At 43.6% G+C, this 144179-nt stretch overlaps 1 protein-coding gene across 1 annotated transcript; it reads left to right on the top strand.

The window, feature by feature from the left end:
• The first annotated feature begins 92546 nt into the window (after positions 1 to 92546).
• Positions 92547 to 143834, top strand: S1PR4 (sphingosine-1-phosphate receptor 4). Its single transcript, XM_082243927.1, has 3 exons — positions 92547 to 92615; positions 139389 to 139604; positions 142793 to 143834. Exons 2-3 carry the CDS (start codon positions 139408 to 139410, stop codon positions 143712 to 143714), a joined length of 1119 nt encoding a protein of 372 aa, XP_082100053.1. The 5' UTR covers positions 92547 to 92615; positions 139389 to 139407; the 3' UTR covers positions 143715 to 143834.
• Positions 143835 to 144179: the final 345 nt, after the last annotated feature.

Genomic DNA, 144179 nt, shown 5'->3' with positions numbered 1-144179 from the left:
ACCGGATGACATCATTGCCGAGCGCCGCTATGAGCGGCTATTTCAATCGCCGGCTTTCTCTCACCCATCGCTCGTTCAAACCACATGTTCACCGCACCTTCTCCTGTGAAGTCGGAGCTGCTGACATTTCCTTTGCTGAACTGACGCCGGAACCTCGCCGCTGATCCGTATCTCGCTACGGGATCACCTCTCTATCTATGGACATTGTTACTACTAACCTATCTAAGTGATAAGTACCCCACAGGGGATTCCTTACTAACCAATCTCCTATTGTCATCTACTGCAATTACCCGGACTATCTATCTATCTATTCCATACCATCTGCATAGACTGTTAGCTCTTGGGACTACCTTCAACTATCCATGCACTAGGTTACTCTGTCTAAGTATACTCCATCTGTGTCCTCTTACCATCTGCACTATACTAGACATCAGAACCTATCTGCTTTACCATCACCTGCAACTCTCCTAATATTACTCCTAGTAATCACCATACAACCTGTCTCTCATCTATACATTCTCATATGTTCTATCCCTCCACTAAAACATCTGATTGAGTATATGTATATTGCATAACAGGCTGTACACCGTGATGAAGTCCTGAGAGTTGGATAGGTTTATTCAACAGTATCTCTACAAGGCTACTGAGTGTGATAATTCTGCAGCTGAAAATCCATCCATTAACAAAAACGCATGAACGTTACAATCTGCCCTATTCTTGAGTGCTGCCCTCTTGCGTGCTTCCTGATTACTCTGTTCGAGTACCCCCTTTCCCTGAACCTCTTATGTAGATCTCTTGCCTCTGTCTGGTAGTCCATCATGTCAGAACAATTCCTCTTTATTCTTAGGAATTGACCTATCGGAATACCTTCGATCAAGGATCTAGGATGATGACTATCAGCAGCCAGAAGGGTGTTTGCAGCAGTTTTCTTACGGAAAGTCTTAGTCTTGAGGCCCTTATTATCCTGTGAGATTAAGAGGCCCAGGAAAGGGAGTTCATCAGTCGTTGCTGTGTAGGTCAATCTTATATTGCGGTCATTCTGGTTCAGACTATCGACAAAATCCTCCAGCTGGGGGGGGGTCCCTCCCCAGAGGAGCAGGACATCGTCGATGTACCTCAGCCACATGTGGCAGTGGCTGAGGTACAACGGGGATGGATAGATCACCTGCTCCTCCCAGAGGCCCAGATGGAGACATGCGTAGGCAGGTGCCCACGGTGCCCCCATCGATGTCCCTCTGATTTGTTGGTAGAAATTGCAGAGAAATTGGAAATAGTTGTTATCAAGCATGAATGAAAGAAGCTCAACGATGAACTCATTGTGCGCACCAAGATGAGGGAACTTGAGTTCCAAGAAATAGGTGACAGCTCTGAGACCCCATTCATGAGGTATAGATGTGTATAATGTCTCCACGTCTATACCTACTAAAATAAATTGCTCAGAAATAGAGACATCTGCCAATTTTCTCAGGACATCACGGGTGTCCTGTACGTAAGATGGGAGATCAACCACCATTCCTTTGATAAGGGAATCAACACATTTTCCGAGTTTTTCCAAGGGGCCCCCTATTGCTGACACTATCGGCCTCCCTGGGGGACTGGATAGGGACTTGTGAAGGTTCGGGATAGTGTAACAAGTCGTCAGATTAAAGGTGTTGACCACCAAATAATCGGCCTCCTTTTTAGAAATTAATTCGGTCTCCCTTGCAAAGGTGATTTTCTCATTAAGAGCAGCGAAAAGGGAGGGAAAGGGACTGCCAGTAAGTTTCTTATATGTAGTAGTATCTTGTAGCTGTCTTAAAGTTTCCTTTCCATACATTTCCTCACTTAGCAGTACCATGTTTCCTCCCTTGTCGCTGCTCCTGATAACCAAACCAGGGGCCTCCTCAAGTTCTTTTAAGGCTACCCGCTCTGCCTTGGAAAGGTTGTCTACACCCCCTCTTTCCCATTGTATTTTTCCAAGATTGCCCTGAACGAGGTCCAAGAAGATTTTAATATTTTTATGTTTGGAAAGGGGTGGCATTTTAAGCGACTTGATTTGCAGATTGGCGTCTCGTCTTACTGGGTCGTCCAATGCAGCCTCTATCTCAGGAGGGTCGTTCTCCATTAATAGAGAAGTAAGAGTTGCAATGGCCTCTTTATCCTGTTCAGTAAGATCACCTACCTGTTCAGGATCAGAGTTTCTATCATTATGCCATAGCTGGAAAATCACCCTCCTCAGAAAGAGGCTGACATCTTTGAAAACTTCAAACTCCGACATGGAGGCGGCTGGAGAAAAGGACAAGCCCCTACTAAGTAGTTTAATATGTCGTTCCTGGAGGTTGAAATCCGAAAGGTTAACAACCTTTAGGTCCCTACTAGTGGGGTCTATTTGTACACCTTCTGGCTGCGAGATCTCGTTGCTCTTGATGATACAGGTTTGTGTTGATATTCCCTGTCTTTTATTTTTGAATTCGGTTTTTCTTTCTGTATACCTTTTAGGGGTTCCTGATTCGTTTGGTTGCCCCCAGTGGTTTCTGGGTTCTGTCCCAAATCTAAAATCGTAATCCGAATCGCTGCCCGATGAGTGTCCCTTATTCCCACTTGGGGTTCTATGATTTCTATATCCCCCTCTAGATCTACTGCGGCTTCTGACTTTGGTTGGATCAAAGAAATCCTCTTTTTCACTATCTGTAATGTTTTGTTTAAACTTATTTTGTTTAGTGATTTTGAGATTTTATAAAATTCTTTCTACTTCCTTTTTCAAATTTTAATTAAGTTTAATAAATTCCTCTTTCTCTTTAAAGCCCTCCAACGCAATTGTGCTTTTATCAATTTCAGATTGCAGTTCTAGGAGTTGAGCCTGTTCCTCCTCAATAATGAGATTCATCAAGTGTAGGCCCCTAGAAATGCAATCCTGCTTCCACACCTCCAGAAATCTGGGAGTATGTAGGTGTTGAGTCGGTATTAGTCTTTCCCTCAGTCCCCGGGAATCACTTGATGTGTCACGTGGGACTGGAGGGAGGCTATATTCCACTTCCTGTTTAGAGATTTAATGATAAGTTTTTTATGGTTCCTAAATAGTTTGCTGAGAGGTTCCAAGTCAGCAGCATCCGATTCAAGATGAGTATCAAATGCTACCTGAATTTCTTGCTCTATGTTAAAGTAAATTCTGTAGGCCATTGTGGAGATACACAAACTTGAAAATAAGCATCAACAGCAAAACCAATCGTAAACAATAATAAAAGCAATCCTGTATGAGAATATCTATGTCACACCAAAGAACACTGTGTAGTATAATAAATGAATTATAAATGACCGTGAAGTCCTAATGGCCAAGGGAGAGGGAAAGGATCAAAAGCAGATCCAAGGCAAATATACCAAAAGTAGAGCATATACCCAAAGGCCCCAGTGAACGGGAGCACCAAAAAATTGGTGAAATCCAGATTCACAACAGGTGGCCATTGACAGAGCAGTACTGTAAAAAACAGGGTATGGAGAGAACAAGTATCCCCCCAGAGAAAGAGTCAACTAAGGACACTGTTATGCAAATTAAACAAAAATAAACTTTATTAGGCACATGTGCCAATGCAAGGTAGCAAAATCAGTGTAATAAGGTGTGACATAACATAAGTAAAATCAGATTAAAAACACAATATCATCCAAATAAAAAACATCAACCCGGGTTGGATAAATGAGCTTCCAAAGATAATTAGATGGTAATACTGATGATAATAATCATAATGATGATGATGATGAGGGATATCAGGTTACATAAACCAGGAGGGTGAATAAGATCAAGCAATCCCAGGGTCAAAGAATCAATCACATAAGTACTGCCCGTATACAGTTCAGCCGATGTAATTCCTCAAGTAAGAGCTCACCACCACGGGTGAATGGATGTGAGTAATATAGGGTCCTATATGAAGAACCTGGAATCAACAAGAGCCGAGTACAGTAATCCCCCGCTACATCGCGGTTCAGTTTTTGCGGTCCCGGTAATTCGCGTTTTTTTTGTAATGTTATTTTACTATATAAATCATTAAAAATGAAAGATTTTTGTGTTTTTCATAGCTCTTGCTCTGTCTCTTAGTATCTTTTATGTGTTTAAATGAGTTTCTATTGTTTTAAAAGGGTGTTTAAAGACCTTAAAATGCTTTTACACGTACAGCGACAGTAAAAAAATCATGCCTACAATGCATTTTAATAGGGTTTTTCTATTTCACGGAATTTCACTTTTCGCGGCTGGGTCCGGAAAGTAACCCCCGCAATGGAGGGGGGTTTACTGTAGTTGGTAACTGAATGGCAGGCAGATGCGATTTGCTGATGTACACAAACTCTCAGGTAAACCCAGCGTTGTGTGGATAATGAGTTCTCTCAAACCATATCAAATAAAGAGACTGTTATAGGAGAGATAGTGAGTTACCATCCTTGAGTGTAAGCAATGGAAGTCTTCACGGGGGATGTTGACCCAAATGACCTGTGGACGGTGCACTCCGGCAAAGGCGTTCCCCGTGTCTGGCTCCCCTCTGCACGCTTCCCTATGGTGGGAACAGGAACGTCAATGGCAGCCCGACATCACGCCGGACGTAGGGGGCAGGGGAACGGATAAGATCCAGCCGTACGGTGCCCGATGGTCACGATGGTCAAAATTCAATTGGAGACAAGAAGATGACGTCTACGCTGACATGTTTCACTGGTGCCAAGCCAGTTTCCTCAGAGCTAGCGGTGGAAGGAAGTGCACAGACATTTATAGAGGCCAATGAATTGCATTCAGGTGTGCATTAGCGTGTTTAAATTGTTGGAATATGTTTTTTTAATAACCAGTTATATGAATGTATGAATAAGGACATTATATTTTCTGGCTGCCTAAGTCATATGTGCTTTTCTCAGGAGAATTAAACCTCTGTATACTGATTCCATTTAATTTGATCATCCTCTAGTTGTGTTAAATTAGTACGGGGGGGGGGGGGGGCGGTGCGGCAAGGGCGTGGCGGCGTTTTATTACTTATATACCTTAACTATAGTATATATTTTATATGTGGCCCGAGAAAATTTCTCTACACTCAATGTGGCCCAGAGAAGCCAAAGGGTTGGACACCCATGGTTTAGATAGATCACTTCATAGGCAGGGTCAAGGCATGTTATTTAAAGGACTTTAGCATTTTAAAGTTTCACTTAAAGCATTAATAAAATCGCTGCTACCTGCCAAACAGAATTTTAGAAAAATGTTGCTTTGGTACATGTTCCCTAGCAACGTGACCAGCCCCCCCCCCCCCCCCAATGCAATTTGATTATTGACAGTCCCCTTACTTATTAGTCCAGAAAATGATAATTAAAATTATTGTTTTTTTAATATTCAGCTCCCATTGACTTAAATAGGGTATGGATTGAGCACCGAAACTTTAATTGTGTACTGTGAACCGGCCTAGAACCTAGGTGTGTTTGAATCATCCCTATTGGCCAACCTCCTGCAGCAGCAACTGTCCATTTCCAGAAGTGCTGTTTTCTGACTCAGCTCTGAATGTCTTGCACCCAGTGCTGGATTTATACCTGGGAGGGGCGGTTCTAGGGCACTTTAAGTTAAATAGGCACAGAGCACTTCGTTTTTTATAATGGTCTGTCAGAATATTTATACTGCTCTGAATATAACAGTGTCTATTTATGTCAAAAAGCAAAGATCTGTGAGGTAGGAGAATCTCAACTTATTTCCACAAATCAATATGTAGCTAATTCTTTTTAATTGATTAATTTCTTTTTAAAAGCATATGCCAATCTTAGTTAATACAGTCTACAGTAAGGAATATATACAAATATTTATTCACAAGACATGTATTCACAATATATGATCAAACTGGAAATGACACAAAAGATAACTCTACATAAAATACAAACTTCAAACAATAAATGTAATGTGATGTTTAGCTCAAGGATGAAAGCAAAAATAAAACAAGATTACCTATTCTCCAGGTATAGCATAAACCATAGCTAAGTATTCTATATAAACAGACCACAATTGTCTGCGAATTGCACTGCCGACAGTCACTCCACTGCAGATGGAGCGAAAATAAGCTATGAAAAACGAGAGACTAAAATCTGATATTAATATAAATGTATAAAAATAAAAATCAGCTTTTTAGAGAAAAATCTACTATGGTTTATACGGCTGGGATTGTAATCTTATTACCCTTAAATATGCAATATAAAACATATAAGGAAGGAAATAAACAATAGTAAATAATATCAAATAACACAGCAAGGTATATTTACCATACCTAAGACGGCTGCTAGCTTCAAATGGTCGTTACCAGAGTATTTAAGATGGATGCCTTCTTAAAATGGTGGCTTCCCTCCAAGTTTCAGATAAATGATGGAGCAAGATGGAGTCTGTTTAGATGAGTATATAGATGGATGTCGTAGTGTGTATGTTGTAGGTGTAATGGGTGTTGTCAGTAATGTGATGATGTGTCTCTCACATCTGGGTTCTCCTTTTTATATGGTATTGAACAAAGGACTATTAAAATTACCATAAGTTAAACCCAGAGGGAGGAACATTATCCCCATTGGTTGGGATATTATACCCATTACCTGGTGAGGTCATAATCACACCTCTTTAATAATTATCCAATATTTTGGATAATAAAACTATATGATAATTCCTTTATATTCAAGATTAAGCATAAAAGCAACATAAAAACTTGTCCATAATCTCAGTACATACATAAATGTCCATCTAATCTCCATCATGTACCCTGGCAATTATTGGATCTGGTAAGCCATTTATAAGATTATTTTTAATACAATATATATATTTATATTGGAAAATCTCATTTACCCCGAGACTGCATTTAGTAGCATCTCCAAAGAGGGCAGCATTGAACTGCTTATTAGATTCATTATTTAGAACATACAATAACCCACAATTAAAGATAACCTTTGACCTGTCTGGCCAGTGAAAGTCCATTAATTATTCGGATTCTGCCATTACTGTCAGACATTTAGGCTAGGATTGGAAGATCTATAGTGGTCATAAAAACTTAACCACAAACTTCTCTAAAATGAGGTAATTCGTTTTAAGACACATAAGTCCTTACACATAATAGAAAAGTCCTTACACATAATAGAAAAGTATTCTAACATATCTATATATATATATATATATATATATATATATATATACACATACACATATATATATATATATATATATATATATATATATATATATATATATATATATATATATATATATATATATATATCTAACATTATATATATTCCACTATATCAATAATAGAATAAGACTTAATTGCTGATATACAGTTTACACACAATTTAAGGTATCTTTAACATTTATATAATTAAATGTCTGATGAATACACTATTGTCCATTGTTAAATACAGACAGACTAACGTCTGGACATCAGTGACTGTTGGTGTCTGGCTAAAATCACCCTTATCTGGTGAGATGTCCATGTACCACCTTTTTTATGACTACATAGTTAGACAGAATTTTCTGTTGAAACCATAGACCCTTTGTAAGAGACATTTTGGTTTAACAAGTACATATGAACTTTCATTCACCTCCAAACAAAATGGATGCTGCACTGTTCAAAATCTATATGCATAAGATGGAATATACATGGCTTTTCAAATCCATTTTTTTCTATTATTTAATCACCCAATAATCCTGACAGGTCATCGTGCTTCTCAGATAATTCTTTTTTATTAATATTTACATTATTTTATAAAGGAAGATTGGGATCCCCTCTGGCAGGGTGGCCTGGCGCAATTACCCCTTTAGCCCCCTTATAAATCTGGCACTGCCCGCACCCTCACTAAAGATATACCTATCTAGATGATCATACCCAATCCATCTGTCTCATCATGCCCAATATTTGGCATTTTATGCTCAATCTTAGCCACACATCACCCACTCTTCTAACCATTTGAAGACCAAGCCTTTTCTGTGACCTTTTGTTTAGATTAAAAAATATTTTTTTTCACTAGAAAATTACTTTGAACTCCCAAACATTATATATTTTTTTTAAAGCAGAGGCCCTACAGAACAAAATGGTTGATATACCAATTTTTTTTGTCACACGGTATTTGCACACAGATTTTCCAAACGCAATTTTTGCGAAAAAAACACTTTTTTTTAAATTTAATGCACAAATACACTATATAATTCTTAATTGTTTGGTAAAATTTAAAAGATTATCTTATGCCAAGTACATAGATACCAAACATGACATGCTTTAAAATTTCACACGCCCGTGCAGTGGCAAAAAAATACGTACATTTTTAAAAGCCTTTAAAAGTCTTTACAGGTTACCACTTTGGACTTACAGAGGAGGTCTACTGCAAGAATTACTGCCCTTGACCTGGCGTTTGCGGCGATACCTCACATGCATGTTGCAATTGCTGTTTACATATGACACTAGACCGACGCTTGCGTGCACCTTTGTGCGCAAGCATGGGGGGTACAGGGGTGCTTGGATTTTTTTTATTTTTTTATTATTATTTATTTTGCTTTTTATGTTATTTTGACACTTTCCCTTTCATTTTTTTTCTTAATCATTTTTATTGTTATCACATTGAATTTAAATATCTCCTATGACACCTGTAGTGACAGGTATTCTTTTTTTTTTTTTAAAAAGTGGGGTCTTTTAGACTCTAGATCTCTCCTCTGACCTTAAAGCATCTGACCACACCAAGATTGGTGGGATCAGATGCTTTCCCAATTTTCCAATGGCGCTGTTTATTTCTGGCGAAACAGAAGTCATGAAATGCTTGTAGCTTCCGGTATCTTAGGCCATAGATATGATTGGAGCCATTCTCGTCTCCAATCAGCTCTATGGTTTGATAACTGAACGCACGGAAGGCGGTGGGAGGGGGGGAGTCCCCTCCCACTGCTTGTAAAAGCAGTCTAGCTGCCAATTATCCACTAGGATCGCTTTTGCATGTAATCCGGCCGCTTGCTGTAAAAAACGATACCAAGGTGATGCCTAAATCTGCAGGCATCATCCTGGTATAACCACTCAAAGTCCAGCAACGTACCAGTACATTGCTGGTCCTTGTTTGGCATATATTGTAGTTTTTTTTTTTTTTTCATGCAGCCTGAGGGCTGAATGAAAAAAAGAGAACCTAACAGATTCCTTCATCCACATCGATCGATTTGGATGAAGAAATCTCCTCCAGAAAATGTGTAGTATACCCATCATTAGCTGCCCAAAACATCCAACCCACTTTCTAATGATGGGTTTACATGACAAACGCCATGTATACCTATTTTTTTTTTTTAACTGCAGTGGTGAAATCACCTCCTACACCGCTGCAATCAGAGATTTCCATATATGCTGAACGCAAACGCTGTTTGTGTCAGAATAAATATATCAGTGTGGCAGCTGATGGGTGTACCTGCAAGGCAAACTGGTTAACAATAGAATAGAAATAAAACATTACATTGGTACCTGAAAAGTAAAAAATGGTTACCAATGAAAAACAGTAACAAAGTACAGTAAAAGTAGAAAGAGTAGAAGTAGAAGTAGAAGAGCGGAGTAAGGACAGAAAAATAACTCAAACGAGAGCTATTTTTGGCTTTTTCATTTTATGTTTATTTTGTAATTTTTTTTGGAACTTTTTTTGTAATTTTTTTTTTCTTCAACTGTAAGTAACATTCCAGCTTAGGGTCTCTCAAAATGACAATAGCCATCGAACATCTTTCGAGACCCTGTGTAAGTGTGCCCTAGACTGTGCCATGCTGTACCCTACGCTAATACTCCACTAGTGTGTGGTAGTGATGGAAACATTCCCCGATGCAGAGACCAGATTGGTCAGGACAGTCAGGACAACAATAATGGGTGTCAGCCTAAATCCGCGCCTGCCACAGACACAACATCTTTTTTGGGGGCGTCTTTGGGTAGGGGTACTCGGGATGGCATAAGGAAAATGCCTCTCATGCAGCCGGCTCACTGCATCTGGTAGGGGAAGTTGGGCAGGAGCACCTGCTGGATACAGATAGGCACTGATGATCTCAACCTGGAATTGTAGGAAGGATCCAGTTCATCCTGACGTTTTGTATAGCACAAAAGCGTTCAACAAAGCCAATTGGAATAAATAAACAGACACTTTTTTGTACCAGCGTCTGGCTTTACGGGCAACTAAGAACCGCACCAAAAGCTGGTCGTTGAAATCCACCCCTCCCATATTAAGGTTGTAGTCATGAACACAGAGGGGCTTCTCCAAAACACCAGTTGCCGTATGAATTTGGACTGTCGTGTCTGCGTGAATGTAGGACAGAATGAAAACATTCCGTGTATCCCTCCACTTCACTGCAAGCAATTTGTCAATTTTCAATCAGGCTTTCTCCCCCCGATTAAGACGGGAATCTACAAGCCATTGGGGGAAGCCCCGGTGATTAGGTCACACGGTGCCACATGTGTCAATTTGTATTTGAAGAAGATGACTAAAAAGTGTCACGCTTGTATAAAAATTGTCCACGTACAAATGGTACCCCTTTCCGAATAAGGGTGACACCAAGTCCCACACAATCTTGCCGCTGCTCCCTATGTAGTCTGGGCAGTTGGGGGGCTCCACAGTGCTATATTTTCCCTCGTAAACACGGAAACTAACTGTATAGCCTGTGGCCCTGTCACACAGCTTATACAGCTTGACCCTGTATCTGGCACGCTTGCTGGGGAGAAACTGCTTGAAAGCAAGGCGGCCAGTAAACTTAATCAGGGACTCCTCAACGCAGACAACTTATTGGGGAGTAAACAAGGCTGCAAACCACTGATTAAAGTAGTTTACGAGGGGCCGAATTTTGTGGAGCCGGTCATATCCAGGGTCTCCCCGAGGACGACAGAGTTCATTGTCACTGAAGCACATGAACCGCAGTATTTGCTCGTATCTCCCCCTGGCCATGCATGCAGAGAACACGCCCATGTTAAAGGAAAGGCCCAGAAAAGTTTTAAACTCGGAAACTGTTTCCAACCGAATTCTCTGGCAAGGGACGAATTTGGATGTGCGGCGATATATTGACCAGCATATAAATTGCTTTGGTCCACAATAGATCTGTAAAGATCTTCCGTGAAAAACAGCTCAAAAAAATTAAGGGGAGTAAAATTGGCTGTTTCCACCTGAATTCCAGGTTGGGCAGTGAATGGGGGAAGTACAGGCGTTGTAGAATCTGTGGGCTGCCAATTAGGATATGCCAGCACTTCAGGGAGGGCACTATGGGCTCTACGGGCCTGTCTTCGAATTCTCGGTGGCTGCGGGCCAATACTTGTGCTAGCCACTGCAACAACTTCAACTGCACTTATGGGACTCGCTACATCACCAAGTGTTACTGCAGTGCGGGTATGTCTAGGACAAGAGTGTACTAGGCCGCTGGTGCTTGCCAGTTCACCAGAAGTTTGAGTGGCACTAGTACCGACACTCTGCTGCACATGAGCACCCTGCAATCTCTGCACCTCAGCAACTCCAAAATGAGGTCGGGTACGCCTGACCTTAGCAGGGACCCATCCGTCGTCGGAGCTATCTGTCAGGGAGCCACTGCTGTCTACAGGCTTGTATACTGACCCTGATTCTGCCAGTGAGGCTTCACCATCGCTTTTATCTGACATGGTCAGTATCCTGTAGGCCTCTTCACTAGTATACCTCTGTTTGGGCATTTTAGCCAATAAATTTACAGGTACACTAATGTGACTCACAGGCAAAAAAGCATCTGGTTGTCGAGGACTATTTCAAGCGCTACAAAAAAAACTGCTAGTGCTAGCAGGGATCAGGCCTGACTCTGCTAACGCTGCGGTTTTATGTGTGTTGTGTTTTTGGAAGTGACAGTAGTCTATTGATTACTGCACTTGCCTGGGTGGGGCGGGGTGGGCGGAGGGGCTAAACGCAGGTGCTGGCAGTTGCTAACGCTGCATTTTGGGAACACTAAACTATTGGGGACACTAGTATAGTTCTGATCAGATCAAAGATATTAATCCGTTCAGATACTAGGTTGACGCTAACTAATGTCACCTGTGACACTAATAATAGTGATCAGAAAAAAAAACTGTACCCTATAAAAGTGACACTGTGGCAGGGAAATTAAGAGGTTAACTGGGGGTGATCAAGGGGTAAATCTTTTTTGGGGGAGGGTGGCGGGTACCCTAAGCCTAAAACGAATGGTTGCTAGTGCTAAATCAAGTCACAAGGCACACTATTACAGAAATACAGAAAAACGCTATATACCTGTATATAGTGTGCAATGTGACAGGAGGTCAAAGGGATAACTGGGGGTGATCAGGGGGTTAAATCTTTATTGGGGGTGGTGCCGGGTACCCTAAACCTACTTGGGACAGAAACTAACTTGCTAACGCTAAATGAAGTCACAAGGCGGACTATTATAAATACACATAAAACCGCTATATACCTGTATATAGTGTGCAATGGGACAGGGGTGAAGGGGTTAACTGGGGGTGATCGGGGGATCAGGGGGTTAAATATTTATTAGCCTAAAACTAATGGTCGCTAGTGCTAAATTATGTCACAAGGCACACTATTACAGAAATATAGAAAACCGCTATATACTGTGTATAGTGTGAAATGTGACAGGGGGTGTAGGAGTTAACTGGGGAGGGGGGGGTTGATCGGGGGTTAAATGTGCCTATCTAGGTGTGTGGAAGTGTGCTGTGTGCTGTACTCACATTTGATCCTCTCTTCTCTCACAGTGGAATCCAAAAAGGATTTTGGGAGGGAAGAGAGGGTAATTTCTGTACCTGTGTTTACATTACACAGGCACAGCTAGGTTTGGAGTTGGTCAAGACCGATCAGCAGGTCCAGGCCAAAAATCATTGGTTCTGTACCGAATTAGACCATCGGAGGGACTGGGGGCCCGCGGGAGCGAGTGCCGTATTGGTACGTGAGTCTGCCTGTCCATGTCACTTTGCCGACGTTTATATGCAGTAAGCGGTCGGCAAGTGGTTAATTGCCAAGACTTCTGTTTTAGCTCTACTCATCACAGTGTGTGTTTCCCCCAGGGACTACACATATGTACACTGTACAAAATTATAAACGCAACACTTTTGTTTTTGCCCCCATTTTTCATGAGTTGAACTCAAACATCTAAGACTTTTTCTATGTACAAAAAAGGCCTATTGCTCTCAAATATTGTTCACAAATCTGTCTAAATCTGTGTCAGTGAGCACTTCTCCTTTGCCAAGATAATCCATCCACCTCACAGGTGTGACATATCAAGATGCTGATTAAACAGCATGATTATTACATATATATATATATATATATATATATATACACATAGGCTGGCCACAATAAAAGGCCACTCTAAAATGTGCAGCACTCACTGGAGCTCTGGGCTGGGGAGGGAGCTGCTGATTTAGTCTTCCAGTGGCTCACTGAGAGGCTGAGCCAGCTGCCGGTCCAGCCTGCTGGGTGGATCCCAACTGTAAAGTCAGGATCTTTCCCCAGCCTGGACTGGCTGAGTGACGTCAGCCGACAGCAGGGTTAATTAAGCCTGCTGTCGGCTGAAAATGGGTCACAAGATGCAGAATGAACTATACTCCTGTGACCCATAGGAGAAGTATAGCCAAAATAGCTTTGACAATACTTCTCCTTTAACAAACCTCCTTTCTGATCCTTGTAGTATGTCAAAATAACTGTTAGGTCTGAGTGCACCCATAGTTTTTCCGCTAATATTACACAAATGTTTTATCTGATTTAAAATAGACCTTAAAATGGATTTTTCTGTGGTGAAAACAGAAGAGCAATCTTCTGTATCAAAACTGAGCTGTTACTGTTTGTCAAATTATCTTACAAACTGTGATTGTGGTTTATGATTTCTTAATATAATGGAAAAACACATTAAATCTCCAATTTCTTAAGAAAGGAAACGTGTAAAACGTCTGCAAATCTGTATGATTGGTGTGTTAGAGTAGCTTATAAAGTGAAATAATTATTTAGAAGTCGTATATAGTGCTTGACAATAAGATGTTGGGCTCTCCTTCACCGTTCTGTCACCCCCCCCCCCCCCCCTGACATCTTCTGTCACATTTCCTCTGGTGTGGACTTTTCAGCTGTCATGATTGGTCCACCAGGGATAATGTAACGGTGGTGCATGTGCAGTAGAATTACTGTGTTCCAATATCCACAGCATGCCAGGATTGAATTAAATTATGCATGGGTGTCTGTCAGTGTACAATTAGATAAAAAATGTGCTAGCAGCTAGATAAGGAACTAATAAGGACATACTGATTCTCCTCTGCCATAAAACAAAAAAAAGCTACCGGCTAGCAGTTTTTTCTAAAACAAGACTTTAGGTCCCTTTTCAGTGCCCCTTAAATAGGCATTGCAAGCACCACCTAACTAATCTTAAAATGCCCTCCACCACCACCACCACTCCTAACATCTATTCTGACTATCCTGCATAAAAAAAGATGATATGGAGAGAAGAAAAAAAACAAAGACAGAGGCAGCAGTAGAGATCCTTATAATGTAGTAGTTTACAGATAGGTAAATACTATGAAGAAAGGATAACATATAACAATGTACTCACATCTGTGAGGTTGCTGAACCCCCTTTATGGGGATCAGACAACCTGGGGTGAATTCCACTTTAAGGTTCCACAAATGCTATTGCAGCTTGATGTATCAGAGTCTGTGGCTTTCCAAAGCAGTTGTCCTGAGCAATGACATGGTCATTATACATCCCTGGTATTCCATTGTCAATCCTTAAAGTGTTTGTTAGCCTCAACACTCATGGGCATCCGCAGAACTTTTTTCAGGGGGGGGGGCCTCATTTTAATGTCACCCATGCTCCTCCCTTTTTTAACAATGTCATGAAGGGGAGGGGCTTTGTCATTATACTTATTTCGAGTATTTATAAAAAAAAAAAATGATCCTGTTCCCTTAAAGCATGTTATACAGCACAGTGCTTGTGCTGTGTAATTTGGCCCACCATATAACCTAAAATACCTGGCTGATCCTACCTGGCTATGTCCTCCCCCTGTAAACTGACCACGGTATACCATGGCTGCTGAGCCTTGACACCGTGGTCAGTCTATGTGCCTCCTTCATCTGCAGCCCTCCTGTCCTCCTCTGTCCTCTCTCCCCCCTCCCTCCCTGCCTGTCTGCTCCTGTGTCAGTGCCCCCCCCCTCCCCTCCAGCTGCTGTACTTTCATTTAAAGTTCATATCCTGTCTACAGTCTGTTTAATAATCCTGTGTGCCCCGTGTCTGTGTTTTATAAAAATAAGCCATTCTTTACAAGTTTTCAGAGTGCCAATCGCCGCTCACGTGACCCACCGCCTCTCCCCTCCACCCCTCCTCCTCCCCTCCTGACTGACGACAGCGAGGAATCCTCGCCCCCACCCGCTGCAGGCAGCTGTCAGACGGGGAGAGGAGAGACCTGACGGGTCACGTGAGCGGTACTCGGCGCTCTGAAAACTGGTAAAGAACGCCTTATTTTTTAGAACACATACACAGACACAGGAGCACACAGGATTATTAAACAGAGCAGCCAGGATAGTATAAAGTGGCTTAACAACCAGTTTAAAGGGGACGTTGAGATTCCAGGGGGGGGGGGGCATTTGCCTCCCCTTGCCCCTACCTGCGGACGCCCATGCCAACACTTCATATTGCTGATCTGTGCCTGCTGTACCATGTACTTGTATGAGAAAGTATCCTATTCTCTCTGGTGTTCCTGCCAGTCCCTCTGCTTTCCTATTAAAAATTGACCTCGCTAATTAGGAGAGAACACCATGGTCAGTTCCCCAGCTATGCAGTGTGCTGCTGCTTGTCCTACCCCCCCCCCCCCCTCTCAGCTCTTGTGCAGCTGAGAACACAGGGAATGTGATCCCTTTTTAAAAAAAAGGGGAAAAAAAGGTATTTATAATATTTTTGTATATCTATACAAAAATCTTTTGCCTTCCATTTCTATTTTAAACTGAGTGGGTTGTTTTACAAGGTGATCATTTACATTCAGTTTTAGTGAAAGGGGAAAACATTAAGAGGTTACTTACACACATCTTTCAAGAAAACACCTGGAGTTTCCATGTTCTTCATAGCTAGTCAGTGCCCCAAGCAGTGTTCCGAGGTTTCCAGTGGGCTTAAGTAGATTAATTTCTTTAGATAGATTCTCTAATAATGGTGTGTAATTGGCATCTGCTAGCTGTGATGGGTCTGCTGTTAGTTGTAATCCCAGGTATGGTTTGCTAGACCTACTCCATGTATAGGGAAAAGAGGACTGTAGCTCAGTTTGGAGAGAAGGAGAAATACCCAGTTCTAAGATAAGCGATTTTGTAAAATTTACTTTGTAGTAAGATATTCTGCTAAAACTGCCATGGGCATGGGGTAGGGAAATGGATGGTGTAGTCAAAAATGATATAATATCATCAGCAAAAAGGTTTATGTTGTGGGAAAGAAATTTGCCAGCTCGGTTACCAGTGGAGTAATGTATCAGTTTTAGGGAAGTGAGATGCTTGTCATACTGCTCTATAAGAGTAAGTCTGAGTTCAGAACAAATCTGAAATAATTAATGCGCTGTGTTAGCATTTGCCTGCAGTTTATTTTGGTCTTCCAAACACCTAATATCACTTAGAAAGCGGTCTAATTTCTGTGTCTTCTGCCTTTTTTACCCTTGAACAAATATGCAGTATAATTCCTCTAATAAAAGCCTCTTGGGCACACCATAAGGTAAAAAGATTAGATACAGAATGAGTAAGAAGTATTCATTTAAATGTTTGGTAATAGTGGCCGAGTGGGTGGGCATTTGGAGAAGGTGAGAGTTAGCATGCTACACATACACTGGACCTAAAGTGTTCTCCTCAATCACTGTTATAGAGACAGGTGTGTGGTCAGACCACGAGATGCCGTGTATGGTGGAGGAGGATACTGCTTGTAGTAGGAGTTTGTCAACCAAGATCAAGTCAATGCACGAGTATAAATTATGTCTGGAAGAGTGAAAGGTGTAGTCTCGTTCACTCGTATGCTGACATCTCCAGACATCATATACAAACCCAATTCCAAAAAAGTTGGGACACTGTACAAATCGTGAATAAAAACAGAATGCAATGATGTGGAAGTTTCAAATTTCAATATTTTATTCAGAATACAACATAGATGACATTTAAAACGTTTAAACTGAGAAAATGTATCATTTTAAGGGAAAAATAAGTTGATTTACATTTCATGGCATCAACACATCTCAAAAAAGTTGGGACAAGGCCATGTTTACCACTGTGTGGCATCCCCTCTTCTTTTTATAACAGTCTTTATAACAGTCTGCAATTGTCTGGGGACAAGTTGCTAAAGTTTAGGGCTAGAAATTTTGTCCCATTCTTGTCTAATACAGGCTTCTAGATGCTCAACTGTCTTAGGTCTTCTTTGTAGCTTCTTCCTCTTTATGATGCGCCAAATGTTTTCTATGGGTGAAAGATCCAGACTGCAGGTTGGCCATTTCAGTACCCGGATCCTTCTACGCAGCCATGATGTTGTAATTGATGCAGTATGTGGTCTGGCATTGTCATGTTGGAAAATGCAAGGTCTTTCCTGAAAGAGACGACGTCTGGATAGGAGCATATGTTGTTCTAGAACTTGGATATACCTTTCAGCATTGATGGTGTCTTTCTATATGTGTAAGCTGCCCATGCCACACGCACTCATGCAACCCCATGCAGAGATGCAGGCTTCTGAACTGAGCGCTAATAACAACTTGGGTTGTCCTTGTACTCTTTAGTCCGGATGACATGGCGTCCCAGTTTTCCAAAAAGAACTTCAAATTTTGATTCGTCTGACCACAGAACAGTTTTCCACTTTGCCACACTCCATTTTAAATGAGCCTTGGCCCAGAGAAAACACCTGCGCTTCTAGTTCATGTTTAGATATGGCTTCTTTTTTGGCCTATAGAGTTTTAACGGCGAATGGCAAGGTGGATTGTGTTTACCGACAATGTTTTCTAGAAGTATTCCTGAGCCCATGTTGTGATTTCTATTACAGTAGCATTCCTGTATGTGATGCAGTGCCGTCTAGGGGCCCGAAGATCACGGGCATCCAGTATGGTTTTCCGGCCTTGACCCACAGAGATTGTTCCAGATTCTCTGAATCTTTGGATGATATTATGCACTGTAGAATGCACTGTAGATGATGATAACTTCAAACTCTTAGCAATTTTTCCCTGAGAAACTCCTTTCTGATATTGCTCCACTATTTTTCGCTGAAGCATTGGGGGAATTGGTGATCCATTGCCCATCTTGACTTCTGAGAGACACTGCCACTCTGAGAGGCTCTTTTTATACCCAATCATGTTGCCAATTGATCTAATAAGTTGCAAATTGGTCCTCCAGCTGTTCCTTATATGTACATTTAACTTTTCCAGCCTCTTATTGCTACCTGTCCCAACTTTTTTTGGAATGTGTAGCTCTCATGATATCCAAAATGAGCCAATATTTGGCATACTTTTTCAAAATGTCTCACTTTCAACATTTGATATGTTATTTATATTATATTGTGAATAAAATATAAGTTTATGAGATTTGTAAATTAGTCCATTCCTTTTTTATTCACAATTTGTACAGTGCCCCAACTTTTTTGGAATCGGGTTTGTACATCCTCAGCATGAAGAATGGGTTTCAATACAGGTGGAGGATGTTTGGATTTATAAGTAGTGTCCAAAAGATCCTCATAGTGAAGTTGGCGTCTGTTAGGTGCATACAGATTAACAATGGTACAGACTTTGTTGTTGAACTCTGCAATCAGGATTAAGGATCTCCCTTCCGAATCTGGGTAGACCTCTCGGAGAGTAAAGGCAACAGAATTTTTAATGGCGATAAGCATACCTTTTTGCTTTAGAGATGCTAAAGCCATAAATATATGCTTTTGTGCTGAAAGGAAGGGGTATTAAAGGGTAAAAAATGTGTCTCTTGTATGCACAATAAATATATGGCTGTGGAGTTTTAGAGCTTCTTTCCAGACCGAAGATCTGTTTGCAGGATGGTTTACACGTACATTAAAGGACATTATTGTGAGTACCATAATGGTCAGGTGAGTAAGAATGATAAATGAATCCGCGCTAAGGATGTCAGAGGATAAATTAGGTGTGTGCACAGGTAAGCTGCAGCCTCACTTAAAATATAGCCGGAAAGCTATATAGGTATGTATGTAAATATGAAGTGGTGGCGCTGCTTATAAGGTGCAAATGGGTATATATAAATATATGCTGTGCTGTGCAAGATGTGAGCGACTTGTTGCTCTGGTAGACCAGATCCTGGACCTACAGAACACAGTGGCAACACTGCGTGGCATCAACAACCTGGAAAGGAGCTTGGACATTGCCTATCAGGCGCTGGTAGGGGCCAGCATAGAGGAGGGAGGAACAGAGGAGACGCAAGCAGCAGAGGTACGCAGCTGGGTGACTGTTAGGAAGGGTAGAGGGAGGAGTGCCAGGGAGGCCAATCCTGAGTTGGTACACCCTAACAAATCTGCCGAGTTGCAGGTTGAGGGGGATATCAAATCAGGGGTGGCAGAGCTGGAGCATGCACCCTCCCCCAGCTGCCAGGGGAGGGACGGCTCCAGGAAGAAGGGGGGCGGTAACTCAGGAAAGGTTAGAAAGGTTGTGGTAGTTGGGGACTCAATTATCAAGAGGACAGAGAGGGCAATCTGTAAAAAAGATCTCGTGAACCGAACAGTATGTTGTTTACCGGGCGCCCGAGTTCGGCACATCGCAGATCTGGCAGACAGATTGATGTGGGGGGCTGGGGATGACCCAGTGGTCATGGTGCACGTGGGCACTAATGACAAAGTTAAAGGTAGGTGGAGGATCCTTAAGAACGATTTCAGGGACTTAGGTAATAGATTGAGGAAAAGGACCTCCAAGGTGGTTTTCTCTGAAATACTGCCTGTACCTCGAGCCACACAAGAGAGGCAGAAGGAGATTAGGGAAGTTAACAAGTGGCTGAGGAATTGGTGTAGGAAGGAGGGGTTTGGGTTCCTGGAGAACTGGGCTGACTTCTCAGTCGGCTACCAGCTCTTTAGTAAGGATGGGCTGCACCTTAATGGGGACGGTACAGCTCTTTTGGGGAGAAAGATGGCCACCAAGTTGGAGGGGCTTTTAAACTAGGAGACGGGGGGGAGGGCTCAGAAGTAGAATCAGTCAGGAGGGAGCAGAGGACTGAAGGCAGCTGTAGGGTCAGCAGCGACAGTAGGTCCACAACGCCAATCGGTAGGTCTGTGCGGGAAAACCTCAGACCAAACAGGAATAAACATAACCACCAATTGCGCTCAACTTCCGTAAAACTAAGAGGGGTATATGCTAATGCCAGGAGCCTAGCTAATAAAATGGATGAGTTGGAAATGTTAGTACATGAGGAGGACATAGACCTTTTGGGAATAACAGAGACTTGGTTCGACCCCTCACATGACTGGCTGGCCAATATCCAAGGGTATTCGGTGTACCGGAAGGACAGGGTAGGAAAAAGAGGGGGAGGGGTATGTCTCTATGTCAAGAACAATATAAAGGTGATAGAAAGGAGTGACATTACGGATGGGATGAGCATGGAGTTAGAATCTGTGTGGGTTGAACTCCATAGGGAAGGAGAAAAGGGGAAAGTAATTGTGGGGGTTTGCTACAGGCCACCTAACCAAGGGGAGGAGGTAGAGCTGGAATTTTTAGCACTAATGAGTAAAGTGGCAAAATTGGGATCAGTCATCATATTGGGGGACTTCAATTATCCTGACATTGACTGGGAAGAGGTAAACAAAGAAGCTGGCGCTCTGAAGCACTGGGAAACAGCTAGTGTGCAGGCAAAATCATGAAATGAATAAAAACAGAAAACAATATATAACACAGATACCTATATGGCAATAGGCTGGGGTGAAGTCCATGTAATGAGGAAATGAGATGAAGGTCTGCACGAAGGGCCAGCTCTGCTGCACAGGAAGTCAATCTGTCAAACGGATGAAACAAAAAAACAAGCGGAGCGCCTCTAAGTGCAATACGTTTAATGGAAGTAAAACATACAACAGGTGGTAACTCACTAGATGTGGATGAAGTAAAGGCACAAAAACAAACGTCCTGGGGTCAGGCTGTCCATGTAGCTAATGCCGAGAGAAAGGATGTTAAGAAGATCTGATCCGGTAGATGAAGCAGCGGGGAGATGCCGGCTCTGTCTTCCCCGGGACCGGACTCTCAAGGCAGGCGGGGACTCAGCTTCAGCCGTAGGACGTAAGCACGGTCAGGGGTGCACACGACGCGTTTCAGAGCGTGCGCCAAGCTCGTGGAGAGCGTGCGCGCTCTTTTTTCAAGTGTAGATGCGGTGACCGCTGTGAGCCAACAGATTTGTACACACGCAATGTGTGAATGGGAGTGTGCACAGGCCAACCAACCAATGAAAAGGCATGGCGGCCATATTGGAGCACACAACCCATACATAATGGCAATAATTAAATGGCCATACAATATACTGATAATATAAAAAGGGACCGTGACAATATAAAAAATATGCAAAGAAATATATAAAAAATATAAAAAATATATATATATATATCATTATATATGTACATATGCGGACCAAAGGACTTATGTGGTGTAATGTTTATAATAAAAGATGTATATAGAGGATGTGTTTTAAAATGTATCTAAAATGTATCTAAAAGATATATAAGAATATATATGTGTATATATATATTAGTAAAGGATTTAAAAATAAAAGAAATAGAAAGTAAAAACAATGTAGATGAACAAGATCTATTGAGTAGTTATTGTGCGTCTAATAGGTACATGTAGACCTCCATAGACACCTCAAAAGGAGCATGAAAGAGGACTATAAAATAGTACTAATTTCAAGTTCCTCATTAAGGCCATGGGGCGTTAAAGTATTCAAAGAAAAGATCCAAAAAGTCTCGCGTTCGCAGAGTCTAGAGAACCGCTGAGCCTCTGGTAATTGATTGGAGATGGCCTCAATAACCCAAACTCTAAGCCCTTCTGTAGATTTGTTATGATATTCTAAAAAGTGTCTCGGGACACTGTGCTTATCAGATCCTTCCTCTATAAGCCACCGGTGTTTGCCAAAACGCTGGCGCAAAGGACAAATGGTGCGACCCACGTATAATAACTTGCCCATGCAAGTTATTATACGTGGGTCGCACCATTTGTCCTTTGCGCCAGCGTTTTGGCAAACACCGGTGGCTTATAGAGGAAGGATCTGATAAGCACAGTGTCCCGAGACACTTTTTAGAATATCATAACAAATCTACAGAAGGGCTTAGAGTTTGGGTTATTGAGGCCATCTCCAATCAATTACCAGAGGCTCAGCGGTTCTCTAGACTCTGCGAACGCGAGACTTTTTGGATCTTTTCTTTGAATACTTTAAAGCCCCATGGCCTTAATGAGGAACTTGAAATTAGTACTATTTTATAGTCCTCTTTCATGCTCCTTTTGAGGTGTCTATGGAGGTCTACATGTACCTATTAGACGCACAATAACTACTCAATAGATCTTGTTCAGCTACATTGTTTTTACTTTCTATTTCTTTTATTTTTAAATCCTTTACTAATATATATATACACATATATATTCTTATATATCTTTTAGATACATTTTAGATACATTTTAAAACACATCCTCTATATACATCTTTTATTATAAACATTACACCACATAAGTCCTTTGGTCCGCATATGTACATATATAATGATATATATATATATATTTTTTATATTTTTTATATATTTCTTTGCATATTTTTTATATTGTCACGGTCCCTTTTTATATTATCAGTATATTGTATGGCCATTTAATTATTGCCATTATGTATGGGTTGTGTGCTCCAATATGGCCGCCATGCCTTTTCATTGGTTGGTTGGCCTGTGCACACTCCCATTCACACATTGCGTGTGTACAAATCTGTTGGCTCACAGCGGTCACCGCATCTACACTTGAAAAAAGAGCGCGCACGCTCTCCACGAGCTTGGCGCACGCTCTGAAACGCGTCGTGTGCACCCCTGACCGTGCTTACGTCCTACGGCTGAAGCTGAGTCCCCGCCTGCCTTGAGAGTCCGGTCCCGGGGAAGACAGAGCCGGCATCTCCCCGCTGCTTCATCTACCGGATCAGATCTTCTTAACATCCTTTCTCTCGGCATTAGCTACATGGACAGCCTGACCCCAGGACGTTTGTTTTTGTGCCTTTACTTCATCCACATCTAGTGAGTTACCACCTGTTGTATGTTTTACTTCCATTAAACGTATTGCACTTAGAGGCGCTCCGCTTGTTTTTTGGTTTGACTGGGAAGAGGGGACTGCACACTCACAGAAGGCCCGTCTATTCACAGAAACCTTACTGGATAATTACATGTCACAGTTGGTGGATTCTCCGACTAGAGAAAATGCAGTCCTGGATCTATTGATCACTAATGACCCAGACATAATCTCGGAGGTAGTAGTTCAGGACAACCTGGGCTCTAGCGATCACAGGATGATCACATTTAGTATAAATAACAATATAACAAGGCAAGTGGGGAACATAAGAACCCTAAACTTCAGAAGGGCAAACTTTCCAAAATTGTACTCATTGATGGAAAGGGTAAACTGGGACCAAACCCTGGGATCCCTGACCACAGAGGAAAAATGGGAATGCTTTAGGAACATATTAGGCAAAGGCATCTTGCAGTGCATTCCTATGGGAAATAAATTTAGAAGAGACAAAGCCAAACCTGGCTGGCTAAACCGTAACGTTAAAAAACGTATTAGGGAAAAAAAAATGGCCTTCAAGAAATATAAATCAGAGGGCACTGTATTGGCTTTCGAGCTATACAAGGAGGCAAATAAGAAAAGTAAACACTAAATCAAAATGGCTAAAATCAACTTTGAGAGACAAATAGCGGAGGATAGTAAAAAAAACCCAAAGAAATTCTTTAAATATATCAACAGCAAAAAAACTAGGGCAGAGCATATTGCACACATAATTAGCGATGATGGGGGGATGGTTACAGAGGACACTGAAAAAGCAACCGTGCTGAATGCTTTTTTCTCGTCAGTCTTTACACAGGAAACGGAGAGGTACACTGACCATGACTGTATGGTTAGTAGTAATACACAGGATTTGCCACTATGGCTAACAGAGGGTGAAATCAGGGAAAGGCTGGATAAACTTAACACAAACAAATCACCAGGCCCGGATGGCGTACATCCGAGAGTACTCAAGGAACTCAGTAAGGTTATATCCAGACCACTGTTCCTGATCTTTGCTGACAGTATTAGGACAGGGGATGTACCAGGGGATTGGAAGAAAGCTAACGTGATTCCGATATTCAAAAAGGGCCAGAGGCATATCCCGGGAAATTATAGGCCTGTCAGTTTGACATCAATAGTATGTAAACTTCTGGAGGGGATGATAAGGGACTATATCGTAGAGTTTGCTAAAGACAACAACATCATCAGCAGTAATCAGCACGGGTTTACAAATGGGCGTTCTTGTCAAACCAATCTCTTAGCATTCTACGAGGAGGTGAGCTGTGAGCTAGATAGGGGCAGACCAGTGGATGTGGTGTACTTGGATTTCGCTAAGGCGCTTGATACAGTTCCCCACAAGCGCTTAATTTCTAAAATAAGGTCTGCAGGTATCGAAAGCAGGGTTTGCTCTTGGATACGGAACTGGCTTAAAGGGCGTGTCCAAAGGGTGGTAATAAACAGCGCATACTCAGACTGGTCTGAGGTTGTAAGCGGGGTGCCCCAGGGCTCAGTCCTGGGACCAACCTTGTTCAATTTATTCATAAACAGCATTGAGGACGGGATCAGTAGTTCAATATCAGTTTTTGCAGATGACACAAAATTGGGCAGGGCAATAACTGCACAGCATGAAGCAGATATCCTACAGAATGACCTGGACAAAATTACAGAGTGGGCAAGGACATGGCAAATGAGGTTTAACGTGGAGAAGTGTAAGGTTTTGCACTTGGGGACTAAAAACATAAAAACACAATACACGTTAGGAGGGGAACCCTTGGGGGAATCAAAAATGGAGAAGGATCTGGGAGTCTTGGTTGATGATAGATTAGGCAACAGCATGCAATGTCAAGCGGCAGCTGCCAAAGCCAGCAAAATATTAGCATGCATAAAGAAAGGGATGTATTCCAGAGATAAGACTATAATCCTTCCACTTTATAAAACTCTGGTCCGACCGCATCTGGAGTATTCTGTCCAGTTCTGGTCGCCAGTCCTCAGGAGGGATATGTTGGAGCTGGAGAGAGTCCAGAGAAGGGCAACTAAACTAATTAGGGGATTGGAGGACCTTGACTATGAAGAGCGTCTACAATCGCTTGATTTATTCTCCCTGGAGAAGAGACGTCTGAGGGGGGACATGATAGCAATTTATAAATATCTTAATGGGGATCCCAGCTTAGAAAAAAAGCTGTTCAGTCGAAGGGAATCCATGAGGACTCGAGGGCATACAATGCGATTAGAGGAGAAGCGTTTTAATCACAGGCAACGTGGGGGGTTCTTTACTGTTAGGGCTACAAGATTGTGGAATTCTCTACCACAAGAGGTGGTTTCTGCGGGTAGTATGGTGGCTTTCAAAAGACTCTTAGACTTACATCTCAAGGATCAGAACATTCAGGGGTATGTGAGATGAGTACAGCCACACACACCTACACAGGTTGAACTGGATGGACTATTGTCTTTATTCAACCTCACCTACTATGTAACTATGTATGTAATATAAAAAATATAAGATGTAAAATAGTGTGTTAGAACACAGATGCAATTGAGGAATAAATATATAAGTAATGCAACGATAAAATTCAATGATCAAAGTAAAAGATCAACATAAGATGGTATTAGGAATATGGTATAAGAAGTGAATATAGAAACTTGAAAAATGGATATGAAAAATGTAAAATGAAAAAATGAGATATAAAAAATATATATAAATGACCACCAGAGGGCGTAATACAAAGTGCAAAGTGCCACAATATATGGATATGTCCTAGTATATACCTATAATATACCTATAATAATATAATATATAATTTATAATATCAATGTGTTACAATACAATGGTAAAAAAGTAACCTTAAATAGTAAATGCTAATAAATAGGTGATGATATAATTAGTGATAAGAGAAAGTGTACAAAAAATAAATTAATTAAAATAAATGTGCGGGAAACTTTTTCCGAAAAAAATAAATGTGTGGGAAACTATTTATACAAAGTGCAGCAAAAAGTGATGTGAACTAAATTCATGTGATAAAATAAGTCCATATATTAGTGAATGTGCAAACAACTTTATGAAATAAGAAGTGGTATTCAATCAGGTCATATGATGAAATAAGTCCATATATTAGTGGTTGTGCCCAGAGAGATGGTGAGTGAGCAGGTATCCTGCGGTTACCCCCAAGGTGGGTGACTGGCGAGTGGCGGGGAGGCCCCTAGTAGAAAAACCTACTCACCAGATATACCCACCCCACACAGGGGTATAGAGCGGGTACTGTAGATATATCCTGTTGGTCCTGGCTCTGTGTGGTAGTTCCCTTCCTGGGGGAGATGTAATGTGGGGTCCGCAGGGATAACTCTGGTATCCTAAAGTGGGATCCTATCCGGTGGTGGGATATCCAACGATCCGTGGGGTGAACAGATATGGCCACTCAGGGGTATGTGGATGGAGGGATCATAAAAATGGAAGAGAACTCGATAGTATAATACCGTTTTAAACGTTTATTCCTTCCAGCAGTAACACAAAAATGGGTACTCACATTGCTAAAACATGTGGTACTTCTAATAGGGAAATAAGACCATGGCTATCTGTTTGGCAATTCAGTGTCTTAATTAAAGGAGTAGTGGTGCGCTTCAGGGATCAGCTCTCATGGATCTCTATTTGGGTTGGTGGCAGTGGTGTGTGCAAATCTTGATTTGAAGGTGCTCAGCGTGATAAATATAACATTTATATTCCAAAAAATTTTTAGGTAATGAAAGTGCAGGTGTGTCAATCAAATCAATGCGTGTGTCTATAAATACATAGATCAATAAATATCAAGGTATTTCTTAAAATAAATAAATATATGAGTACGGTGTGTATCAATAGATGAATAGATAAATAAATAAATATCAGAGTGCTACTTCTTTACCAGTGACATCAATAAATAAAATATATAAATCCAGTGTTAGTCTTCAATCTGATTCATAAACAGTAAAACAAATTTATATATGTGCTCAAAGTAAAGTGCTACATGCAATTTTCTATTAAAACGGTGCTAGAAGAAATATCTGTGAATAGTTCGATTGCAATCCTTCAAATACCAATATTTAACTGAGATAGTCCAAAAGAAAAAAATATTTTAAATATATATATAGAGAAATCCAAAAAAGCTTGTGTGAATACGTTCCTCGCTTATATCCGTGCTTCACTCATGCAATTAAGTGACTATGATCTCCTTCACCTTGTGTGTCACCTCTGAGTGCTCTAGCCTCTCACCTTATAGGCAAGATCAGTATGCCTTTGGTATCTATCCAAGCTCAACGATAGACTCAATTTCTCTCAATCCGGATCCTTTCTTACTTAATGGAGCTGCTTTCTTGGATTCCTATAAGTGTTTGTCTTGATCGTTTTTCTAGTACTATCCTCCTTGTCCGGTCTTTAGTGTGCCTCAGAGACAAAGACTATTCATGGTGCAGTATATCCAACTCATTTATTAAAATATAAAGATTTGCACTTACAATTTGGGCATGATAATTCAGCATGTAAACAAAAAACCAGCCGCCGCTGTGGAGATCGGGCTCCGTTGTAACGTCACTTCCGGCTCCTCCTACGCGTTACGTCACGAGGTCACGTGACTTCCTCAGGGAGTCTCCCTGAGGAAGTCACGTGACCTCGTGACGTAACGCGTAGGAGGAGCCGGAAGTGACGTTACAACGGAGCCCGATCTCCACAGCGGCGGCTGGTTTTTTGTTTACATGCTGAATTATCATGCCCAAATTGTAAGTGCAAATCTTTATATTTTAATAAATGAGTTGGATATACTGCACCATGAATAGTCTTTGTCTCTGAGGCACACTAAAGACCGGACAAGGAGGATAGTACTAGAAAAACGATCAAGACAAACACTTATAGGAATCCAAGAAAGCAGCTCCATTAAGTAAGAAAGGATCCGGATTGAGAGAAATTGAGTCTATCGTTGAGCTTGGATAGATACCAAAGGCATACTGATCTTGCCTATAAGACCGGACAAGGAGGATAGTACTAGAAAAACGATCAAGACAAACACTTATAGGAATCCAAGAAAGCAGCTCCATTAAGTAAGAAAGGATCCGGATTGAGAGAAATTGAGTCTATCGTTGAGCTTGGATAGATACCAAAGGCATACTGATCTTGCCTATAAGGTGAGAGGCTAGAGCACTCAGAGGTGACACACAAGGTGAAGGAGATCATAGTCACTTAATTGCATGAGTGAAGCACGGATATAAGCGAGGAACGTATTCACACAAGCTTTTTTGGATTTCTCTATATATATATTTAAAATATTTTTTTCTTTTGGACTATCTCAGTTAAATATTGGTATTTGAAGGATTGCAATCGAACTATTCACAGATATTTCTTCTAGCACCGTTTTAATAGAAAATTGCATGTAGCACTTTACTTTGAGCACATATATAAATTTGTTTTACTGTTTATGAATCAGATTGAAGACTAACACTGGATTTATATATTTTATTTATTGATGTCACTGGTAAAGAAGTAGCACTCTGATATTTATTTATTTATCTATTCATCTATTGATACACACCGTACTCATATATTTATTTATTTTAAGAAATACCTTGATATTTATTGATCTATGTATTTATAGACACACGCATTGATTTGATTGACACACCTGCACTTTCATTACCTAAAAATTTTTTGGAATATAAATGTTATATTTATCACGCTGAGCACCTTCAAATCAAGATTTGCACACACCACTGCCACCAACCCAAATAGAGATCCATGAGAGCTGATCCCTGAAGCGCACCACTACTCCTTTAATTATATCATTTACTGCTTTAGTATCAGTCCCAGTGGCGCTGCAGCAGGGATTCTCTTGCCACCTCAGATAGCGCAGGGATCACACACACCCCTTGATAGAATTCAGTGTCTTATTTCCCCATTAGAAGTACCACACGTTTTAGCAATTGACCTACGGCATCAGTTTATATTTAACACCTGTTACCCCTCGTTGTGTTTCACAAACGAGCCCCGTCGCTTAGCAACCACCATATACAAAAGGGCTCACGCTGGAAGTGACTGGACGCTGCAGAAGACGTCACATGACGAAACGCGTACAGCGCCGTCACGTCACTTCCGGTTCCGGTCTCCAGTTGGAACGCATTGCGTTCCGGGACGCCACTACCTCGCTGTTTACTGAATGAATCTATGTGAGTACCCATTTTTGTGTTACTGCTGAAAGGAATAAGATAAAATTACCCCCAGACGACTAAGGTGGGATGTGAATCCCAATGATGGTCTTAATGATATCACTCTAACAGAAGAATGGTATATATTTTTTAATCGGTGTGAAACAGACCTTCTCACACTTATCATCAAAAGAAGACAGACTAATTTAAGGAATATAGAAACACAGATTACAGATTTAAAGACGGCACTTATTCCATTCTTACTTCACAAGGAATACAAAGATAAAGAAAAGGAACTTCAAACTTATATTGCCAAATACGATTCGGCTATACAACAAAAAAAGCAAAAAAAGTACAGTAGAGATGTCACGGACTATAAGAATTCCAAAGTATATAAATGGCAAACAGCGGAAGAAGAAATGGAGATTCCCACCACTCCGAATGCCTTCGAGTCCAGAGACACATCGGTAGATGAAGATGAATATGAAGAATCCATAGCTACTCCAGCCCCCAGGACTCCACAGTTATTCACCTTCAGACCTAACAGAGATATAGAAGACAACAGACCATCTACCCAAGAGAATAGGCCCCTACCACCTAGGAATACACCCAGTATTCAGGGTTAATACACCCAATCAAAGAAACTTCAATCTCCCTATGCACAATAGGTTCTCTCCGTTAGCCAGGATGGAAACATACACTCCAGGCAGAGAATATAGGGACAGACCGAATTACAACACACAAAGGGATTTTTTCCGTGGAGGCCACCAAAGAAGACCACCACCTCCTTACAGACAACAAGGATGGTACAGACCACAAAGAAGCATAGGATGGAGAGGACCACAAGACCAGCAGACCAGATGGAATCGCAATTACTACGAAGACAGAAGACCCAATGCATACAGAGGGGGAGAATACCAGAACCAATGGAGGGGACCCCCCCCCCCAGGAGGATACATGAGACCCCAGCAACAAAATTACCACTGGGAAGAAGAAGAAGACGGAAGAGGGGTAAGAGAGGTGGGAGGAAGAAAACGAAGGCGAGAATTTTAGGTCAAGGGATTTTTAACCTCACAGATATTGTTTTTAATGAGGATGAACTTCAGCTTTTAGATCTTGGCCTCAAATTCGCTCCCACCAAAGATGCTGACCCCTTTGAAATTTTTATCGACCTTCACAAATTTTTAAGAAAATTGAATATTAAAAAAATTTTTAAACTAAAAGGACATACACCGTCTACTCCTGACCCCAATTTTGTACACTCAGGCCTCAGGAACAACTCGATTTTTAACCCACCAGTTCCTGGGGGTGAGTGTATCAGCGCTTTTAAGAAAATGGTAGAGGAGGACCTGAGAAAGATAAAGAAACCACACAAAAAATATAACAAGGTAAAATCAGCTATCAAACAATTAGAAGACAGAAAGGGAATCATAATCCGACCCGCAGACAAAGGAGGGGGATTAGTGATTCTGAACAAAACTGATTACGAACAGGAAATGAATAACTTACTAAGAGTGGAAGACACTTATGAAAAACTGAAAAGCAACCCAACCAAGTTATATAGGAAAAACCTAAAAGATTTCATCAATAAAGGTAAAGAATTGGGGATTTTGGATAAGAAGGAAGCACAATATTTATTACCCAATTCAAGTAAAATCCCAGTACTGTATTATTTACCCAAAATACATAAAGATCCTGTTAAACCCCCAGGAAGACCCATCGTGAGTGGTGTGGACTCACTATTTTCCAGACTGGGTGAGTATCTGGATGGATACTTACAGCCGGCTGTAAAAATGGGAAAATCATATCTTAAAGATAGCTCAGAGCTGATAAAAGCACTAAAAGAAGTACAGGTACCAGAAGGATGTATCCTGGCGACAATAGATGCTAACTCTCTCTATACCAGCATCAATCAAATGGATGGATTAAAAGCGGTAGATATTGCTTTACACGAACGCACTAAGCTAAAACAAACGCAAATCAAATACATACTAGATGGTCTAAAACTCACTATGAGTAGCAATTGTTTCTGGCACAAAAACGAATATTATTTACAAACAAAAGGTGTTGCAATGGGAGCTCGCTACGCACCTAGCGTAGCGAACTTGTTTATGGACTTTTTAGAAGAGAAGACCATTTATACCCAAAATATGCCAGAATTGATATTCTACCGACGATATATAGATGATATTATCATTTTATGGGAGGGGACCGAAGAAACTTTGAACAATTTCTTTTTAAAGATGAATGAGAACCCATATGGCATTAAGTTCACAGGAGATTGGAGTTTTAACCAGATAAATTATTTGGATCTTAACATTTTTAAAGAAAATAATACACTCAAAAGTAGGACTTACTTCAAACCTACAGATAGGAATGGATACATACCTAACACCAGTTGTCACCATCCTAGATGGAAAGAAGGAATCCCAAAAAGCCAATTTGTCAGGATCAGAAGAAACTGTGACAATTTGGAAGACTACACACTACAAACGGATATTTTAATAAATAGATTTGAGGAAAAGGGATATGACAGACAGAAGCTAATTATGGCCAGAAATAAAATATTGAGAACAGATAGAGAAGAATTACTACATAAGACAAACGTGCCGAATCAAAAATCCAATGAGTTAGCTTTTATCACTGGTTTTCATCAAAGCTTCAGACAAACAGAGAAGATTGTGAAAAAATACTGGCCTATTCTGAAGTCTGATAAAACTTTGTCCAAAATGCTACCCAGACAACCGAGATTCATATACAGAAGAGCCCCTAACCTACGTAACCAATTGGTTCATAATGCAGTCGATCCCCCCAAACCAGTAAAAATGTTCCCTGATTTAAAAGGGTTTATTCGATTTAATAGATGCTTACCCTGCAAATCAACGAGTAAACAACCTAGAAAGACATTACATTTTAAATCCAGATGGAGTAGAGAAGAGTTCAAGATCAACAAACTAATAACTTGTCAGACCACCCATGTAACCTACCTAATAGAGTGCCCCTGTCGGCTCCAATACGTTGGCAGGACCACCAGACCTTTGTTTGTACGTATCAGAGAGCATGTTAAGAACATAAAAAAGGGGTTTACGAAACATAATCTCTCCAGGCACTTTGCGGAGGTACATAATAAGGATCCAAGGGGACTTACTTTCGTGAGAATCGACTCCATTACAGGACACTGGAGAGGTGAAAATAAAAGAATCAAAATCTCTAAAAACGAAACTAGCTGGATATACCGGCTCAATACACTCCAGCCTAGGGGACTAAATCTGGACATAGACCTCAACTGTTTTATTTCTAGCTTTTAAATCTTTTTACCTTATTTTTATTCATCATCCCGTTTTACACTCATATTCCTCATTATCCTATCCTATCACTATAAAATGTATTTTAATTTTATACATTTCTATAATAATAACTCCAACTCCTACATTTTATCTAATGCTATTAATTTATATCCCATATACATCTATATTTATTAGATTCAATCATACTATTATCAAAACATATTATCTGAATATATTAATTCAATCTTCCTATTTCGTCTATTTATCATTTTTTATATATATGTTTTCAGTGCATTATATAGACCATCCACTAGATGTCCTCCTTCGATGTATCTCATTCATTATGTCTTCCACAATATACTACATATTAATTTTATAATTGATATATCTTATTCACAATGTCTTCCACAAAATACCACATACTATTTTTATAATAATTTTATATAATACTAGTGACACTTTTAGTTTTTAAAATTATTTGAAATTATTGAAATTATACACATTTTTTAGAATATACATTAAACAGTTAATACCATATATATGTCCACCCACTAGATGGGGCATTATATATGATCACATTCTTTGCCTCCTCTATATATTTTCCTCCACCAGTTGGCATATTATATAAGATTTTATATTTTGTTTTTATAATGTTTGTTAATAAATAAAATGTTTAGTATGGTTTTAATATATATATGTTGTATACCTCCCTGTATGTATATATGGTGGTTCATCTTAGTGGGCGCGGGATATTGTATTTACCATAGTATACGTCTGCAGAAGACGTCACATGACGAAACGCGTACAGCGCCGTCACGTCACTTCCGGTTCCGGTCTCCAGTTGGAACGCATTGCATTCTGGGACGCCAATACCTCGCTGTTTACTGAATGAATCTATGTTTTTTTGGAATATAAATGTTATATTTATCACGCTGAGCACCTTCAAATCAAGATTTGCACACACCACTGCCACCAACCCAAATAGAGATCCATGAGAGCTGATCCCTGAAGCGCACCACTACTCCTTTAATTAAGACACTGAATTGCCAAACAGATAGCCATGGTCTTATTTCCCTATTAGAAGTACCACATGTTTTAGCAATGTGAGTACCCATTTTTGTGTTACTGCTGGAAGGAATAAACGTTTAAAACGGTATTACAGTAAACCCCCCTCCATTGCGGGGGTTACGTTCCGGACCCAGCCGCGAAAAGTGAAATTCCGCGAAATAGAAAAACCCTATTAAAATGCATTGTAGGCATGATTATTTTACTGTCACTGTACGTGTAGAAGCATTTTAAGGTCTTTAAACACACTTTTAAAACAATAGAAACTCATTTAAACACATAAAAGATACTAAGAGACATAGCAAGAGCTATGAAAAACACAAAAATATTTCATTTTTAATGATTTATATAGTAAAATAACATTACAAAAAAATCCGCGAATTACCGGGACCGCAAAAACTGAACCGCGATGGAGCGGGGGATTACTGTATACTATCGAGTTCTCTTCCATTTTTATGATCCCTCCATCCACATACCCCTGAGTGGCCATATCTGTTCACCCCACGGATCGTTGGATATCCCACCACCGGATAGGATCCCACTTTAGGATACCAGAGTTATCCCTGCGGACCCCACATTACATCTCCCCCAGGAAGGGAACTACCACACAGAGCCAGGACCAACAGGATATATCTACAGTACCCGCTCTATACCCCTGTGTGAGGTGGGTATATCTGGTGAGTAGGTTTTTCTACTAGGGGCCTCCCCGCCACTCGCCAGTCACCCACCTTGGGGGTAACCGCAGGATACCTGCTCACTCACCATCTCTCTGGGCACAACCACTAATATATGGACTTATTTCATCATATGACCTGATTGAATACCACTTCTTATTTCACCTTGGAGATTATATTTTTCCGCACATCTAGCTTGTTCATAAAGTTGTTTGCACATTCACTAATATATGGACTTATTTTATCACATGAATTTAGTTCACATCACTTTTTGCTGCACTTTGTATAAATAGTTTCCCGCACATTTATTTTTTTCGGAAAAAGTTTCCCGCACATTTATTTTAATTAATTTATTTTTTGTACACTTTCTCTTATCCCTAATTATATCATCACCTATTTATTAGCATTTACTATTTAAGGTTACTTTTTTACCATTGTATTGTAACACATTGATATTATAAATTATATATTATATTATTATAGGTATATTATAGGTATATACTAGGACATATCCATATATTGTGGCACTTTGCACTTTGTATTACGCCCTCTGGTGGTCATTTATATATATTTTTTATATCTCATTTTTTCATTTTACATTTTTCATATCCATTTTTCAAGTTTCTATATTCACTTCTTATACCATATTCCTAATACCATCTTATGTTGATCTTTTACTTTGATCATTGAATTTTATCGTTGCATTATTTATATATTTATTCCTCAATCGCATCTGTGTTCTAACACACTATTTTACATCTTATATTTTTTATATATATTTATATATACCCATTTGCACCTTATAAGGAGCGCCACCACTTCATATTTACATGAGTAAGAATGATGACAGTACCTCAAAGGATCCCCTGTGTATACACAAGTGTTCATGAACGGGTGCTCACAGATGTCGGGAGACCAGAAAGCTTTGGCATACGCGGAGCGAGTGTTTCTCAGTAGAAGTATATTCCAGTAAGTGTAGGTCAGACCAGTAATAAAAAAAAGAAAGAAAAAGAAAAGCAAGAAAACAGTATCAAACAGCAAGAAAAGACCAAACAAGTAAAAATAAATAGATTCCAACAGGAATCTGATGACAGATTTACTGCACATTGCTCTGGAGGGGAAGTTTGTGCACCCTAGTGCTTCGGGAATCAAGTAAACTCGTGTTGAAAATAAACAAAGTGTTCAGGTATTTTGTTTCTTGCTTTTTCTTTTATGATACACCAATTGCCATTCGTTCTGCATGCTCAGTTTAGGGATGGAAGGGGATTCGACAGGAGCTTGATCAGGTATTATGTCCCAGGAACAGAGGAGTGTGAGGCCTTCATCAAGGGATGTGATCACAGAGGAATGTCCATCACGGGTGATGGTTAATTTTTTTGGGTATCCCCAGCGGTACACAATATTTTAATTGCGCAATGTCTTTGTCACAGGCAGTAGAGATTTGCCTTTCTTCATGGTATATTGCGAGAGATCTGCAAAAATCTGGATGGAGGAGTACTTCTCAGGAGGTTGTGGATTTTTGCGAAAGGCTAACATGAACTGTTCTTTTCTATAGAAAAAGAGCACTTGCATCAACATGTCCCTTGGGATGTTATCTGGGAAATGGGACAGTTGGGTCAATCAATGACCAATTCTGATTTAGGCACTGAGGGTAAGAAAGCTCTCATGAGGTCACAGGCATATTGCTGAAGTTGCGCAGGTTGCATGACTTCTGGAATTCCCCTTATCTTTACATTATTCCTGTTTTCTGAATTTGCTATTTTGGCTTTAAGCCAGGTCACCTTATCAGAATGGTCATTATGTGCATCAACCAGAGAATTATAGGAGGAGGCTTTCTCTCCCATCTTTTGCTCAATGTGGTCAATTCTTCCACCTAGCTCGCCCACCTCAGCCTTGAAGCTTCTCATGCACTCCATCGTGTCTGCATGTAATGAACTACAGAGGGAGGGCATGTCTTTCAAGGTAGCGTTTGAAAGGGGCTGGTTGGCAGTGGGGAATGCATTTTTATTGTGTCTACTAACTTCATTGTGTCCTCTAAGGAATCCTGCCCAGTGCTCACCTTTTTGCTGTGGCTTCCAGCCTCCATTTAGGGATTGGATTTAGCTGGGGTGGGAGACAGAGGTGTGGAGGCATCTGGGGAGTGCTTCAGGGAGCAGCCCTGGGAGCATGGGCTTGGTGTAGCAGAAAGAGAGCCGCCAGAAGAGGCTGGAAACTGGCTGCCGGCGCCATCTTTGGAGAGGCTGTGGCCCGCTGGTGGGAAGAAATGTTGTAGTTTCTTCAGCTGAGAGGTCTCCTTACATTTTTAGGTCATCTTGGGAGGTCAGGCAGCACTTTAGGCAGGTGTTGGTGTGTTCGGGGCAGATTGAGGGCACCTCGATAAAGCTGGAATCCCATTGATGGAGTGGAGCTGCAGGTCTAAGCGTGCATACTCTAGCACGGTAGCCAACCCCCCCCCCCCCCCAAATTTTTTACAAATTTTATAGGGGACCTAACTTTAAATATGACACTCCTTCTCTAGGAACCTGCTCCTTGAAATTCATAACAGATAACAGAAGCCCTCTAAATACTTGCACTATCTGCCTAGGCATTTGGTCATGTGACCATCTGATTGAAAGGATCCATGATGTATCAGTTTCTGCAGAGAAAGTAAGTTTTTCTGAGCTGCTTTTACCCTCAATCATTTTTAAATAATGGTTTGAATGGGGTAATAAGGCTGAATTTAATGGCTGGTCTGATTTCAAAGTAAACAATCATGTAAATTACTTGGACATTAAAAAAACGATGCTATTGGGATCTGCATATTAAAGTAGATAAAATCTTACCTGAACATTTAGTTTGCTTAAGCACAGCGTAACATAATATTATTAACTCCCGTGCGATTAAGTGATCTGTCCCATGTATTATTTAATCGTTTGCGGCTACCACCTCTTCTGTTCCAGCCAAAACAACAATAATAAATCATTATATAGCATAAAGTAACTTTTTTTTTTAGTAAAATGCTTGGTTTTACATTTTTATTCACCCAAGATTTATGCAGCTACCGCAGGTGTCTTTGCAAGGAAGAAAAACACTGAAAATTTTACAAACAAGCTATAACAAATTAAAAAAAAAAATGAAGCAGAATAAGAATAAAAATGATCTACTGTAGAACGTGACTGCGCAATTCTCTCACCTCTAATAAAACTCAATATAGCTGGCATTACTGCTGTTCATTGCACCATCTAGTGGTAAAATGATTTATTGCAACTCAAAAAAACGGTTTAATAACCATTAATGAAATGCATATTTTAGGCCTTATACACACTGGGTGTTTGCCTAGCTCATCTGGACACCTTTTCTCCTGGCACAAAAAAAGCAGCGTTAAAAAAAGCACATAAAGCTGCGTTTTGCAAACACGTTTAGGCATGTCAAAAGTGTTGGCGTTCATTCACTTCATCAGCCAAAATAATAATTTATTCTGGCCACTGAAATGAACAAATGCTCAAGCACTAAATGCGCCTAGCGCTTAGGCACTTTTAGACATGTTTACATGCGTTTATGCATGTTTGGCTTTTTTCTGCTCTTCTCTTGAATGCGCAAGTGCTGAGTTTTTTCTGCCTCTAAACAACTGTAAATGCCTTTATGAGCATATATGCTAACATAGAGGGGCATTTAGAAGAAAAAGGAAAGTCAAATGCCCTTAAAAGTGACACCCAGTGTGCATAAGGCCTAAATATTAAAAAAAAAAAAAAAAATATATATATATATATATATATATATATATATATATATATATATATATATATATATATATATATGTATATATAAAAGTAATATCGTCTTCTCATTGAGGGTTGTTTTACATCTACTGTATGTTTCTATGCAGAGTTTTTCATTTTTCATAATGTTATCCTTTATTCCCTCCCAGAAAGATTATAGTGTCTTAAATTTGCCTATCAATGGACCTCCCTCTGGAACTAATGGGGAGAGTGATTATAATCAAAATAGAAAAAGAAGGTAAATCCGCGCTCAGGATAGAATAATAAGAGACTGGCTGCTGTCCACCTCAAAGATATAACTGAAAGAGATATAAAAAGATGTATGGGGAAAGGTGAGGTAGATGGCGCTGCCTATAATGAATAATTTATAAGGTAAGTGTCTTAGAATAAATCTATGAGGATGTAGTAGAATGCAATCATAGGTAATAACGGAAAAAGTACTTAAATTTATGATAATATTGTGCAATTCAAGGTATACAATTGTACATCAATAAATATAACCACAAAAAAAAATGCAAAGGAATAAATATAAGGTGCAAAGTGAACACCAAATTAGCGTATTGGCGAGCAGGTGCCAATAACCAAAGTGACTAACGCAGATGGGGGTCCTAAAGAATAAATATTGTGCAAGTCAATGTATAAAATGGTACATGGATAAATATGACCACAAATAGGGTACAAGGTGCAAGGGAATAAGTATAAGGTGCAAGGTGAACTCCAAGATAGTATATTGGCGAACAAGTGTCAATAAACAAAGTGACTAAAGCAGATAGAGGTCCTAAAGAATAAATATAGTGACTGAAATTATAATAAATATGGTTGTAAAAATTGATAACACGTGACAAAGACCAATAAGTAAGGTGCCAAGTGATCTTCAATATAGACAATTTCAAATAGATGATAATACATAAAGTGACTGTTTCTATATGGACCAGGTGCAAAAACATATAATAAGTGGTGACTGGAGTGATGTTTAAAATGATGGGTAAAAGTCCATTCGGTGCTATGAGTGCTGTTTCCCAAACACTGGATCGGTCTTGGGGTGGTACGTTTCCAGGGGTGCAGGTGAGGAATACAAAGTGCTCCCCTCTTGGTATAGCCTGCACTCACCAGAACTCCGTACCCCTACAGGGGTATAAAGCGTTGTACCCTCCTGGGGTGTATACCCTTATGGAAGAAAGGACCTCCTTTCAATTAGACCATCTATTTGGGATATCCAAGCCAGGGACACTTTCCAGATAGGAAACTTTCAATATGATTCCAAGGGGCATCAGTGTTGGATCAAAGGGAAAAAGAACTAATGGGGAGGGTGATTATAATCAAAATGATCATTCTACCTAAATTTCTTTATATCCTGGCTAACTGCCCCTGCAGAGGTCCCTACGCTTCCTGGTACAGCTTTGTTAAATACTACTCTTTCCTTATTCCTCTGTATTCAGAAACGTTTTATGCCCTTAGTTTGAATCCTTCCCTGCTGGAACTAAATATTATCCCAGATATACAGCGGTGGTCCTACAAAGGTTATAATTGTTTATGTCACATATATACCCCACTGGGTTTCAGGTCCTTCGTTGAGTTACGCAAATAATTTGAAGTCCCGTCTAATTTTCCAGCTCTATAGACGTGACTTCTCTATAAAAGCTATTGCGTAGATCTGACACCACCAGATTTATATTCTTATATTATCCTGCTCTTACTAGTGACATTAATGATTAATAATTAGTGGCCCAATAGAAATGGCTGTCAGTTACTCAACCTTCATAGATATTACATACCCAGAATGGTCAGAAAGATAGGATTATCCAACCTAAAATGTTCTACCATAGTCACTTTACCCCTATATGTCTACATAAAATGGGCATGCGCCCAGACGCTTCCTGCCTCAGAGGCTTTGGAGAAGTGGATGACTTCCTCCACTGCCTTTGGACCTGCCCAGTTGTTCAGGCCTTTTGGTCAGAGGTCAACACCTTCATCTCCTCAACATTGGGTCTGCCTAAAAGAAAAAAAAAACTGCCTCCTTGGTATTTCTGGAGACCTGTTAATCTCCAAATATGAGAAGGGCTTACTGCTTATAATTTTATGCTAAAAAGACCGTCATACTTACATGGAAAGGCATCACTGTTCCCACTATACCCAGGTGGCTACAGTTACTTAACAATAGCTTCCCACTTAATAAACTCACCTCTGAGCTTCAGAAGACGCCCCATTTGTTTGATGCTGTTTGGGACCGCTGGCTCTCTAAACCCACTTACTCTTGCCTCTGTTGCTCCAGACAGTTACTAAACTTATCTCGATGCTTTGTATTCTGGCCTACTGTTTGATATGACCTACAGTAGCACCCTACAGGTAGGTGCTAGGTAAATGTATAGTGGGCCTTGTCTGCCTAACAGCAGGGCCATGATTGTTTTTTGGCTAGGGTCTCCCAACTGGCTCTGTGAGAGGCTTCTCATAGGGCAGTGGAGGAAACCCAATCAGGGACATACTCTGGCTTGTAACTACCCCAGAAGGCAGATTCTGCTGCAAAGGATTCTGGGAGTGGGTAAAAGTCTGAGGGGAGTGCTTGACTGAGCGTCTTTGGCGGGAAGCAGAGTCCCGGGAGGTAGAGGGCAGCTGTCTCTCCTCCTGTTAGAGGAAGCAGATGTCTCGGGTGCTGCCTGAGAATCCAGAGAGTGCTGAGTTGAGCTGAGGGGGATCCGGTTTGCCGAGAACCAGTGAAAAGCGAGAGGGTTCCAGTCCCAGGAAAGCCTACACAGGTCGTAAGTACTGAGGATTGCCCCTGGGGGTCTGCCTAGCGTCAGTGGGGACCACTCCGGAGAAGGTTCTAGGATCCATGTATCAGCTAGCTAGAAAGGGGGAACCTGGTCAGAGGACCCTGAAGTGATAGAGAGGGTACCTAGGTTGAGGACCCTGAAGCGGAAAGGGGGTGCCTGCAGTTTGGGCCCTGAAGAGTTAGTGCACATTGTGAGTGCATCAGTTGAGAGTTGCAGCCATACAGGAATTCACTCAAGATACCTCAAGCCAGTGCAAGGCAGGAGGGAGCTGTCAGTGACTTTTGAGTGCAAGTATTGTTAGAAGTCCAGTATTCTACAGTCCTGGATCTTTTGGACTTAAGTCGGAGTTCCAGCACAGCTTTCAGAGATACAGTGTATTCAAAGCGCCAGTAAGCGTTGGCTAGCGTCGGCTGGCGTCAAGACAGCGCTAACGGGCGTTTTTGCTATAAAGTCCCAGAATTGTACATAGTCGAGCCAAAGGAGTATCCCACTCATTCCCTTCTCCCATCCCCTAAAAATACAATAAAACAACCAAACAAAGATGCTGGAGTTGTCAATGTCTGAGTTCTCATACCCAGGGTCGCAGCTCATATGGGCTGGAGAGGTAACCGGTAACAATGGCAAACCCACATCAGGCACAATGACTGGAAAACATGCTACAGGTGTATCGTATTGTTACTATTCTGGAATGCTCTGTGAAGCATTGGGAAACAGTTCAGGGTTTTTTCTCTGTATTAGCTAGATATTTTTATTTTTTTCTAAATTGCTTTTTTTCTTTTTTTTCTAACTCTGTATTGTTGTGGTTTTTTTTTGTTTTTTTTTAAACTCAATAAATAAATCTTAAAAAAAAAATGCCTATCAACGCTCCTGTGATATTCAAGATGTGTGGTCCACATGAAGCAGTACAGTCACTGACCCCTTCCACAAGCAAAGAAAAATCTCATTCATTCCTATGGAAAAGCAATCAATCATTGTATATGCATCATAGGCATCCTACCAACTTCTACAATGGGTATGTTACATTCAGAGCTACAAGATACTAGTGCACAGGCAGAGACAGAGAGAATTTTCAGCTGCTGTACGGGCCTGCAAGGGTTGGGGTTGGCTAAACGAGATGTATTAAGGACGCAAGAGTGGGGGCTGGTGGATTTTTATGAAATTCTGAAAGTGTCCTAATGAGCAACTAGTTATAGCTGTACTGTATGTCTGTAGTTTGAGATCTGCTGCCTCTGATTGCTAGTCTCAGGAGTGAGATTTGGTGAAATTACTGTGATGTTCACTGTTCTTGCTAGATGCTCTGATGTGAGAAATCAAAGCCTTGCATCTACCAAGATGGCCACCTCCACACAGAGAACAAGACATTGTAAGTCAATAATGAGGAAAGATTACCTAATGAAAGACCATCTGCAATATTAGTAATTAGTCCTTTGCCCTCTGCCTGCCTACTTTTGGGAACAATTTTCAGAGTTCAGTTCTTCACTTACATTTGTAGATGTTCACTATAAGTGTCCATGTACAGAGGTGGCTGAGGTCATTCATAGACGGTTGAGATGGAAGGCTGTACCATGCATTTGGGCTGCCTACGTGGGGGAAAGACGCCAACATTTATGTTAAATGGGCTCAGTGCATCATGTGCAAGGACTCTTACATAGCAAAGTTTCCATTTTTGAGTTCAGGTCAACTAATATACTACTACATAGTCTAGCCGAGAGATAACTAATAGATCAGTACTATGCAGTTGTAGGGGAAACCCCAAAACTCATGGGTTTCAGTAACATTTTGACTGTTGAAGCCAGATTGAAAAATAGATGTATTTATATTACAAGCATGTAGGTAGAAATAGATGTTTGGAGAGCACCACAATTACATTACATAGTGTTGAATTTAAAAAGAAAAGCTCTAACTGGCTAGGACACCTAATACAATTTATATAGCCTATAGGTGGGACTTTCTCCGAAGTTTCATCTGTGTCTCTGATGACATTCATAGAGAGTTGTTTACATAGACTTGTTACTTCCAGTAGTTTGGCTCCTTGGAGGAACAGGTCTTCAAAGGCCGAGATAGCAATCGTACAAATGATGGGGTGGGAAACTGCTGTTTTCATACAGAAAGAGGAAATACAAGATGTTTGACCATCTGCTTCATTAACAATGCATTTTATATTAAAAATATATTTTATTTACATATTTTATTTATAACTAAAATGGCTGTTCCCTCTTCCCCTTCACAGTCTAGTATCCAGGCTGCAAATAAAGTTCTAGTCCTATTTTACATATTCATCTGTTTGTGTTGAATGACTCTGGAAAGAGTCACTGCAGCAATGACTCTGCCCTTATTAGAAGTTTAGTCTAAAGCCTTGTACACACCACTAGTTTTTTTTTTTCGTTCAACCTAGCGGGTTGAATAAAAAAACCTGTCAGTTCCTGTCGGAGCTGCTGTACTAACTATCTGACGTTAGTGCAGCGATCTCCCCTGCTGTTCTTTTGTGCTCTGACAGGGGGACAGCCCCCCCACCAGAACATTCCAGTTAGTGCTCTCAGCCATTTACCATTGGCTGAGAGCATTGATCGGGAGCCAGTCAGCTGCTGGTTTTCCAGAACGCTCATCCAACAGCCTTTCGGCTGGCTTCTGTTGGACTGGCTGCCATACACACGGGCCGAATGTCGGCTGGTTTTGATTGAACCGGCCAATGTTGTCCGAAATTCAGCCCATGTATACTAGGCTTAAATGCATGGGTGTCCGCAGAACTTTTTTCAGGGGAGGGGGGCATTATTTTAAGGTCACCAATGCTCTGCCCCTTTTTAACAATGTCATGAAGGAGAGGGGCTCAGCCATTATATTTATTTTGTGTATTTATTTTTAAAGGGAAAATGGCAGCATTTATATTTTTAAAGCATTTGTTAACCTAAAAAAAAAAAATTGATCCTGTTTCCTTAAACATGTTATACAGCATAGTGCTTTGCTGTGTAATTTGGTCCCCTTCTATAACCTAAAATACCTGGCTGATCTTGCCTGGCTAAGTCCTCCCCTCTGTAAACTGACCACGGTACACAATGGCTGCTGAGCCCTGACACTGGGGTCAGTTTGTGTGCCTCCGTCATCCGCAGCCCTCCTGTCCTCCTCTGTCCTCTCTCCCCCCCACCCATCTCCCTGCCTGTCTGCTCCTGTGTCAGTGCCCGTCCCTCTCTCCTCCTGCTGCTGTAGTTTTATTTAAAGTTTCATATTCTGTCTACAGTCTGTTGAATAATCCTGTGTGCCCCTATGTCTGTGTTTTATAAAAATAAGCCATTCTTTACAAGTTTTCAGAGCGGCAATCGCCACTCACGTGACCCACCGCCTCTCCCCTCCTCTCCCCCTCCCCTCCTCCTCCCCTCCCAACTGATAACAGCGAGGAATCCTCGGCCCCAGCCGATGCAGGCAGATATCAGGCAGGGAGAGGAGATAGCTGACGAGTCACGTGAGCGGTGCTCAGACGCTCTGAAAACTGGTAAAGAACGCCTTTTTTTAAAAAAACACATACACAGACACAGGGGCACACATGATTATTGAACAGACCAGACAGAATAGTATTAAGTGGCTTAACAACCACTTTAACGAGGAAGTTGAGATTCCGGGAAGGGGGGGGGGCATTTGGGGACGCCCATGCTTAAATGTCCTATCACACTAAAAAGCCTGGCGAGCAAGCTCTACAAAGTGTATTGTCTCTGTAAGTAGCCTATGGGGCTCCATGAACCCTATGTTTTAAATTAAAATTGTATATAGAATGTTTAAAAAAGCAAATGTACTAAAATATAAACTTTAAAAGTGTAGTGATTTAGTTTGCTTTTTAATCTATTTAAAAGATACATGACTGTAACAAGACCATAGTGAAATCCAAGAGCCACTGTGTGGTTGTACAATATACTCACTTGTAAGACTACAATATTGCAAATACATGAATGAAATGCAGGAGTCCCATTTTTAGGCCTCTTACACACGATACTCCTGTTTGAGCATCTACTTTTTCCAGACTTTTTTTTACATGTATTTGCCCGTATTCATGCGTATTCGTGCGTATTTGCGTGCATTGAGGCTTAAATTACTGACCAAAAATGCAGATTTTTCTATTTTGTTCTTACTGAAGAATGCACAGCGCTTGTTTACACGCCTGTGTGCAAAGGCACATTACAATTAATGGGCTGTATTTTAACTTTTTTCAAGCTGCGAGATGCTCAAACAGGAGTATCGTGTGCAAGAGGCCTTAGAATGGTCATAAACCTGCACACCAGTGGCTATATCAGCTGTATCCTGCACACAAAATCTGTACAACCTATAACAAAAAATAAAGGGATCTCTAAATAAATAGTCACACAGCTTATCTTGGGCTCACACACCCTACAGGTTCAGGACAGCAGACGGAGAAAAGGACTACAGGCATAGGCGTGCGCACGGGGTGTGCCAGGTGTGCTCAGGCACACCCTAATCACTCTCGTGCCCGCCATGGCCGCCGGCCTGCCGCTGAGTCAGCTCTGCCCCTAGCTCACTGGCTGGCCTCGGCTTGGCGGCTCGGCCACTCAGCTCCAGACCAAATCCGATCCAGTCGGCGCCGCCCACTGTGGAGTGGTGGGGGAGACAGGCGTGCGGTGCGGAGTGATCACTTGGTGAGGGACTGTCTGGGGGAGGGACTTGCAGTGGCCGCCCAGCGCAGCACGGGAGAGAACCAGGCCAGCAGAGAACCAGCAGAAGAAGCCGGCGCGGCGAGGAGGATGACAGGACATCACACTAGGACAGCAATTCAGCAAAGAAGGAGGGGGAGAGGCCAGAGAGACCAGGTCCCCCATATAGATCCCCCTTTACAGCAGGCCGGGGTGAGGTGAGGTCCCCCATATAGATCCCCCCTTACAGCAGGCCAGGGTGAGGTGAGGTCCCGTCCCCGATATAGATCCCCCTCACAGCAGGCCAGGGTGAGGTGAGGTCCCCGGACCTCACCTCACCCTGGCCTGCTGTAAGGTGGGATCTATATGGGGGACCTCGCCTCACCCTGGCCTGCTGTAAGGGGGGATCTATATGGGACCTCACCTCACCCTGGCCTGCTGTAAGGGGGGATCTACATGGGGGACCTAATCTCACCCTGGCCTGCTGTAAAGGAGGATCTATGGGGGACCTGCCCTGGCCTGCTCTAAAGGGGGATCTATGGGGACCCTGCTCTAAAGGGGATCTATGCCATAGATCCCCTTTAGAGCAGGATCCCCATAGATCCCCCTTTAGAGCATGGTCCCCATAGATCCCCTTTAGAGCAGGTCAGGGTCCCCATAGATCCCCTTTAGAGCAGGCCAGGGTCCCCATAGGTCCCCCTTTAGAGCAGGGTCCCCATAGATTCCCCCTTTAGAGAAGTTTCCCCATAGATTATATTTTAGTTTACATTTATTATTACATTTTAGTTTACGTTTATTTATAAAAGTGTGTATGTGTATATATATATATATATATATATGTATATATACACATATACACACGCACATATGTTTGAGCTTTGGTTTGAGGTGCACACCCTAATGCCATAGGCTGCGCACGCCAGTGACTACAGGTCACTGCCTTGCTCCACTTCTCTATAATATAGAGGGACTGGTTCTCTAGTTCTCAAAGATAGTTGAGAACAATTATAATAACAGTTAGGACAGACAAAGAACACATTAAGTTATCAGCTGACAATATTTCTGGCAAGATCAACAGGTATTATTTTTCACTTATATCAAAACACTTCAATGGTACATTTAACAGACCAAAAGGGAGAGAATAAGATAAATTCATTGTTAGGGTTTACGTACCCTGTTAAGCAGTAGTGCGGTGGCGTATCATCCATGTGTGCAATGTGTGTGGTGCACATGGGCCCTGAGGGGGGTGGGAGCCCACTGTGCTCCAACAGAACGAGACAGCAGGGGTCTGTTTATACCCCTGATGGCTAGTCAAAGTCCCCTCCCCCCACAAAAAGTACAAAATATTAGAAATAATATTTTTCACATGTGGCATACTACAGTGTACACCTGTGTGAGGGCTGTATTTACCCACACAGGGATGCACAGGTGTTCCGTGCATCCTGGTGCAGGCAGTCCCATTGATGTCAATTGGTAAGCAGAAGCTGCACAGACATAGCCGCTGCTCTTGGGTTAACACTATACCAAGTGGTAAGGAGTACCGACTCACGTAGAATGAGAAGTGGGGCACCTCCTTGTTTCACATGAACATATGAATATAGTAACAAAAGAAAATAGGAAAGACCTATAAGTGGTTCAAAAAGTGTGAAGAGGGAATAGGGCAGCCAACGGTTTCTCCTTGAAAAAACTTTGAAAATCAGCATATAGAAAAAGTGGAAAAATTATAAATACAGTTGATTGGCAATACTGTAGACAATAACTGTGTCTATTTATTGTCTATTGCCTATTAACTGTGATTATAATTTTTCTACTTTTTCTTTATGCTGATTATTAAAGTTTAGGGTTACAGAGGGGGTCTGGTGCTAGAATTATTGCTCTTGCTCTAATGATCGGGGCAATACCTCACATGTGTGGCGTGAACACCATTTACATAAGCAGGCGCAACTTAAGTATACTTTCGCTTCTGTGCATGAGCACAGAAGGACGGGCGCTTTTTTTTTCTGATTTATTTAAATTTTTATTTTTTATGTTTACACTCTCCCTTTTATTTTATTTATTTTTTTTTTTATCAATTTTTGTTCCTATTACAAGAAATGTAAACATTCCATGTAAAAGTAGTAGGCATAACAGGTCCTCTTTATGAAGAGTCAAAAAGACCCCAGATCTCTCATTTACCTTTAAAAGCAAGAAGAAATATAATTTTGCCTTTTAGGCCCCTTTCACACATATGGTCCGATCAGATCCGCCTGTCAGTTTTTCAGGCTGACCTGATCAGATGCCCCATGCATCCATATGGGGCAGCGGATGTCAGCGGAGACATCTCCGCTGATACCCGTTGCCATCCGATCCGAACCTGTCCATCAAATCTGGACAGATGGAAACCCTATTTTCCATCCTACAGGCGGTCCATTCTCATCCTATTCCCCCCATAGAGAACAGCGGGGATCTGACACCTCTGTCTCCGCACATAGAGCAGAGACGGAGCTGTCATCTGCCTGCTCAGCGGGGATCGGCGGATCGATCCCTCGCTGAGCAGAATGGAGTCCGTTGGCAGAACGGACAGGTGTGAAAGGACCCTAAGGGAAAAAAAACATCTCTTTAAGGCCAAAATATGGAAGTGACATCGGACGTTGCTCTGGTCCTCCAAGGACATAGGGCCAAGGGCTATCTTGCTCTCACTTGGCTTCCTGCCCAGGTACCCGACAGATCGGATTGGCTCGGTTCCAGGCTAACCGACAGGTCCAGTAAGTCCGGGGTAGACTGGGAAGCGGTGGGAGGTGGGGAACCTCTCCCACCGCCTCTAATGAATCAGCCACTGGGTCCACTTTTATCAGACGCAGAATCATCCACACACAGTACAAAACAATACCGGGTTTATGGCAGCTAGCTGCTGCCAAAACAACAGTATTTAACGTCAAAGTAATAACGTAAATGCAGTGGCGTAGCGTGGGGGGTGCAGGGGGGGCCAGCCGCACCGGGTGCAACATTTGGGGGGGCGCATCCCACGCCAGTGTCACTCTAGCAAACTTTAAAAATTCTTCCTAGCGTGTCACTTCAGCCGCCCCCATCTTCAGGCTAAACGATGGCCGGTCGGCGCCCTGTGATTGGGCCAACATTGTCATGTGCGGTAGCGGGGCTGGCCAGTGGCAGAGCCCGCCTCGCCGTCTTCTAAGTCAGCCCTGCATGTGCCTCCGTCCCGCCTCCTCTAAGCTCTCACAATCCGTCCCCTGTAAGGGCTCGATGACGCGGTGGTGTCCTCTGTGTAGTGGGCAGTGTAGTGGGCAGTGTAGTGTAGTGGGCAGTGTAGTGGTCAGGTAGGAATCAGGTAGGTCATTGTAAGGGTCAGTGTCGGGGACAGGTAGGTCAATGTAGTGACCAGTACAGGAATCAGGTATGTTAGCGTAGTGGACTGGTAGGTCAGTATAGGAATCAGGCTGGTCAGTACTATTGTAGGAAGGGACTCGTGGAGTACTAAAAGTCCGCAGGTTAGGGGGCGCAAATTACTTGCCTTGCCCCGGGCGCTGACAACCCACGCTACGCCACTGCGTAAATGTACTGTAGGTGGTTGTCAAGTGGTTAGGGCAGGTTAAACAGGTGAATGTTTTATAGGTTGCTTTAACTGACATCATCTGAAGATCAAAGTTCATCCCTTTGATCTACATATGAAAGCAAAGTAGCAATATATTACATTGTATCTTTCTGTAGTCTGAGCAAGGCTCCTTTCACACGGTCCGCACTCCGTTGCGGACCGTGCTCTGCTCAGCGGGGATCGATCCGCCGATCCCCGCTGAGCCGGCGGATGACAGCTCCGTCTCCGCTCTGTGTGCGGAGAGGGAGGTGTCAGAGCCCCGCTACTCTCTATGGGGAATCGGATGAGAACGGACCGCCTGTCCGCTCTCATCCAATCCCATCTGATTCGATCCCCTGGACGAATGGAAAATAGGGTTTCCCTCTGTCCAGATTTCATGGACAGGATCGGATGCGGATTGAAGCGGGTGTCAGCGGACATGTCCCCTCTGACATCCGCTGCCCCATAGGGATGCATGGGGGATCCGATCAGATCCGCCAAAAAAACTGACAGGCGGATCTGATCGGACCGCCCGTGTGAAAGGACCCCAAGTGTTATTTATTTATAAACATTGTCAGACTGCTTTTTGGACAGCTGAAGCTGCTGACCTTTTCTATGTACACAACCATTCTGGTTTTGTATACTGGGAGGGGGACCCTGGCAAACAGGCGGAGAGACTGGACATGTTACACACACCCTGTGTACAATAATGACATTTTTGGGCATCTGTAGCACATTTCTGGCTTCCAAAGCCTGGGCAGGGATCTGATTTCACACACTGCACAGAGGAAAGCTGAGTGTAATCTGAGACGCAAATGGAGGAAAAAGACACACCCCCTCTACATAGACTCATAGGGAAACATGCACAGCTGCCAATCGCCTTCTTTTTTTCATTGCAGGGGTTTACAACCAATTTAAACACTTTAAGACCGAAAGGATTTGCCCCCTTATTGACCAGGCCCTATTTTGTGATTCAGCACTGCATTATTTAATGGACAATTGCGCGGCCGTGCGACCCTGTACCCAAATAACATTGACGTCCTTTTTTCCCCACAAATAGAGCTTTCTTTTGGTGGTATTTGATCACCTGTGCAATTTTTATTTTTTGCGCTATAAACAAAAAAAGAGCGGCAATTTTGAAAAAAAAAAAAAACAATATTTTTCACATTCTGCTAAATGACATTCTCAAAAAAAAATGTAAAAATCAAATTTTTTTAACATTTTCGGCCAATTTGTTTTCTGCTACATATTTTTGGTAAAAAAAAAATCGCAATAAGCATATCTTGATTGGTTTGCGCAAAAGTTATCGCATCTATTAACTACAGGAAAGATTTATGTCATTTTTATTTATTTATTAAATTTTTTTTTACTAGTAATGGCGGCAATCTGCAATTTCTTTGCGGGACTGTGGCATTGCAGCGGACTGATCAGACCCCTAACTGACATTTTTGACACTTTTGGGGGTACCGGTGACATTACTACAGTAATCAGTGCTAAAAATATGCACTGTTACTGTAATAATGACACTGGCAGGGAAGGGGTTAACAGTATAGGTGATCAAGGGGTTAAATAGGACCTTAGGGGAGTGATTCTAACTGTGGGGGGGGCATGGCTTCTGAGATGACCATAGAGACATGTGATCCTATCTAGAAGGATCACATGAGCTCTGTGATCATCCCAGGGAGAAGGACGGTCAGCTGTGTTTACAACAGCCGACCGTCCTTCTCTCTTAGCGGGGAAGTGATCGCTGGTGTCAGGCAACAATCAGAGCCACCTGATACACGCATCGGCTTCCCCACTGATGATTGGGGGCACATGCCCGCCCCCTAGCTGCCACCAGGCGACCAACGTACCGATACATGATTTTGCCTGTAGGAGCCACTCTGCCACTGTATATATAAAGTAAGCGGTCGGCAAGTGGTTAAAGGTTTTGAAAATAAGTAGTGTGATTACCAGAAACACCTAAATTGTATATACCTACACCTAAAATGTATATAAAAAAGAAAGAAAAAAGAAGGTCCGACTGTACAGGCCAAACAGCGGGATATTCATGATTCAATAAAATTCATATTTTTATTGTAGAAAGACAAATTGGAGCAAACACTACCATGGGGTGGTATCACGACGAGTGTGTGTGTATCATATGGTTATCTGCCACATCCCAAAAATCAAGATATGGAGAAATTAGAACAACATGGACTTTATAGGCACTAGTAAAACAAATTTATACATTTTATTGATTAAATATATAAAAAAATTACAATATATACAAAAACTCATGTCATCATATTGTTAAAATCAAAAACAAAATAATGAATTACCCTAACCTACTCAGCTCGGTTTGCTTTTCCACTAAAGTAGTAAGTGGGTGGGATTACAATGATTCTCTGACCAATCAGTGGCTAGTAGTGACAAACGGCTGCATGCAAAGGATTGTGGGATATGGTATAGGTACGGCCAGCTTGGAACCCCAAAGGAGGTGGTACTGTTTAAGCGAGCTGTACTGAGCCATACCATGTAGTGGAAAAGCGCCGCTGTACCAAACCGTACTGAACCGTTCTAACATGTACCATGCTGTCAGGGTTATTGGGTAGAGTAAATAAAAGAAAAATTTAATTTTGGCATAGTCATATATAGATATTCTATTATACATAGAAATGTTGAGCAGTGGCGTCCATTTTGTTAGGTTACTGAAAGGTTAAATCTCCTTTAAAAGTGCCTGTTCAGGAAATTCTTAAACAGGTTTACCCCAAACATGCTGTGTTGACCTAAGGTAATGAATAAATAGTCTGTTGACTTTCTTTAAGATAAAGTCTAGCTGACGCTATACCAAGATAATCTTGTTTGTGTGATAACCATAAACATTAGTCAGTATTTTCTGTATTTAGATTCATTTAAAAATAGGATTTACAGATACGTTATGATCTTATATGTAACATAATATTAACAATGAAATATATATATATATATATATAACTAACATACATAGATATGTAGAAAACTGTTATATATTATAATTGTTTCATATTTTGCTAAATTCTAACTTTACTGATTTTGATGACTCATCACTGCATGTTTAGTAAGGCTTCAGTAAATAAGCTCTTGTAAGTGGTAAAGCATCATAAAACTTTTCTGGCCTTGCCAGGTGTTTAGTCTAGGACAGGGGTCCTCAAACTTTTTAAACAGGGGGCCAGTTCACGGTCCCTCAGACACTGTTGGGGGCCGGACTATAGTTTGAAAAAAAAAATATGAACGAATTCCAATGCGCATATTTTATTTGTAGTGCACAAAAAAACAGGAAAAACAATACAATATTTATTGTTTTATTTATATATATATATTTATATATATATATATATATATATATATATAAAACCACAACGTGCCCCCCTTTCAATGCCAGAGTGACCACAGCGTGCCCCCTTTCAATGCCAGAGTGACCACAGCGTGCCCCCTTTCAATGCCAGAGTGACCCCAGTGTGTCCCCCTTTCAATGCAGAGTGACCACAGCGTGCCCCCTTTCAATGCAGAATGACCACAGCGTGCCCCCTTTCAATGCAGAGTGACCACAGCATGCACCCTTTCAATGCCAGAGCGACCACAGCGTGCCCCCTTTCAATGACAGAGCGACCACAGCGTGCCCCCTTTCAATGCCAGAGCGACCACAGCATGTCCCCTTTCAATGCCAGAGCGACCACAGCGTGTCCCCTTTCAATGCCAGAGTGACCACAGCATGCTCCCTTTCAATGCCAGAGCGACCACAGCGTGTCCCCCTTTCAATGCCAGAGTGACCACAGCGTGCCCCCTTTCAATGCCAGAGCGACCACAGCGTGTCCCCTTTCAATGCCAGAGCGACCACAGCGTGTCCCCTTTCAATGCCAGAGTGACCACAGCATGCCCCCTTTCAATGCCAGAGCGACCACAGCGTGTCCCCTTTCAATGCCAGAGCGACCACAGCGTGTCCCCTTTCAATGCCAGAGCGACCACAGCATGCCCCCTTTCAATGCCAGAGTGACCACAGCATGCCCCCTTTTAATGCCAGAGTGACCACAGCGTGCCCCCTTTCAATACCAGAGTGACCACAGGGTGCCCCTTTCAATGCCAGATTGACCACAGCGTGTCCCCCTTTCAATGCCAGATTGACCACAGCGTGTCCCCCTTTCAATGCAGAGGGACCACAGCGTGCCCCCCTTTCAATGCAGAGGGACCACACCGTGCCCCCCTTTTCAATGGAAAGTGACCACAGCTATACCCTGTCAGAATGCTATATGTCACTTCCAGTGGCGGTACATCATGAAACAGCTGTGAGACTCGTCAGTGCACATGCGCAGACAGGACGGATTGCCGCTGTTACAGTCATCGACTCTGACAAGGTATACATAGCAGTCCATACAGGGGGCGGGACGGGGAGGAACATTTTGCAGAGCTCACTTAACGGAGGCGGGGCGGGAGGGTTGAAGGAGGCGGGAAGGAAGTTCGGCCGTGACATTAATACAGGCATTCTAGCCATTAAAAGGCATAAAAAAAACATATACTTAGTATTATATATATATAGGAGGAGCCACTTCGGCTTTTAATGGCTAGAATGCCTGTATTAATGTGACGTCCGAACTTCCTTCCCGTCTCCTCTCAGTTCTACACTCTGGCCCCGCCTCTGGTAAGTGAGCTCTGCAAAATGTTCCTCCCCGCCACGCCCCCTGTAAGGACTCGATGACGGGTGTTCTGACAGATACCCTGTCACTGCGCAAAATGTTCCTCCCCGTCCCGCCCCCTGTATGGACTGCTATATCTTGTCAGAGTCGATGACTAACAGCGGCAAGCCGACCTGTCTACGCATGCGCACTGGTGAGTCTCACAGCTGTTTCATGACGTACCGCCCCCGGAAGCGACGGGAGTATATCATTTTGACAGGTTATAGCAATCTGTCAGAACACCGGCCAGCGGGCCGAGCTCAGGACCCTGGCGGGCCGCATGCGGCCCGCGGGCCGTAGTTTGAGGACCCCTGGTCTAGGAGGTCTGAATTGTAAGCTCTTTGTCAATATAATGTGCAAAGTTTATTTGAAGATAAATAATGCTGCTATATTGCTCTATACTGAACCTAAGAGCAATGCAATACTGCCATCACTGGTGACTGAATGCTACTACGGTAATTTAAGTCTTGGGTTAAAAAGTAAAATCCAATATATATTAAATAAGATATATTAATAATATATTATGGTGTTACCAAGATTCATTCCTTATTTAGATACATATGGAGTTATTAAATGGACATGTAATAGATGAGAGTATGGATAAATTATTATGTTGTTTTATAATATTCTTAAATGGAGATATCATCATTTAATTTTAATATACTGGTCAACCAAGAGGTGTCACCCTATGACATCACCAGTTAATGAATAAGATGTCCCAGCCAATGGGGATAATGTCTCTCCTTCTGGGTTTAACTTATGGTAATTTTAATAGTCCTTTGTTCTATACCATATAAAAAGGCAACCCCAGATGAGAGAGGGACATATGACACATGACATTACATAATATACATCACACATACAACACACACGCTACTACAGCCATGCATAGACTCATTATATTATTATTCAATATTGTTTATGTACTTCCTTAAATGTTTTACATTTCATGTTCAAGGGTAACGAGAGTACAATCCCAGCCATATAAACCATATGTAGATTTTTCTCTAAAAAGCTGATTTTTGTTTTATAACATTTTTATTCATATCAGATTTAGCGCATATTGGCGTATTAGTCTCACGTTTTGCATAGCCTATTCTCGCTTCATCTGCAGTGGAGTGACTATCAGACTGCGCATTGCGCAGACAATTGTGGTCTGATTATATAGAACATTCATTTATGGTTTATACTATACCTGGAGAAAATGTAATTTTTACTTTCATTATTGAGCTACACATCACATTGCATTTATTGTTTGAAGTTTATATCTTATGTGAAGTTATCTTTTTGTGTCATCTCAAGTTTGATCATTTATCGTGATTACATGTCTCGTGAATAAATATTTTATATATATTCCATACTGTAGACTGTTTTCACTAAGATTGGTATATGCTTTTAAAAAGAAATGAATCAATAAAAAGAATTCGCTACATATTGATTTGTGGAAATAAGTGAGATTCTCCTTCTGCACAGATCTTTGCTTATTGACATAAATAGACACTGTTATATTCAGAGCAGTATAAACATTCTGACATAATGGAGGCGGCCCAGCGAGATATTATTAATTTCTGACATAATGGAGGCAGCCCAGCGAGATACAATGCAGTGGAAAAGCGCCAAATCGAGCCGTACCATGCAGTGGAAAAGCGCAAAAAGTCCAAGCTCTACATGTTTTGCGACATAGCGCTTCTTACGGAGCTATTCAAATCACTCTACATAAAATAAAAAATAATTTAAAATGAAATAAGCACATGTGGGTACATCCAAGACATACAGTAGTAGTACATTACTATGTCTTGGATATACCCACATGTGCTTATTTGTATTGGATGTACCCACATGTGCTTATTTCATTTTTATTCTATTTTATTTTATGTAGAATGATTTGAAGAGCTCCTGAACAAGCGCTACGTCGCAAAACATGTAGAGCGTGGACTTTGTTCCAATCATTTCTGTAACCAAATCCGCAGTACCTACTGTGGGGGACTATTCATCCCTACCTACTAGGGTTGGACACATACGGTTTGGTTAGGGAAATTATTATCTTGTTTTTGATTTTAACAAATATGATGACATGAGTTTTGTATATATTGTAATATTTTGATATATTTAATTAATAAAATGTATACATTTGTTTTACTAGTGCCTATAAAGTCCATGTTCTAGTTTCTCCATATTTTTATTGTATCAAGGATAAAAATTAACACAATACAAAATGACAATTGTAAAAAACAATCCCTTAAAGCGGTTGTATCGTCAAAAAAAAAACAGAAAAAAACCCCTGTAGGACAAAGGCATAATGAGCTAGTATGCATCGCATACTAGCACATCATGAAATACTTACCTTAGAACAAACCCCCGACACGGTCGCCCGGGACACCGCTGAGGCAGCTGGCATGCGCGCAGGAGTTCACTTTCCGGAGAGGAGCTCTGAAGGTCCGCCGGCTGCATGCAGGGAGAATATCTCCTAAACCGTGTAGGTTTAGGAGATATTAATTTTACCTACAGGTAAGCCTTATTATAGGCTTACCTGCAGGTAAAAGTTAAAAAGCGGAGTATACTACCGCTTTAAGGGGAAAGGAATATAGGGTAACTGGTCTCATAAGCACTGTGTAGTGAGAGGTCTACGGGTGCCGACGCGTTTCACCAATCGCTTCCTCAGGGCTACAAAGACCATACAGTACTCATCTCCAGTGGTGCACATGCAAGGAAAATACTCCCTGGGTGGGCGCAGGGACCATATTATAGGTCGACCATCTGATATTAATCTTTAGACATCCTATTACGTGTGTCCAAACAGACAAATTACACAATGTATGTGAAAAGGGATCTCGATACACAGGAAGCTCCCATATAAGGGGCTGTTCCTCTATGGATAAAGTTTTTGCCCAAGAAGGTTAAGGGGGGGTTGATGGATAACCCTGCTATTGGCATACCCCTATACCAGTCAGAGTTGATAGGGCTATATCACTTTAAGATGTATCAACTGCTCCAAAGATCAATACAAAGAAATCCCATGGGCTTATATCCTCATGCAGTGCCATGTGGCTGTCCTTTTATACTTAAAATATTCCTTCAGTGCAGAAAAACTACTTTATGGTATAAGCAATCCCCAGAATCCATACATTGCTTATTTATTATCTGTCTCACACAGACAGCTGGGGAGGGCACAACTCTCTGTTCCTCTTTTAAAGAGCTTTGGCAATAATTTATCATTTGCCTGTCTTCCTTCCCACCCTAATTACCAGCATTCAACAAAAAGAAAAAAAATGCAAAATATTATGAAGTAAGAGGCAGCACCAGATGGACTCTGCATTTCTACTTAGTTCTGCATACATCAATGTCACCTGAACTCCTTGCAGAGGGCTTACTGGACCCATACAACTAAGTAAGATGATAACTTTTGTTTAGCTTTTTTTATGATCTCTTTAGTATTATCACTAATATGTATGATTTACATCATGGAGTACTTAGAGAGGTCTTGTATGTATTTTCCTTATATTTTCACTTTTGGCTAGTCAGGTAAATCTGAAATACTGCATATGAATATTATGTAATCTTCTGTCCAGCCAGCAGATGGAGCTTTTTTGTTCCTTTTCACAAGTTTTACTTTATTCCTTTACCGTCCATTGTAAATCTATTGCTTATCAGCTATTGCATTAAAAGTTGAATTTTAGGTGCAAAGAAAAGGAGATTGTCTGCAGGAGTTGGCGTGGTAAGGGGAAATTTGCATAAAAATGGTCCAGACTCAATTCTTTATATAATTATCAGCCAGCGAAGGAACTGACAGAATGCATTTAGATTTGCAAGTGAAAACAGAATGGGTGCTAATGTTTTCATTGACAGCCTCAGAGAAGGGTGCTAGCATAGTCCTTCTTCCTTTAAAGTTGCAGAGACAATGCAACATTGACCTATCTTTGTTAGGAACATTGTGCCAGCCGCCAGATTTATGCAGATGGGTAAAAGTGTGTCCATGTTTCTGTGCAAAGAAGCCTAATTAGACCGGCATCTGTGCGCACACATTATAGAGCGTGCACGACTGTGCATGCACATTGACCACAGAACAGGCTTATTACAGAATGGACTATTCGCTGTCTCCTTGTGAACTGTAATCTCTGACCCTGAACCTTGCTCATGACTTTTGTTACTGACCTGGATTTTTGTCTGACCTGCTCTTGAAACTTAGAAACATTGAAAGGGGGCCTGTACTGTGGGATTAGTGCTAGGGGGTCTGTACTGTGGGGTTTGTGCTAGGGGCCTGTACTGTGGGGTTTGTGTTAGGGGGTCTGTACTGTGGGGTTTGTGCTAGGGGGCCTGTACTGTGGGGTTTGTGCTAGGGGGTCTGTACTGTGGGTTTTGTGCCACTCTCAGTCAGTGTATCCCATAATAGGGTGTATCTCACAGTATATCCCATAATAGGGCCCCTGCTCCCTATTATGATATATACTAGTACTGATGGATATTTTTTTCACGCAAGCAAAGTACAGGGGGCAAAATGGGTGGAGTCTATAAGGGGTGGGGCTTCTGAGAATTGGGAGGGGTCAAAATAGAAGGGCGGGGTCTTGCGCCCCCCCATCTTAAAACTTCACCAGCCGCCACTGATTCACACACAGAGCTACGACTTGGCCCCGTCCCTCTCTCTTCATTGGCTCACTGGCTGTGATCGACAGCAGTGGAAGCCAATGGCCCCCATTGCTGCTTTAGCCAGCGAGGAGTGAGTGTCCCGGAGAGATGAGGCTCTCATGCACATCACTGGATGGAGATGGGGCTCAGGTAAGTGTTGGGGGGTGGGGCTGGGGGGAGGGAGCAGAGAATGCATGAAGGTAAAGAACCTTGAGCCTTTACAACCACTTTAATGGTTTTATCCATGTCACCCTTTCCCTTCTTTCCTCCAGACTGTACATATTAAGTTCCTGAAATCTCTCTTTGTATGTTTTATCCCTCAGACCTTTTACCAATTTTGTTGCCCATCTCATTTGCAATCATCTAAGGATGGCAGACAAGGGAGATGCAAGGATCTCCCTTGTCTGCCAATGGTTGCTGATTACCTCCATTACCCACCTCAGCCGTGATTTCTGGTTACTGACTTTATACCTTGCTGCCTGCACATTGGTGACTTCTGCTTGTTCCCAACCTTAACCGCTTGCCAACTCACCGCTGTACATTTACTGCGGAAGGTCACAATCACGTACCTGTACGTCGTGTGCTGACATTCACTGTAGCACAAGCCAATCAGCAGGTCTTGGCCAGTGATTTATAACCTTATGATCGGCTGAGCAAATGACAGAAGAGAGACCTGTGTTGGTAAATAACACAGGGCTCTCTTTAGACAGCAGCGATGTGCCTGTTTTTTTTTCTCCTTGCTAAGCAGGGGGTTAAAACTGACACATTGCGTAGTAAAAACAGCACATATTATACACGCTAAACATTTTTGGACACACATTTAACCCTTTGATCGCCCTAGATGTTAATCCCTTCCCAGCCAGTGTCATTAGTACAGTGACAGTGTATATTTTTAGCACTGATCATTGTATTAGTGTCACTGGAGATGTCAGTGGCAGTCAGACAGTTTGCCCCCAACGTTAGTTAGTATCAGATTGTCCATCGCACTATTACAGTCCCACTATAAGTCACTGATCACCAACATTACTAGTAAAACAAAAAAAAAAATTCCAGTATCTATAGTTTCTGGACGCCATAACTTTCCCTCAAAACAATTAATTAGAGATGGGCTAAACACCCCCAGTTCGCGCCAGAACTCTCCAACATCGCAAAAGTTCGGACCCGAACAGCGAACCCCATTGAAGCCTATGTGACCTGCACTTGAAAAGTCAAAAGTCCCCATTTTGAAGGGTTATATGCAAGTTATTGGCTATATAAAGGGTATGGGGGGCCAGGCTACTGCCCTGGGGGACATGCATTATTGCAAAAAAGCTTTTAAAAAAGATTATTTTTAAAGAAGCACTGATTTTAACCACTTGCCTACTGGGCAATTAAACCCCCTTCCTGCCCAGGCCAATTCTCAGCTTTCAGCGCTGTCGCACTTTGAATGACAATTGCGTGGTTATGCAACACTGTACCCAAATGAAATTTTTATCATTTTTTCAAACAAATAGAGCTTTCTTTTGGTGGTATTTATTCACTACTGGGGTTTTTATTTTTTGCTGAACAACCAAAAAAAGACCGAAAATTTTGAAAAAAAAAAAAAACAGTTCTTATAGTTTGTTATAAAATTTTGCAAACAGGTAATTTTTCTCCTTCATTGATGTGCGCTGATGAGGTGGCACTGATGGGCCCTGATAGGCACTGATAGGCTGCACTGATGGGCACTGATAGGCTGCACTGATGGGCACTAATAGGCGACTCTGATGGGCACTGATAAGGCGGCACTGATGGGCACTGATTAGGCGGCACTGATAGGTGGCACTGATGGGTGGCACTGATGGGCAGCACTGAAGGGCACTGGTAGGTGGCACTAAAGGGCACTAATAGGCAGCACTTATGGGCACTAATTGGGGCACTGATGGGTGGCACTGATGGGCAATGATAGGCACTGGTAGGTGACACTTATGGGCAGCACTTATGATTGGCACTGATAAGTGGCACTTGTGGGCACTGATAGGTAGCACTGGTGGGCACTGGTAGGTGGCGCTGGTGGGCAATGGTGGCCACTGGTAGGTGTCACTGGTGGGCACTGGTGAGCACTGGTAGGTGGCACTGGTGGGCACAGATGTCCCTCTGACAGCAGCAGCAATCGGCTTTTTTTTGCTCCTCTCACTGACAGCGCGAGGAGAACAAAACTTCTAATCGCCGGCTGCTGTTTACATCACATGATCAGCTGTCATTGGCTGACAACTGATTATGTGGTAAGGGGCTGGGACCGGCCCCTTACTCCGTTCTGTGATCAGCCGAGACTCATGGACTCGCTGATCACAGAGCAAGCCATGCGCGCTCCGCAGGGAGTGCGCAGGCAGCTCAGGCAGAGGAGGACGTACATGGAAAGACGGCTATAGCGCGGACGGGAAGAGGTTAATTATGCTTAAAGTAAAACAATAAAAATGAAAAATTGATTTAAATTTAGTGCCTGGGTGATCTTCTTACACTGTGTGCACAATTAATAGGTAAGTGAATATTTTGACCAAATCATACATTTTATGTATACTGTCCAACTCCAAGCTGTATAAACTTGAATGCCGATTGGATTTAAGCATATCAGGTGATGCGTATTTCTGTAATGAGGGAGGGTGTGGCCTAAGGAGATCAACACCCTATATCAAGGTGTGCATAATTATTAGGCAGCTTCTTTTCCTCAGCCAGCCAACCACTTAAACCCAAACCAACCCCCACCCCGTCACCCGCCAGCCCCTGCACTTACCCCATCCAGGTGGCGGCTTCTCCCCCTACGTCTCCTCCCGAGTCCTGGAGGTTCCTTCTCCTGGCCAATCAGGAGTTAGGACTCATGGCCAATCGAGACTCAGGACCCACTTCCTGATTGGCCGTGAGGAGAAACAGGAAGACTTTAGTGAATATCAATTCGCTAATGTGACAACATTGGGTGGGCTTTGGGCGCAGGGCTCTGTGCCTTAAACCCACCCTTTTTGAAGCCAATTAGAGCCTCTGGCTCTAATCATGTGCTTCTAAAAAAAAAAAACCATTTGAATCTATGTGTCCAGCACCCTGCATGTAGATTAGGGGCCCAGCCCCTGGATTAGGGGGGCGGCGCCCCTGTGCCCCTGAAGGATGGGCCACTGTTTAACTGACTCTGAAAAGTGAAAAATTTTAAAAAGTCTTTCAGAGGGATGCAGCACTTATGAAAGTGCTAAGATATTGGGACATGATCACAGAACCATGAAACGTTTTGTTGCAAATAGTCAACAGGGTTGAGAGAAGCGTGTGGAGAAAAAGAAAAAATATGCAAATTAACTGCCTTAGGTTTGAGAACAATCAAATGTGAAGCTACCAGGAAACCATTATCCTCCAGGGCTGTCATATTCCAGAACCTACCCTTAGTGCCCAGAAATACAAGGTGTTCAGTGCTCAGAGACATGGCCAAGGTAAGGAAGGTTGAAACCTGTCAAGAGTCTGTATTAGTGAGCCCTTGTAGTTCACCAACTCGGCCTTGCTGTAAAAAAAATTAAAATTTGACGCCCATGTCACACAATTGCAGAAAAGTTAGTCTTTGGGTATTGGTGGTGCCTTCACCCCATAACCCTATAGAGGTACACTTGATGAAAGCAAGAAATGGCCTTGCTGTAAAAAATTTAAATGTGATGCCACTGTCAAACCATTGAGGAAAATTGGTCTTTTGGCGTTGGTGGTGCCTTCACATCCTAACTCTATAGAGGTACTGTTGATGAAAGCAAGAATTGTCCTTGCTGTAAAAAAAAAAAATTAAATTTGATTCCTTGGTCAAACAGTTGCGGAAAAATTGGTCTTTGGGTGTTGGTGGTGCCTTCACCCCGTAACCTTCTAGAGCTACTCTTGATAAAAGCAAGAATTGGCCTTGTTGACAAAAATTGAAATTTGATGCCCCGGTAAAACAGTTGCTGAAAAATTGGGCTTTGGGTGTTGGTGGTGCCTTCACCCCGTAACCTTCTAGAGGTACTCTTGATGAACTGGCCTTACTGTAAAAAATTTTAATAAAATGTGCCCATCAGCGTACTCCCTTAACAAAAATAACAGGCATTCTGATGGGCACATTTTATGTCAAGGTTCACTCTGATGGCCATATTTCCTGTTAAAAGGCACGCTGATGGGCACATATTGTTGTTTGTTGTGCTCATTGGTGTTCCCCTTAGCATAAAATGTGCCCATCAGAGTGCCCCTTAACATAAAATGTGCCCATCAGAGTGAACCTTAACATAAAACAAGGGGCATGCTGATGGCCACATTTTATGTTGGGGCACTCTGATGGGCACAATTTTTTTGTTAAGGGGCACTCTGATGGGCATATTTAATGTTAAGGGCATCCTGATGGGCACATTTTATGTTTTATGCTTTTGGGCACAACAAAATGTGCCCATCAGCCTGCCCCTTAACATAAAATGTGCCCATCAGCATGAACCTTAACATAAAATGTGCCCATCAGAGTGCCTCTTAACATAAAAAATGCCCATCAGAGTGAACCATAACATAAAATGTGCCCATCAGAATGCCCCTTATTTTATGTTAAGGGGTACGCTGATGGGCACGTTTTATGTTAAGGGGCACAATGATGGGCACATTTTGTTGTGCCCATCAGAGTGAACTTTACAAAAAATGTGCCCATCAGTGTGCCCCTTAAAAGAAAATGTGCCCATCATTGTGCCGCTGTAAACACCCCACATACCTTGAGGCAGATATGGAGCAGGAGCCAGCAGAGGTAACAAGCTGCAGGGGGTGAGAGCTGCGCCTAGAATCTTGTTAAAGCAGGGAAGGCCAAGCATATCCCATCATACCTCACAGCCAGCCGAGTGAGAGCCAGGGGCCACGAGATAACAAGCAGCAGGGGGCACGCAAATGAAGTCACATCTTACCTCGTGGCCCGGCCGGGTGACGCGAGATAGCAAGCAGCAGGGGGTGGCGCACATGCGCAATTTCATTGGTTGCAGGGTCGCCCACGGTTCAAGCAACCAATGATTGCTGAGCGGTAGAGTGGGGATGTGATACTGGTAGCCTGACGGTCCAGGCAGGAGCGTCGCTCGGTCAGTGTTTGGACCGCGGGCCACTATTAAATGCAGAGTTGTATAAAGTACTCGAAACCCATACTTGAGTAAAAGTACAAGTGCTCGATCAAAAAGTGACTTGAGTAGAAGTGGAAGTGCTCAATCAAAAAGAGACTTGAGTAGAAGTACTAAAGTATTCAACATTTTTTGTATTTAAGTATTGCAAGTAGTTTTTTAAAAAATTTTGCTACTCAAGTACTGAAAGTAAAAGTACCAGTAGTTTTGAAAAAAAAATGCTACTCAAGTACTGAAAGTAAAAGTACAAGTACTGTTATGCAGTTATTAAAGAAAGAAGTCAAAAGTTTGAACATCATATTGTTTTTTATTATTTCAAATGCAGCTTTTATTTATACATACAGTAGCATTTTATTTTCGTATGTGCTGATAATACACATGTTTTGAGCTTCATGAAACCTGCCATCTACTGTTCTGGCAGTGGTAATTTTTATAATTGTAACAAGTAACTATGCAGCACAAAAAAAAATATTGGAGTAGAAGTATTGAAATCATCGAAAAAATGTAGTGAAGTAAAAGTGGAAGTAGGAGAAAAAAATTCTACTCTAGGAAAGTACAGATACCGCCTTTCGGTACTTAAGTACAGTAGTGAAGTAGTTCTACTTAGTTACTATACATCTCTGATTAAATGATGGGTGATCTACTGGAAAGCTCTCCCTGCCTGTTTTCGCCCCTAGATAATCTTCCACCATATGATGCAGATGCTGCCAATGGAATCTTGAAATTGACAGCCCTGGGTGCTGAGAACTAAGAAAAATTTTAAATGCATCACTGAGGTGGCCCCCTTCTCCACTGCTCCACCTTTAACCAACAGAAGCCTCAAAACGAGCTTTTCCATGAGACTGTAAGCTACCAGAGTCTGCACAGGCAATACATAAACTCCTCTTTAAGGTGTCCTCAAGATATTCTATCCTGTGCTCCCTCTGCGAGGGCAGGATGAGTTCAGAGACTTTCCCCTTTTAATGGTGGTCAAGGAGGGTTGCTAACCAATAATGATCCTTATCCTTGATTCTACAAATTCTCGGGTCCTTTTGCAGGCTTTGAAGAGTTTGCAGATGCATAAGAAGCAGAGTCCTCGGGGTCACTGAGGATTAAAGTATCTAAAAACTGCCTCCTCCCACATACTACTCTCAAGGTTTCTGGGGACCGAAAACCATCTCTTAAGGTTCAATGTATGTTTTCCTCTGCTTCTATGCCTCCAAAACTTTCAGAATCCTCCCCCTCCCTCTCCTCTTGTGTGTTCTGTGGTGTCGCAAAAATGGTGTCTGCATAAAGCGGGCATTGAGAGGAAAGCAAGTCCCCCTCTTCCTCACGCTGCTCTGCTTCGAGTGCCCTGTCCATAATGCCACATAGAGTAAGCTCCAGGAACACAAAAGGAATTGTGACACTGATGCATGCATTGTCACGGCTCACTATCCTTGTCGCCTCCTCAAATGGTGACAGCACAGTGCATGCATCCTTTATCAGCTGCCATTGGTATGCCATACTCACATGGGTACTCGTTGATGGCTCTCTGCTGCATGTGCAGCTGCTACAGCATTGTCAAAGTTAAGTTCCACCTGGCGGTTTACAGGCAGGTGGAATTCCTGCTGAATTTAAGCCAATCGAACACTGGCTGTGTATGACCACCTGAAATGGCTACAGATTCTTCTGGCCTGCCTTGGAAGATCTTGAAAACCTGGGTACCTGTCTAAGAAACGCTGCACCACCAAATTGAGGACATGTGGCAAGCATGGTACATGTGCCAACTTTTCCTGTTGAAGGGCGAACAGAAGGTTAGTGCCATTATCGCACACCACCATTTCTAGCTCAAACTTCCATGACGTGAACCGCCTCTGGGCCTGCCCCTGCAGAGTTGAAAAAATTTCTGCTCCGGTGTGGCTCCTGTAGACAGACCAGCTAAAGCACTGCATGGCATCTTTTAGCCTAACTCGTTGAATGGCCCCTTGAATACTTAGGTACTGGTGGTTCATAGGACAATCCAACAGAAGAGGGCATGGAGGAGGAGGGGGTGGAGCTGACAGATCTCGCATCATCACCGCTAGCTGTATGGAGACATGGCGACAAAACAAGCTTCAGAACTTATCCCTGTCTTGCATCCTTCCTAGTTGCAAGCAGAGTTACCCAGTATGCTGTGAATTAAATATATCATTCCTGACCATGCTTGCTGGACCGCTTGTTAGCAGTAATGTGGACCTTGCAGCTGACTGCCTTGCTCAACAATGCCAAAAAATTGCTTCCACATAATGGTACAGAGCTGGAATGGCCTTACGTGCAAAGAAATATCGACTGGGAACCTGACATTGTAGTACAGCACATTCTGCAAATTCACAGAAGGGGGTAGAATCCACCAGATGGAAAGGCAGGAGTTGTAAAGCCAGCAATTTTGACAAGCTGGAATTTAGACGCTGGGCATATGGGTGGCAGAGAGTGTATGTTTTTTCGCTGCAGCAGTTGGGGCAGAGAAATTTACCTGCTACACTCTACAGCTGGTGGTGTTCTGCTGGCAGACGTGTTGCAAGGAGATATGAAAGGTGAGGAGTGAGGAGGAGAAGAATTATGAGTGGCCTTCAGGTGCTCTTGCCAATGGGCTGAGTGGTGGGAGGTTAAATGCATTTGGTACCCAAATGGCTGGTGTTTTTGCAACGCTTAATCTGCGCAGAAATCGCTAATTGCAACAGTGGGATCAGCATCACATGTGCTAAAAAAGGCCCAGACAGCTGAGCTGTAGGAAGTGAGCCAGGAGATAAAAGCTCCACAATCTGATGGAACAGGGTGGCTGCTCTATACTACTCCATGATAGATGCCTCTGGAGGGCATCCTGCCGCTGTAAGAAGAGGTTTTGTCAGGAAGGCTCTGGCAGAGGATGAGTTAAACTCACAGGCTAATCCTGGCTCCACCCTTCTCATCAAGGAAGAGCACTATTTAAGCTGGATCAGCACACAGGTTCAGTGCTGCTTTGTCTTCAGCCTTGTTGACCTGAACCTGCTACCTGTATCCTGTTTACCAGTACCAGACCCGGCTTGTCCTGACTATCCTCTGCTCTCAGCCTGCACCGACCTCGGCTTGTCCCTTGACCTCCGCTGTGGGACTGTGGACTTGCTGAACTTACATCTGTTTCTCATCAATTAATTAATTCAAGGTGCAAGTAATTACATTCTTCGGTCACCTCCCTTTTCCTTGGTTTACCTACAAATGTACGTCGGCTTCCACAGCTCCACAGTGTATGGTTATGAGTAAGCGATTTAATTCGTGAAACGCGTTAACCGGGCACGTCTGTTATGTGCATTGTACTGTCTGTCTGCTACACCGAAGAAGAATAAAGGAGTTTTGATTGTTTTCATCTTACTTTCCTGAGTGCGGTCTACTTTTTTGGATTCTTCATAGCTTGGACGGCGGATCTGACCAGCACCACCCGTTGAACTAACACCTGAGCGGCTCTCTCTTTGTTGTCAATTGTCTCCGTGAAATACAGCCAGCCCGGTGAGTTCTTTTATTTGAACTTCTCCTGTATATTCTTCACATTATATGGACTTGTATACAGTACAGACAGATTGCACTTTATAACAGACATGGAATTACCCCCTCTCAGCCGGACGCTTAGACAGCTGAACAATAATCCTCTCAGACATGATGCACAAGCCACTTTAAAAAATACCAAGGAGGATACTTCATGTTCGGTCAAAACTATTTTCCATAAATTAGAAAAATTGATGGTAAAGGAAGTGAGGGCATACTGGGAAAAGACCACCTTAAACGAATACATCGATGTTGCACGAATTCCCAGGGGTCTCCGAATCAAAAAATTTCCAACCTTTGATTTACATAATGAAGACCTTAAGCAACAATGGACTGACACGCTTTCAAGATGTTCTTTTGATTTAATGAAACTCATTGTCAGTTCCAAATCCCTTGAATTAGACAAACTACATGAGGACATTTCTAAACTACAAACGGATTTACTTCCATTCAAAGAAACGCCCTCCTTCATTGAATTTGACCAACACTTAAATGAGAAAATTGACAAAATAGAAACAGATACCATTAAAGGCAAACAGGACAAGCTGCTCCGGGATCAGATTGACTATGAGACTAAAAACGTCTACACATGGAAAAAAGCCAACAATTGGTATCGACAACATCCCAAAAAACGAGTTAGCTTTTCTGACCCATAGACGGGTGCGACAGATACATCTCTACCCCTTACATCGGATACATCTCTAGAGTATCCACAAACACCACGATCAGGGAATAATACTCATGTACAATCGGCATCAAAAAACGAGGCCCCCAAGAAAAACAGGAGATTCACCAGGAGAAAAGGAAAAAGGCTACCAGACGGGGAGGAAGGAGACACCGCGGGTCATTCAGATGGCCAACACCGACTCAGATCTCATCGGAAGTAACAACAAAAAATACGTCTTCAGATCCTTATCTACATACATCGAATGTTATCAATCTATCAAAAAGGCCACTCACCGCAGATGACATCAGCCTTTTATCCAAAGGCTTAAACTTTTGCCCGCACGCTCATTTTGATCCATTTGAAACTGTTCTCAACATAAATAAGTTCATCCGCAATTTAACTTTAAAGAGACATTTCTTCAATCAAGATGAGCCTTCCTCCAGCAACGATGAATTGGTTGACATCAACCACTTGAATGACTCACATGGTACTGTATCCACATTTCGTGAAGTTTGTGCCATCACTGAGTTGGAGGACTTGGCAAGGGAAAATTATGATTTTATACAAAATTATGGCCAAGATGGAATGAGGAATATTACCATCACTTCCTCTTCCAACTTCTATCCCATACAATCTAGATCCTCTAGTATGGACCTTTTTCAGAAATTGGTAGAAAAAGATCTATTTTTATTAGCATCCACAGTCCCCCCTATAGTAACCACATTTCAAGATAACCTCACTAGACAAGAGAGAGTGTCATTGAAATCCTTAAAAGATGATACATCTATTGTCATCAGAAATGCCGATAAAGGGGGGGGCAATTGTGGTGCTAGATAGCGATATTTATAAAAAAGAGGCCCTCAGGCAGTTAGGGGATACATGCACCTATCAATCCCTCAAAAATGACCCCACCAACATTTTCAAAAAACAACTCATGATCTTGATCAATAAGGGGGCATCTCTGGGGTTTTTTTCTACCAAAGACACTGAAAAATTAGTCCCTATTTCCCCTGTCACACCCATATTCCACCATCTCCCCAAGGTCCACAAAGGTTTAGACCCAATTTTGGGAAGACCTATCGTTTCAGGTATTGGGTCCCTTTGTGAGAAACTTGGGGAGTGGTTGGATGGGCAACTACAAGGTCTAGTACATAGCCTTCCAGGTTTCCTGAAAGATACCACACATCTATTAAATATTATGGAAAATTTTGTCTGGAAGGAGCACTATGTATGGATCACCTGTGATGTCACCAGCCTCTATTCCTCAATACCCCATGATCTGGCTCTACTAGCTATAAAAACCACGTTGTCACATAATACCAACCTACCTGCTGATCAACAACTGTATATCCTTGAAGTCCTTCAATTTTTGTTAACACACAATTATTTTACTTTTGACGGGGATTTCTACCTCCAAAGATGTGGGGCAGCGATGGGAGCCAAGTTCTCCCCCTCTCTCGCCAACCTATACATGGGTTGGTGGGAGAGACCCCACATCTTTGGAGGTGGAAATCCCTTCAGAGATCAGATCGCTCTGTTCTTTAGATACATTGACGATCTGATCTTTGTCTGCCATCATGATGTTGAATTAAATGCATTTCTGAAGTACCTCAATGACAATTCGGTTAACCTAAAATTCACGGGACACAGGAGCCCAGATAATATCGAATTTTTAGATGTTTCCTTGAGCCATTCGGGTGACAGAGTTGTTTCTAATCTGTATAGGAAACCATTATCAGGCAACAGCCTGTTACATGCAAAATCTAGCCACCCAATGCATACACTGAAAGGCATACCGGTTGGGCAGTTCTTGAGATTGCGCCGAATATGCAAGAACATTGCGGATTTTAAAAAAGAATCACTTTCTTTACGATCTAGATTCCTTGCTAGAGGATATCCGCAATGGATGATTAACAGAGCATATGTTATGGCTCTTAATAGAGATCGAACTGATCTCCTAAATAAACAACCATGTTCCAACACAAATAATACTCCGAATAAACTTGCTAATCAGAAATCCAAAGCCAGCAATAAACATAGACAGCACCGCTCTTCATTTACCCACACAGAAAATTCTAGACCTATGCCCTCCATTACGTTGTCTCTCCCATATAGTTTAGAATTTTACAAAGTCAAAACAATCATTCAGAAACATTTACCGCTTCTCAATACTGATGACATATGTGCCAATATTCTAAACGAGGGAGTCAATATAGTTGCCAAAAGAGCTGTCACTTTGGGCAATGTCTTATCACCCAGCCTTTATCTTTCCAAAAAACCTAAACAATCCCCTACCTGGCTACACTGTAGAGGTAACTACAAATGTGGTATGACCGACTGTGTCACTTGCCCTTATATTCTCCATGGAAACATCTTTAAGTCTTCGGTGAGCGAAAGGACTTTTCATCTAGAAAAGTTTTTTAACTGTAATTCAGAATATGTCATATATCTTATAACCTGCAAGGCTTGTTTGATACAATATGTGGGTAGAACCACTCGCAGACTTAAAGATAGGTTCAGGGAACATCTAAGTGACATCAGACTATCTAAATCAACCAATGTGGCACGCCACTTTAATCATAACCATGGAGGCGACTTGTCCCTAGTACAGGTTCAGGTCATAGAGCGCATCATTAAACCTATTAGAGGCGGGGATATTTTCCGTATATTATGCAAAAAGGAGGTCTCTTGGATTTTTAGGCTTCAAACTCGTATTCCACAGGGATTAAACTTCGAGTGGGACGTCACTCCTTTTTATGAGTAAGTCTCCCTCTCCCCTTTTCTTCTTTTTTCATACATATACATTTATTTCTGGTTTTTCTGATTTTTTGATTTTTTGAAATTTTTAATAAAAAGAAAAAATTTTTTTCGGTTTTTTATTTTTATTTTTATTTATTTTCCAACAAAAAATTATTTTTGGCTTTTAGCCATGGATCCCGCAGCTATTCATGGCTATATGTCAGGAGTCATTTGCTTCTGTTTTTTGATCGCCATCTAATATGGTTTGTAGGATTTGGTCACATAGCTCCATATGGCTTCGAGAGTTCCCCCCCCTTTTTTCTCTTTTTTCCTTTTTTTTTTTTTTTTTTTTTTTTTCCTTTTTATTTTACTTCCTTTTTCCTCTCAATAAAATGGTCTCCTTTTTTCAGACTTTTTAAGTCCCATGCCAAGCCATGATTATTCCCCTGTTTCGAGGCTCCGTTCGAGTTTCGTTCCGAGCTTCTCCGAGCTCCTCCTCCTTTTTTGACACATTGTATGCACCAGTCACTTTATCTCTATTGTCAAAATTTTTTGTTGCAATTAATTTGCATTCATTTAAGGCCAATAAGCTGTCTAAATTGCCAATCATGGTTACTAGTTATAATGTCTACATTCATTCATGAATTTTTGAATAACAAAGTCACCTTTGGAAGAGGGGGTCTTCCTTTTCTTTGACACCATGCCGCCATTCCAGTTTATACATTATTATATTTTCTATATATGGTGATCCTCCATGCCAAATCGATGTTTACTGGATCTTCACCATATTTATATGTCCCATTATTCACTGATACACTCAAGCAAGCGGATTATACTTTCATAGAACGACTTTCATGAAAGGGTTTTTCTATATTTTGCATATATGTTTCTCTATTTTTGAGTGTATTCTCTGAATTATGTATTTGACCGATCAATTAATTACTTCTCAATTAGTGAATTTATACACGGCGATTTTGGTGTCAGTTTAGATACATCTGTAAAAATTGGGAACCTATAAACTTTTTTTTGGTATTCATCCCCTGATAAGCGTGACAATTTATGTTTTACACTTTATATATATTTTTCATATGAGTCGTCCTCATTAATATGTCAATTCACATTTCTATTGTACCTATCACTCATGATTGTTTACCATTATAATTATTTTCTATATTCATGAATACATGAGTTCATTTTTTCTTCACATTTTTTCTTCACACTTTTCACCATCACTACTTCATTTCATTCATGTGGATTTACGTGCTTTCAACCATTGTCAATACTGTGGTTTCTTTTTCTTCTTTTTCACCAGCATTTTTTACTTTTACTTTTTTTACACACATTTATATATTATATATTATATATTATATATATTTTTTATTTTTACCTTTTTTAGGATCAAATATCAGTAAACATATTTGGTATGTTATTCCAATCTATATCTTTTTTACGCACGATTTTTTCACATAGTTACGATCCACATTTTAAAGATTCTCTCCACACACTGAACGACCATTTTTCACATATACTGTGTGTTTTTTCTATCATGTCTACGCCACCGGGGTTTGAAGCATTCAAAAACATTTGATGATAAAGAAAAATAGTTTTTTATTCATTTTTTGGTTCCTGATTTTTCAGCCATTGTTTTATATTTTTATATATATATTTTTTTGTATTTTTCATAAATATGGTTTTATATCGTTTGTATGTATACCTCCATTCCCCCACTGGGTGAAGGAGTTTTGTATCTATCTGCCTTTCACTGTGGGACTGTGGACTTGCTGAACTTACATCTGTTTCTCATCAATTAATTAATTCAAGGTGCAAGTAATTACATTCTTCGGTCACCTCCCTTTTCCTTGGTTTACCTACAAATGTACGTCGGCTTCCACAGCTCCACAGTGTATGGTTATGAGTAAGCGATTTAATTCGTGAAACGCGTTAACCGGGCACGTCTGTTATGTGCATTGTACTGTCTGTCTGCTACACCGAAGAAGAATAAAGGAGTTTTGATTGTTTTCATCTTACTTTCCTGAGTGCGGTCTACTTTTTTGGATTCTTCATAGCTTGGACGGCGGATCTGACCAGCACCACCCGTTGAACTAACACCTGAGCGGCTCTCTCTTTGTTGTCAATCTTTTAGCCTAACTCGTTGAATGGCCCCTTGAATACTTAGGTACTGGTGGTTCATAGGACAATCCAACAGAAGAGGGCATGGAGGAGGAGGGGGTGGAGCTGACAGATCTCGCATCATCACCGCTAGCTGTATGGAGACATGGCGACAAAACAAGCTTCAGAACTTATCCCTGTCTTGCATCCTTCCTAGTTGCAAGCAGAGTTACCCAGTATGCTGTGAATTAAATATATCATTCCTGACCATGCTTGCTGGACCGCTTGTTAGCAGTAATGTGGACCTTGCAGCTGACTGCCTTGCTCAACAATGCCAAAAAATTGCTTCCACATAATGGTACAGAGCTGGAATGGCCTTACGTGCAAAGAAATATCGACTGGGAACCTGACATTGTAGTACAGCACATTCTGCAAATTCACAGAAGGGGGTAGAATCCACCAGATGGAAAGGCAGGAGTTGTAAAGCCAGCAATTTTGACAAGCTGGAATTTAGACGCTGGGCATATGGGTGGCAGAGAGTGTATGTTTTTTCGCTGCAGCAGTTGGGGCAGAGAAATTTACCTGCTACACTCTACAGCTGGTGGTGTTCTGCTGGCAGACGTGTTGCAAGGAGATATGAAAGGTGAGGAGTGAGGAGGAGAAGAATTATGAGTGGCCTTCAGGTGCTCTTGCCAATGGGCTGAGTGGTGGGAGGTTAAATGCATTTGGTACCCAAATGGCTGGTGTTTTTGCAACGCTTAATCTGCGCAGAAATCGCTAATTGCAACAGTGGGATCAGCATCACATGTGCTAAAAAAGGCCCAGACAGCTGAGCTGTAGGAAGTGAGCCAGGAGATAAAAGCTCCACAATCTGATGGAACAGGGTGGCTGCTCTATACTACTCCATGATAGATGCCTCTGGAGGGCATCCTGCCGCTGTAAGAAGAGGTTTTGTCAGGAAGGCTCTTGCAGAGGATGAGTTAAACTCACAGGCTAATCCTGGCTCCACCCTTCTCATCAAGGAAGAGCACTATTTAAGCTGGATCAGCACACAGGTTCAGTGCTGCTTTGTCTTCAGCCTTGTTGACCTGAACCTGCTACCTGTATCCTGTTTACCAGTACCAGACCCGGCTTGTCCTGACTATCCTCTGCTCTCAGCCTGCACCGACCTCGGCTTGTCCCTTGACCTCCGCTCCAGTCTGCTCCTTCTGGCTCCTGTATGACCGTTTGGCTTCTGACCCGGCTTGTCTCACTACGCTCCTGCCACCAGCACCAGTTGCCTGCATACGTGCTCAGGACCTACCCGGCTATCCCTGTCTGTGGACATCAGCCTGCTTCCAGCTACATCAGGCACTCGTGCTACTCTATACTCGGCGCCTCCTGTCTGCACTATCAGGGGTCCCGAGTCAGAGGCGTAAGAGAGGCCTTCCTCACCGTTCAGGCTCACCTCCAGGTACGTGATAGCCGCATTGGGGTTGTTTCTCCCTCTCAATTTTCTCCTCTGCTCTATCTTGCACCCAAGTCATGTCAGTGACCTCATCATCATCATCCCCTTCATTCTCATCATCACTGGAGCCAACTTGGCAATACGCTGTGGCTGGGGGTACATAAATGCCAATTTGTTGTTTATTAGTGTCCTCTCTGCTCTGTAGGCTCAAGTTATTCCCTTCCTCTACCTCAGAATCAACATCAGAATCAAGTAATGCCTGTGCTGACATTGTGTTCAAAAAATTCAGCTGACTCCTCCATGCATGATGCTGGGGCAATGGCAGAAGTATCTGTTGACAGGGAGGCATAATAAGCTGCTCTGGCAGCTGTGGTGGGCTGCGCACTAATCTCTGCTTGGGTGATAGAGGATGAGGAGGATGAGGATGGTTTAGTAAGCCAGTCCACTGCCTCCTCTGCATGCTGTGGTTGGATAGCATGGGCAACATCACTAAACAGAGACAAATGTGGCCTGCCTGAGGACGGACCACGTCCACCTTTGCCATAGTGGCATGGGAACGTCTGCCTCTCCTTGTTGGCCTCTTATTACCCAAATTTAATAGAAGCTGGAAAATGGGTGATTGGTTGCACTTTACTTAATGAAAAGTGGTGTTTGGTGCACTTTAAATGACACTACACTATGCTGACACACTAAACTCACACACTATACTAATACTACACTAACACTCTACACTCAGAGTCACAATATGTGAACACCAACTTGCTAGTAGCAAACTGAGCCCTGCTCTATCTCCACTCTAACACACTGCAAAAGCTTTCTATGGGAAGGAACCTTTTATAGGGTGGGGTGGGACTATGAGCACTGAGTCGTGATTGGAGAAAGTCGTCATCACTTTGTCCAATCATGGCTTTGACAGTACTCTGTGCCCTAATTAGCAAAGCCTTGCATCTGAGCAGCGGTCAGGTGCAAGTCTTCATCCAATTAGGACCCTAGAATGCACTGTGAAATGCGCAGTGCATTGTGGGGTGCTTGGCAGGCAAGCATCCCGTCATGCGCCCCTCAAATTTGGGTGTTCAGCCCCAAATGTTCGCTCAACACTACTAATAATACATTTTCACCAAAATTTATGGAGAAAGGTGTTTTTTAAATTTATTTTTTTGTTGGATATGTTTTATGGTAGAAAGTAGAAAATATTGGGTTTTTATCAATATATATATATATATTGCAAAAAATAAAAAACCCAGTAGTGATCAAATAACACCATAAGAAAGCTCTATTTGTGTGAAAAAGGTGATATAAATTGTGTTTTGACATGGCCACGCAATTACTAGATAAAGTAGCACAGTGCTAAATAGCCAAAAATGGCCTGGTCATGAAGGGAGTAAAATATTGATTAATTCTGCTTATGATCTGGTGCTTTAGTGTTTCTCTCTTACTGACCCCAGTCTGTGACCTTTTCTGCCTGTGTTGGAACCTGGTTCATCTTCAATGCATTACCAGCTGTATTTCTGCACATTCAATAACAGCACTCCCAAGTTCCAGTTACCAGTCCCTGCACCTAGGCACTTCTAATGCCCTTCTATTGTCCTTTTAGGCCCTGTCCCCCTGCCTATGAAACCAATCTCTGCTGTGTTGAAGATTTGTTATGTAATGGTATCAGCCAATGATCAGACCAGTGGTGATGTGCAATTTCTACTTTACTTAACAATGTGGAACGTAGATTACACAGGAGATCATGTGAACAGGGATTTGCAGTACAAAACAGCAATATGAGGAAAGGAGAAATATTCAGAAAAAGTGTGAAAACAATTATATTGCAGTTCTAGTAATGGCCACTAGATGGCAGCAGAGTGTTCTGAGTTCAGTTTACAGATAGGAAAAGATCTGAATATTCTCACGTGTTCCCAGAGATTGATCGTTCATTCAGCAGACTGGGAGTTGAGGGTATTTCCTGCTGGCACAGAATTCACACAGGCACTGCTGATGCTGACTTTGGTCAGGAGGCTCTGGGGGCTGTAGATAGGACCAACCGACTGCTTGGACAACTTCTCCACATGGACTGTAACAGAGTCCTCTCCAGTGACTGGGGCTTGGATAAATACTGTGTGCTCTTGTGCTCACTGCTGGAGGCCCACACACCAGACTTATCGAATGAGGACCCAGCACCTGGGGACAGCTCACTTGCCCAGTCACTGCTGTCCCATCAGGCAGGATCTCTCTGAGCACAGGAAGCTGGGCGGAGCTGGCATTTATACTCCCTGGGCATTTCCTGGAACTCAGGGGATGCTGGGAGCCCAGAGGATTGTGGGGAATTGAGTTAAAGGGACTTGCACCTGCATCTGGATAAAGGGGCACACCACTACAGATTTACCACTGTTGAAGAAGCATAACATCCGCAACATTCAGGAGTGTCAGATGCCTGATCCCCCTCCACATGTCCACTGACCGCTAGATCACTACAGCACACAGTAATGATGTAAGGGCCAGCAGAAAGAAACCCAGCACACAGCGGGGGACCCGGCATTTGACACTCCTAGTGGCTGTGGATAGAGACATTTCTTCAGCAGTGGCAATTGGAGACAGGGCAAGGTGCTTTGAGGTGGGGGGTGCAGAGCCCCCCTCTGCCCCAAAGCACCCACACCCCCCCATGTTGAGGGCGTGTGTCCTGGTATGATCCAGGGGGGGTGGGGCCACTCGCTCATCCCCTCCCCTTTCCTGGCATGCCGGCTCGGATAAGGGTTTGGTATGGATTTTGGGGGGGAACCCCACGCCGTTTTTTTCCCCATTTTGGCATGGAGTTCCCCCTCAAGATTCTCACAGTGCAGGTCGTGCCGCAAGTCGGATCACCCTGATCCGACCTGCGGTGTGACTTCCATTCAAATCAATAGGCTCCCATAGGGAACCATTGATTTTGAATGGAGGCAGAAAAAACGCTGCTAACAGCTACTGTGGCCAAACGTGCAATAACGCTAGTGGAAAAAGCTACTGAACGCACGTTTTTACAGCTGCTGTTTCCCGGCGTCAAGTAAACAGCTTTGGAGCACGTTTTTATGACGCCCTGTGTGCATGGAGCCTAGCCTTTAGCAGCGTCAGACGTTTTTACAGCTTGACGCTGCAGCTCCAGAACGCACAGTTCCTGGGTTTTTTTGGAGCTGTAAAACGCCTATGCCACTTGGAGCTCCTAAAAGCTCTATGTGTGCATGAGTCCATAGAATAACATGGATGGGCGTTCTGCAGCTGCAAAAAAAAAACGTCTGACGCTGCTAACAGCAGCTCCAAAAACGTCCAGTGTGCATGAGGCCTACAAGCTTTCTTGTCCATGCAGCATTTTTTAAAAACTTCAGCTTGGTAGTTGCAGAGTTGTTTGAAATGAAATTGTACAGTGAGAAGACTGTATGTGTGCTGCCAGTTAAAAAGGGGTAGATTTGTAAAATAAGATCACTGGGCAATGATTCTGTTATTGCATAATGAATATTAATAATAATAATAAAATTAAAAATAATAAAATGAAAGTATCTGTAAAACCGAGAAGAGAATCTAAATAGAGGAAAGCTTTTCCAAAAGGAAGTGACTTGACAAAGAGACAGTTCGACTTATAGCACCAAACAAAATTTGCCATGGAACAGCTGTGCAGCACTAATATTTCAACATAGCCAGGAAAGTTGTCATGAGACAGCAGAATGATGTCAGAAGGACATCTGCGGGAGTGCCATGCTCACAAGAAAGAAAAACACAGTGTTTATCCTGTCACCTCCAATCTCAGTTATGGAAGATACCTGGTGGTAATCCCAATCAGAACACAGGGCAGTATGGAGCACCATACTTCTAACATGTCCAAAAGATCAAAGTGGACATTTCAGTAACTTTACAAAAAATTCTGAACATGTCACAATATATTGCAACAGCAACCATTTATCATTAAAAAAACAGCAAAGTAAAATCATCTAAGCTGAGCCTATACAGTATTAGCAGTCTGCTGCAGGCTAAAGGAAGCATTTCTTCAGTCTCTTCTACCACAGAGATCAGCCTGCAACATTGGAACTCTCTGTAGTACGCTGCAGCAGGGGGCTGATCTGTATCAGACAAGCCAAGAACCGCACAGAACCCAGAATTTACATAATTGTGTCATCTCGGAGAGTTTCTCAAGCCTGGAGGTAGTTGATGACCCTGGCAGTGGTGTATTTAGGTTTTGTGCTGCCCTAGGCCTGACTAGGTTTGTGCACCCCCTAATTTAAATATGACCCACCCCTTCCTGTAAAGGCCACACCCTTCCTGTTTATGACCCGCCCTGACATCTGTACACCGCAGACCACAACCACAGTCTATCTGTGCCTATCAGCATAGCCTTATCAGTTCCCATAAGTTCAGCCTCATCAGTGGCCATCAGTACAGCCCCATCAGTGGCCACCAGTGTAGCCTATCATACCGGCAGGTAGCAGTGTGACTACTTTATGGGGGTGCCAGACTGATTTGCCTCCTGGACCCTGCCCTCTGGCTCAATTCGACCCATAATACTGGCACTAAACTAAAAGTGTAGCACAAGTCGGCGGGGACCCTTTACGTGCGGAAGCCGAGAGGAGGCTGTTTTTTTCATGCAGTGTGCAGCTTTTTTGCTGCCCCCCGGCAAAGTGCCGCCCTAGGCCTGGGCCTTGTCGGCCTAGGCCAAGATACAGCACTGGATGATGTCTGAAAAAAGATGTATTTATTCAGTGAACAAAAACAGAATAATTAATTGTCAAGAGAAGTACTATGATCTCCTTAACCACTTGCCAACCGCCCACCCGCCACAGATATACTGCGCGAACCGCCGTAATTGTACAACGATCGGGGGGAGCTATCCTGGGGGTACGCGCAACCCCATTAGGCAGCGAGGAAGCTGATCCATGGGGCTGGCAGCCGCTATTGCCGCCGGGCCCCCGCGATCGCTCCCCGTGGAGAGAGAATGACGGTCAGCTTGTCCCCATGTTATTGTAAACTCAGTAGACCGCTGTTCTCCCCAGAATCAACACAGAGTGCCTGTGATCCTCCTACTTAGGATCACAGGTCTCTGTGTTGATTCAACAAGTCCCTCCCCCTCACAGTTAGAAAGCACCCCCTACGCATACACCTAACCCTTTGAGCGCACCTTAGTTAACCCCTTCCCTGCCAGTGTCATTATTACAGTAACAGTGCATATTTTTAGCACTGATTACTATAGTATTGTCACTGGTCCCCCCAAAAATGTCAGTTGGGGATCTGATCTGTCCACTGCAATATTGCAGTCCTGCTAAAAATCGCAGATCGCCGCCATTACTAGTAAAAAAATAAAAATAAATAAAAATGACATAAATCTTTCCCCTAGTTTGTACACACGATAACTTTTGTGCAATGCAATCAAAATACGCTTATTGGCATTTTTGTTTACCAAAAATATGCAGCAGAATACAAATTGGCCTAAAATTTAATTTTTACATGTTTTTTTATTGGGTATGTTATAAAGCAGAAAGTGAAAAAAGATTGTTTTTTTTTTTTCATAATTGTCCCCCTTTTATGTTTATAGCACAAAAAATAAAAATCGCAGAGGTGATCAAATACCACCAAAAAAAAGCTCTATTTGTGAAAAAAAAGGACATCAATTTTATTTGGGTACAGCGTCGTGCGACCAGGCAATTGTCAGTTAAAGTAGCACAGTGCTGAATTGCAAAAAATGGCCTGGTCATTAAGGGGGAAAATCCTTCCAGTCCAGAAGTGGTCAAGGGCTCATTTACACTACAATTCCCGAATTAAGCCCGGATTCACACTGCTCCGACATGAAAGTCAAGAGGCTTCCGATCCGACTTTGCCCTGCAACGACTTTGATCTGACTTATTGTGACTTTTTATGGAATTGAAATCATATCAAAGTAGGACCAAAGTAGTGCAGGAACCTTTTCCGAAGTCAGACTGACTGGTGTAGGATCATTTAAGGTGGCTCTCATAGGGAAACATTGAATTTCACATGTCATGCAAGTGCTCTCACAAGTCGGATCCCATGCCGCACCAGTGTGAAGCGAGCATTAGTGTGCAGTTCCGTATGTGCATTTACATGCATTTGTAGTGTGCTTGCAGTTTTTTTTTTTTTTAGCACTTATATTTATGTGCGGTATATTTACTACATATGTGAAAAAATGCAGCATGCTGCACTTTTTTAAGGGTGTAATCTAACCTCTTTGAAGGTATTTTTTCTTGCATATGCATCTGGTGTTAATGAGCTCTGAGAGTTAATAAATAACTGTCACAATTACACATTAGTTTTCATAAAACTAAAATTATATCTAGGCCAAAGTGTAGGTACAATTCTTTTACACAGTTGTCACCACATAAGTGTCCTGGCCTGCTTTGGCGGATTGATATAGAAGAGGCGATTACTTTAAATTAAGTGGCGGCAACTAGTGATCGACCGATATCGTTCTTTTTATTGCCGATACCGATATTTTGGTCATCGCATATCGGTATCGCCCGATATTGGCCGATATTTTCATACACAAAAAAAAAAAATGTTTGGCTGTTTTGAATGCTATCATTTGTTTGAATTTGGCGCCAGTACCCGGAGTTTTTACATGGAGACCCGATCAGAGCCGAATGCGGCTTTCATTGGGTCTTCTCTTTGGCGGCCGTGCAGGCTGGTTGCCCAGGTCTCCTGGTGGGATGGGAGATCCGGGCGAGCCGCGGAAGGCGGCGGGAGGGGGGAGACGTCCTCTCCCACTCCTTGTTATGACAGCCGAGCGGCTTCTCAGCCGCATCGGTTGTCATTACAAGACAGCCGACCGTCGACTATGGACACTGGTACCGGGGTGATGCCTCTAGCTGCAGGCATCACCCCAGTACAAGCACTTTCCGAAATATCGGTAATATTGGTAACCTCCGGGGCTAAATCCAATATATCGGGGAAAGTGCATATCGGCCCCCGATATATCGGCTTTGCCGATAATCGGTCCATCCCTAGCGGCAACCACAGTGTAAGGATTACTCCACTTGCACCCGAATGTGATGAAATACTCCCCTTTTGTGCCCCCGGACTCCCGCTGAACAAATGGGGTCCAGGGAAGTTGTTTTTTTTTTAATTGCCTAGATTTTCACAAGTAGGATGTCCCCTCTGCTTCTGTCCCCCGGCTCTAAATCCAGGATTGAGTCATGGCGGAACATTTTACAAAAATGCGTGACTGTCCTTAAAATCCAGGACAGTTGGCAAGCATGAGTTCCATGCTTGCAAAAGGAAAAAATACAGAGCCTAGCACATTACCTTTGCAACAATTTATTTTTTATAAAAGCATATACATCATACTTACAAAAGAGATGAAATAACAGGCAAAATAAAAGTGTAAGTCCACCGGAAGTCTTCACTTAGCATAGTCCGCTAGTACAAACAGTAGTGGGATGTAAACCTCCAAATGTAGTATAATGTATATTATGGAGTATAATGTATATGCTTTTATAAAAATAAATTGATGCAAAGGTAACGTGCTAGGCTGGTGTGCCCTCTGTATTTTTTCCTTAGGGCTCTTTCACACGGGTGGTCCGATCAGATCCGCCTGTCAGTTTTTTAGGCGGATCTGATCGGATGCCCCCTTCAGCCCTATGGAGCAGCGGATGTCAGCAGTGACATGTCCGCTGACACCCGCTGCCATCCGCATCCGATCCTGTCCGTGAAATCCGGACGGATGGAAACCCTATTTTCCATCCGTCCTGGGGATTGGATGGGATGGGATCGGATGAGAGTGGACAGGCGGTCCGCTCTCATCTGATTCCCCATAGAGAGCAGCGGGGGCTGTGACACCTCCCTCTCCGCACTTCAAGCAGAGACGGAGCTGTTATCCGCCGGCTCAGCGGGGATCGAGCCTACGGAGGCGGACCGTGTGAAAGAGCCCTTATAGAGTTCTATCTGGGTTTCCCTGGCCTGTTGGGAGTGGCAACATGGCTAAAATGGCGACTAAACCAGCGGAGTCGCGTTTCTAAAAGATCAAGTCGCACAACATCCCCTTAAGTGCAGGAGCATAAATCTTCTTCTGAGTTCCATGTCAGATGCCCTAATGCTCCTTATGGTTCCTTTTGCCAAAGTGTATGTCTACTTTATTCTCTATTGACATAGGGGTCGGCCAGTGGAACTAGTGAGTACAGAAGGGGATGTCATCATCTGACATCCCAAAGTTTCTTCAGCTAGCCTTTCTTTTAAAGAAAGCAGAAACTGGTGGTGTAAGTGGAAAAACAGGTATTAATATTTTTTTTTTTTTTTGGGGGGGGGGGGGGTAGCAAGTATGGGGGTTATTTATTAAAGCTTTATTAAAGCTGCAAAATCAGGCTCACTTCTGCATAGAAACCAATCAACTTCTAACCTTAGCTTGTTCAACTAAGCTTTGGCAATGAAACTTGGAAGCTGATTGGTTTCTATTCAGAAGTGAGCCTGATTTTGCACTCTCCAGTTTCAGTAAATAAACCCCATAGTGACAGGGTTGCTTTACCTTGAGTCCTCTCCATTGCATACTTGCCAACTGTCCGGTTTTTGCCAGGACAGTCCCAGCAAATAGGAGCCTGTCCCGGGTAATTTACCTTGTCCCGACAAGCGCCCATTAATCGGGCTGCCCATAAATGCCCGTTACGGGCAGCTGGTGCCCTTAAAAAAAATGGTTGCGGTCTGAGGTCGTAACTGCGCATGCGCCATTCCGGGCTCAGGAAAGCTTGTACAAGCTCGGCCAGGTGGGCGCATGCGCAGTTACCTAATGGCACCGCCTGGTGCCATTTTTAAATCAAAGGCACTCGTTCTCGGCAGCGCCTCGCCGGTGCCGACCGCCACAACAGAGCAGAGAAGGACCCCTGGAGAGTGAAGACACATTCACAGACATGAAGACAGGTAGAATGAAAGCTCAGGTGTGACCATACAAAAAATGTAATATGTAAATATAAATAAAGTGCAAGGTATACAGTATATAAGTACTGTAGCAGGATTTCCAGGCATTGGGCCTGATGTGGGTCTGCCATGGTTACCGGTGACACCTTCAGCCCATTTAAGCTGAGTACCCAAGTGTGAGATTTGAGACAATGACCAATCTGGCATCTTTGGTTTGTTTTGTTTATTTTATATTGGGGATGGGAGAAGGGAATGAGTGGGATATTCCTCTGGCTCAACTAGGTTTAACTGGGACACTTTGTGGAAAAAATGCCTTTCAGTGCTGTCTTGATGCTGGCTGGAAGCCGACCAACGCTTGCTGGCGCTTGAAAAACACTGACTTGTTGAACTGTACTTGAACTTGACTTCTGACACTCTGGTTAGCTGAAAAGTCCTGAACACTGCTCCCTCCAGTCCTTCCTGACTGAGGTAGCTTTCTGTAACTACTTTTGCTGCTGCAATTCTCAACACTGTACACTGCATGCTGTACACTTTAACACTTCAGGGCCCAACCGCTGGCGCCCTCTTTGCACTTCAGGGTCCTCTAACTAGGCACCTCCTCTATACTTCAGGGTCCTCTCACTAGGCACCCCCTCTACACTTCAGGGTCCTCACACTGGCACCCCCTTTACACTTCAGGGTCAACACTGGCACCCCCTTTACACTTGCTCCTGCACTGGCTAGTTAGCTCCTGGATCCCTTTAACCTTCACCGGAGTGGTCCCCTCTCTCTAGGCAGACCCCCAGGGGCAGTTTGCAGTACTCACAAACTGGGAATGCTTTCCTGAAACTGGACCACTCTCAGCTCCGCTGGTCCTCGGCACACCGGATCCTCTCTGCAGCTCAGCTCAGCCCTCTGTCACCTCAGGCAAGCCGCCTGGGACACCCGATTCCTCTGACAGGGGGAGAGACAGCTGTACTCTCCCTCCTGGGAGTCTGCTTCCTGCCAAAGATGCTGCGTTGTGCGCTCCCTTCAAACTTATACCCACTCCCAGAATGCTGTGCGGCAGAATCTGCCTTCCTGGGGTAGATACAGACCTGAGTGTGCCATTGGCTGGGTTTTCTCCACTGCCCAATGATAACCCTCTCATGGAGCACAGTGGGTAGACTCCCCAGTCTCAACAGCCACACCTGGGAGGCATGACAGCCCAGCTGAAAATCATGGCCCTGCTGTTAAGCAGCCAAGGCCCACTATGCTTTACCTAGCACCTACATTATAGGGTGCTACATCACGATAAAACCTAATTATACCAGATAGTATAATTAGGTTTTATTGTACTTATTTACACCTTGCACTTTATTTATATTTCCATATTCCATTTTTTGTATGGTCACACCTGAGCACATTTGACACTTTACAATTGCAGGGAATTGTGATGCGAATTTTAAACTTTAGGCAGAAGTAGTGCAGCTAAATGGGAGAATTATTCCAACTTTGCTACTTTGGCCTTAAGTTTGAAATTCCCTTTTCAATTTCCTGTAATTCACGCTTTATTAAGTAGACCCTATAATCTGATGATAAGTAGGCGGAGATGAATTATGAGTAGTGGGCAGAGCTTCAGGGAAGTGGGTGTGGTAAGTAATTGATAGCTGTGCTGCAAAGAGTCCCTGGAAATTTTTATTCAAATGTTGGCAACTATGCCATTGTGATATATATTAGGCAGCTTTTCTACTCACCACCTAATAACTTACCCCTTTCATACGCTGAAACGCATGCATGTTTTTGCTTTGGTTACACACCAATCACAGGGGAGAGCTCTCAAAAAGATTCCTAGAAGGTTCTAACCCTGTGGCCTTTATTTCTAAAAACTTGTTGTTTACAAGTTAAAATCTTTTTTTTTTGCTAGAAAATTACTTAGAACCCCCAAACATTATATATATATATTTTTTAGTAGAGACCCTAGAGATCGTTGCAATATTTTTTATCATACCGTATCTGGGCACCAGTCTTCCAAACGTAATTTTTGGAAAAAAATCACTTTTTTTATTGAAAAATAAGAAAACAGTAAAGTTAGCCAAATTATTTTCTATAACGTGAAAGGGGAATGTTACTCTGAGTATATAGATACCCAACATGTCATGCTTCAAAATTGCGCACACTCGTGGAATGGTGACAAACATTGGTACTTAAAAATCCCTATAGGTGACTTTTTAAAAATTTCTATAGGTTACCAGCTTAGAGTTACAGAGGAGGTCTAGGGCTTATGTGGTTTGAACACCGTTTACATATACTTGCTTATGCATTCGCTTTTGCGCGCAAGCTAGCGGGGACTGAGCACTTTCATTTTTTTTTCCTATTTATTTTATCTATTATTCATTTTTACACAGTTTAAAAAAATAAATAAATACATTTTTGGATAATTTTTATTCCTATTACAAGGAATGTAGACATCCCTTGTAATAAGGAAGTAAGCATGACAGGACCTCTTTAATGTGAGATCTGGGGTCAAAAAGACCTCAGATCTCACATCTACACTAAAAAAGAACAAAAAAAAAAGAGTCATTTTTTTTTCATGATGAAAAAAATGGACTCTTTAAATGCGTTGCTAGGAGACGACGTTTGACGGTCCTCCAAATCCATTCAAGTGAGGGCCATCTTGCTTTCCTCGACTTCCTGCCTGTGAGAAGCGTGGACGAGATCGTTTTCCCAGTAAGCGGGGAAAACGACTGGGAAGTGGCAGGAAGGGGGGAACCTCTCCCACCGCACCGTAAGGGTGATCCCACTGCAAATCTGCCGCTGGGACCACCCTTATGGGAAAGAGGACTGCAGGCAGTTTCAAAAAGTACTGGGGTTATGGCAGCTATCTGCTGCCATAACCCCGGTATTTAACGTCAAAGGACAAAAGTAAAACTGCGGCGGGCGGTCCGGAACTAGTTAATAAAAATGTAAACTTTTAAAATCCAGAAAAAATTTTTTGACTCCAAGGTTGCACTCACACCTGTGCGTTTCATAAATGTGTAACAAAACACACAGTGATGCATTATTTGCCATGGTTTACAGGAAAGGCGCTGCAAGCTTGCGTTGCGCTTGCGGTGCCATCGATTGTTAATGACACCCCAAATGCGGTTAGCAGACGTGCATTTTGGCATGTTTGTCACGCAACGAAATGCCCTACTAAGGTGCCAAAACTCACACTGAAAAACGTGCGACGCTCCACGACTGAAAAGGTTCTGGAGCTACTTGGGGAGTTTGTTGCATGTAGGGCATCCCATTCAATTGAATGGTCTGCCCTATGCGCACAGCATGTCTATAGATGAAAAGTATGCAAAAAAAAGTGAGCGCGAATGTCTGTTCTCCCTATACTCAGATGTGAATGGGGTCTAAGGGGCTGATTTACTAAAGGTAAATAGGCTGTTTACTTTGCAAGAGAAGTTTCCCTTTGCAAAGGAGTTTTTCCAGAGCTTAGGCTAGGTTCACACCTATGTGGTTGTGATTAATGCAGTTTTCTGGTGTGTTTCGTGGTGCCTTTTGTGTTTTTGATTCATTCTTGCATGCATTTTCATGCGTTTTGCGTTGTTTTTTTCTCCTTAACAACTGTGAATAGCCGGTTGTTAAGGAGTGGACGGCCGCTGCGTCCTTAACAAACGATAACTCATCAGCTGTCAGCAGGATTCCCCATTGGCAGCTGAATGTAAACCAAAGAATTCCGGCATTAAATAACTTAAAAAAAATACTGTGTAGGGGTCCCCCCCAATCCATACCAGGCTGTTCAGGTCTGGTAAGAATTTTGAAGGGGAACCCCCACGCCAATATTTAAAAATTAAAAGCGTGGGGTCCCTCGAAAATCCATACCAGACCCTTATCCGAGCATGCAGCCCAGCAGGCCAGGAAAGGTGGGGGATGAGTGGGGGGGTGCTTTGACTCTGCCCACCCCCCCCCCCCCTCAAAGCACCTTGCCCTACTGTTATTGGGTACAAAGGACTCTTCCCCACAACCCTGGCCGGTGGTATTGGGGGGTCTGCGGGCAGGGAGCTTGTCGGAATCTCGAAGTCCCTCATATAAATGAGTATGGGGTACATTGTGCCTCTACTCTTTCAAAAAAAGTAAAAAAAAAAAAAACGATACAGTTTTTGATAATTCCTTTATTAAAAAAAAACAATGTCCCCTGAAGTAAATTCAGCGTCAATCATGATGAATGCCACCAGCGCCCTCCTGAGAAAAGAAAAAGAGATCCACACCCGACTAAGGCTCCCACTGTTTGACAGCTCTGCCGTTAGACAGTTCTTAAATAATTAAGGGGTGGGGCCACCCAATGACGTTGCCTTTGTGACGTCATCGATCTGGGGCATGCTGGGTTGATGACATCACAAGAGGGCTTGGTGACCTCATCAGATGGCCCTGTCTCTTAGGTATTTAACCACTTAAGCCCCAGGTGATTTGGCTGCCCAAGGCCCTATTTTGCGATTCGGCACTGCGTGAATTTAACGGACGATTGCGCAGTCGTGCGACTCTGTACCCAAATGAAATTGACGTCCTTTTTTTCCCACAAACAGAGCTTTCTTTTGGTGGTATTTGATCACCTGTGCGATTTTTACTTTTTGCGCTATAAACAAAAAAAGAGCGACCATTTTGAAAAAATACCAATATTTTTCAAATTTTTCCCCCCAAAAATTTTTTTTAACATTTTAGGCCAATTTGTTTTCTGCTACATATGTTTGGTAAAATAAATCGCAATAAGCGTATTTTGATTGGTTTGCGCAAAAGTTATTGCATTACTAACTAAGGGAAAGGTTTTTGTCATTTTTATTGTTTTTTTCTTAATGAGTAATGGCAGCGATCTGCGATTTTTTTTGCAGGACTGCGACATTGCAGCGAACAGATCGGACCCTTGACTGACATTTTTGACGCTTTTGGGGGTACCAGTGACATTACTACAGTAATCAGTGCTATACATATGCACTGTTACTGTAAAAATGACACTGGCAGGGAAGGGGTTACCTTTATTGGTGATGCAGGGGTTAAGTGTGTCCCTAGGGGTGTGCTTCTAACTGTAAAGGGGTGTGGCTAGTGATGTAACCACAGAGACATATGATCCATTCCTACATAGCAGGATCGTGTGATCTCTGCAGTTAGATCAGGGAGAATGATAGGCGGCTTTGTTTACATTAGCCACCTGCCTTTCTCCCTCTCCAGCGGGAGATCGCGAGTGACTGGCGGACATCGGGTCCACCGGTCACACGCGCGGACATGTTAGGGAATGAGCGGGGGGGCGGTAGCGCGCCTCCGGCGGTGCGTGCTCACCCCCTAGAGGCTCTCAGGCTAGCGACATAGTACTACGTCACTTTGCCTGTACGGGGCTGACTGCTGCAGTAAATATACTGTGGGCAGTCGGCAAGTGGTTAAGAACTGTCAGACAGCGGAACTGTTAGATGGAGAAAGCCTTCATGGGGTGCGGACTTTCTTTTTTTTTCTTTTACGGGCTGGCCATGGTAGTTACAAAAAATATACAGCTTATTTTTTAACTATTTTGGGTCCATTTTCCTTTGATATTAAAAAAAAACAAAAAAAAAAAAAAAACAGGAGATATCCATTCCCATTTACTACCTAAAGAAATCCCACTTTGTCCTAAAAAAAACATTGTACAGTCCAGCTGGATGCTCAAAGTAGTTGTGATGATATGTACAAATTTACTAACGCATGTCAAAGTTGCAAAATTGTGCTTAGGCACTTAGATTTATTTTACTCTTAGACCGCATTCACACTGAAGCGGCACGACTTCGGGGGCGACCTGTGCAGTCCCGTGCACTGCGACTTCGGCACGACTTGCACGGACTTCACATAGTGGAAGTCAATGCAAGTCGCCTCTAGGTCGCCCAGAAGTAGTACAGGACCCTTTTTCTAAGTCGGAGCGACTTGTGTCGCTCCTATTAGAACGGGTCCTGTGCCAGTGCATGGACCGCGAGGGACACCGACAAGTCGCGGTAGTGTGAATGGAGCCTAAAGGCCCGTACACACGTACCGATCGTCGGCATACAAACGTCGGCGGACGAAAGATCTGCCGATTGTACGCGTGTTAGTATGGTGCCTCCGACAGATGTCTGCGCACAATCCGCGGACAAAAGTCTTTCTTGCAAACATGAAAATTTTTGTCTGCGGACACCAGAACGGACGATTGTTCGCCTGTCAGTACAGAATTCGGCCGACAGACCGCAGATTTGCAAGACTGGGCATGCTCAGAAAATAAAAAACACACAGAAAGTTAACCATTACATGACATCACTTCTGCAGTCAGCTGAAGTCTGCAGACAAAATTCTTGTGCTGTCCTTGTGCTGTCTTTGCACTTTTCAACAGACACCGACATCCCGGGGAGAAAAGACGAACATTTGTATGCCGACCATCGGTACGTGTGTACGGGGCTTTAGGCACGAGGGGTGAAAAACACTACATCCAAATGTAGTACCTCATGGCAACCAATTTCAATTCACCTTTTTGAAATATAAATGCAAAACAGAATTTGGTTGGTTGCTCCAGGCCAGCCTTTCTGAAACGTTTTAACCTAGGAAACCCATGAACTCATTTTCAGGTCCAACTAAGATTAGTCTATCAGGGGACATTAGGAAAATGGCACATTGGTGGTCAGTGGGAAGAATGCCCCCTTATAGTGGTGGTTAGTATGCCACTCTTTAAGGCAGCTTAAAAAGTGATTGGTAGCATGATACTTGCTCTGCCAAGTGGCAAAGGACGTGGTACCATGCAGACACCATCAAATGGAAGGTCAACTAGCCACAGCTCAAGAAAGCCCCAGCCACCTCTGAAGGGGCTCTCGGTGAGAATAGTTGCTCTGGGCATTGTACTATTGTTCTTGAATAAATAAGCCTTTCCAGAACCCTGGAATTATAGACTGCTTTGCTTTCTTCTTAAAAACCTGTAAAGCTGTCTACATGTTACAATATACTTGAAATCTCCATATGGTGAAGTCACCATACACATTGCAATCCAGCATTACAATCTAAACAATCAACTTAGATTTACCAAAATGATGTAATATGAGGACCAACCTAAACTATGAAACCAATTTGTATGCAATTGGGTAGGTCCTTGTACTACACAGGTCGATCTAAAGAAGATTGTAGTTTCAGATTGTATAGAGCAGTGATGGTGAACCTTGGCACCCCAGATGTTTTGGAACTACATTTCCCATGATGCTCAACTATACTGCAGAGTGCATGAGCATGATGGGAAATGTAGTTCTAAAACATCTGGGGTGCCAAGGTTCACCATCACTGGTATAGAATATGGCCAGCTTTACTTTACTAACTATTACGTTGTGTAGGGCATAAATTGAATGAATTGTTTAGGTAGATTCTCACAGTAGTTGACACATCTAAAGCTCACTATACACTTTGCAAACTGTTCAATCTAAATTGGATCTAAAAACTAATAAGTGATACAAGGGTCTGTCTGAACACTCACAGACTGAATGGATTAATTAGGCATGTTTAGAATTGTAACATGTTTGTCAATCATAACAGTTATAGTACAAAGATTGGACAATCTATTTTTTGCACATCTATTTTTAAACCAAATATAATAAAAGCAGTCCAGAGGCTGCCATTTCTGTCTCTGCCCTCCATATTATTTTTGGCACTGACCTACAACAAGCATGCAGCTGGTGAAATCAGGGGAAAGTCAGTATTCTTGATACACCTACTTGTTCCATGTCCATGAGTTAGTGCTATTGACATACCTATTTGTTCTGTCTCCATGGTTAATGTCAAAAGGTATTATTGGATTAGTATAACATTCAGACATCTATAGCAAGACAGAAAATGAAGCCGCGCTCGGTGAAAGTCACACCGTAAGGTTTATTAAATGTAGCAGGCTTCCAAACTCTCCCGACTGACGCGTTTCACCCCCAATTTGGATTATTAATAGAGGAACCTACAGTATGCACTTGGAGCAGTGCTGTTTTCTCTTCAACTTATTCAGACATCTTTTTTTTTTTATATACCTACTTGTTCCATGTCCATGAGTTAGTACTATTGATCTACCTATTTGTTCCAACTCCATGATTAATGTCAAAAGGTATTATTGGATTAGTATAACATTCAGACATCTATAGCAAGACAGAAAATAAAGCCGCACTCAGTGAAAGTCACACCACAAGGTTTATTCAATGTAGCAGACTTCCAAACTCTTCCCACTGACGCGTTTCACCCCCAATTTGGATTATTATTTATAAAGGTACCTATTCTCTTGGAGCATTGCTGTTTTCTCTTCAATTTATTTAGACATCTTTTGCTTTTTTATATACCTACTTGTTTCATGTCCATAAGTTAGTACTATTAATATACCTATTTGTTCCATCTCCTTGATTAATGTCAGCAACTTTGAAGGTATTAAAGCCTTTGGATTAGTATAACATCCAGACATCTATAGAAAGGCAGAAAATGAATCAGCACTCAGTGAAAGTCACACCGCAAGGTTTATTCAATGTAGCAGGCTTCTAAACTCTTCCCTCTGACGCGTTTCACCCCTGATTTAGATTATTCATAGAGGTACCTATTCACTTGCAGCAGTGCTGTTTTCTCTTCAACTTATTCAGACATCTTTTGCTTTTTTTATATACCTACCTGTTTCATGTCCATGAGTTAGTACTATTGATATACCTATGTATATTAGTATAACATCCAGACATCTATAGCAAGGCAGAAAATGAAGCCGCACTTGGTGAAAGTCACACCGCAAGGTTCATTCAATGTAGCAGGCTTCCAAACTCTTCCCCACTGACGCGTTTTACCCCCGATTTGCATTATTCATAGAGTGTACCTATGCACTTGGAGCAGTGCTGTTTTCTCTTCAACTTATTTCGACATCTTTTGCTTTTTTATATACCTACCTGTTTCATGTCCATGAGTTAGTACTATTGATATACCTATGTATATTAGTATAACATCCAGACATCTATAGCAAGGCAGAAAATGAAGCCGCACTCGGTGAAAGTCACATCGCAAGGTTTATTAAATGTAGCAGGCTTCTAAACTCTTCCTACTGACGCATTTCACCCCTGATTTAGATTACTCATAGAGGCACCTGTTTTCTCTTCAATTTATTCAGACATCTTTTTATGTTTAAAGGGCGAGGCAGCAATTGAATTTATGTAAAGTTTCCTTTAGGAAAAAGGAACATGCAGGCACTAGAGTTTGCTTGAATCATGTGGCTTTGGATAGGTGGTTTTTGTCAGGCGTTACAAACCTGTGCCAACTGCCTCTTTGGATGGCTGTGGAAACTATCCCTAACAATGCCTCCATTTCAGTGTCTGCTGCATTGATCCTTTGGAAATCTACTGGAAATGATATGACCTTCTCCAGTGCTGTTTTTGAGACATATCTATGGCAGGTTAAGATATAGCTTATGTCACATAAAATACCCCAGAACAATTGCATGTACCCATGAAATAAGAAAACAAAAAGACACAACTGACCCTTTAATTATTTTATTAGGTATATGTTTAATGATTAAAAAAAATGTACATACAATCACACTATAAAACAGTTATGCAAAACAAATTAGGATTAAAGCAGTATTGACAGTTTTACCGGTTATCAGTACCCCTGCCTCTCCCCTGGGTGGGGTCCATCCTGAAACCTGTGGTTTAACAGAGGTTAGAAATATTTCCTGTTTAAACATTCTGTCAGAATGCTAGCTGTCATTCTTCTATCATCACCTGAACCCTTACACACAGTGACCATCACCTACCTGCCAGGTGAGTCTATGCTGGGAAAATGGATGGAATTGTAGAGGGAAAGTAGTTTAAGGACACTTTCAGACAGATTATTGACTTGTTTTTTTTTGGGGGGTTTTTTTTATATATTTTTAATGCTCATCAGCTCAGCTATACTTAATCATCTACAAAATGTAACCTTTAGTTGACAGCTATAGTAGTCAAAAATAACTACAAGGCTCAGTTACATGTAGGATGTTATTATTTTGTAGTGGAGTGAGTAAAGCACTTGTTGATTGTTCAGTAATTTAAAATAATTAGCATTAAGTTATGCAATTTTCAGGTAACAATCTAAACTGTATCTAAACCCCAAAAGTTCATATATTGCAGTTTACAAGTCTTTAGATGTCATGGCTGCTTTCATTTTTTTCTTTTTATAGGCTTTTTTTATTATATTTTTTTTTTTTCCTGGTGATGGAGCGAGTAAACAGAGTTTCTGTCTAAAGGTGGCTACACTTGCACCTTTACTGTATCTATGGAGGAGCAAAGTAGCCACCCTTGTCATTCTGGGGAAAGGATACTGTTGGATGCACTAGCAGATTTAGATGGACAAATTAAATTCAACCTCCAGCTAAAACTTTCTAACCACTTCTGGACCGGACCAGGCCATTTTTTGCGATTCGGCAATGTTATTTTAACGGAAAATTGCGCGGTCGTGCGAAACTGTACCTAAATAAAATAGAGCTTTCTTTTGGTGGTATTCGATCACCTGTGCGATTTTTATATTTTGCGCTATAAACAAAAAAAGGATGACATTTCTGGGGAAAAAACAATATTTTTCACATTCTGCTATATAACATTCCCCAAAAAAAATATTTAAAAACCAATTTTATTCATCCTTTCAGGCCAATTTGTTTTCTGCTACATATTTTTGGTAAAAAAAAAAAAATCGCAATAAGCGTATTTTGATTGGTTATTGCATCTACAAACTAGGGAAAAGATTTGTCATTTTTATTTTATTTTATTTTTTTACTAGTAATAGCGGCGTTCAGCGATTTTTAGCGGGACTGCGACATTGTGGCGGACAGATCGGACCCCTAACTGACATTTTTGACAATTTTAGGGGGACTAGTGACATTACTACAGTAATCAGTGCTAAAAATCTGCACTGTTACTGTAATAATGACACTGGCAGGGAAGGGGTTAACCTAGGGGGGATCAAGGGGTTAAGTGTGAGCCTAGGGGAGTGTTTACTAACTGTGGGGGGATGGGCTTGTGAAATGACCATAGAGACCTGTGATCCTATATAGAAGGATCACAGGCGCTCTGTGATTATTTCAGAGAGAACAACGGTCTGCTGTGTTTACAACAGCTGACCGTCCTTCTCTCTCAGCGGGGAGCGATCGCGGGTAAATCTGCAGCGGGTGGTTTTAATGTGGTTAAAGTGATTGTAAATGCTCCATTTTTAAAATTAGAATTACAAACATGTTCCACTTAGCTGCTCTGTGTAATGGTTTTGCACAGGGCAGCCATAACCCTCCTATTTGCAGGTTCACTGTCAGAGCTCCTCGCTCCTCCCCCCACCACCGAGTGCCCCCATAGCAAGCCACTTGGTATAGAGGGACTCGTGTGCGCTCGCTCCTGAGCCCTACTACGTGTGTCCCTGTGTCAGCGTGATGAGCTGGGGTTTACCCATACCAGGGGGACAGTGCAGTGTACCTGCAGCTTTCCTGTGGGTTTGCTGTGCTTAGCCATAGACTATATCCTGCTGGTTTGGTGTACTTTCTTGAAGCGCACCAAAAAGGAACCCAGGAAAGTTGCAGATGCACTGAGCTGTACTCGCAATGCAGGTAAACTGCAGCACATCAGTGTGGAAGCAGCCTTATAGGGGGCTCAGAACAGTAAGGGTTCATTAACATTTGCAGTTTGGGGGTGGGGTGGTAAAACCCTATAGTTAAGATGTGTTTTATCACCTCCGCCCCAAGCACACCCACTTTAGCTGCAGTGGCCAGGGGTGTACACATGTCACAGCCGCAGCAGGAGTTATACACCCTGTCATGGTTGGTGGGTGTAGCACCTGACAAGCATGACCCATTCAGTTGAATGAGGCCACCCTGCAAGTGCCCTGCAACCTTGCAGTACTGCAAACAACGGGTTAAAGCTGGCAGTGCTGTGCTGCGTTCTCACTGCCTGCTTTAACCCCTTTGACTCAACCACAGGGTTTTACCACCACCCCAAATTTGTGTGAACGAGCCTAAGCGTGTCACTGCTGAATGCAACTAAGGGCTCATTCACAAGTGCAGCAGGCATGGCTGCTCCTCTGAAAAGCTATCCTAGTGTGTTTGGTGGTGAGGAAGCGATATGTCGCCTCCTTACTACAATATTTAAACCCATGATTGCCATGCAATGCACACAATTGCGACATGGCAATCAAGTAGAGGTTTAAATCAGGTGTGAGGAGGCGACACTGTGCCTGCTGATCTTTGATTTCTCCCATGTTGTTCAGGTAGGTCCCCACCCCTTTAAAGTTGCCTATCCCTCGTGTATTTGCTTTGGAAGAATAAATCACCTCTATGTGTGTGGATGTTGCTGTGTTATGCAGACATCTCAAGTCTCCCGCGGGAGTCTCCCGCATTTCGCCCTGCACTCATGGACACCCGCGACTGCAGGGCGATATCCCGGCAGGGCTGAGGATGCAGTGTAAGAGGCGAGCAGAACGGAGCCGTTATTTACCACGTAGTACCAGCTCACAGGTGGAGTGATATCAAGTTCACTACGCCTGTGGGAGGAGGAGCCATACAGAGGAAGCACACGGCTCTGCTCTCTACTGCAGCCGTGTGCTTCCTCTGTATGACTCCTCCTCTCACAGGCGAAGTGCACTTGATATCACTCCGCCTGTGAGCCAGTACTACGGAGGAAATAGCGGCTCCGTTCTCACAGTCTTCACAGCTGAGCTTTGACACTGCTGCCCTCAGCCCTGCCGGGATATCCACAGAGACCGGCACCACAGAACCCAGCACCACAGAGCTCAGCATACCACAGAGACCAGCACCACAGAGCCCAGCTTACCACAGAGATCGGCACCACAGAGCCCAGCACCACAGAGCCCAGCATACCACAGAGACCCACACCACAGAGCCCAGCATACCACAGAGACAAGCACCACAGAGCCCAGCATACCACAGAGACAAGCATACCACAGAGCCCAGCGTACCACAGAGCCCAGCACCACAGAACCTAGCATACCACAGAGACCAGCACCACAGAGCCCAGCATACCACAGAGCCCAGTACCACAGAGACCAGCATACCACAGAGCCCAAAATACCACAGAGCCCAGCATACCACAGAGCCCAGCACCATGGAGACCGGCACCACAGAGGCTGGCACCACAGAGACCAGCATACCACAGAACCCAACATACCACAGAGCCCAACATACCACAGAGCCCAGCATACCACAGAGCCCAGCACCACAGAGGCCGGCACCACAGAGCCCAGCATACCACAGAGGCTGGCACCACAGAGGCTGGCACCACAGAGCCCAGCATACCACAGAGCCCAGCACCACAGAGCCCAGCATACCACAGAGCCCAGCACCACAGAGCCCAGCAAACAACAGAGACCAGCACCACAGAGCCCAGCTTACCACAGAGATCGGCACCACAGAGACCCACACCACAGAGCCCAGCATACCACAGAGACCCACACCACAGAGCCCAGCATACCACAGAGACCCACACCACAGAGCCCAGCATACCACAGAGACAAGCACCACAGAGCCCAGCATACCACAGAGACAAGCATACCACAGAGCCCAGCGTACCACAGAGCCCAGCACCACAGAACCTAGCATACCACAGAGACCAGCACCACAGAGCCCAGCATACCACAGAGCCCAGTACCACAGAGCCCAGCACCACAGAGACCAGCATACCACAGAGCCCAACATACCACAGAGCCCAACATACCACAGAGCCCAGCATACCACAGAGCCCAGCACCACAGAGGCTGGCACCACAGAGCCCAGCATATCACAGAGCCCAGCACCACAGAGCCCAGAATACCACAGAGACCGGCACCACAGAGCCCAGCACCACAGAGCCCAGCATATCACAGAGCCCAGTACCACAGAGCCCAGCAAACAACAGAGACCAGCACCACAGAGACCAGCATACCACAGAACCCAACATACCACAGAGCCCAACATACCACAGAGCCCAGCATACCACAGAGCCCAGCACCACAGAGGCCGGCACCACAGAGCCCAGCATACCACAGAGCCCAGCACCACAGAGGCTGGCACCACAGAGCCCAGCATATCACAGAGCCCAGCACCACAGAACCCAACATACCACAGAGCCCAACATACCACAGAGCCCAGCATACCACAGAGCCCAGCACCACAGAGGCCGGCACCACAGAGCCCAGCAAACAACAGAGACCAGCACCACAGAGCCCAGCTTACCACAGAGATCGGCACCACAGAGCCCAGCACCACAGAGCCCAGCATACCACAGAGACCCACACCACAGAGCCCAGCATACCACAGAGACAAGCACCACAGAGCCCAGCATACCACAAAGACAAGCATACCACAGAGCCCAGCGTACCACAGAGCCCAGCACCACAGAACCTAGCATACCACAGAGACCAGCACCACAGAGCCCAGCATACCACAGAGCCCAGTACCACAGAGCCCAGCACCACAGAGACCAGCATACCACAGAGCCCAACATACCAGAGAGCCCAGCATACCACAGAGCCCAGCATACCACAGAGCCCAGCACCACAGAGACCGGCACCACAGAGGCCAGCACCACAGAGATCAGCATACCACAGAGCCCAACATACCACAGAGCCCAACATACCACAGACCCCAGCATACCACAGAGCCCAGCACCACAGAGGCCGGCACCACAGAGCCCAGCATACCACAGAGCCCAGCACCACAGAGGCTGGCACCACAGAGCCCAGCATACCACAGAGCCCAGCACCACAGAGACCGGCACCACAGAGCCCAGCACCACAGAGACCGGCACCACAGAGCCCAGCACCACAGAGACCAGCATACCACAGAGCCCAACATACCACAGAGCCCAACATACCACAGAGCCCAGCATACCACAGAGCCCAGCACCACAGAGGCCGGCACCACAGAGCCCAGCATACCACAGAGCCCAGAACCACAGAGGCTGGCACCACAGAGCCCAGCATATCACAGAGCCCAGCACCACAGAGCCCAGCATACCACAGAGACCGGCACCACAGAGCCCAGCACCACAGAGCCCAGCATATCACAGAGCCCAGTACCACAGAGCCCAGCAAACAACAGAGACCAGCACCACAGAGCCCAGCTTACCACAGAGATCGGCACCACAGAGCCCAGCACCACAGAGCCCAGCATACCACAGAGACCCACACCACAGAGCCCAGCATACCACAGAGACAAGCACCACAGAGCCCAGCATACCACAGAGACAAGCATACCACAGAGCCCAGCGTACCACAGAGCCCAGCACCACAGAACCTAGCATACCACAGAGACCAGCACCACAGAGCCCAGCATACCACAGAGCCCAGTACCACAGAGCCCAGCACCACAGAGACCAGCATACCACAGAGCCCAACATACCAGAGAGCCCAGCATACCACAGAGCCCAGCATACCACAGAGCCCAGCACCACAGAGACCGGCACCACAGAGGCCAGCACCACAGAGATCAGCATACCACAGAACCCAACATACCACAGAGCCCAACATACCACAGACCCCAGCATACCACAGAGCCCAGCACCACTGAGGCCGGCACCACAGAGCCCAGCATACCACAGAGCCCAGCACCACAGAGGCTGGCACCACAGAGCCCAGCATACCACAGAGCCCAGCACCACAGAGACCGGCACCACAGAGCCCAGCACCACAGAGACCGGCACCACAGAGCCCAGCACCACAGAGACCAGCATACCACAGAACCCAACATACCACAGAGCCCAACATACCACAGAGCCCAGCATACCACAGAGCCCAGCACCACAGAGGCCGGCACCACAGAGCCCAGCATACCACAGAGCCCAGAACCACAGAGGCTGGCACCACAGAGCCCAGCATATCACAGAGCCCAGCACCACAGAGCCCAGCATACCACAGAGACCGGCACCACAGAGCCCAGCACCACAGAGCCCAGCACCACAGAGCCCAGCAAACAACAGAGACCAGCACCACAGAGCCCAGCTTACCACAGAGATCGGCACCACAGAGCCCAGCACCACAGAGCCCAGCATACCACAGAGACCCACACCACAGAGCCCAGCATACCACAGAGACAAGCACCACAGAGCCCAGCATACCACAGAGACAAGCATACCACAGAGCCCAGCGTACCACAGAGCCCAGCACCACAGAACCTAGCATACCACAGAGACCAGCACCACAGAGCCCAGCATACCACAGAGCCCAGTACCACAGAGCCCAGCACCACAGAGACCAGCATACCACAGAGCCCAACATACCACAGAGCCCAGCATACCACAGAGCCCAGCATACCACAGAGCCCAGCACCACAGAGACCGGCACCACAGAGGCCAGCACCACAGAGATCAGCATACCACAGAACCCAACATACCACAGAGCCCAACATACCACAGAGCCCAGCATACCACAGAGCCCAGCACCACAGAGATCAGCATACCACAGAACCCAACATACCACAGAGCCCAACATACCACAGAGCCCAGCATACCACAGAGGCCTGCACCACAGAGCCCAGCATACCACAGAGCCCAGCACCACAGAGGCTGGCACCACAGAGCCCAGCATACCACAGAGCCCAGCACCACAGAGCCCAGCATACCACAGAGCCCGGCATACCACGGAGCCCAGCACCACAGAGACCGGCACCACAGAGCCCAGCATACCACAGAGCCCAGCACCACAGAGCCCAGCATGCCACAGAGCCCAGCACCACAGAGCCCAGCACCACAGAGCCCAGCACCACAAAGACCGGCACCACAGAGCCCAGCATACCACAGAGCCCAGCACCACAGAGCCCAACCTACCACAGAGACTGGCACCACAGAGACCGGCACCACAGATATCAGAATACCACAGAGACTGATACCCCAGATATCACAGAGCCCAGCATAGCACAGAGACCGACACCACAGAGACCAATACCACAGATATCACAGAGACCAGCACCACAGAGACCAGCATAGTCTGCAAAATAAGTAGAAAAGGTATGTGCATTAGTGTGTGTAAATTGTTGAAATGTGTTTTTTAATACCTAGCTGTGTTCTGTCATAATAAAATGTCATGTCCTTGTTCATACATGTATGAATAATGACATTACATTTTCTGGCTGCCTACGTCACATGTGCTAGGGGTGCAACTAGCCCCCAGCACATAACTGTAAGTATCCCAGCATGTGCAGTGTTTCTGACTCCTACCACCATCACCACTTCAAATCACTGAAGTGGTCATGGTGGTTAGAGTGTTCCTTTAATATCTCCCAGAAGAAGTAAACCTCTGTATACTGATTACATTTTATTTCATTATCGGGGGGAAGGGGGGGGGGGGGGTGTGCGATGGTGTGGAGTGCCACCTTCCTGAAATGAGTTTTTGCAGGTTGGGATGTCTGGATATGGAAACGTTTTTTACACTTTAGAATGGGGTGCCTCGTGATTTGCAGACTTTTAGGCCTCATGCACGCTGGACGTTTTTACAGCTGCTGTTTTTATCATCAGACATTTTTTTTCTGCAGCGAGTAAACTGTAAGATGTTATTCTATGTGTCCATGCACACATTGGCTGTTATCAGCAGTTTTTGGCAGAGGCGTTTTCTGGCTGGAAAAAAAACGCAAACTAGTGGGTTTTGAGTGGGGTTTTTCAGCTGTAAAAACGCTCTAATGTCAATAAACGCCAAAATAAACGCAGATAAAGGCCAAAAACATTGCTTTTTTAAGGCCTGGGTTCTGTTTTGAGGTGTCGTTCATGGAACATAGCCTGGGTTCACACTAGTGCATGCTGAACACTGCATGTGATTTGCACCAAAAACGCACCGCATTCCTGTGCACATCACATGTGATGTCTGTGCGATGCAATTTGAGCCATATATTTTGTATAGCTCAAATTGCATCACATTTGCACCAAAATGTTGTAGGACTCTTTTTTCTCCACAACTAATCGCATTGCATGGGTGTGAACACCCATGCGATGCGATTCTGGCAAGCCCACTGCATTTTGCGATCTGTGTCGGGGTATCGTTCATGGAACATGAAGTCCTGTTGACATTTTGCCGATTTGGCATGCGATTTGTCATGTTGAATCGCATGTCAAATCGGAGCCTATTGCTGGCAACGGCACTGGTTCACACTGAGGGCGGGTTTGAAATCATTCAGCTGAACGTGCATGATTTCAAACTCGCATGTCAATGCAACGTCGGGGTGATTTGACAGACATCCGTCCGGGTTCATGCACAGACGTCTATTGAAATCGCCCTGAAGTCGCCAAAAGTAGTGCAGAAACTACTTTTGGCAACCGGTGCGGCGCCGCAAAGTCAGGGTTGCACCAATTCGGACGGTGACGTTGCCGGCAATAGGTTCTGATTTGACATGTGATTTGACATGTCAAATCGTATGTCAAATCTGTGAACAGGGGCTTAATGTTCCATGAACGGCCCCCCCCCGAAACAGATTGCAAAATGCAGTGAGCTTGACAGAATCGCATCGCATGGGTGTCCACACCCATGCAATGCGATTTTGATGTGGGGAAAAAAGGGTCCACATTTGCACCAAAATGTTGTAGGACCCCTTTTTCCCTGCACCTAAATCTTATCGCATGGGTGTGAACAATCATGCGATGCAATTCCGGCAAGCATTGCATTGTAGGAAAATCAGAGTTACTAAAATAGCAGAGGTGATTTTTAGATAAAAACGTTGAAAAACGCTAACACCAAAAAAAAACGCTAAAAACCGCCAATGCAAAAAAAATAAAAAATGCTGAAAAAAACACACTACAAAGCTACTGGCTTTTTTATAACGTCCAGTGTGCATGAGGCCAAAGGTACCACAACCGAAAAAATGTTAAATAAACTCTGGTTTAGACAATGCCACTGAAATGGTCACCTCCTTTGAATATCATAACCTGCTCCACCTGCTCCACAAGCCCATGCTATCCACATTCTGGTGACATCAGTGACTCTGGCATTGGTACAACTGCCACCATGCTTTACCAAGGTCATTGGTGAAGGCAGTAAGAACCATTGGTGTTCATTTCCAGCAGGGGACAGTATAACAATGACATAATATTGGGACACTGAGCCCTGGTTCACACTGATACCATGCAGGAAACACAGGGATTCCTGTGCGTTTCCTGCACCGCATAGCAACCGCACTGTGTTCATGCGATCTGATGCAGATGTCATTAAGAGGTAACGACACCCCAAAAGTAGGTTGGAAAATGCAGTGCGTTTGCCTGAACCTGATCGCATGGGTTGCAGAGCGAATAAAAAAAAGCTTCCCGCACCTTCTTCTGAAGAGGCGGTGCGATCTGAGCCATTCAAAATGAATGGCTCAAATCGCACTACACATAATCGCATGTGATTTACAAAGGAATGCAGTGCGATTCTTGTGCGAATTACATACAGTGTGCAGTGAGAATCAGGGGTAAAACATATAGAGGACATAAAGTAATAGAATATTGATTCCATCTAGAGTTCTTCTTTAAATCTATTGCTAACAATTAAAACTTTATGCTAAGAGCAATTTAATTGCATGTTGATAGTCACCTCATTTGCAATACACGTAATCACTACGTCAACAAGTGATTCTGCAATCATGCATGACCGTCATCTGTACGTCTACATAGCAGGAAACCATTGCCAAAGAGGAAGTAATTGGCAGGCGATTCTTAATGTGTGTTTGCTTCTGTTTTACCTTACCTCAAAGCTAAAATACTACGGTAGGGGTCTCCAGACTTTCCAAATGAAGGGCCAGTTTACTGTCCTTTAGGCTCGGTTCACATATATGCGATGCGGGAAGGCTGCGAATCCGCAGCCTTTTCCCGCATCGCACACGCACCCCCGGCAGTCCACACTGCCATATGCGATACGCTGGGGGTGTCAATGTAATCTTAACGACACCCCCAGTTTGATCGCATATCGCAGTGCGATCGTGCAGTTCGCACAGGATCGGATCGCACAAGTGTGAACCGCTGTGCGATCCGATCCTGATGCGGCTAGAAAAAAGGGTCTTGTGCGTGTTTGGAGCGGCTGCGGTGCGAATTTAGCCATACAAACTGTATGGCTAAACTCGCACCGCACAGCCGATCGCATGTAATGTCGGAGCAGTGCGCTCCGACATTACATGCGAACCCCGCACACGCACAAGTGTGAACCGGGGCTTAGACTTTGCGGAGGCCCGACTGTGGCCAGTGGCAATAGGAAATACCCCAGCATCAGTGGGAGTAAACAAGGTCTCAGGCTTGGTAGTAAAATAATTGCAATGTATGTGGTCAGTAGGAGGAGGAATAGTGCCCCATCAGTGTTAATAATGGAAAGACTAGTGCCACATCATTGGTGTCAGTGGAAGAGCGGAAGGAACGATCTTTAATCACTGGTGTCAGTGGAAGAGCGGAAAGAATGATCTTTCATTATTGGTGTCAGTAGAAAAGCGGATGGAATGATCCCTCATCATTGGTGTCAGTGGAAGAGCAGAAGGAAGGATCCCACATCATTGGTGTCAGTGGAAGAGCAGAAGGAAGGATCCCACATCATTGGTGTCAGTGGAAGAGCGGAAGGAATGATCCCTCATCATTGGTGTCAGTGGAAGAGCGGAAGAAATGGTCCTTCATCATTGGTGTCAGTGGAAGAGCAGAAGGAATGATCCCACATCATTGGTGTCAGTGGAAGATCAGAAGGAATGATCCCTCATCATTGGTGTCAGTGGAAGAGCAGAAGGAATGATCCCACATCATTGGTGTCTGTGGAAGAGGGGAAGGAAGGATCCCACATCATTGGTGTCTGTGGAAGAGCGGAAGGAATGATCCCACATCATTGGTGTCAGTGGAAGAGCGGAAGGAATGATCCCACATCATTGGTGTCAGTGGAAGAGCAGAAGGAATGATCCCACATCATTGGTGTCAGTGGAAGAGCAGAAGGAATGATCCCACATCATTGGTGTCAGTGGAAGAGCGGAAGGAACGATCTTTAATCACTGGTGTCAGTGGAAGAGCGGAAAGAATGATCTTTCATTATTGGTGTCAGTAGAAAAGCGGATGGAATGATCCCTCATCATTGGTGTCAGTGGAAGAGCAGAAGGAAGGATCCCACATCATTGGTGTCAGTGGAAGAGCAGAAGGAAGGATCCCACATCATTGGTGTCAGTGGAAGAGCAGAAGGAAGGATCCCACATCATTGGTGTCAGTGGAAGAGCAGAAGGAAGGATCCCACATCATTGGTGTCAGTGGAAGAGCGGAAGGAATGATCCCTCATCATTGGTGTCTGTGGAAGAGCGGAAGGAATGATCCCACATCATTGGTGTCAGTGGAAGAGCAGAAGGAATGATCCCACATCATTGGTGTCAGTGGAAGATCAGAAGGAATGATCCCTCATCATTGGTGTCAGTGGAAGAGCAGAAGGAATGATCCCACATCATTGGTGTCTGTGGAAGAGGGGAAGGAAGGATCCCACATCATTGGTGTCTGTGGAAGAGCGGAAGGAATGATCCCACATCATTGGTGTCAGTGGAAGAGCGGAAGGAATGATCCCACATCATTGGTGTCAGTGGAAGAGCGGAAGAAATGGTCCTTCATCATTGGTGTCAGTGGAAGAGCAGAAGGAATGATCCCACATCATTGGTGTCAGTGGAAGATCAGAAGGAATGATCCCTCATCATTGGTGTCAGTGGAAGAGCAGAAGGAATGATCCCACATCATTGGTGTCTGTGGAAGAGGGGAAGGAAGGATCCCACATCATTGGTGTCTGTGGAAGAGCGGAAGGAATGATCCCACATCATTGGTGTCAGTGGAAGAGCGGAAGGAATGATCCCACATCATTGGTGTCAGTGGAAGAGCAGAAGGAATGATCCCACATCATTGGTGTCAGTGGAAGAGCAGAAGGAATGATCCCACATCATTGGTGTCAGTGGAAGAGCGGAAGGAACGATCTTTAATCACTGGTGTCAGTGGAAGAGCGGAAAGAATGATCTTTCATTATTGGTGTCAGTAGAAAAGCGGATGGAATGATCCCTCATCATTGGTGTCAGTGGAAGAGCAGAAGGAAGGATCCCACATCATTGGTGTCAGTGGAAGAGCAGAAGGAAGGATCCCACATCATTGGTGTCAGTGGAAGAGCAGAAGGAAGGATCCCACATCATTGGTGTCAGTGGAAGAGCAGAAGGAAGGATCCCACATCATTGGTGTCAGTGGAAGAGCGGAAGGAATGATCCCTCATCATTGGTGTCTGTGGAAGAGCGGAAGGAATGATCCCACATCATTGGTGTCAGTGGAAGAGCAGAAGGAATGATCCCACATCATTGGTGTCAGTGGAAGATCAGAAGGAATGATCCCTCATCATTGGTGTCAGTGGAAGAGCAGAAGGAATGATCCCACATCATTGGTGTCTGTGGAAGAGGGGAAGGAAGGATCCCACATCATTGGTGTCTGTGGAAGAGCGGAAGGAATGATCCCACATCATTGGTGTCAGTGGAAGAGCGGAAGGAATGATCCCACATCATTGGTGTCAGTGGAAGAGCAGAAGGAATGATCCCACATCATTGGTGTCAGTGGAAGAGCAGAAGGAATGATCCCACATCATTGGTGTCAGTGGAAGAGCGGAAGGAATGATCCCACATCATTGGTGTCAGTGGAAGAGCAGAAGGAATGATCCCACATCATTGGTGTCTGTGGAAGAGCGGAAGGAATGATCCCTCATCATTGGTGTCAGTGGAAGAGCGGAAGGAATGATCCCTCATCATTGGTGTCAGTGGAAGAGCGGAAGGAATGATCCTTCATCATTGGTGTCAGTGGAAGAGCAGAAGGAATGATCTTTCATCATTGGTGTCAATGGAAGAGCGGAAGGAATGATCCTTCATCATTGGTGTTAGTGGAAGAGCGGAAGGAATGATTCTTCATCATTGGTGTTAGTGGAAGAGCGGAAGGAAGGATCCCACATCATTGGTGTCAGTGGAAGAGCGGAAGGAATGATCCCTCATCATTGGTGTCAGTGGGAGAAATAGTGCCCGACTGTTGTGGTTAGTCGGAGGAAATATGCAACACTGTTGGTGTCAGTGGAAGGAGTGGTGCCTCATTGTTGGTGTCAGTGGAAGGAAAAATGCCTCATATCAGTATGAAAAATAGTCCCCCAAGAGCCGGATAAAAGCAAGCCAAGGGCCATCATTCGGCCCACATTTTGGAGACCACTGTATTAGGTTATGAAGCTCTGTCAAAGGGGGCATGGAGTATCGTGCCCACTTTAGATACTGAAAATGTATCCTAGACCTCATTCACACTTGCTTTGGTCTCTGAAGAGTGATCTGCATTTGGATTGCTCTTTAGAGAGCATTTGACAGGTGGTGAGGTGGTGCTGTATCGTCTCCTCCCCACCTGTTTTAACCCCCTAAATGTTGGACTACTGCGCTGCAACCAGGTGCAATATGTGTTGCAGCTGCAGCATGGCTCCTTTTAATTGAATGCGACAGGAGTTTTAATTCTTGCTACAGCTGCAAAACAAATTATCATGGCCATGGCATGTGTACACCCCTGGCTGTTGCCTTCTCAGCTAAAGGGGGAGCAGTTGAGGGGTGGTAAAAATACTCAAGTCCATCAAGTTGAAACCACTGACCAATATAGAGTATTAGGCACTCTAAGGCTAACTTTACACAGGCGTTGAAATTTGAAGCAGCCTTTAGCACGCATGAATGTGCCTATAGTGTTAATACGCGTTTCGGATGTGTTGCATTGTGAGATTTTTTTAATTCTATGTTTACCATCTCAAAATGGGAAATGATAACTTTTGGTGATTGCTGTCGTGCCTTAAGGCCCGTACACACGTACCGATCGTCGGCATACAAACGTCGGTGGACGAAGGATCTGCCGATTGTACGCGTGTTAGTATGGTGCCTCCGACAGATGTCTGCGCACAATCCGCGGACAAAAGTCTTTCTTGCAAACATGAAAATTTTTGTATGCCGACACCAGAACGGACGATTGTTCGCCTGTCAGTACAGAATTCGGCCGACAGACCGCAGATTTGCAAGACTGGGCATGCTCAGAAAATAGAAAACACAGGGAAAGTTAACCATTACATGACATCACTTCTGCAGTCGGCGGACAAAATTCTTGTGCTGTCCTTGTGCTGTCTTTGCACTTTTCAGCAGACACCGACATCCCGGGGAGAAAAGAGGAACATTTGTATGCCGACCATCGGTACGTGTGTACGGGGCTTTAAATGCAATGAAAATACAATAGGAGCATTTATGGTGCGTTTGTGGCACCTTTCATTAGAAGTGGAGGGGGTTGGATGCAAAATGTCAGTGCCTGAACTGTGAACTGAATTCTGCAAGCAGCATTATTTTTGCATTATTTTGCATTGCCACAATGCAAGACAATGCTAATGCTGGTTTTTTTTTTTTTTTTTCTTGCTATCTGTCTCTTTAGCAGATTTCCTGTCCCATTGACCTAAAGTGGATGTAAACCCTCACATATACCCAGTGAAGTTAACAGCCTCAGATGATACACAATGATGAGACACATCTGCCTACATGCATTTTTTTTTCGTATATATCTTCTGTCTTCAGCTTTCTACATTGTTTAGAAAGTGAACATCGTGTTAGAATTTTTTTCTTCCTGTTCCAGCAGTGGGTGTGGAGTCTTGGCATACACTGTGTGACAGCTGATTGGAAGAAAGGCACACCCCCCGCCCCTCCACATAGGCAGAGGAAGGAAAAAACATGCAAAGCTGTGCTGTGATTAGACCAGCTCTCTGTTAATCTATCTCAATGCACCCACCCCGAAACAAATATCCAGCTGCTTTTATCTCGAGACCTTGTCAGAAGTCATCATGCTGATAACAGAGGAACAGAACAGCAGAAAGACATGGGACTTGGGGCTTTGGAGAGAGATAAGTAAACACTACACATATATGTACCCAGGTCAGGTTTCATGAATAGGGTTTACACACACTTTACCAGGATATGAGTTAAAATGTTACCAACAGGGATAGAGACCATAAAAAATACATATTTTATCAGAAGAGGAAAGGATTGGAACCCTGTTTATGGCTTTATTGTGGTCTATATCTCTGTTGAGGAGATTTCTCTATACTTTCTTTCCCCGTTGACACAACATGTGAGAAAAAACTGCCAATGAGGACATAGACTACAAGAAAAAAGTTCCACTTTTAATGAGAATAGAGTATAAGCCCTAAAGTGATATTAAACCCCTAGATAAAATAAATGGGCAACATACCTTATGCCATCATTGCTTCCTCTTTCCAGTGTTGTGCAGTCTTTACAGCATTACCAGCCAAAGAAAGTTTCCCTCATTAAGTTCCTGCCTATAGAAAGTTTTCTTTGTCTTCAGTGTCTCCCTGGTGACATAATGATATGTTTGCTGCCTGGTGCCCTGTGTGTGGGAAGTATGCGCAGTACTGCACATGTGCTGGCTGGGTACAGAGGGGCCCTACTGCGCATGCTCCACCCAAACACAGCACCAGATCTCAGAAAGACAGCAGCTCCTTACTACACATGTGCCAGACAGATAGTGTAGTGCCAGCGCTCCCTACTGTGCATGTGCTGGCCGGGCACAGCACTAGCTGCCCTACTTTTCTGCACCATGCATGCTCCTAAGGAAAAAAAGGTTGCTCTTTTTTCAATGAGTCTTACAGAGACTGTAGTGCTGGAACAGAGAAAGACGCAGGCTGCCGCAAAGGTGAGTATAAGTTTTACCATTGCAGGAAATTTCAGGTAAGATTTTTTTGTGACTGACAGTGTCTTTTTAAAATACAACTGTTACAAAGGCTTTGAACATTGAAGTATTTACATATTTATACCAATCAGTAAAACAACCCCTTACTGACATTTGTAGCTGTAGCCACTTCCTCAAAGTTAAAACTCACCAAAGATACCATGAAGTAATTCAAAGTGAGGTCTCTCCTCTTCTTATAAACCAGATGTTTGTTTGTATTAAAGACCGCTGTAAACATTGAGGATTAATTACTCAACAGTGCTTCCAGCTACAGAGGTCAGTGAGGGGTTTTTAAAAGCCTTTTCTACTGTTTGACTAACAAAAAAACAGCGCTCGCAATAAACAATATACAATCATAAAATATAATATCTGTTGTGCATAAATTAGTGTTTAAAAAATATATATATATTATATAGATATTATATTTTAAACACTAATTTATGCACAAGAGATATTATATTTTATGATTGTATATTGTTTATTGCGAGAGCTGTTTTTTTTGTTAGTCATTTGTGTCTTTTACTTGGTGAACAGCAGGTGCAATATTAATTTAAATACTTATATTGTAACTAAAAGTATTCAAACTAATAATTCACAACAAATTATTTTGCACTTCAATTTAGCGTGGGCTTTAATTAATTAATCTTTTCTACTGTTTGTTAAGAATATGTAAAACTTAGAATGTCTATAGCCTGGCAACAGGTGTACCTTATGTAGGTGCTAAAAACATCCTCCTTTACTTTTAGCTCCTGTGTCAATGGGCTTTGGGCTTGTGTTGATGGAATACATTTTAGATCAGTTTGAGAGGCATCTGAGATCATCCAGAATTCATGGATTGGTGCATTTAATCTTCACTTTCTAAACCTCCTAGAGGGGTATGCCAGTAATAACAGGAAACCCAGAAGTGCGCCACTTGTTGGCAGATTGAAATGATGCTGCCAACCTCAAATCTTTGGAATTCATATAGGGCTTGAAGTCTAAAGACTATCCCAATCAGAACTTATACATGTCAAGAATGCATACACAGTAACTATGTATCACACGTTGGGCCGAACTACTTATGGGTATTATATAGTAATCACTAATAACAACACTTTATGAAATAGGTCCCTGTGATTTCAGTGGTCAAATAAGCCTCAGCAAAACTAACTGTTTGCTGGGTGTTTCTGCATCACAGCAGTTGCAAAGGTATAAACAGCTGGTAGTGGTTTGTGGTCAGACATAACGTTTGTGGTGGGAAGTGTAGGAAAACAGCCATAGCAGGGCTGAGACCACAGAAATGTTCAATTGTTACAAGATATTAACAGCTAAATATATATTAGGATAATACTATTTCTAAGTATAGTCATCTGTGTGAGCTGGGTGATGTCATAGCATCTCTCCAGGAACTGGCTCCCTTGCCATATATGTATTGCCATGTATATACAGTATCTCACAAAAGTGAGTACACCCTTCACATTTTCATAAATATTTTATTCTATCTTTTCATGTGACAACACTAAAGAAATCACACTTTGCTACAATGTAAAGTAGTGAGTGTACAGCTTGTATAACAGTGTAAATTTGCTGTCCCCTCAAAATAACTCAACACACAGCCATTAATGTCTAAGCCGCTGACAACAAAAGTGAGTACACCCCTAAGTGAAAATGTCCAAATTGGGCCCAAAGTGTCAATATTTTGTGTGGCCACCATTATTTTCCAGCACTGCCTTAATCCTCTTGAGCATGGAGTTCACCAGAGCTTCACAGGTTGTCACTGGAGTCCTCTTCCACTCCTTCATGATGACATCACAGAGCTGGAGGATGTTAAAGACCTTGCGCTCCTTCATCTTTGGTTTGAGGATGCCCCACAGATGCTCAATAGGGTTTAGGTCTGGAGACAAGCTTGGCCAGTCCATCACCTTTACCCTCAGCTTCTTTAGCAAGGCAGTGGTCGTCTTGGAGGTGTGTTTGGGATCGTAATCATGTTGGAATACTGCCCTGCAGCCCAGTCTCCGAAGGAAGGGGATCATGCTCTGCTTCAGTATGTCACAGTACATGTTGGCATTCATGGTTCCCTCCATGAACTGTAGCTCCCCAGTGCTGGCAGCACTCATGCAGCCCCAGACCATGACACTCCCACCACCATGCTTGAATGTAGGCAACACATGCTTGACACCATCTGAACCAAATAAGTTTATCTTGGTCTCATCAGACCACAGGAGATGGTTCCAGCAATCCAGGTCCTTAGTCTGCTTCTCTTCAGTAAACTGTTTGTGGGCTTTCTTGTGCTTCATCTTTAGAAGGGGCTTCCTTCTGGGACGACAGCCATGCAGACTCATTTTATGCAGTGTGCGGCATATGGTCTGAGCACTGATAAGGCTGACCCCCCACCCCTTCAACCTCTGCAGCAATGCTGGCAACACTCATACATTTATTTCCCAAAGACAACCTCTGGATATGACGCTGAGCATTCAACTTCTTTGGTGGACTATGGCGAGGCCTGTTCTGAGTGGAACCTGTCCTGTTAAACCTCTGTATGGTCTTGACCACGTGCTGTTGACAATCTTCTTATAGCCTAGGCCATCTTTATGTAGAGCAACAATTCTCCTTAGAAAGTTCTTTGCCATGAGGTGCCATGTTGAACTTCCAGTGACCAGTATGAGAGAGTGAGAGCGATAACACCAAATTTAACACACCTGCTCCCCATTCACACCTGAGACCTTGTAACACTAATGTAACTCACATGACACTGGGAAGGAAAATGGCTAACTGGGTCCAATTTGGACATTTTAACTTAGGGGTGTATTCACTTTTGTATTCACTTTTGTTGCCAGCGGTTTAGACAATAATGGCTGTGTGTTGAGTTATTTTGAGGGGACAGCAAATTTACACTGTTATACAAGCTGTACACTCACTACTTTATATTGTAGCAAAGTGTAATTTCTTCAAAGTTGTCACATGAAAAGATGGAATAAAATATTTACAAAAATGTGAGGGGTGTACTCAATTTTGTGAGATACTATATTGTGTGGCATAGACTCTTCCATATGTAGCACCTTCCTAGGTAGGTGCTAGAGAGAGAGTATAGTTTTGGATCTTTTCTGCTTACCAGAAAGATTGCTAGGTAAATCTATATTGTTCTCTGCCTACCAGAGAGCAGAATCTGCTAGTGAGGTCTGCTCATGGTGCTTAGGTGCAGCTCAGTTTGTCTGAAGTGTTTCACACTGGTCCAAAAAGGGAGACATATTGGACAGTAGGAGGAACAGTGAAAAATGAGTGCACATGCAATTAGTACAGTTCTGGTGATTGGCAGAGGAAAGTGCCTCAGTGCATGCTGGGATACTGTATAAATGCCAAGGGCACATGTGCTCGGGTTCTTTCAGCTGGAGAGTGGAGTCCCAGACTGAGGGGACGACTGCCTCCTCCTCTGTGGAAGTTACCATGCGGCCCTAGGTGGTCGAACTGAGGGCCTAAAGAGATAGAGTGGAACTAAACCCGGAGGTCCTGCAGAGCTGACTGGAGGGAGACACTGGAAAGGATCTGATTCTGCATACAGTGAGTACAGATCTGTGTCAAGGGGCCAGTCCTGAGGGGAGTCATCCCTTCAGCTAGAAGAGTCAGTGGATGGGTGTCAGTAAAGGGAATGCTAGAGAGTGTTCTGAAGATAATGTAGTTCACCAAGTCTGTTGCTAGAGAGAGAGCAAGAAGACTTAACCTTTTACATACATGTGGCAGTATTGTTAAAGCAGTGTTACTGCTTCCATAGGTAACCTGGTTAGGCAAAGTGAGAGTTTTCCTTATCAACTGTAAAAAGTTCAAGTTGGAGTATCCCACTATTCTGTTCTCCCATCCAAGTTCCACAATAAATATTGAAAAACAAGACCCCTGGTCTGTTTATTGAGTAACGAACCATTGGGAGTAAGGATGAATGTGTGAACTGCCCCTAAGTGACTGTCTGCGGGTAATCAGAGGAGGTCCAACAAGTCATCACACAGCAAGCCCTACAGGGACAGGGCTACACATACTGTATATCAAAAACGTCATATTTAATAAGATTAGAAACTACTCAAGGAACTATTCACCATTTTTGAACCCTGCAAGCTTTTTAAAGTGAAGAAATGTCGTCAGCACACCAAGGATTCCTCGAAGGATCCAAAGCTTTATTCCATGGTCACATACAGTAGATATGTAGCAACTTTTCAAAGCTGCTACATATTTACTACGTGACCACGGAATAAAGCTTTGGACCCTTTCGAGGAATTCTTGGTGTGCTGATTATATTTCTTCACTTTGAGTATCGATGGTTTCCAACCTATGATCATTACAGCACTAGGGATGATCGAACGGTTCGGGTCGACCATCGGTTCGACCCGAACATTGGCTGTTCGAGGTTCGGCCGAATTCCGAACTTTTTGCTGAAAAAGTTCGGAATTCGGCAACCAGAACCACCAAAATGCAATGGTACAGGAAATGGGCTTTAAAAGCCAGTGATTGGACCAGAACCATCAGTAAAAGCCAATTGAGGGGGCAGGAGAATGCTAGGAATGTGATTGGAGTGACTAGGGGGTCCATAGGCCAATCATTAGTGAATACGCCCCCCCAGTATATAAGATAGCCCCCACCAAATTCCTAGCATTGTTATACAGGGACATGGAAGAGAGTGGAAGCAGTTCTGTTACTTCTGCTACAAAGTGTCATTTAGCAATTTTTAGTGTGAGGAAAGGGATATCTAGTGTAGTTAGTGTGCTATTTTCCACTATAGTTAGCTTTAATAATTTAGTTTCTGTAGGGAAAGTGTTAAGTGTAAGGGGACCGTAGTGTAGGGTTAACTGACTCTGACTGCTATGGCAGGGGGACAAAACCCTTCCATATCAGGGTGACCGCTATAGAGAAAAGATCGTTTCTCTTAGGTCACTTTCAGAGCACTGATATGGCTTCTCGCCTGTGAGCATGCTTTTTGCTGCAGGCGTTTATTGGGCATTTTGATTCTACAAGCTTTTTAGGCACAGAAAAGATAAATATTGCTTTATTATATTTGGGTCTCTGATCAATTGTGGTAATACTGTACTGTACTGTAGTACTCATTGTAGACCCTGCAGGATACCAACTGAAATAGAGTGCATTATAGTTTTTTGAGGATAACTGTAAACTCTAAATGTATATATACATATACACTGCAGTATATTCCAGGCAGTTCGGGCTTACTGAGTAGCACTGAAAGGAGGACTTGGGAGTGCTCTACATTGTTCTGTAATTAAGTGATTGCAGGATTGAGGCCTTTTTAAACTAAACTTTTAAACTTTCTACATGTAAGATAAGCTTGAAAGTTGTGTGAGCAGTGGTTAGAAGAGTAGCCAACTGCCAATACAGATTTGGTCAGAAGAGTAGTCAACTGCCTTTGTAAAGTAAGCTTAGAGTTTGTGTGAGCAGTTGTTAGAAGAGTAGTCAACTGCCAATACAGATTTGGTCAGAAGACCAGTCAACTACCAATATCAAAATGGATTATACCAACTCTTGGAAAATTAATCCACAGCCACATACCAAAAATAGAACCATAGTAAAAAGAGTAAGGGGAAACAAAACCCCTTAGTAACAATACAGGACTTTACAAGCTGTGTAGTTTATGAGTGAGATAACACAATTACATTTAAAACAAGCTTTATTACATATGCATAATAAAACAGTTTATAGGTCACAGTGAACGTACAAATTATCCATTAAATGATACAGCCATAATAAAACAACAATCGAATATTGAGCAACTAACAGTAGTTGATGTTCATGGTGTAAAGTAGTTTGTGCTGACGTGTTTCGCAGAACATATCTGCTTTATCAGGGAAACTATGTAGACATCTGAAACAATTATCATTTAACAATACATTATCACATAATTTAGTGTGAAAAAAAACAAGGATGTGCCCGTTACTGTATAGTAGAAGCTTACCATCTATGAACAGTACCAGATTTGCTTGTTTGTTGCAGCCCAAAAAGGAGACCACCCAGAGGGGATAGAGAGGCCCCGACCAAGCCCACCACGAAAACTGAAAAGATGGAATATCTCTTAATGGATAATTTGTACAGTCACTGTGACCTATTAGCTCTTTTGTTATGCATATGTAATGAAGCTTGTTTTAAATGTAATTGTGATACCTCAAGCATAAACTATACAACCTGTAAAGTTCGGTATCGTTATTAAGGGTTTTTTTCCCCCCTACTCTTTTTCCTATAGTCAACTACCAATGTAAGGTGAACATGGTGGTTGTGCAAGTAGTGGTCAGAAGAGTAGTCAACTGCCAATACAGATTTAATCAGAAGAGTAGTAAACTGCTAATGTAAAGTAAGCTTAGAAGTTGTGTGAGCAGTGGTTATAAAAGTAGTCAACTTCTAATACAGGTTTGGACAGAAGAGTAGTCAACTGCCAATGTAAAGTAAGCTTAGAGGTTGTGTGAGCAGTGGTTAGAAGAGAAGTCAACTGTCAATACAAATGTGGTCAAAAGAGTAGTCAACTGCCAATGTAAAGTAAGCTTAGAGGTTGTGTGAGCAGTGGTTAGAAGAGAAGTCAACTGCCAATACAGATTTGGTCAAAAGAGTAATTAACTGCCAATGTAAAGTAAGCTTAGAGGCTGTGTGAGCAGTGGTTAGAAGAGTAGTCAACTGCCAATACAGATTTGGTCAAAAGAGTAGTCAACTGCCAATGTAAAGTAAGCTTAGAGTTTGTGTGAGCAGTGGTTAGAAGAGTAGTCAACTGCCAATACAGGTTTGGTCAGAAGAGTAATTAACTGCCAATGTAAAGTAAGCTTAGAGTTTGTGTGAGCAGTGGTTAGAAGAGTAGTCAACTGCCAATACATGTTTGGTCAGAAGAGTAATTAACTGCCAATGTAAAGTAAGCTTAGAGTTTGTGTGAGCAGTGGTTAGAAGAGTAGTCAACTGCCAATACAGATTTGGTCAGAAGAGTAATTAACTGCCAATGTAAAGTAAGCTTAGAGTTTGTGTGAGCAGTGGTTAGAAGATAGAATAGTCAACTGCCAATACAGGTTTGGTCTGAAGAATAGTCACCTGTCAATGTAAAGTAAGCTTAGAGTTTGTGTGAGCAGTGGTTAGAAGAGTAGTAAACTGTCAATACAGTAAACATGGGGCAAGAATTACTGCGCTAAAAACACATAAAGAAAAAGCTGCTTGCACTAATCACTAGACAAAAAAGTGACCAAAAAGCATAAAGAAACAAAAAAATGTGCAGCGCTAATATCAATGAAATGTGATTAAACAAATAACACATATAAATGAAATGTAAAAAGTCCAATCATATAAACCAAGTGGAAATCAATAAAAAGTCCATCAGGAAATGAAAGTCCCAAGTGAGTAGTGTGATGAAAAGGATCCAACATATGAAAACGTGATCACAATGTGCAGCAAATCCCAACACCGATAAAGGTTAATAGATTGCGCTCACCAGATATATAGGACCCAAATACCATATAGCATATGGGTCATACAAGCTGTTGGAATATTGAGTGAATGTCCCAGCCGGATGTAAAGACCTCAAATAGACCAAATCCCAGCTCACTGTCTGGTTCTAGGTAATGATTCTCTCTTCGTTCGATCAGTCGTGGAGATGCCGGTCTCACAACGTCCTCAGTGCCATCATTACCTAGAACCAGACAGTGAGCTGGGATTTGGTCTATCCATGTTTGTTGCTGATCCTTATGGATTCCATTGGGGTCTTTACATCCGGCTGGGACATCCACTCAATATTCCAACAGCTTGTATGACCCATATGCTATATGGTATTTGGGTCCTATATATCTGGTGAGCGCAATCTATTAACCTTTATCGGTATTGGGATTTGCTGCACATTGTGATCACGTTTTCATATGTTGGATCCTTTTCATCACACTACTCACTTGGGACTTTCATTTCCTGACTGACTTTTTATTGATTTCCACTTGGTTTATATGATTGGACTTTTTACATTTCATTTATATGTGTTATTTGTTTAATCACATTTCATTGATATTAGCGCTGCACATTTTCTTGTTTCTTTAAACTGTCAATACAGGTTTGGTCATAATAGTAGGCAAATGCCAATACAGGTTTGGTTATAAGTGTAGAAAACCACAAATCCCTCCCTCTTAGATTTTAAGCTCTAACGAGCAGGGCCGTCTGATTCCTCCTATATTGAATTGCATTGTAACTGTACTGTCTGCCCCAACGTTGTAAAGCGCTGCGCAAACTGTTGGCGCTATATAAATCCTGCATAACTATAATACAGGTTTGGTGTTCTGTACAAAAGCTTAGGCAAATGGTCAGGAAATTTTAGCTAAACACTGGCCTCTCAAACAATTAACAAGTAGACTGTGTTCATATGAGTCACTAGCAGCTGCATAGCACAGATGGCCGGTAATAATCACCTGCTTTTTATGTTTTTATAATAAATGAAAAGTCAGGCGCTACTAGACATCTTTAACTTCTCAAAACAATAAAGTAAACATAAGTTCATAAACATCAATTCGTGAAAAATTGTGAATATTGAAAATCCATATGAAAGTATAAAGTCCTTTTTCAATCCTCCAGCCACTGTGTTTTAAAAATATAAATTGCTTAAATCTCCTTCCATTAGTGCTCCACCACAGTGCGTATAAAATGCACACTCACCAACTATAAATGTTACACACGCCTTGGGTATTTAGGGATATAACCCAATAACACTCCGATCACAGTCCTGATGATCTGCATATGTACTGCTGTGTACAATTGCACCAACCACTGGCCCTCCAGATCTCCTTCTCACACTACCACCGGGACCCAGAAAAAATATAATGTTCCAAGATAGCGTAATAGTATTTATTAAAAGGTGAACGATTTTAAAAATGATTTTGCATTTACATTGTAGGGTGCTATCGTCAGCACCAACATAAACAGCCTATTGTGTAGTGCACGGCCACTCAGTTTTTACACTATCTTGGAACATTATATTTTTTCTGGGTCCTGGTTGTTGGTAATGTGAGAAGGAGATCTGGAGGGCAAGTGGTTGGTGCAATTGTACACAGCAGTACATATGCGGATCATGAGAATTGTGATCTGAGGAGTGTTATCCCTACATTCCCGAGGCGTGTGTAACATTTATAGTTGGTGAGTGTGCATTTTATACACACTGTGGTGGAGCACTAATGGAAGGAGATTTAAGCTCTTTATATTTTTAAAACACGGTGGCTGGAGAATTGAAGAAGGACAATTTATACTTTCCAATGGATCTTCAATATTCACAATTTTTCATGTATTGATGTTTATGGACTTATGCTTGCTAGTGTATATTGTTTTCACCCAAATAAAGAGGCAGTTGCACATGTTTATTCACATTTACACGGATAAAAATCATTTTTATTTTAATAGGTTGGCACCATACTTTATATATTTTGGATATGCTTTTTATCACTGCTTTTATTACCAAACTTCTGAACATGGGATCGTTAGCTGTCTTATGGCTCCTGTTGCTGTCAATCGCAGCCAACGAGGAGGAAGCAGAAGCAGGGGTGGGGTTGAGCCCCGATTTCTATGTCTTATGAATACACAGAGGAGGGCTTGGGAGCGAGCACATATGAGTGCCTCCATAGCAAGCGACTTGGTATGGGGGCACCAAGAGAAAAGGAGGAGCCAGGAGTGCTAGCGGGGGACCCGAGAAGAGGAGGATAAAAATCATTCCGCAGAGCAGGTAAGTATAAAAGTTGTTTTTTTGTTATTTAATTTTACCTTTAATATCACTTTAACTTCAGCTAATATTTCCTCATACCACACCCCTGACGACATCAAACATATGACAAAACGTGTTGGGTGGTGCTAGTCGTGACGTCACTACGCTCCACGGCCGCTCTGTCCTATGTTTGGATGTTTTTGATTCCAGGACTACCGCTGCAGCTATTTTAGCGATTTTCTCGCTTTTATCTTCTAATATGTAAGTGCACTTGCTTTTTTAATAAAGCCGTTTATACAGTATCACGCTATGAGTCTTTTATATTTAAATATATGTGATCAACGAGAGTGACAGCTGATCCAGAAGTACGTGGAGATCTGCATCATCCATGTGATGTTTTTTGGAATCTTTATTCCCTTTTTGGCTTTTCAATTAATTTGGAGGCCAATTTTTTCTGGTAATCTGCTATTCCTTTATTAGTGTGGGTTCAAGGAACATTCTTGGGAAGTTTCCTCGCATGCTCCTTTGGATTTTTGTTTTTTGCAAATCATCTCTGGAATAACTACCTAAATTATTTTCTCACCAAGGATTTTCTTTGTATATGGAACTTTTTTACTTTTTTTTTAACTTTTTTTTATGTTATTTGGACACTATTATAACTGTTTTCTTTTTATTTGTGCGGCACATGATTTTATTATTGATTTTTGGTCACTGTATGCAATTGCATTTTTATTTTGTTGTAGATCATTTATTTTAGATTAGCGCAGCACTTTCTGTTTGCATATTAATGAGATTATTTCCTCATAGCTGAGCTCTTCCATGCCTCTTATCAGTAGAGATGTCCCGAACTGTTCGCCGGCGGACAGTTCCCGGCAAACATCGCTTGTTCGCGTCCGCCGATGCGGGCGAACATATGCGATGTTCGGTCCGCCCCCTATACTTCACCATTGAGGTAAACTTTGACCCTGTACCTCACAGTCAGCAGACACATTCCAGCCAATCAGCATACCCTCCCTCCCACACCCTCCCACCTCCTATAAAAAAGCAAGGGCAGCATCCATCTTACATCATTTCTGAAGCAGTGTTAGTAGTGAGAGCAGGGAGAGTGCTGCTGCTGCTGTTAATAGGGACAGTTGTTAGTCTTAGATTATAGATAGTGTTCTCGGTCCACTCCTGCTGTAAGGACAGCATCCTGACAGCACCCCAAAAAGCCCTTTTTAGGGCTGGTATTTGCGTAATTTTTTTTGATATATATATATATATATATATATATATATATATATATATATATATATATCTATTGTGCAGTTGCCTGCCCGCCGTGTGTGAGAGGCCACAGACCCACCACAGACTGTACTGTGTGTACACCACACTCATATCGGGTGGCACAGTACCTTGCAGTTTAAAAAATATTTTCCTGGCAGTCTCCATGGCAGCCTACGTGTGGGTTAACCCCGCCTCCTCTCCAATGGTATAGGACCCCCCTCTATAAATTTCAGCTTGCAGGCACAGCCAGTGTTCCTTTTTTGTCCTCCTCCAAGGACCAACTATTTGGATTATTTCCTGTTGGAATTTGGTCGGCTTACCTCAGAATGAAAGTCGGTGTCTATGTCCAGGGCCCAGCCACGGGCGGGTGAGTGACATTTCAAAATCCCCTTTGGCTGATAACTGTGCGGTGCTTCGGATGGCCGACGGATATCCTGACAGGGTCTGAAGATTTGTCTCCTCCATGGCAGTGTTTTTGTTATGTTTGTTTGTCTCCAAACTATCTTTCTTTGCTATCCCTGGTGGCCCAATGGCGGCTGGAACGCTCCGTGCGTTCCAGCCATCTCCTTCCTGCTTCCCCTCCGCTCAGTCCGGCGGACGCATGCGCTGTATGGTAATGGAGCTCCGCTCGCTGCCTGCGCATGCGCACTTCGCCGCGATCGGAAGCGAGGCCTGGTCCGCGCATGCGCACTTGCGATCACGGCCGGCCATCGCTGACGTCATCCTGGCGCGAAAATTTAAACGCCTGTCAGCTCCAGAGCATTTGGGAATGCACTGTGGGCATAGCGACGTCTTCCCGGTACCTTGTCCGTTTGTTTACCAGGTATGTGGGGACCGGATGCTGCATACCTTTTTGTGGTATGCAGGGGGGGGGGAGAGCGGTTGGATGCATATTAGGACAACACCTGAATGTTCCTTATTGCTTTGTAGTGATCCCTGTATGCTCTACTTCCTAGTGAGTTTGTGGTTTTGCCTGAAACATGGATCCTGCTTCACCGCCCTCTTGTGGCCAGCCCTCTCACAACAGGTGAGTGCTGGTACATTTAGAGGGATATGAAGGGAGGGATGCTGGCTCATGATTCATGGCTAAATCCTGTGTCTCCCTGGATTTCTCTTTCTCCCAGCTCCTCCAGGTCTGGTCAAGAAAGAGACCCTGTCAGGCCACGAAGAGAATCATCTTCAAGGTCAAGACGCCGTGAGTCTCCATCAGGGAGCAGACATGAGAGGAGATGCTCACATTCCTCCTCCAGACACCGCACACACCGCCACAGTAGCCATATGGCCCAGAGAGCCTGTTGGGGTTGTGGGGCGCATGTCCCGGAGGACAAGTCCCTTTGCGAGCCCTGTTTCGCTCGTGCAGCTGGTGAAAGAGAGTCTGAAGATCAGAGATTGGAATCCCTGGTGAAACGGATTGTCCAACAATCCATGAAAGAGTGGAATGCTAGTCCCACACCTGGATCTGCTACTCCCAGCTCTCCTGCTGATGCTCCTGAAGAGCAAGGTCCCTCTCAGCCAAGCTTCACTTCCGGGAAATCCTCAGAGAGCGATTCGGAAGAAGAGGAAGGTGCAGTTGGGGGTTTTGATTTTGCCCTTGTTGCACCTCTCATAAGAGCAGTCAAAGAGGCTCTGAAATGGGAAGATCCCAGTACCCCACAAGTAAAACAGAGAAGGTTTTTCAAACATTTGGGGAAAGAGCGGCTAAACTTTCCGCTCCTGTCAGAATTGAAGGATGTCATCCTAGAAGAGTGGAGTAAAGGGGACAGCAAGACCTCCTTATCCTCCAAACTGTCCAAGTTGTATCCTTTTAAATCGGAAGAAGTCAGTCACCTGGAATCAGCTCCTCTGGTTGATGCTGCAGTTTCCAGACTGGCTAAACACGTTACACTCCCGCTGGATAATGCGGTGTCCTTTAAAGACCCTCTGGATAGGAAGATGGACTTGGATTTAAAAAGAATTTATGTCACAGCCGGTGCGGCTTGTAAACCTGTGCTAGCACTAGCAGCCATGTCTAAGGCCATGGAAACCTGGGTTTCTGATGTTGAACTAAAATTAAGAAGTGTGTCTGAAGATGCAGTAGAGAACTCTCCTGTTCAGGAACTGAAGTTAGCTTCTGTGTTTCTTGGAGAAGCATCCATTGATGTGTTACGTCTCTTATCCAGATCCATGTTGGCTTCTGTCACAGCCAAACGGGCCCTGTGGTTGCGTCCCTGGCTGGCAGACCCAGCCTCTAAACAGGCTTGGTGCAAAATCCCTTTTGAAGGTTCCTCTTTATTTGGAAACAAATTGGATAATGCAATTACTAAAGTGACGGGTGGAAAGTCAGGTCTCCTTCCCCAAGATAGGCGCCTCTTTGGCCCTAAGAAGCAGCAACCAAGAAAGCAGTTTGCAGAGCGATCAAAGGATGCCCGCTCATATAGGCCTGGGCGAGATTACAGGAGAAATTGGAAGAGCAGCCAAGCATCCTCTCGTAAGCCGGTCAGAGGCTCAGCACCTTCCGGTCAAGAAACCTCGAAGTCCTTTTGAGATTGGGCCCGTTCAGACATGCCAGGTGGGGGCACGCCTGCTCCGCTTTCAGCGTGTTTGGGCGGCCTCAATCTCAGACTTCTGGACCATCAGGACAGTGTCCACAGGACACACATGGACTTTCTCAACAGATCCCGTGTCCAGATTTATTCCCACTCGCTTGCCTTCTCAGGACGAGAAAAGAAACGTTTTGCTCGACTATGTAAGCACTTTGGTAGCTCAGGGCGCAATAATTCCGGTGCCCGTGCAGGAAAGATTCCAAGGCGTATACTCGCCCCTCTTTCTAGTACAGAAGAAGAATGGATCCTGGCGCCCTGTGATAGATCTCACCTATCTCAACAGGTTCATCAAGAACGAAAAGTTCAAAATGGAAACCTTATCTACTATCCAGAAAGCAGTACTTCCAGGAGACTGGCTAGTGTCAATAGATCTCAAAGACGCGTATTTCCATGTGCCTATAGCAGTAAACTTTCACAAGTACCTTCGTTTCGCGGTAGAACATCAACACTTCCAGTTCATCTGCCTTCCTTTTGGCCTGTCCACATCCCCAAGGGTGTTTTCCAAGGTCCTTCTAGCTGTGGTGGCTCTAATCAGAACAAAGGGTGTACGTCTACATCACTACTTGGACGATCTTCTACTGTTGTCACAAGACCGGGATCAACTTTTGTTCCACAGGGACCTGGTCACTACAACTCTCATGGAGTTCGGGTGGTTGTTGAATCTTCAAAAAAGTCATCTGGAGCCCTCTCAACATCTGGTCTATCTAGGGGCTCAATTCAACACCGTTCAGAATACACTTTCTCTGCCTCTAGAGAAAATCCCGGTGGTTCGGGAGAGGATCCTTCCAGCCCTCTCATCCTCTTTTCTGACGGCATCCCAGTGTCTCAAGATCATTGGCACAATGGTCTCGACGGCCCCTATGGTCAAGTGGGCACTGTGGCGAATGCGGCCCTTTCAGAGGGGCTTCCTTCGGCAGTGGAATCCGGAAGATCACGATCAGCATATCTTTATTTCCCACAGCATGAGGAGCAGCTTATTTTGGTGGCTCCAACGCAAGAACCTGCTCAATTGCCATTCTCTAGTCCCCATCACATGGGTCATCATTACAACCGACGCCAGCAACTCTGGCTGGGGAGCCCATTGCATGACAGAGGTGGCTCAAGGGAAATGGCCCCCGCAAGCCCACTCCCCGGTTTCCAACGTCCTGGAGCTTCGTGCGGCTTTTCTAGCTCTTCAAGCTTTCCATCATCTAATAGAAGGCAAATCCGTACTTCTTCGAATGGACAACACCACGGCAGTGGCTTATGTGAAAAGACAGGGCGGTACCAGGAGTCTCTCCCTTCTTCAAGAAGTAGACCCAATCATGACATGGGCCCAAGCCCATCTGTCCAACATCTCGGCGGCCTACATTCCGGGGCCACAGAATGTTCAGGCAGATTTCCTTTCCAGAGTTCAGTTGAATCACAACGAATGGTCTCTCCACATAGACTCATTCAAGTGGATTCTGTCCCTAGGGGTCTCACCAGAAGTAGACTTGTTTGCATCTCCATGCAACCACAAGCTAGTCCGGTACTTCACACGCAGCAAGTGTCACCAAGCATGCGGAACGGATGCTCTGACCGACAGATGGGAATTCAGCAGGGCATATGCTTTTCCCCCATTTCCCATCATCCTCAGATTTCTTCAGAGACTCCAAGCAGAAGATGTGGAGATCGTCATGGTAGCCCCTCACTGGCCGAACAGGCCCTGGTTCCCACTTCTCCTGCAACTCAGCTATCGGAGCCCGATTCCCCTGCCCATCAAACCAGACCTTCTCTCGCAGGGAACAACATTACACCCCTGCCCCGCCTTGCTCAGGTTAACGGTCTGGTTCTTGAGAGGGAGAGGTTGGAGTCACGCGGATGCCCTCCTGGGGCAATCCCTACTTTAATGAACTCTAGGAGACCTAGCACGAACAGAGTTTACTGTAGAGTCTGGTCTAGATTCTTGGAATTCACGTACCCGGAGGGAAATCATTCCCTGAATTTCGGAGTTCAAGAAGTCCTGAAGTTCCTTCAAGCAGGTCTGGATAAGTCCCTATCAGTTGGGACTCTCAGGGTGCAAATATCAGCCTTATCGGTGTTCTCAGGGTTCTCCTGGGCCAAGCATATACTCATACAACAATTCTTCAAAGGTGCGGTCAGACTCAGACCTCAGAGGAAGCCAAGGTTCCCAAAATGGGACCTTCCCCTTGTCCTTAACGTCCTTTCAAGATCTAGTTTGTCGGACTCCATTAAAGATCTTACCATTAAAACAGCCTTTTTAGTAGCAATCACTTCAGCTAAAAGAGTTTCTGAGATCAGTTCTCTTGGTTATAAAGAACCTTTTCTCACGTTTTTCCCGGACCGAGTAGTCCTAATTCCGATGCTCAATTCCAATCCGAAGGTATCATCGGTTTTTCATGAGAACCAGGAGATTGTACTTCCTACCTTTCGTTCTTCAGAGGATAATGAACCTCATCCCTTGGATGTAGGGAAAACTCTTATGGAATATCTCCAGTCAACGTCTTCTTTCAGACAATCGGATAATCTCTTCGTCCTTTTCTCAGGCAAGAATAGAGGGAAACGGGCCTCGTCAAGGTCCATTGCGGCCTGGATTGTGTCTGCCATTCAGCGAGCTTACTGGGTAGAGGGTTTGGCTCCTCCGGAGGCGGTGACAGCCCACTCGACGAGAAGCATCTCAACGTCCTGGGCGGCTTCACATCATGTTGCACCAGAAGTAGTCTGCAGAGCAGCTTCATGGTCTTCTGTAAATACGTTTATGACACATTATTGTGTGGAGCCAGCCTCCTTATCTTCAGTTAATTTTGGCTTGACTGTTTTGTCTGCTAATAATTTGAAGTAAAATTTGATTTGAAACATTCCCACCCGTGTGGTTTGGGCTAGTTATTTCCCACACGTAGGCTGCCATGGAGACTGCCAGGAAAACGGAAAATTCCTATCATACTTACCGTAATTTTCCTTTCCTGGTGGTCTCCATGGCAGCCGGAGTTCCCACCCTCTGGTCTTGGATTCGGCTAAGATATGGAACACTGGCTGTGCCTGCAAGCTGAAATTTATAGAGGGGGGTCCTATACCATTGGAGAGGAGGCGGGGTTAACCCACACGTAGGCTGCCATGGAGACCACCAGGAAAGGAAAATTACGGTAAGTATGATAGGAATTTTCCGTTTTTTTTTCCTCTGTCATATTTGCAGTGAGTGTCAGGTCCACAGAGTGTACTGTGCCCACTGCAGTGCCCACCACTGATATATATGGTGGCACAGCAGCTTGCAAATTGAAAAAAAAAAAATATTTGTTATAATTGCAGTTGCCTGGCCTGCCAGTGAGTGTCAGGTCCACAGAGTGTACTGTGCCCACTGCAGTGCCCACCACTCATATATACGGTGGCACAGCAGCTTGCAAATTAAAAATATATATATTTTTTTATAATTGCAGTTGCCTGGCCTGCCAGTGAGTGTCAGGTCCACAGAGTGTACTGTGCCCACTGCAGTGCCCACCACTCATATATACGGTGGCACAGCAGCTTGCAAATTAAAAATATATATATTTTTTTATAATTGCAGTTGCCTGGCCTGCCAGTGAGTGTCAGGTCCACAGAGTGTACTGTGCCCACTGCAGTGCCCACCACTCATATATACGGTGGCACAGCAGCTTGCAAATTAAAAAAATATATATTTTTTTATAATTGCAGTTGCCTGGCCTGCCAGTGAGTGTCAGGTCCACAGAGTGTACTGTGCCCACTGCAGTGCCCACCACTCATATATACGGTGGCACAGCAGCTTGCAAATTAAAAACAATATGTATTTTTTATAATTGCAGTTGCCTGGCCTGCCAGTGAGTGTCAGGTCCACAGAGTGTACTGTGCCCACTGCAGTGCCCACCACTCATATATACGGTGGCACAGCAGCTTGCAAATTAAAAATATATATATTTTTTTATAATTGCAGTTGCCTGGCCTGCCAGTGAGTGTCAGGTCCACAGAGTGTACTGTGCCCACTGCCTAACACTCATATAGGCTGGCACAGCACCTTGCACGCATAGTACCACAAATCTAAAAAAAAAATGACAGGCAGAGGCAGGCGACCCCGCAGGGGCCGTCGTGGTCGTGGTGCTGTGATTTCCTTTGGCCCTAGAATAATGCCCAGTGTTCAGAAGCCACGTACCCTGAACTCAAAAAATTCTGAGGACATAGTTGACTGGCTTACACAGGACACCCAATCTTCTACAGCTTCCGCTCAGAACCCTAATGCACCATCCTCCTCCAGCTCAGCTTCGGGCACCTCTCAATTTACCACAGCCGCTTCACTTGATCTGTCAGAGGAGTTATTTACACATCAGTTGGAAGAAATAAGTGATGCGCACCCATTAGTGCCAGAGGATGTAGATAACGGGGATATGTCTCAGTCAGGCAGCATTATACACATGGACGTACATTGTGATGATGATGATGATGATGTTGTACCTGCTGCTGCTGCCTTTGCTGAGTTGTCAAGTGAAGCTGCTGATGATGACGATGTGTCCGTTGATGTCACCTGGGTGCCTGCTCGAAGAGCAGAAGAAGAGGGGGAAAGTTCAGATGGGGAGACAGAGAGGAGGAGGAGACGAGTTGGAAGCAGGGGGAGGTCATCGCAAGGAGCTAGTGGCACAGTCAGACAGCATGTATCGGCACCCGGGGTCAGCCAGACAGCACGCCACCACCAGAATGCCGTCATTGCAAAGCTCAGCAGTGTAGCATTTTTTTTGTGTGTCTGCCTCTGATAGCAGCGATGCCATTTGCAACCTGTGCCAAAAGAAACTGAGTCGTGGGAAGTCCAACACCCACCTAGGTACAACTGCTTTGCGAAGGCACATGATCTCACATCACAAACGCCTATGGGATCAACACATGAGTAAAAGCAGCACGCAAACTCAAAGCCACCATCCTCCTCCTGGTCCAGCATCTTCAGCCACGTCAACCACTGCTGTCCTCCTTGCCCCCTATCAACAACCCGCCACTCCGCCTCTCACCTTCAGCAGTTCCTGCTCATCTGCCCACAGTCAGGTGTCTGTCAAGGAAATGCTTGAGCGTAAGAAGCCAATGTCACAGAGTCACCCCTTGCCCGGCGTCTGACAGCTGGCTTGTCGGAACTCTTAGCCCGCCAGCTTTTACCATACAAGCTGGTGGAGTCTGAGGCCTTCAAAAAATTTGTCGCTATTGGGACACCGCAGTGGAAGGTACCCGGCCGAAATATTTTTTCACAAAAGGCAATCCCCAACCTGTACTCTATTGTGGAAAAGGAAGTCATGTCATGTCTGGCACACAGTGTTGGGGCAAGGGTCCATCTGACCACTGATAGCTGGTCTGCAAAGCACGGTCAGGGCAGGTATATCACTTACACTGCGCATTGGGTAAACCTGCCGGCGGCTGCCAAGCATGGAATGCGTGGCTCTGCAGAGGAGTTGGTGACACCGCCATGACTTGCAGGCAGGCCTGCTGCCACCTCCTCTACTCCTCCTACTCCATCCTCTTTGCTAACCTCCTCAGCTGAGTCCTCTTCTGCTGTTGCGTCTTGCTCCACACCAACTGCACCCCCCCCCAGCTCCCCAGGGGCTATTCCACATGCCGGATACGACAGTGTCACGCTGTCTTGGGGTTGACTTGCCTGAAAGCAGAGAGTCACACCGGACCAGCACTACTGTCCGCCCTGAATGCACAGGTGGATCAGTGGCTGACCCCGCACCAACTGGAAATCGGCAAAGTGGTGTGTGACAACGGAAGCAATTTGTTGGCGGCATTGAATTTGGGCAAGTTGACACATGTGCCGTGCATGGCACATGTGTTGAATCTGATTGTACAACGCTTTGTGCATAAGTACCCAGGCTTACAGGACGTCCTCAAGCAGGCCAGGAAGGTGCTTGATTTGCAACAGCCCGACACGTTGGAATTCAACACTCCTAATGTTCGACCGCCTGCTCCAACAAGAAAAAGCCGTCAACGAGTATTTGTATGACCGGGGTGCTAGGACAGCCTCTGCGGAGCTGGGTATTTTTTTGCCACGTTACTGGACGCTCATGCGCAATGCCTGTGGGCTCATGCGTCCTTTTGAGGAGGTGACAAACCTAGTCAGTCGCACCGAAGGCACCATCAGCGACATCATCCCATATGTTTTCTTCCTGGAGCGTGCCCTGCGAAGAGTGCTGGATCAGGCCATAGATGAGCGTGAAGAGGAAGAGGAAGAGTTTTGGTCACCATCACCACCAGAAACAGCCTTATCATCGCTTGCTGGACCTGCGGCAACGCTGGAAGAGGAGTCTGAGGAAGAGGAGTCAGAGGAGGAATGTGGCTTTGAGGAGGAGGAACACCAACCACAGCAGGCATCCCAGGGTGCTCGTTGTCACCTATCTGGTACCCGTAGTGTTGTACGTGGCTGGGGGGGAAGAACACACCTCCAATGACATCAGTGAGGACGAGGAATTGGACATGAGTAGCTCGGCATCCAACCTTGTGCAAATGGGGTCTTTCATGCTGTCATGCCTGTTGAGGGACCCTCGTATAAAATTGCTGAAGGAGAACGACCTGTACTGGGTGGCCACGCTACTAGACCCCCGGTATAAGCAGAAAGTGTCTGATATGTTACCTAATTACCGACAGTCGCAAAGGATGCAGCAGTTAGAAAACAAGTTAAAAAGTATGCTTTACACAGCGTATAAGGGTGATGTCACAGCACAACGGGAATCTAACAGGGGAAGAGGTGAAAGTAATCCTCCTCCTACCACAACCACGCCGGCAAGGACAGGAAGCTTTACAGACGTCTTGTTGATGGAGGACATGCGGAGCTTTTTAAGTCCTACGCATCGCCACAGCCCTTCGGGATCCACCCTCAGAGAACGACTCGACCGACAGGTAGCAGACTACCTTGCCTTAACTGCAGATATCGACACTCTGAGGAGCGATGAACCCCTTGACTACTGGCTGTGCAGGCTTAACCTGTGGCCTGAGCTATCCCAATTTGCGATAGAACTTCTGGCCTGCCCCGCTTCAAGTGTCCTGTCAGAAAGGACCTTCAGCGCAGCAGGAGGTATTGTCACTGAGAAGAGAAGTCGCCTAGGTCAAAAAAGTCTAGATTACCTCATCTTTATTAAGATGAATGAGGCATGGATCCCGAAGGGACTGACAGTGGGGGATGCATTTGACTAAAAAAGGCCTGATGAGATGCCTTGGGCTAAAAATGGTCCACACGCTGCTGTATTTAATCTCTGCATGCCGGATGACTTACGTGACTTCTCCGCCACCAACTAGGGTTCAAGCCGCAATGTTTTAGTGAACTTTCTGCCTGGAAAACCTCAATTTTTCCGGCCGCTGCTACAGCAGTGGCTGCAACAATACCTATTTTTTCAGGCATGTGTACATGCCTAATTTTTCTGGCCTCTGGTGCTACACTGTGGCTGCAAAAAACAAAACACAAAAAAAAAAAGGCACATACATGTGTCAATTCCCCTTCGTGATCGTTACCTTGTTGTGGTGAAGGGGCTTGCGTATCACAATGAAGCGATCACCTCTAAGAGTGTGTTGGCAATGCTGGCACACCCCAGATGATAAGGTCGTTGCTTCATTGTGAACAGACCAAAAGCGATCCGCTGGATAATTTTTCATAGAAAAAACATTAACCTTCTTTTTGATCATCTTGGGTGATCATTAAAGCCTACTAGGCCAACAATGGGCCCACACTGCAGAATCATTGTTTTCTGGGTCACTTAATTGTCACTGAACTACCTCAGCACGACCATAGGCTTTGAAAAACCGCCATCGCCTGCAATCTCCCAAACGTCATCACTACAGCAAGATTGACGCATAGAGGAATAAAATTTATGTCATGAGTGTGTCAACTATTGACAACTCTTTGCGGTTGTCTAAAATCTATTTGATACACGTCCCCTGATGGGGGACGTAACAGGGATTAAACTGATAAGAATAGTACTACTTAACACACCACTCATTTAGGATGGCACAGTACATTGCACGGCGCACGTGCAGTGCCCAAAATTGGAAGTAAGAGGACAGACCAACCATCTTTTTCCATCTCCTAACTAAAATCTATTCCGTACACCGGCCCCTGATAGGGGACGTAACGTAACAGGGATTAAACTGATAAGAACAGATTTTTTTAATTAAAAAAAAGAGGATAGCCTCTGCGGAGCTGGGTATTTTTTGGCCGTGTTACTGAATGCTCATGCACAATGGCTGTAGGCTCATGCATCCTTTTGCGGAGGAGACAAACCTGGTCAGTCAACCCCAAGGCAACATCATCGACCTCATCCCATATGCGTTTTTTCTGGAGCGTGCCCTGCGAAGAGTGCTGGATCAGGCCGTAGATGAGCATGAAGAGGAAGAGTTGTGGTCCCCATTACCACCAGAAGCAGCCATGTCTTTGTCGATTGCTGGACCTGTGGCAACGCAGAGAGAGGAGTCTGAAGAAGAGAAGTCAGAGGAGGAAGGTGGCTTTGAGGAGGTGGAAGACCAACCACAGCAGGCGTCCCAGGCGGCTTGTTGTCACCTTTGGGGACCCTTGGTGTTGTACGTGGCTGGGTGGAGGAAGAGACCTTCAATGACGTCAGTGAGGACAAGGAACAGGACATGGCTAGCTTGGTATCCAACCTTGTGCAAATGGGGAGTTTGCGGTTGTGCAAATGGACTGACTGACTGACTGTTAAATGGGGAGTTTGGTCTGTCAGAGTTTGGTCTGTCACTGTGAAGCGGGCGTAACCCTTACACTACCTGATCGATACAACATCATACCTGATCGTATTCACACACTGGATGTTTTAAAGCACGTTATTCCAAACAATTTAGGAATGTTAGGTGATTTATGCCCTTTATGGATTAAAACCCGACTCTGCGTCAACTACGTAATTTTCCATGAGAGTTTTGCCATGGATTCCCCTCCGGCATGCCACAGTCCAGGTGTTAGTCCCCTTGAAACAACTTTTCCATCACTATTGTGGCCAGAAAGAGTCCCTGTGGGTTTTATAATTCGCCTGCTTATTGAAGTCTATGGCGGTTCGCCCGGTTTGCCCGTTCGCGAACATTCGCGGAGGTTCGCGTTCACCGTTCGCGAACGGTAAATTTTAGGTTCGCGACATCACTACTTATCAGTTTGGTTTCCCTTTTCTGCACTTTATCCAGTTCTCTAATATCCTTTTTGTGAGCTGGTGCCTAAAACTGAACTGCATATGCCATGAAGTCTTATGCCACGTACACACGATCAGATAATCGTAAGAAAAAAATTGTTTTTAAATTGATCGCATGATAATCTGATCGTTAGTACACAGCTTTCGACAGCCAATCACTACATTTTGTCCAACAATATCCGAAGGGACAAACATGAAAACTTTTCTTGTACGATAGCCTAGCGAACGACAATCATTTGGTCAGTACAATATGCGTTTGCTAAAAATCGATAGACAAATACCACACATGATGCTAATGCCTTGCACACGCGATCAGATAATCACATGTATATGACATCACTTCCGATACGTAGCTACGCAAACAGGAAGCTTTTCCAGAATCCTACGGAAAAAATCATACGTTTAGTGTGCGTTGTTAAATTCGATATTAGTATCATGCAACAAAATGCGAACGATAAGTCGTCCAAATATCTGATCGTGTGTACGAGGCATTACTAATAATTTGTACAGGGGCAAAATTATGTCTCTTCTTCTCTAGAGGCTATACCTCATTTTTCAAGTGTAGCGCTTACCCCTGCAGGAGCCACTGGTGATGATGGGTCCTCTATTCTGCCATGACTCTTAAAACCACTCGGTCCCCACTGACATACCTTGTTAGAGGTAGAGGGCCATTTATACCTGAATAACTTAAGTGTTAGTTAATCACCGCGATATAATAATGCACATAAATTAGGCCACAGACTACCAGGTAATACGTTATGTAACTGTATTGTGTCAAAGCAGATAAACAGTACAAGACTTAGGGGTTTATTTACTAAAGCTAGAGAGTGCATAATTAGTCACAATTCTGCAGAGAAACCAATCAGCTTCCAGGTTTTATTGCTAAAGCTTATTAAAACAAGCTGAAGTTAGAAGCTGGTTGGTTTCTCTGCAGAATTGTGACTAATTTTGCCCTCTCTAGCTTTAGTAAATAAACCCCTTAGGCCCCATGCACACAGGGCGTTTTTGCAGCTACTGTTAGGAGCGTCAGGCGTTTTTTTTGCAGCTGCAAAACGCCCATCCATGTTATTCTATGGCCTCATGCACACATAGAGCTTTTATGAGCTCCAAGTGGTATAGGCATTTTTGAGCTGCAAAAAAAACCTAGGACCAGTGCGTTCTGGAGCTGCAGCGTCAAGCTGTAAAAACATCTGACGCTGCTAATGGCTGCTTAACGTTGCTTAACGTTGCTTATACAGCGTTAAGCCACTTTATACGTTTTTTTGAAAATCAATGGTTCCCTATGGGAGCCCATTGATTTGAATGGAAGTCGCATCACAAATCGGATCAGGATGATCCGACTTGCGGTGCAACTTGCACTCCGAGAATCTTGAGGGGGAACTCCACACCAAAATGGGAAAAAAACGGCGTGGGGGCCCCCTCCCCCAGGTTTCAAACCAGGCCCTTCGGGTCTGATATGGATTTTGAGGGGAGCCCCCCAAAATCCATACCAGACCCTTATCCGAGCATGCAGCCCGGCAGGCCAGGAAAGGAGAGGGGACGAGCGAGTGGCCCCACCTCCTTGGACCATACCAGGCCACACGCCCTCAACATGGGGGGTGTGGGTGCTTTGGGGCAGGGAGGACTCTGCACCCCCCACCCCAAAGCACCTTGCCCCCATGTTAATGAGGACAAGGGCCTCTTCCCGACAACCCTGGCCGGTGGTTGTGGGGGTCTGCGGGCAGGGGGCTTATTGGAATCTGGAAGCCCCCTTTAACAAGGGAGCCCCCCAGATACCGGGCCCCCTCCCTATGTGAATGGGTAGGGGTACATTGCACCCCTACCCATTCACCCCATAAAAGGCAGTGTATGTAAATAATGACAGGAGACATTTTGAAAAGTTTATTAAAAATCTTCATCCGGTCTTCTCCGCTCTGGTCTTCTCCCCCCTCCGCTCTTCTGCTCTTTTGCCCTCCACATTTCTGCTCTTTTGCCCTCCGCTCTTCTCCCCTCCGCTATTCTTCTTCCTCTGGGCTTCTTCTTCCTCCGGTCCTCCGACGCTGTCCCTGGTGATTATGCCAGTCTCTGGTCTATGCAGCTTATTATATAGCCATTAGGGGCGTGGCCTCGGGAAGAGGCCCTTGTCCTCATCAACATGTTGGGCAAGGTGCTTTGGGGTGGGGGGGTGCAGAGCCCCCCCTGCCCCAAAGCCCCCACACCCCCCATGTTGAGGGCGTGTGGCCTGGTATGGTCCAGGGGAGGTGGGGCCGCTCACTCGTCCCTTCCCCTTTCCCGGCCTGCCGGGCTGCATGCTTGGATAAGGGTCTGGTATGGATTTTGGGGGCGACCCCACGCTGTTTTTTTCAGCGTGGGGCTCACCTCAAAATCCATATCAGACCCAAGGGCCTGGTGTGAAACCTGGGGGGGGACCCCCACGCCGTTTTTTTCCCCATTTTGGCGTGGAGTTCCCTCTCAAGATTCTCAGAGCGCAAGTCGCACGCAAGTCGGATCATCTGCAAACACTGAAATGGTACTTTTAATCCCAGACCCTATATCATTTATTAATATGTTAAAAAGTAAATGTCCTAACAATGAAGTTTGGGGTATACCACTGATAACCTTAGACCAGTGATATCGAACCTTGGCATTCCAGATGTTTTGGAACTACATTTCACATAATGCTCAACTACACTGCAGAGTGCATGAGCATCATGGGAAATGTAGTTCCAAAACATCTGGGGTGCCGAGGTTCGCCATCACTGCCTTAGACAATTCAAAGTATGAATCATTAACCACTACTCTCTGGATACGATACTTTAGGGCCAGTTCACATCATAGAAATGCAGTCTGGATGCATTCCAAATACTTTTCTGTATGCATGTTTTTGACGTGAAGCAATGGTGTGAATTATGCCATTGGAGACCATATTACAATGCATTTTGATGCAGAAAAAAAACACACTGGACTGCAGGTGGTGTGAACTGGCCCTTAGCCAATTTTCTATCTATTTACAAACTTAATTTTCTAAACCTGTAGACATTAAGTCCCCGTTCACACTGGGGCGACCTGTGAGGCGACCTGGTCGCCTCACAGGTTGCCGTAGGTCGCCTTCCATAGGGAAGCTGGGGACCCGTTCTAATAGGAGCGACACAAGTCGCTCCGACTTAGAAAAAGGGTCCGGAGCTTCTTTGGGGCGACCCGGAACGACCGTCATAGACTTCAATGTTATGAAGTCCGCGCTGGCCGCTCCGAGTTCGCGGGGCGAGCAGCGCGCCGCGACCTCTGAGGTCGCCCCGGGAAGTAGCATCGCTGCTATGTGAACGGGGCCTTATTTGTACATTAGCAATGTGAGGGGAACTGTGTCAAACACTTTGGCAAAGTCCAAGTATACAGTAATATTTCCACAGCCAGTCCTTTGAACTTTGAAGTTTTTGCTTGCCTCCTCATAAAAGAAATCAGATTTGTTGACAACTTCGGATTTTGTGAATCCATGCTGACTATTGCCTAAAAGATTGTTTTCTAGCAACAACTCATCTATGTGGTCTTTTATTAAATGTTAAAGTATCTTCCTTACTATAAAAGTTACTTGGTAAAAATGTTGATCCTTTTTAACTATATGCACCACATTGGCTTGATGCCACTGTAGTGGTACCATGCCAGTCATTAAAGAGTGTCTAAAATTTAGAAACAATGTCTTAGATATAATAGAGCTCAGCTCTTTGATGACCCTTGGGTGGGACTTCAGTAGCTCCTTGTACTATCTCACCTTCTCTGAGCTCTACTGTACAGAGTGTATAGAAAACTGCAACAGGATGATAGTAGGTCAAATTTAGACACCTAAAGTGGTTGTAAAGCCACTGCGTGTACTTAATAAATTCAACTCTGTTACACAAAGTTATGTGCCCCAGTGTATGTTGTATATAAAAAAAAATATGTAGCTGTGTACCTTATTTCAGAGTGCCGCTGGGCGCTCACGTGACTGCCCATCGCTTTCCTCTCCCAATTTGAGAACTACAGCGGGAGGGGAGGAGAATCTATTATTATTAATGTACACACAGTTATTTTAACAGCAGGAGGGGAGGGGAGGGGTGGGCACTGACACTAGCTGACAGGCAAGGAGGAGGGGGGGAAAGGGAACAATACAAATTCAGTGGGATGACGGAAGCACATAAACTGACCACGGTATCTGGGCTCAGCAGCCTTGATTAACGTGGTCAGTTTACAAAGGGGAGGGCAGCACCAGGCATCAGGTATTTTAGATGATAGAAAGGGCCAAATTACACAGCACAAGCACTGTGCTATTTTTCATGCTTCAAAGGAACAGGATCATTTTTATTTTATTTATTTTTTTTTTTTAGGGTTACAACCGCTTTAAGTCTCATACACACTACTAATTTGTTTTCATTCAACCGAGCAAGTTTTACAAAAAGGTCAGAGCCACTGTGCTAACGATCCGATGTTAGTACTGTGATCTCCCCTACAGTCTGTCAGACCGTCTGCCGTACACACGGGCCAAATGTCGGCCGGTTTCTATTGAACCGGCTGATGCCATCCAACTTTCAGTGAGTACTAGACTTTACACTTCAGCCATTTAAAAATACATTTATCGTTGTAATAATGATTACAAGGCTGCATTCATTGATGTTATAATATATATTTGCCTGGAGTTTGGCTTTAAGCAATATTTTTAAAACCCGTGCTATATTAGCAGCTAAGGATAGCTAAGCATGTAAAAAGTTTGAGCGCCGGTTCACATTCTTGCGGCTGCGGCGATCGCATGTAATATCGGAGCGCACTGCTCCTTCATTACATGCGATCGGCTGTGCGGTGCAAATTCAGCCATACACTTTGTATGGCTAAATTCGCACTGCACACGCACCAAAATCGCACATGAGGCATTTTTTCAGCCGAATCAGGATCGGATCGCACAGTGGTTCACACTTGTGCGATCCGATCCTGTGCAAACTGTCAGATCGCACTGCGATATGCGATCAAACTGGGGGTGACGTTAACATTTCATTGACACCCCCAGCGTATCGCATATGGCAGTGTGAACTGCCAGGGGTGCGTTTGCGATGCGGGAACAGGCTGCGAATTCGCAGCCTTCCCGCATCGCATAAATGTGACCCGGCACTGAGAATTGATCTTTTCTTGCACTCAGAAAAATGGAATAGATTATGTCTGAAGAGTTGCTAAGACTTACTGCATATTGGATATTTTTTTTGGCCCTTTAAAATTAAACCTGTGAGCTCAAAACAATGGGGGCTGCCCTTGCTGATTTATACAAATGATATACAAACTATTGTCCTAAGGTAAGTCAGTGACCTGGAGCAAGCATGCAGACAGTAAATTCTGAAAAGTCTGCATAATAGTCTGCAGTCAGTAGCTCACTTGGTAGCCCCTTTAGCTTGCGCCTTTGCAAACAAGTTAGCAACAGTAGTTGACAAAACTCTTTCATGCATGTGATTTTTGTTTGGTGTGATTGATAAAAATGAAGCATGCTAAATCTAGCAACATGGTGCAATGTAACCACAGAAATATTTGTTTCTTTTTTTTAAACTATGTTTGAAAACTGACAGTTGGACAATGATATATTTATTACTAAGGGAAACACAAAAAAAAAAAAAACTGCAATTATACCAGTCTCTGAAAACAAATGTGCTTTTTTTTTAAATAAAAAATGAAAATATATAAACCATTATTTTATTAAATGCACTAAAAGAATATTAGTAATAATCTTATGCATTATTGACATCATTATTGCTGAGAAAATGCAGCTTTGCCATGCCCTGTGAGACTTTACGCACTCCACCCTTCCTGTGTCTTTCCACTTTAATGTCTGTGAACAACGCCTAAATCGCAAAACAGGAAACCTCAGAGCCATATGCTGATTTAGGTACCAACAAACCATTTGATGTGTACCTGTATAGCACAGTGTTTATTTTTTACAAAGTATACCAGGAATTATTACTGTAAATCCCTCTTGCGTGACAGTAAGGAAAGTGTGGCACTATTGTTAACTTGCCAGGGAATTGCAGTTTTTTTTTAAATAATTTTATCCTGGGCATCTGTTAACAATCTGTAAACAAAATCATATTTAAGGACTTGTAAGCTGCAATATGGTATATACCATTTTAGTTTTTTTGGGGTTTAATACCACTTTAAGCAACACAACCTGGTGACTGCATTTTTTTTTTTGCATTTCATAAGCAGCATTAACCACTAAAGCCCCGGAAGATTTTACCCCCTTCCTGACCAGGCTCTATTTTGCGATTCGGCACTGCGTGACTTTAACGGACAATTGTGCGGTCGTGCGATGCTGTACCTTGAATTTGACGTGCTTTTTTTTCCACAAACAGAGCTTTCTTTTGGTGGTATTTGATCACCTGTGCGATTTTTTTGATCATGCGCTATAAACAAAAAAAGAGCATAAATTTTGAAAAAATAACAACATTTTTGGCCAATTTGTTTTGTGCTACATATGCTTGGTAAAAAAAATTGCAATAAGCGTATTTTGATTGGTTTGCACAAAGGTTATTGCGTTTACTAACTACGGGAAAGATTTTTGTCATTTTTGTTGTTTTTTTTTAACAAGTAATGGCGGCAATCTGCGATTTTTTTTGCGGGACTGCGACATTGCGGCGGACAGATCGGACCCTTGACTGACATTTTTGACACTTTTGGGGGTACCAGTGACATTACTACAGTAATCAGTGCTATACATATGCACTGTTACTGTAAAAATGACACTGGCAGGGAAGGGGTTAACTTTATAATAGAAGGAGGGGTTAAGTGTGTCCCTAGGGGCGTGTTTCTTACTGTGCAGGGATGTGGCTGTGTGTGTAACAGCAGAGATCTACGGTCCTACATAGCAGGACCGTATGATCTCTGCTGTTACACAAGGGAAAATGACAGGTGGCTTTGTTTACATTAGCCGCCTGCCTTTCTCCCTCTGTAACTGACGATCACGAGTGACCGGCGGACATCGGGTCCGCCGGTCACTCGCGCGGAGGTGTCGTGAACGAGCGGGGGCGGGAGCGCGCCTCCAACGGCGAGCGCTCCCCCCTATTGGCTCACAGGCGAGTGACGTACCGGTACGTCACTTTGCCTGCACGGGGCTGACCGCCGCAGTATATATACTTGCGGCGGTCGGCAAGTGGTTAAAAAAAAGTATTTTACATTACTCTTTCTTAAGGTGTGTATCTAAATTATTTTTTTTTCATTTTGGATAGAGTGAAGATTAGAACTTCTTTTTCGGTTCGCTTCTGTTTTGGTTTTTATCGCTATCTATATCTCCACTTTGGAGATTTGCCCTCTCTATTTGTCATAGTGATTACTCTCACTTAAAGTGATGGGAAAATTGAGTTGTCATCAGAAAAGAAATATAAGGGAGATATTCCAATGAGGATTTTTGGTCAGTTGAGAACTACCTAAGAGGGGATTCCCATCCATCATTAGGGTTTTACCATTTCCATCATAGTTACATAGTTACGTAGTTAGTTAGGTTGAAAAAAGACACAAGGCCATCTGGCTCAACCAAAAAAAAAAAAAAACAGCAATAAAAACCCAACCATACAAGCCCATATACACAATCCTATACTTGCAGTTGAATACTTGAATCTCCCACACACACTCATGCCTATTCATCCAGGAGTAGCTATCATACAGCATGAGTGCAGGTGAGTATGTATTTGAGTTAGAAAGGAGATGTACAACATGTAATTTGGGAACCAACCTAAAACTAATGCTGTAGTATGGGTACAAAGGGACGATCATGGGTGGAGAGGGATTGCATATGGGTTTGAGGATACTAATGCTATTTCATTTATTTCTTACAGGTATTTATATAGATCAGATCATTTTTTATGAAAAGTTTAAGTTGGCATAGAAAGAGTAATATTTTAAATCAATGATACGGTTTTTTTTAGTGTCCTTATCAAATTAAATTTTTATCCTGCTTATACTGTATATTCAACATCAGAACGACAGCTCCTCAAAAGCTGGACACAGAAGAGAAATGAAATGGTGAAGCAATGGAGATTAGTTACAGGGAGAAAGGGGGATCATATTGGAAATCTGGGTATAAACTACTGTATATAATTAAGCATAATAGAAAGGATTATTTCAAAGTATAGAAAAAAATTGGTAAAACAACGCATATTAAAAATAAAACCTCTACATAAATGTTGCCAATACTTGTTTTTTTCAGACTCTGGTCCCAGGTCACCATGATGAACCTCACATACAGCCAGTGTCTGGAGTCAGTGGCCAAGCACAATATTAACATTATTCTACTGCATTACAATCAGACTGGACGACTAAGTGGCCGACCAAAGACAGGTGTCACTATCCTGACCATAGTCTTCATTTTGATCAGCATTCTCATCATTTTCGAAAATTTCATGATGCTGCTGGCCTTGCTCAGGTATGAAACTGCATGAAATAATTTTGTTAAAGGTGATCTTAAATTTGTATTAAACTTAATAAAAATGCTGACAGGTAGGGTTTTAATGGCAGAAGAGACCCTGATTGTTTCTTCTGCCATAAATGCTTCCTCCTGCCTGTCAGTGGTAACGTACAAAGAACCGCACATGCTCAGTTCAGAGTACATTACCACACCTGCTCTGTGCTGTGGTGATGTGACTCCTGCACACATGCATTGGTGTGATATCATCACAGCCCGGCTATTCAAGCAGCCAAACTAAGCTAGCCTAGTGTGGTCAGTTTGAAATAGGAAAGAAGGGGGACTAGCAGGATCACAAGGTATTTCGCACAAAGGATGCAATACAAAGAGAACAGGATACATTTTTCTGGTACAATGATTTTTGTTGTAATGAATATATCAACTTGACAACCATTCACCCACACAGGGGTATAGCATTTTAAACATATCAAAAATACATGGGCTGGGAAAGTCTGATCAGGTGACCTTTATAAGTACCAAATGTCCACTGGGTGACCTAGGGGTATAAACCGAAGGGCCATATATGTCACCTAAGCCAAAGGGCCAATGAAGGGAGCGCATGTTGCAGGTGCACTGGCTTACATCAGAGGGCAATATGTGTGCTAATCTACTGGACACCCCTGACAGGGTTTGGGTGAACAATTGGTAGGAGAGGTACAAAAAGAATTTCAGTCCGGGCAGTATTAACCGCATGTCAGTAAAGATGGGCCCTAAGTCTGAGGACTCAGGGTCACCCTAGTACAGGAGCAGACCGAGGGTGGCCATAAGCTCGGTGGCAAGCAAATTCGTCAAATGGGGAGCTTTTCGTAGTTTGAATATGGGTTACACAGTTTCAGTACTACAATGTTTTAATCTATTTGTTTTTTTAGGGGTTTTTTTCTACAGTATGCCACCCCCACCGATGGCTACTATCCTAATGGCAAGAGGGCAAAAATAGTGCAGCTCACTCCCATGTATCGCTCCCACAAAGCACAAATTGCTGATACTGCCAGCCACTGAGATTCTTGCCATTCTTCATGCCCAGTAGGGGGGTGCAGGGAAGGCAGTGTGGGGGGGGGGGAGGGGGAGTTATGTGCCACCTACTGACCCCTTATGGTGGACATTTAGGTCGTTCCCCCGATAAAGAGATTTTACAAGTTAATTGAACTAAAGTTAATAGTGCCCAGTCATTTTTTTTTAAACAATCAGGATTTCTTTATCAAAGGATAATGTAATAGAACATAAAGAAATAAAACTGTAGTAACCAACTTGACATGGTAGTACATAAATGCAGGTTGTACAACAGTTGCAATCCATAATAAATGAAAGAAAAATGACAGGGAACAAATAAAACCATCAAGCAATCATTAGGAGCAGTAGCCCACTCCAATACCATCCCATAAAATTAGGTATTACACGTCCTGTGATAGGAAGGGCTGTATGTCTTCCGAGGGACTGTGGGAAGGGAATAGAAGGGGGGGGGGCACAAGAAGGGTGGAGCAGAGAGGAGAGGGAAGGAGGCTAAATCCAAGTCTTGGAGGCAACAGTGCAAGTATAAAAATGTCACTCTATTGGGAAGCCACACCTTGTCAAATTTTCAGGGATAGCCATGACTGATGTACGTCAGTTTGTAAAGAGGCAGGCAAGCATTTATCATGGGCTCCCAGGAGGACAAAGTAAGTGGGTCAGAGGAAGACCATTCGCAAATAATCGATTTATTAGCATAGAATAGTAAATAAGAGATTAATAGTTTGCTATCAGGGATCCCCAATAGGGCCAGTTCAGGAGACATAGAAACCGAGTTTAACATTAATAGGCCTGCAGCCTAGGACACTCCCAAAGAATATGCAGATACAGTAGGTACCCAACTGAGTTTGACAGCGGGGGCAATGAGGATCCTTATCTGGATAGATTTTGTGGAGTCTAACCGGGGTAAAGTAAACACGGTGTAAAAATTTTGTCTGTATCAGCTTGTCTCTGGAAGAGATCACTAGTCTGAGACATTGTTTAAGGCAGTCCTCCCAATCCTCCCTGTTAAGAGAGGGGATGTCTGTCTTCCAGAGGTCCCACAATTTCTTGAGTTTAGGGCAGTCTTAAGAAAGGTCCCATATAGTGTAGAGAGCGGTTTCTGCAGGCCTTCATATGAGAGTACCTTTTCAACAGGGTCCAGTTGGAGAAGAGGCTGAGAGGGGAACTGAGCTTTAGCAGCATGGCAGAGTTGGACATACCTGAAATACATCCATTACGGCAAACAAAATGCCCGAGTGAGTTTGGGAAAGGTCAGCAGCTTGCCCCCAGGCATAATGTCCCATAGGGTTCTGATGCCAAAAAGGTGCCCAAACATGGGGATCAGGGACCGATCTGAAGTGGGCGAGGTCAGGGTTCCCCTAGAGAGGCTGAACAGGTGATCAGCGTGTCTCCTGGAAAAACCATTGTCTCCCAGCCGACCAAACCCGGAGTGTGGCCCTAGTCGGATAGTAGGGTTGGCATGGTTGCTTATGCTCCTGCCTCCTTTAGGCAAGATACTGCAGGTCTGATAGGGATCCCAAAAAGGCAGCCTCAACACAGACCACAGTGTTAGCACGTGACGCTAAAACCACCAATATGTTGTTACCAAAACAGCCGCTCAGAAATATACCTGGAGGTTGGGTAGTGCCAATCCACCCAAATTGCACGGGAAGATGGAACGTAGATTTGGCCAAACAGGTGACGGCTCCATTCCAAATAAAGGGAATGACACAACTATCCACCTCTCTAAAGAAATAGTTTGATATCCACACTGGACTATTACGGAATAAATAATAGAATTTTGGCAACAACATAATTTTGAGGATGTTAATACGTCCGAGGAGGTTTAAGGGAAGCCCCGACCATGACGAGCACTTTTCTCTGAGGAGAGAAATCAGGGGAAGGAGGTTATGAGCATAATATTGTGAGACATTCCTTGTCACCAGTACCCCTAAAGATCAGAATTCAGACACCCAATGCAGGGGGGGGGCAGTAAATTTTGGTTTAATTTTGTACAGAGGATGTCACAAGTAATGTGTCATCCTATGTCACATTATATGAGTTGCCTTGCTTTTGTACAAACTGTTACTAATTTCAATAAATAGACATGTCATGATGAAAGTCACTAAAGAATTGTAATTCCTGATTCTTTTGTCTTTCAGATTTCTGAGGTTAAAACGTTGGGTTCACTGCTGTTTAACCAACATTGCATTCAGTGATCTTCTGGCTGGCATTTCATACCTACTTAACATCTGCCTCTCTGGGCCCACTACGTTCCAGCTGACTCCACAACTTTGGTTTCTGAGGGAGGGTCTCCTCTTTACCACTCTAGCTGCCTCCACCTTTAGCTTATTGATAACTGCTGTGGAGCGGTACAGTACCATGGTGATTTCAATGGCAGAGCGGCAACCTGACAAGCTAGTTCGAGTTCAAGGACTGATTATCTTAAGCTGGATATTAGCTGTCGCAGTTGGGTCCTTACCTTTGCTTGGATGGAACTGCCTATGCCACATCGAAGATTGCTCCAGCCTTCTTCCTCTTTTTTCTAGGAACTATATTGTATTTAGTCTTGGACTCTTAGGTGTTACTCTGCTTGGTATAATTGGCTTTTACTGCACTATATATTACTTTGTGTGTACAAGTGCCAAACGTGTAGCAGTCACCCACCAGAGTCGACGTGCCTTCCACTTACTTCAAACTGTTTTCATCATCTTGGGCTGTTTTGTCATCTGCTGGACCCCACTTTTTCTCTTCCTTTTGGTGGATTCTGCATGTACTCCTCCTTCTTGCCAATCTCCCCTGGGACTTGAGTGGGTTCTGGCCTTAGCAGTTATGAATTCAGCTTTTAACCCACTTATTTATTCAATGAGGAGCTCAGAGGTCCGCAAGGCAATAATTGCACTTCTATGCTGTGCCTGCAGTTTGGCAGGAGTGCAACTTCCTGCATGCTGCCAGCAAGCCAGAGAAATCACTTCTGGTTCTTCAAATGAGAGTTCAATTAAACGAAGAAGCAGCGTACGCCTTTCACGAAACTTTAGCTTTAGGAGTCCTGTCACCAGTGTTTCAAGTGTGCCCAGTCAGTGAGCAGGTTTTTATCAAATCAGTCAGAATGCTTTTTTTTTTATTATTAACGTATGCCTGAAAGGCCATGATAGTAAAGTATGACCTTAGCAGTCTAAAATATGACAATGGGCATTGTATCTGATCAGTCATTCACATAATGTTCAATGTGTTTTAGCTAGCACAATTGTAAGTCCAGTTACTATGTAGTACAAATGCCTTATAGAGGGAACAGGAATTGCATTTAACCAATTGAGTGAACCAAATTCTCCTTCGTTTGTGTTTTACATGCTCCCCCTCCCAGGCACTGCAGCTCACAATGGGAGAGATTCAGCAAAAGAGTGCTGTCTATTCAGAATGCAGTGGGAAGACTAGGTGTGGCCACCTGCTGATTGATAAGCTACAAAAAGACACCATGAGAGTGGCAATGCTCTGAATTTAGAAGCAGTGCAGCATCATTGCCACACCATCACAGGAAGACGTATTAGA

This window comes from Pelophylax lessonae (genome assembly GCF_965119305.1).
Source record: "Pelophylax lessonae genome assembly, chromosome: 1".
Lineage (NCBI taxonomy): Eukaryota > Metazoa > Chordata > Amphibia > Anura > Ranidae > Pelophylax > Pelophylax lessonae.
This window is presented reverse-complemented; position numbering and strand designations above follow the sequence as displayed.

What these genes read in the sequence shown, in the direction of transcription:
- S1PR4 (XM_082243927.1), top strand. Translation starts at nt 139,408, where the DNA reads ATGATGAACCTCACATACAGCCAGTGTCTGGAGTCAGTGGCCAAGCAC. An exon ending in ATGCTGCTGGCCTTGCTCAG is followed by an intron (nt 139,605 to 142,792) that starts GTATGAAACTGC and finishes TTTGTCTTTCAG; the next exon opens with ATTTCTGAGGTTAAAACGTT.